We start from the raw sequence: 141,366 nt of genomic DNA, 5'->3' as shown, positions 1-141,366 counted from the left end.
TTCAGCTGGGTGAATTTTTCATTTTACCAGGAAAAATTTAATTTTATGAATGAAGGTCTTTACTCTTCATCTCCTACCCCTTTGGTAAATGTCTAATCTTCCTTCCTGGAAGAATGAGCCTGACCCAGATCCAAGCAGTAATTAACAAAACTATGGGAGTTTGGATGACTTCCTATGGGATGACTACTGGGTAGAGTGTGTGTATGGGTGTGACAGTTAACTACAAAGCAGCTGAACTAAAGCCCTACTGTTTTAAATGCTCTAGTTTCCTTTTGAAAGTCTATTCCAGCCCAAGCTACTCCCAATAGTCTAGAGGAAACTCTGCATGAATGCTTGGTCCCTTCCAGTGGAGAGGCCCAGAGCAGTGCAACGCCCAGACCAGAAATGCACATCAGCCTAATCTTCAAAGAGAGATTCAGGGAGATAGAGAAGATTATTTTCCTCATACAAGAAAACAGTTTGGGATTTGAGCACTGAATTATTTGAAGCCAAACTAATAAGTATTAATTAAGATGGGCAAATTTTCAGTGACCATGTTTTCTAAACACAAAGGAATTAAGCTGCACCCGGCTTGTAAAAGGAATGTTTTCCTTCCATGAACCCTTAAGTCACACTTTGCAAGACTATGTGCTCTACCTAAATGAAAATCTACCCAGATGGTGAAAACCGTAATCATTAATTTATTCATTCAACAAACATTCATTGGTCACCATACTAGGCGTTAGATGGGGAGGAAAAAGATACAGTCCTTACCCTGCAAAGGACCATGTATCTTTGATAAATCAGACATACATAAAACAAATTATCTCACAAATAGAATAAAAGAAAAAAAGAGGTTTTAGAAAGGTGTACAAGATATCACACTTGGTACTTTCTCTGCCATTTGCACAAATGTGGGCATTGCCCAATTGTCATGGGGCGGGGGGAAGAATTTTTATAAACTTTCCAAAGCTAGAGGTCTATACTGATGTTTCTAAAGCTGCTGTACTCTTGACCCTTGGTTAAAAACACAAAGTTTATATAATAAGTTTATATAAGTTTATATAAGTTTATGGGGTGCTGACTGTATCCTCTTGGGGATCATGGCTCATGATAGGTTTGTAGCTATTTGGAAGCCTCTGCATTACACCCTCATCAGGAGATGGCAGCTGTGTGCCCACCTGGCTCTGGGAGCCCTGGTTCTTGGTTTCATTCTAACCTTACAGTTAAGGGCCAATATACTAGAAGGGTCAGAATTTTTTCTGCAATCACAAACCAGTAACGGAACCATCGTGCTCAATACTGCTGCATCGGCGTAAGTTGACCTCTTTTTTTGTCTAGGGAGATAAACCTTCAGAGGACAATGGAGCATCCTTCATATGAGATAATATGATCCTAATTTATAAAATAGGACTTGGACTCAAGATCATTATGACTTCGTATTTGATGGCCAGTATATTATTGCTAGGCAACATGTAGGTTTTGAGGCTTGGTGGTTATTAGTTCTGCTGGTTCTTGCAAAACAAAAGTGAAGTCAAAGTCCTGAGCTCAATTGCCACATGGGGCAAATTTGTGGCTCTTACTCAAAGTGATATCCTTTATAGTTAAACTGAGCCAACTCTCTTGAAAATGTGAGCTGGTGAACACAAGCAACAATAGAGAGCGACCTGCCCAGCATAAACTCTCTTCAAGATTATTAAAGCTATAGGTGCTAACTCGGTTTCATCACCTTCATCCTAAAGCTCAAAGCACTTTCTTTCCTAACAATTTCTCTTTTGTCCTAGAAAACCTGAGGTGCCACTTTTATGGGGGATGAAAACCAAACCATAGACATCCAGTTCCACTTTCATCCATTTTCACCCATCCTGGAGATACAAATACTTATTTTTGTGGCTTTCCTGCTAATGTATATTGGCAGTCTCACTGGTAATGCCACAATCTTTCTCACTGTCTGGGCAGAGCGTTCACTCCACACTCCCATGTATTTCTTTCTGGCCAATCTGGCAGTTCTGGAGATCTTTTACTCTTCCACTGTTGCCCCTCTCGCTTTGGTCAACCTCCTGACCATGGGGAGAATACCCATCTCTTTCGCTGGCTGTGGCACACAGATGTTCTTTTTTGTCTTTCTGGGCAGTGCTGACTGTATCCTCTTGGGGATCATGGCTTACGATCGGTTTGTAGCTATTCGGAAGCCTCTGCGTTACACCCTCATCATGAGATGGCAGCTGTGTGCCCAGCTGGCTCTGGGAGCCCTGGTCCTTGGTTTCATTCTAGCCTTACAACTAACAGCTCTGATTTTCCATCTGCCATTTTGTGGCCACAACAGAATCACTCACTTCTACTGTGATGTACTCCCGATCTTGCAGCTGGCCTGTGGGGATACTCGAATGCAAGAAGCCATGATCTTCATTGTCAGTGTCATCATCCTCACCATTCCCTTTTCTCTGATCTCCATCTCATACGTCTTCATTGTGGGTGCCATTCTGAAGATCCGCTCTGCAGAGGGGCGGCACAAGGCCTTCTCCACCTGTTCTTCTCACCTGACTGTAGTTCTCCTCCAGTATGGCTGCTGTAGCCTTATCTATTTACGCCCCAGCTCTAGCTACAACCCAGAAATGGGCCGTGTGGTGTCTGTTGTCTACACTTTTGTCACCCCTGTCTTGAACCCCTTGATCTACAGTATGAGGAACAAGGAGCTGAAAGATGCATTAAATAAGGTAATGAAAAGACATCTGCTCCACTAGGAAATGTGTGAGTTTCTAGGCTCATGTAAATGGCAGGAAATTATTCTTCAGAAAATGATCAACTCAGGGGAACTGATTTACTACTTCCTCAGGCCCCAGTTCCTACTTCTAGCTCCCAATGGCAGTGCAAACTCCTGAAAGTAAGATATTATTTAAGATGGGCACATATTTTTTGTTCACTAATCCATCCCTAGTGCCTTAAACAGCTCAAGTAGATAGTCAATACATATTTATTGAATTGATGAGTTCCTTCAAGTGATATCAAAGGACATTATTTGTCATATACTGAAATTTGCATATACTAGCATTCCATAAGTACTCAGAGTAATTTTAAGAGGTTCCCTCCAAGAGCACTAATAGTTCTTCAAGCTTCTACTCATTAAGCCTTACTTTTTCTCCTTTCTATTGACGGAGTCTTGGGAAATGTTTATTGTGAAACCCACCAGTGTTGAGAAGTTCTAAAAATAACATCTGGAATATAATATGTATCTGGAATGTATTGTCATTTTAAAAGTATATTTGGTGATGCTTCAAAATTATAAACAATATCTTCACCCCATTTGGAATAGGAAAATTCAAGAAGGGGTCAAGGGACTAAAGATTATCTGGCAGAACTGATAAAAGAACTTCTTTTCTCTGTTCTTGCCAACCTGTCTTGTTATGGTTCTACTTTTAAAATACCACTTTTTTCATTTTTAAATATACATCAATTTTAGAAAAATTGGGAAACCTATAAAAGTAGACAGAAAAAAAAGTTAAAAATCATTTCTAACCCAATTAAAGTAAACAGATAAAGTAACAGTAAGCAGATAATATTCGGGTACTTTATACATTATGCATATTACGAGATGTGGCACCGTTTCATTCTCTAACTCGTAATGTAAACATCTGCCTTGCTGAAGTGGCCTTCTAAAACATGAGCTGTCATATTATTTCCATTTATCCTTATTGGCGCTTAAAGGGCTACCAATTTTTCACTATTGCAAGTTATCACTGTGATAAACATCTTTAAATACAATTTATTGTGTGTTAACTCTAATTCCTTCCCTAGGGTTAAAATAATTTTAAACCCCTATTTACACACACATTGCCAAATTGCATTCCTAGAGACTACAAATTTATACTCCCACAAACTATTTACAAAAGTATTTGCCTTATAATTTCATGCTCAACACTGAGCTGCTTCCTTCCTTTCCTTTCTTCCGTTCTTCCCTCCTTCACTCTCTTTCTTCCTTCTGTTTCTTTTCTTACTGTCATTTTGATGGTTTTTACAATGGCAACTATTAATCTAGTTTACGTTCATTAAATTGAACTTTTTATGTATTTTATAGCAATTTAAAAATTTTTGTGGGTTTATCTAAGATGCTTAAAGAATTTTAAGACCTATTTTTAAGTCTTTATAATTTATGTCAATGCTTGCCCTGTATGTGTGGGAAGCATTTTGAAAGTTTATTTCATACATATATTACATATTATATATACTATTTATACACACTATACATGTATGTTACTGTAGAATTCACAATTCAAATCTTGCTTTGTGGGGATCCCTGGATGGCTCAGCGGTTTAGCGCCTGCCTTTGGCCCAGGGCGCGATCCTGGAATCCCGGGATCGAGTCCCGCATCGGGCTCCCGGCATGGAGCCTGCTTCTCCCTCTACCTCTCCCTCTACCTCTCTCTCTACGTCTATCATGAATAAATAAATAAAATCTTTAAAAAAAACTTTTGCTTTGTGATTTTCCCATTTTTACAACAAATACATTCTGAAATGTTACCTGAAATCAAATATTCATTCATATTTTGTTCTTGGGGTTTTATGTTTAAATTTTTAAATGGAACTTACCATTCTGGAATTTGTTGAGTTGTATGCTGTGCTACAAGGCTTTAACTTTTACCTCAAATAACCAACTGCTTCAGTATAATTTTCTTTTTTTTTTAAAGATTTATTTATTTATGATAGAGAGAGAGAGAGAGAGAGAGAGAGGCAGAGACACAGGAGGAGGGAGAAGCAGGCTCCATGCACCAGAAGCCCGACGTGGGATTCGATCACTAGGTCTCTAGGATCGCGCCCTGGGCCAAAGGCAGGCGCTAAACCGCCGAGCCACCCAGGGATCTCCTGCTTCAGTAGAATTTTCAAACCATGTTTATCCATTTAACCACTGAATTATCATCTTCATCATGTAGTAAATACACATTTCTCTTAAGCTCTATTTCTTCGGTGCTTACTGCATTCCCTGTATCTATCAGTCCATACATTTCTACACCAATACCACCTTATTTGTACCACTGGTATTTTATGATCATTTACATCACAGTATTAGAATGAATTTATCTTTCCAGAAATTTGCCACAGTTAATAGGTTTGGAGTTTGCCTTCAAACAGGTTGTGGTAGTTTTGAAAAAATCCTTCGATGTTCCTCCCTTTCCAAGGTAGAGTGTAACCCCCCTCCCTTTGAGTGTGGGCTATACTTAGTTAACTTATTTCTAGCAAACAGAATGTGGCAGGACTGATACTTGACTTCTCAGGCTGGGCCATAAAATACTGGGGCTGCAGCCTCTCCCTCCTCACATAACTCACTCTGGGAGAAGTTGCCATGTTCTGAGAACTACCAGGAAGCTCCACGGAGAGGTCCACACAGAGAGAAACTGAGGCCTCTTGACAACAGCCATGAGAGTCAACCTATGTTGGGCACAGACCTGTCTTCAGATGACTGGAGCCCTGGCTGACTTTTTGACTGTACCTCCTGAAACACTATGAGCCAGAATCACTCTGCTAAGCTGCTCCTTCTAGATTCCTGACTCTCTGAAGCTTTGTAAGATAATAAGTAACTTTAGTTTTCAGCTGCTATGTTTTGGGATAATTTTTTGTGCAGCAATAGATAACATAACTCCCATTATTAGAATGAACCCAGCAATGATTGACAAGCTGCATTTTAGGAGGCTTTTGCATGCATATGGCCTACATTCCACCATGTCCTTACCAAAGATTGTATAAGCTCCAAACTGCAAGGATTTCCCAAATGTCCTTTAATTCTGTACCACTCTCACACACCATCATATAAACCCAGGTGGTGCTGGCAGTGGTGACTTTTTAAGGGGAGAAAAATACTTACCTTGTTAAGATTTGACTTTTGTTTCAAGAGGTTTCTTGGCCTCTCTTATCCAAAAAGCTTTGTCTCCTACCCCTTGGCCCCAACTTTCCAAAATGACCAGCATGACATATCCCTTCTCACATGCCCTCCTCCCACTGTGACGTTGACACTCTTTCCATCCACAGGTGGGGTCCATCTTTCCTGCCCTTGAATCTAGGTGGCCTTATAACTGCAGGAGAAGTGATGCTATGTCACCTTCAAGACTAGGTGATAATAGGGGATATGATTCCAATTGGCCCTTACAGGACACTTGTTCTTGGAATCTAGCCACCATGCTGTGAAGAAAGAAACCACACAGGAAGTCCACATGTAAGTGCGAAAACCCCACTCAGGTCTCAGCTGACAGCACCAACTCCCAGGTTGAGAGAAACTTCAGATGGTTCTAGCAACCAACCACTGGGTCATTCCCAGCTTCAAGCAGTACCATGTGATGCAACCTGGAGCAGAGATGCGCTATTCCCATTGTGTCCTGGCCAAACTGCAGTATCACTAGCAAAATAAATCATAATTATTATCTTAACCACTACATTCGGACGGTCATGCGTATCAAATAACTACAACATCCCAAGTTAACCGTCAAAGTACAAAATGTCATGTGTTTTACAAGTATCCTATTTCACTAATAAGAGGAAGAAAATTAAAATACCAGAATGCAAGCCATCTCTTCAGTGTCAGCTAATAGGTGAGGGCAGCAAGTGCACCCGAATTCTTAAACATCACTGTACTTTATTTTACATCAGGCTTCTGTGTAATTTACAGAATGTCTCAACACAGTTAATGGTCTTCATGGAATTTTGACTAATTTTCATACTTTGTTGATCAAATCTCTTTCTTTGCTAAGGTTTGCCCAAAGGAAGAGATATAGCCAAGGTCCCTCCCATGTAATGGTCTCAGAGGCCAGCCTGAATCTCTCTTTCCCCAACTGTCCCAGGAAAAGGCCAAAAACAAGAAGCTTACCTACCTTCTCCCACTTAGATATGGGAAAATAGAGAAGGCCAATGCCAGAAACAGACCAGTGAGGCTGAGGCTCAGGGAACAGGAAGGTGTGAGGAGTTAAGTTGAAGCTTTCACAGAATTTCCTCCCTTCCTCCCTACCCTTCTTGAGTCCTCTTCCACCCTGCCCCCATTTCCTCAGCACCAGCTGTCACCAGTAAAATGGGCAAAGATCTATTCTGAATGGGATGCTGCCACTGACCTTGCCCCGGTGATTCTACAGGAACTTAAAGGTACTTGGAGACCTGGGCCTTCAAGGGATAGCGTGTGAAGACCTCTCCTGTGAATCAGGAGATAGAATCTATTTTTACTTTGCCAATTCTTTTTTTTTTTTTTCTTTTTTATTTATTTATGATAGTCACAGAGAGAGAGAGAGAGAGAGAGAGAGAGAGAGAGAGGCAGAGACACAGGCAGAGGGAGAAGCAGGCTCCATGCACCGGGAGCCTGACGTGGGATTCGATCCCGGGTCTCCAGGATCGCGCCCTGGGCCAAAGACAGGCGCTAAACCGCTGCGCCACCCAGGGATCCCGCCAATTCTTTTCTACATATTGGTTTATGATTGAGAGAGAACTCAGAAATGTCCAGACAATTACTATTAAGTACATGATAAGAATAAAATGCCGAATGCAAAGTACATAGTTTCTGCCTTCCATCACTTATTCTGAGAAGGGCTCAGGAAGGAGGGAATCATCATCCCTTTCCTGAGCCATGTAGATAAATGGCCAGGGGAATCAGTTCCCATCCCACCCCTACAATGCTCAGGGAATCCAAAGGAAATAATGGAAGCAACTATAAGCTTCCCCCACCTCTTGCCAGTTCAGTAATGGAAAATCATGCAAGGAAGCTGGCTTTCTGCTTTTATCTTCCAATGCCATGACCTATTCCAGAAAACTACCATGTCTTCCCACCTCTACAGGGCAGCCAATTGCTACGAACACAAGATGGATGTCTCCCAACACGTTGGTGTCAAAGACTGGTCAGCACTAAGCTGGGATCCATGGCAGGAGGGTGGGCCTACATGTTCTCTCACTCATTTGTGATTCTCTTTTTAATGATCCTTCATGATTTCACCTAGTGAACCTTTTTTTTTTTCACCTTTAAGTAGTATACAAAATACTTGAATTTTAAAACATTTTCTCATTATACTACCAAAAATCATCTTATTTTATTGATCATTCATTCATTCATTCATTCATGAGAGACACAGAAGGAGAGAGGCAGAGACACAGGCAGAGGGAGAAGCCCGACGTGGGACTCAATTCTGGGTCTCCAGGATCACACCCTGGGCTGAAGGTGGTGCTAAACTGCTGAGCCACCAGGGCTTCCCTTATTTTATTTTTTTTTAATATTTATTTTATTTGAGAGAGCTCAGGAGCAGGGGGGGTGGGGGGGCAAAGGCAGAGGGGGTGGAAGAGAATCTCAAGCAGACTCCCCACTGAGCACAGAGCCCAAAGCAGCGCTTGATCTCAAGACCCTGAGATCATGACCTGAGTGAAAATCAAGAGTCAGATGCTTAACCAACTGGGTGACCCAGGTATTCCACCAGAAATCATTTTAAATTCCCCTAATGGTTCACACATACCACATGATAGTAGGCTGTAAAATGTCCCCTCCCCCCAAGATGTCCCTATCCTAATCCCCAGAACCCACGAATATGTTACTTTCTATGGTAAAGGGGATTTTGCAGATGTAATTCAGGATCTTGAGATGGGGAGATTATCCTGGATTATCCAGATGTTTATCACAGAGTCTTTATAAGAGAGAAGCAGGAGGATTTGAGAGAAGAATGTGACAACAGAAGGAGAGGGTGAGAGGTAGAGTTCAAAAGACGCTCGCCTGCTGGCTTTGCAAATGGGAAGATGGGGCTCCAAGCCAAGGAATGCAAGCAACCTCTAGAAGGTTTAAAAAAAAAAAATGGTAAGGAAACATTCTCTCCTAGGACCTCTAGAAGGAACACAGTACCACAAGTTTGCTGACTACATGAGCAATGGCCCTCTGGGCAGTTGGTGAGTCTTTCTCCTCGATGACACCCTACAAGCATTCATGTCTAATGACCTAAAGCAATGGTTCACAAGGTAGAACCAGTGGCATCAGTGTCACCTGCAGCTTGTTATAAATGCAGCTTGCTCTCGGGGCCCTACTTCAGACCTACAGAATCAGAAACTCTAGGGATGAGGCCCAGCAGAGATTTAACAGCCTCTCTTGAGGAGGCGGAGAACCACTGGTTAAGAGTTGCACATTACTTAAAGAAAATTGATACCATCTAAAACAGTCTCACAAGAAAGTCAATTTTGTTTTACCTCAATTTTTTTTAAAAAGAATGTATAGAGCCTATTAATACCACAAGGAATTATTTGTAGCTTTTGGAGAAAGACGGTGCTAAAGAAAACGCAGTGGCTTTGTCTAACTGATGTCCTCTGTCGTGTGTCAAACTTCTACCTAAATGGCACGCCAGAGAGACTTTTCTTTCACCCACTCAAGAGACACTCTCCAGAGGTGTCAGATCTTATTTTTAAAGAATCACTTGTGAGGGCAGCCCAGGTGGCTCAGTGGTTTAGCGCTGCCTTCAGCCCAGGGCCTGATCCTGGAGACCCGGGATCAAGTCCTATGTCAGGCTCCCTGCATGAAACCTGCTTCTCCCTCTGCCTGTGTCTCTGCCTTTCTCTCTTTCTCTCTCTCTCATAAATAAATAAATAAAATCTTAAAAAAAAAAAAGAATCACTTGTGAAAAGAATTTGTGCCCTCCCCATCTTAAAGGATCTATTGCACACTAAAAAAATGCATTATTCTTTTAAAAGGACTCCCATTAACCTCACAAACAGGTATTACAGGAGAAAAAATGGGTAATTTTGTTGATCCTCTGACACCTTGTCTTCTGTTTCTTTAATTACTGCTTATTCTTTCTTGAGTTAAACCACATCATTTATATTCAGACTTTTCTATTTTCCTTTATAAACAGCTTTAGCTGTATCTCAAAAGTCTTAATACATTTTATTACCCAGCTCTAAGTATCTTCTGCTTGCCATTATATCTCTTAGGTAGTCCATGAATTAGAGGTGTGTGTTTCTAACATCTGATTTCTAACATAAATGAGAAAACGCAATCTGTATCATTAAGGGTCAGCAAACATTTCCCATAGAGTCTGTTAGTAAATATTTTAGGCTTTGGGGGCCAAGTGGTCTCCGCTGAGAGTACTCATCTCTCTGCCTTCTGCTGCCCTAAAGCAACCAATAAATGAGAGTGACTGTTTCCACAAAACTTTAGCTAAAAGGAAGGCAACTGGCCTGATTCAGCCAACAGTCATAGTTTCCAATCCCTGGTCTAAATAGCACCAATTCTTTGGACACTGTTAAGATCTGATGGTCCCTAGTACTGTTCTGTAACGTTCAGCGCTTGCCCCAAACCCTACCATCATCTTTTCCCTCCACCTGCTACTCTTCTCCCCTAAAGTTCAGGCCTGGCCCACATAAGCACTTGCTTTTGTTAAGTTGTCACAGTGCTTCACATATTGGGTTTCTGGAATCGGAGAGGCCCAAGGTGCCAGCCTCACCACTTGCCAATGGGTGGTTTGGGGCTAATTACTTAACATTTCTAATCCTCAAGTTCCTCACTTACAAAATAGAGAAAATAACAGTACCTACTTCTGGGGGGGTTGGCCTAAGGAAGGATTTACTTAGATAATCCATACACAGCACCTGGCAGAGGGCCAGGCAGGCTTCAACAGCGACTAGTAACATTTGACATCATCACGCCATTGAACCACTGCTCTGGGAGGCAGGGAGATCATTCAACCCCTTTTACAGAGAAATTAAGGCTCTGGGACGATTGGGTAACTTGCCCAAAAGCTGAGAGCCGGTGACAAAGCACCGATTCCCACCCAGGACTCCTATTTCCAGATCCGAAGTGTGCGGACTCAGGCTCTGATTCACACGTGAGGAATTCGCCGCTGCCATCCCTAGGCCAAGCTGCATTTTCAGACACGCGGAGAGAGGAGTTGCGAAACGCACAGGAATGAGTTCTTCGTGGTTGCAGTTTAGTCCTTACGGGGAAAAGTGAGAGTTAGTTCCGTGAGCTCAGCGGGCCCGACGAGGCCTGCGGGACCCCTGGGGGCAGGGCGCGGAGGCTGAGCCCCGGAGCAGCGCCTTCCCGGGCTCCGGCCGCTGGGCGTGGGGGGGCGGGGTCCCCCGGGGCGCAGGCGGGGGGCGACCCTCCAGGCCCCCTGGGAGCAGGGCGTGGAGGCTGAGCCCCAGAGCAGCGCCTTCCCGGGCTCGGGCCGCTGGGCGTGGGGGGGGCGGGGTCCCCCGGGGCGCAGGCGGGGGGCGGCGCTCCGTGGCCCCGCCGACCTCTGCCGGCTCCCCCGCGCCACTTGCCCGGAGCACCTGGCGCCTAAAAATATCGCCCGGGTCGGACCTCCCGGAACCAGCCCCCGCTTTGGAGGAGCGCGGCGCCGTCATCCCCTCGACACACATAAATCACGGCTCCGACCTGCTGTGGACTCAGCGGGTGACGCGCGGCTCGAGCGGCGACGAATCCAGCCCCCGACGAAGGCCCGGCCCGGCCCGCCGAGGCCGCCCGCCGGAGACACGGCCCAGCCACCTCCGCGTCCGCCAGCCCGCTCCGGAGCCAGAGCCTGTGGCAATCACGAGTTTCTCTCCGCCCCGTCGGTGACGGAAAACTCGTGACTCGGCCCTGAGCGCGGGGCGGGCGCTGACAAGCCGGCGGGGGGGCGGGGGGCGGGGCTGCGAGTCGGGCTCGCGAGGAAGCCCCCGACGGGCGGCGCGTGCGCAGTCTCTCTCCACGGGACCTCCTTCCCGCCGCTGAGACTAGGAAGCGGGACGCCAAATCTGTCCCCGCGCAGCCGCCGCGCCGGGCGCCGAGCGCCGAGCGGGGGCCGCCCTCCCCGAGGCGCGCCTGTGCACGTTCCCACGCACGCTCCGGCGTACGGCGGCGGCCCGGGGTCGCGAGCCGGCGGAGGACCCGCGCGCGGAGGAGCCCGGGGCGGCAGCGCTTCTTCCCTCCCTCCCCCACTCCCCTCCCCGCTCCCTCCCCCCCTCCCCAAGAATGTTCCGCTACGAGGTGAGCTCTTGCGACCGGAAGTGACCCCTCCCTCCCTCCCGCGCCCCCTCTGCTCTCTCACCCCCGCGCCCCGGGGGGGAGGGGAGGGGAGGGCGGGGGCGGCTGGCGGCGGGACGCGGGACCGAGTGGAGCGCGTAGGGCCTGGGGTCGCGCGCGGCTGTAGTCCGAGGGCGCGGAGCCGGCTCCAGGGGGCGGGACTGCCCCTATCAGTTGCGGCTGGGGAGAGTTGGCCTCCGTTTTGGGGTGGGGAGGGCCCGTTAAGTGCGGTGACCTGAGCAGCCCCCGCCCCCACCCCCACCCCCACCCCCGGCGGGAGCCGCGGGGGGGCAGAGCGCTGCACCCACCGGCTGGCGCTCCTTCGGGAAGAGTCTCCCGGGAAAGCCTAGATACACGTTTCCCGCCCTGGACCCGGAACCCCCTCCCCTCCGGTTACACACACACCCGGAGGCTCGGGCACGGGCGGGTCGTGGGGCGGGGGGAGGGGGGCCCCGGACTCGCCCTTTCCTGGGGCTCGAGACTGTTTACCAAACCGGGCTCCGAACTGGGAGGGGGCGTGTCCCGCAGAAGTTGTTCTGGGGCGAGTGGAGGGAGACGTGGGCTCGCTGACCATCCCGGGAATGCAGCAGCAACAGTCGGGAGTCCTGTGACCCTGCCGCTAACTCACCCTTTGACCTTGAGCTGCTCCTAGTCTCTGGACAGAAAGTTTCTGGATTTTGTAGACGGAAGGCTGCTCCAGGTGATCGCTGAGAAGCTTCACAATTTAAAAAAGCAGTGATTTGGTTAAGTAGGTCTTTTGTGATTTGGAAGGGAGTGCAGTGCGGCTGGAAGCTGCCTCTGCTGCGGAGGCAGTCGCATGCCTGCTTTGGGGAACTTTGGGAGGGCTTAACCCGGGTTAGGATGGCCTCTTGGCCTAACCTTGCCTTTGGGAACAGCCTGCTTCAGGACGTAGCCGGGCACGGTATATCACAGGCTTGCCTATTGATATGTGGCCTGAGTCTTTGAAAATTGGGGACACGTGTACTTGATACTTGATAGGAATGGTTCAAGACCGAACCGACTTGATGTAAACATGGAGAGAGATGATGAGGTGCAGTAGGCAGAGTTGCCAACACAAAAGAGTACTTGGAGAAATAAGAAATCAGTGGAAAACTAAAGTGGAGAGGGGAAATGCTTAAAGCAGAAGGAACCTAAATTGTTCTGATACTACCATCGTTCAGCAGTCCACAATTTTTGCCAAATCTTTGCCTCATTTAATTCTCACACAACTCTCTAAGGTATTGTCCCTTTGTTACCACTCAGAGCCTAACGCAGAGCTGGAGACACAGTAGGTACTCGAGAGGTGTTTAACGAGTTAACCAGAATACGATTTGGCCCAGTTTGTGCCATTCTCTTGTGAGAATGAAGCCAGAACTTGAATTCACCATATCATGGCTTTCCCAGAGTTCACTTAATTGAGGTTGAAAATTTAGCTTTCTGTTTCATCCTCAGAGTTTGGGCCTACAGAAAACAGAAGGGTGGAAAATGAAGAGAAGGCTGTAAAAGGACATAATAAAGTAACTGATATTTTGACATGAGTATGAGTAACATGATGCTTCTGTTGAAAAACATACATAAAACTCAATGATAAAGTGTTCGTTTTCAGTTGTCATTACTTCTAACCAGTGATGTCAAAAAAGTTAGGAGCCTAATTTCTTGGTTGCTTGAAGAAACACTAGATTCTTGATAGAGAAATGGAGTGTTTGGGAAAAGAGAAACTGAAAGAAGATACTGCCATCTTCCAATGTCAGGGAAATTGGGGCAGAAAAAAAAATGCTGTCTTTACAAGAGGTCATAAGCTATTTTGATGATTGGAGGGACAAAATGAGCATTTTTTTAAATGAAGGTGTGAACTTCATGAATACCTAATAAGCTCTCTTCTTTTTTTTTAGTCCTTAGAGGATTGTCCCCTGGATGAAGATGAAGATGCATTTCAGGGCTTAGGAGAAGAAGATGAAGAGATTGATCAATTCAATGATGATACATTTGGGTCAGGTGCTGTTGGTAAGACATCTTTCTCCTGTAATGTCATCTTGATCTCTTGCTCTTCAAATATTCTCTTGTATAAGTGATTTGTCTTAGAGTAACTGCATTCAAAAACTTGGCAAAATATTCTATTCTTAGAAGTCTCAAATAGTTTAGTCTTCACTGGAAGCATCTACTTCACTCCCCTGGGCCCCTGTTTTGCCTTATTTATGTATAAAACCAGGTGTTCTCTGAGTCCAGTGCCTTCCAGCTGTTTTATCTGTGGTTCTAGGTTGATGCTGTAAGGCATGCAAATAGACAAGTAGACGTTTTATGAAGATTTGAAATAATCCTGGAAGAAGGAAGTTTTTATTAGTGGAATATATAACTTGGAAAACTAGTAGACTAAAAGAAAACTTGGACTTGGGTATATATGTTTTAAAATTCAGTTAATCAGTGATGTATTGTGTGACCCCACTATTGGCTTACATAGTATCTTCAATAAACTAAAAAGCATTTCATTCTAAGAATTGTGGTGATAGGAAGTCTTCATAAGTTAGAAAAGGGCTGGGCACAGATGAAATTTTCCTATTCCTGGATATAGATAAATATTTTAGGAGTTAGAAAAAGGTAAAAAATTAAAGAGCCAGACTAAACATGGCTCAGAGTTATAATTACTAAAATGAGAAACTTAGGGAACAAGCTTACATGATAAAATTTAAGAAATAAAGATCCTGGAGCAAGTATACCCATAAAATGTGCTTTCAAAAAAAAAGTAGGTAAGAGTCAATGCAAATTTTTTGCTTTTGACTGTTGGTATCGAAAAGTAGCAATGACAGTGTTTCTGTTGGGATGTGTAAAGTATGTGTGATTTCTTTGGAATCAGCATTTCTGTCTTTGGAACGAATATTCAAAGCTAAGTTGCAAGAGGAAATTTCACGATAGTGACTAATCTTAAAATGTTGAATATTAAAAAGAAAAAAGAGGTCTTAAAGGTGTGATAATGGTTACTCGTTTTGCAATGACCAGGACAACTTAAATTTGTTAAAACTTACACTGAGTTAACTGGCATAAATAAGAAAGTATAGTACTGTTTGTTAATCAAGGTTTACAAAATACAGTAGAGTTTAAAACTGCCACTACCCGGAGCAGCAAGAGAAGTGTTTAAGGTAGAAGCAAGGCCGATTACAGAAGGAAACCAAAGCCCTTTTGGATCATAGCCATAGTTTAGATGAGAGCCTCCAAGAGGATGACATGATCTAAGATGCTGTTCTCTCTCCATGGAGATCACAGGGAAAGAGTTGCAGAATAGAATTGCAAACGCAAGGAACTCATGAGAATTGCAAATTGTATTTGGAAGTTAGTTTAGTCTAACCTACAGGATACAATAGAAGTTACAGACATTGTGCACTTGGTTCTACAACTCCTTTTCTCTTAAAGTATTGTCCTGAATGTCACCATTAAATAAAGTCGATGGAATTGATTCATAGATATTATATGAAGATGAGATGGCATACTAATATGTCCTCAGTTCTGAACCTGGACAGAAGAGAAATAGTTTCAGCTCTTCTCATTGACTTTCAGCATGCTGTGGACAATTTTTTTCTGCTTCTATGTTCCTCACAGGTGGGGGAGAATATTGCCTTAAAAGGACATTAGAGTGTACAGGACTGTATTTTATATAATGGAAAAAAGAAAAGTACACACACATCAAAAAAGCCTGTAGGGTTATCCAATAAAAGAACAGGTAGTAAAAAGTAAAGGCAATGGAATAGCATATGGTCAGCTCACTTTGTGCCCTAGATCGTAAGTGATTAAGAAAGACTTTTCTTGGTCAACAAAGTTTATGATGGAGAAAAGTTTTCCAAATATGAGTCCTTATCTTTGAGAGTATAATATACATGAATTATAAAGTTAAAATCTTTAGAGAGAGAGCAGGGGGAGGGTGGTGCAGAGAGAGAGAGGGAGAGAAAGAGAATCTCAGGCAGGCTCCATGTCAGCACAGAGAGCCCAATGCAGGGCTCAATCTCAGGACCCTAAGATCATGACCTGAACCAAAATCAAGAGCCACCTAACTGAGCCACTCAGGTGCCCCTAAAGTTAAAAACTTAATTCTTCAGTTGAATGTCTGACTTGGGCACAGGTCGTGATCTCAGGGTCCTGGGATCAAGCCTGGCTCCCAGCTCAGTGGGGAATCTGCTTGCCCCTCTTCCTCTGCTCTCACACACTCGCATGCGCTCTCTCTCTTTCAAATATATAAAATCTTTAAAAAACAAAAACTTAATTCTCCATAATATCTTGATATAAATATTATACAGATTTAAAATTTAAAAATTGCTGTCAACCTGGGATTTCTTTACTGTACAAGATGCTGTTTGAGCTGGGGTAAAGAATTTTAAACCAAGAGGTAAAATATCAGACCTTTGACATGTGTTAGGATTTAATAGCTTTTAACTCAAGAGTGAGTGTCTTGAATGATACTTGTTAGTAGTTATTTTAAGTGACTGCTACTGATGCTCTGATGTCATGTTTCTTTAAGATGCTAGTCCTTCTGCTGGAAAAATGTTTACATCATCTAAGAGCAGTAAATGGCCACAGTAATCTCAACTCATTCTCTAAAAATAAAAGTTAACACTTACAGAGTGCTTCTTATCTATTAGGTACTATTCTAAGTGTTTTATATTTATTATTAATTCTCACAACCCTGTGAGGTAGATACTATTATTACCCTCATTTTAACAAATGAGGAAGGAAAGTATGAGAGAGGTGAAGTAACTATAAATACAATCAGGGTAAACTGCCAGTTATGACTGTCCTTGAGGAATCTTTGGGGATCTCCTGCTTCTGCTTGGAAGGGCTCCCCATTCTTTCCACCTCCCCTTTATTGATAGCTACTATAATCTTTAGGGACTTAGGTTGCCTTAAAATGAAATCACTTGTACTTTCTTTTCATTTTGTGTTGAGAACTATTCCTGGACAGCTGCTGGAGGTGGGGGGGGGGGGGGGGGACTTAGTAACCCACATCAGGATATAGATTATTAGTTGAAGGAAAGCAAATACTTCTTTTTCTTCATTTCACTGGTAATCCTTTGCCTACCCTTTATCATTTCGACCATTGTGGATCAAGCTCAAGCCTTGACACAGCTAAGTAATTTTATTTTTAGATCATTTGAAAGAGATACAAGTGAAGTATCCTCGAATAGTAAGGGCGTGTGATCTCCTGACATATTGCTTCACATGAGTTTTCACAGAGCAAGGAAAACCTAAAATGATGAGAGTATTCTGTGACATAGATCCCTTTGCTTACATGTTTGCAACAGTAACAGTCAATTCACAACAGAGAACCGTTCTTACAGAATATGGCTATTTCACTGGTGTTTTTAAATTAAGGACAAATAAACTATTCATCTTTGGTAGGATCTGGTAAACTTAGTAAACATGAGTATGGGAGGTGATAAATGAAAAATTATACATCTGGAATTCTGTCTGCCCTTGCTTTTTGGATCAGTAGTGTTATATGACTTATTGCTATGAAATAAAAATAACAAATTTTAAATGTTTATAATCTGATCCCAGAAGGGACTTAGCTTACCTAATAAATACTTGTGTAAGATGTTAAGATATTTATAATGCTCATTATGGTATTAATCATTACATTGGAAATAATCCAAATTTCTATATCAATAGAATTAGAATCTTATACAGGGAGACATCTGGGTGGCTCAGCGGTTGAGCATCTGCCTTTGGCTCAGGGCATAATCTTGGGTCTGGGGATGGAGTCCCGCATCAGGCTCCCTGTGAGGAGCCTGCTCTCCCTCTGTCTATGTCTCTGCCTCTCTCTCATGAATGAATAAATAAAATCTTTAAAAAAAAAATCTTATACAGGTATTAAAAAGAATGAGATGATGTTATCAGTAGTTACGTGCATGTGTGCATACATGAAAAGTTGTCCAAGATATATTGCTTAAATAAAAAGAAACCAGTTAAACTTTATAGTTTGCGTTTTGGAGAACTTAAAATACCTGTAGAATTCTGGAGAACTTTCTAAGTTACATCTTTGTGTGAGGTTTAAATTTTTAATAAACCTGTATTTTCTTTGTAAGCAGGAAAAAAAAGATAATTTTAACAAGTTGTACTTGAGTCCCTTAGAAAATAGTAAATCTACATCCTTTTTTTTTTTTTTTTTTTTTTTTTTAAGTGGCTACAATGTATTATACCCTAAGTGTATACTGGGTACCTTTTTCTTTTCTTATTATGGTGCCTCCAGCTCTTCTGTCATCTTTTTTTAATGAGGTATGTAGAAGAATGATGTGAGAAGGATTGCCATTGAGGACACTCGAATTCTGTGTTTCTATGTTATAAGGAAAATTACCTGTTATCCCTTTCTGTTGAAGCTTACAGGGGATAAAGAACAAAACTAAAGTTAAGAATAAAATACATACAAATACATGGGGGTTTTGTGAGTTTGAAAGTCTTGGTGTTCAGATGAGGTGAAGGTAGCATTAAAATGAAAAGATTTTTTAGGGAAAGTTTCCCTGAGGAGGGAAAGACACCTGAATTTAAATGCCAAAAGGAGCGAACTAGTGAGTGGAAGCAGAATGAAGGATGATTGAGGAGCACTGGGATGACCGAGCGATGGAAATAAGGTAGGGAAATAAGGAGCAATGGAAATAAAGAAGCTGATGGGGGTTCTGAAGACTTTTACCTGTGCTGTAGCAGGACTCATAAATAACACTGCATCGGCATATTGTGTGAACACATAACCTTGTGCCAGCACCAGACTGTGTAGTAGTGTGCAGGAATAGCGGGGACGTTGTTAACATGGAAAAGGACCGGACCAGGTCTGGATCGCCATCCCCTTTCCCCTGGCGTGCTGCAGTAGCCATCTGGCAGACCTCCATGCTTCCATGTTTCTGCTCCTTTCCCTGCCCCTCCTCCCCAATTCTTGAATCTGTTCTCAATACAGCAGCCAGAGTGTTTCTTTCAAAAAGTCAAGCCACATCAAACCTCCAGTGGCCCCCATTTCAATCAGAATGACCTGGAAGGAGCTCTCTCCCATCATTTGGCCTCATTTTTTTCTACTCTTCTCCTCGATTATTCCAATCCAAACACAGTGCTTGCTATCTCTCACAATCGTCACTTATCCTTAAGCCTTCTCTATAGATGTCCTCTGTGTGGAACACTCTTCCCCCACATAATCCACACAGCCATCTATTGGACTCTTGATTCTGCTCAGACGTCACCCTCAAAGTGAGACATACCTCTGACCATCCTACTCAGTCTCCAACCTTTGCTTTTCCTCCGTCCTCTTACAGCATTTCATCTCCTGATATGGTACCGAATTTACTTATTACATTTATTGTCTACTTTTTGTCTCTTCTCTACTTGAAGGAATGCTCCAGGAGGCCAGGGACCTTTATGTTTTTATACACAGATCTATCCCGTGTGCCTAAAACAGTACTTAGCACATAATATATACTCAACAAATACTCATTGAATGAAATGAATGAATTTGAGAGCTTGTAAAGAAGACGATTATAATTTAAAAGAACCTGTATACCAATGCAGAGAGTTTTAACTTTACTTTTTTGCCTGATAAATCATAGAATCTGAAAACCTATGGGTTGTTGTATACATACCTATCACCAGTTTAGAAATTGTTTTCAGGATACAGTTTGGATGCCATTCATAATGTATTAAACTATCAGTCTAACTGCTTGAATTTTATTTCTGGCATGATGTTATTTGTCCTTAATCACAAAAATCCCACTTTCAATTTAAGCCTCTTAGCTTAAATCTTATTTCATGTCTCTAAGTGGAAGCTGACTATATTCTAACATGAGTTCATTTGGTTAATTGAAGAATTTCATAAAACTTTTAGTCCCTATATGAAGTATGTTTTTTTTCTTATGATGTCCTTATAGATGATGATTGGCAAGAAGCCCATGAGCGCCTGGCTGAATTGGAAGAGAAACTGCCAGTGGCAGTTAATGAACAAACAGGCAATGGAGAAAGGGATGAAATGGACTTGTTGGGTGACCATGAGGAGAATCTGGCAGAAAGGCTCAGTAAGATGGTGATTGAAAATGAGCTAGAAGATCCAGCAATCATGAGAGCAGTGCAGACCAGGCCAGTTCTGCAAGTGAGTAAGTTACTCTGATTTGAGAACTATAGCAGACTAGTAGTTAAGGTGAAGTATTGAGCTGTGCATTTTGTTTCATCTACTATCCTAAGAAACTTGCATGTTCCATATAAAACTATTAATATAATTCCTGATCATAGCAGTTGAAGGTGGGGAATAATGTACATCCTAGAACACTGTAGTTTCGTCTTCTCAAGCAGTTGAGACTCTTTTGGAGCTTTGTTCACCGAAACCAGTTTAAATCGCCCAGAAAGCTCTCAGTATTCCAGACTTTGCGTATGTGTTTTCCTTTTTTGTTAGCCCCAACCAGGAAGTCTCAATTCCAGCATCTGGGATGGATCTGAAGTTCTGAGGCGAATCCGAGGACCACTGCTTGCTCAGGTATTAAACATTTTCTCTTTATACAAATTCCTAGTACGTGGAAACTCCTGTTGGGATCCTTTCCTTACTGAAACAGTGTATAGGTGTGTCTATCGTTTGCTATTATTGTGTTGATTATTTGATCTAGTGCTCATAACTGTACCTGTTGATGGTACACTTTCGCAGCCTCCACAGCAATGCTCAGTTGACTGTGCTTTATTTTGAAAAGGTAGAAAGGGAGACATTAGAATTCAAATTTGTTAGTTTATAATCCAAATTCCTGAAGTCATTGCTAAGTAGAGCCATGGGAATGAAGAACAGATAGGTGTTTAACAGTGGTTGGAGGTAGTGGAAGGGGTTGACTGCTGAGGGACAGTACAGCAGAGGTTTGGGCAGTGACAAAACTGCTCTGTTTCTTGACCGTGGCAGTAGATCCATGAATCTCTGTATTTATCAAAATTCAGAGGACTGTACAGCAAGGAAAGGGAATGTTACTGGACATGAATAAAGAAAAAGTTTAAAAATTTCTCAAGATGCTTTTGGCATCTGTAAGTATTAAAACATTTTAAGTTGGCTGTGGGCTAATTTTCTATTTGTTTTGTTTTGATTTTTTTTTAACCCATTTCTTCAATTAGGAAATGCCGACAGTGTCTGTATTAGAATATGCCCTGCCTCAAAGGCCCCCACAGGGCCCAGAAGATGATCGAGACCTTTCTGAGCGTGCATTACCACGGCGGTCAACTTCACCTATCATTGGGAGTCCTCCTGTTAGAGCCGTCCCCATAGGCACCCCACCTAAGCAGATGGCCGTACCCAGCTTCAACCAGCAGGTACCTCTCATTAACAGGCACTCAGCCCAGGATATTGGGAATCTGGGCAAAATTATTTGGGAAGTTGGCAATGCTGGGAGGAGGGTGGAAGTTTTGGGTAGGCATTAGATTAGAAAGAGAAGTTAGTACAAATAAGAGACACTTTCCCTAATGCCCTTTGCTGGTGCTGCTCCTGTTGCTGCTGCCTTTTCATTGGGGGAGAAAAAGGGTAGTTAACCACATTTAGTGTATATATCCTTTTCAAAGTGTTTTGCTGGCTGCCCACAACATTGGCAGAGAGGTAACTAAAAGCCGGGGGGAGTGGGAACACACAGCATTGTCCACATCCCTTTTTACCTTTAAGATATCCCTGCTTTCCCTAGAGCCTGTGCAGTCCTGTTCCATAGACTTTCCTCCACCTGAAACCAGCAGCTGAAAAGGAAGGCCAATTTGGAAGGTATGGGGGGAGGGTGGTGTTGGTATGGCCTAGTTAGGCTCAGTATTCTATGAAACGGTGGAGTCACAATGTATCACAAAACAGCTGAGCATGGCGGCCATATCACAGGGGCTTCAGAATAGGACTTAGTTAATCCTCCAGCTTTCTTATCATTCCTTCTCCCTCGCTGCTACCAAAATAATATCCTCTTGCAGAGAATTTGCAAGTCAGAATATCTGCTGGTACCTCCCTCAGATAGCATGGAAGGGTGGGGATAACTGGAGAATTAGCTAAATCTTCCTCAGTTACAAGTGGCACGTTGTTTGGTGTTTACAAGAGGAAGTGACCAAAGGTTCTCATGTGAACCTATAGCCGTAGCAATTTGCTTAGAAGTAGGGCTTTGCGTTGAGTTGTGTGTGTCTACCAGTACTTGAGGGGAGGGAGTGTAGGTGGAGGAAAAACTGACTTCACTGAGTGTAGTTGTGTATATGTTTGTCCTGATAGATCCTGTGTCCCAAGCCTGTCCATGTCCGGCCCCCGATGCCACCGCGTTATCCTGCTCCCTATGGCGAGAGGATGTCTCCAAACCAGCTCTGCAGTGTCCCGGTAGGTCACTTTGAATCCTAATGAAAATGTGCAGCATATGTTTTCTGATCACTACTAGTATATAGACGTCTCCTAAATTAGGTGCGGTTTTTATAATCTCCCATACTTGAATTTCTGGATGTTATGGTCCCCAGGTCAGAGGCCATGATACATCATGTTCAGTTGTTTCATACCTGAGGTGATTTTTTTGTTTGTTTTATCTTTAAAAATCCAAACCTGGCATGGTCATCTGGTTTCCTGCTATTTCAATCCCTCATCCTTCTTCAGGTTACATGATCATAGTGCTTTCTGATTTCTAGCATTGCTCTCTTTTGTATTCCTTCCATAGACAGCTTGACTCTACAGTTTGAGCATTTTACTATCCAAGTTTATTCTGCATTCCTACTGAATTTCTTTATTGTATCAATTTACCTATTTCACAGAATGTATAATTTTTTTCTTTTTTTTTTTTTTTGCTTAGAACTCTTCCCTACTGGGTCACCCTTTCCCTCCTAGTGTTCCTCCCGTTCTCAGCCCCCTCCAGAGAGCACAGCTTCTTGGAGGAGCACAGGTAAGCCTGTGATGAGCCCACCCCATGAACAGCTCTCTTGCTTTCCTGACCTTTATAGGTGCTATTCCTCTTTGCTGTTAATCAGTTTCTGTTGCCTCTTATTATTTGCTTCATTTTTTCAAAGTTCTTCTCTGTGGATAAAAGCAAGAGGACTTGCTGATTAACTAAATCTGAGATCCTCTCCCTCTTTCTAGCTACCGCCTGGACGGATGTCTCCCAGCCAGTTTGCACGGGTCCCTGGATTTGTTGGTAGTCCGCTAGCTGCCATGAACCCCAAGTTGCTGCAAGGGCGAGTGGGGCAGGTGCTTCCCCCAGCACCCGGCTTCCGGGCCTTCTTCAGCGCTGCACCCCCCGCTGCTCCGCCGCCTCCACAGCAGCACTCCCCTGGCCCAGGGCCTCACCTGCAAAACCTAAGGTGTGCAAACTAAGGCCACTGTTTACCTGTCGGTTGCCCAGATCTCTTTCTTAGGGATGCCCCTAGATGTCTGCAAGAGGTGTGTTTTGAGATGTTACTGGATCCTCCACTTGTCAAACAGAGATGTGTGACAGTCTCCAGGCACTCTTAGGAATTAACATTTCCATAAAGTCATGTGCTACATGTATAATTTGCATGTTACTAGTTAATCGCCTCTTTTATTCTTACTGACGTTTCTTAGGTCTCACCTTATATCCCTTTTACAAACACACAGGTCCACAAAGTACTTATCAATTAAGAATTATCACTTAAGAATTACTGTATGCTAAGACCAGAGGTGTCGATGCTGAGTAGTCAGCTCACCTCAGTGTTAGAGCTAAGTTGTCACTTCTGTCCTGGTTTTTCGATGGGTTCAAGTTCCTGCTCCTAGTGAGGTTGTGGTTTCTTGTATATTGTACCAGGATTCCTCAGAGAAACAGAACCAATGAGATACATATATATATATACACATATATATAAGTATACATGTATATGTGCACCCACATCTATCTTGAAATAAAGATTTATTTTAAGAAATGGCTAAGAAGATCAATAGAGCAGGCCAGCTGAATGGAAATTCAGATAAGGGTTGAATTTGCAGTCCTGAGTGAGATGTGTAGGACAGACTGGCAGGTTAGAAGCTCAGGCAGCACTTCTGTGTTCCAGGCTTGAGACAGAACTCCTTATCTGGGAAATAACCAGTTTTTACTCTTAGTGCCTTCAACTGTGGGTAAGGCCCACCCACATTGTCAAAGATCCTCTTTTTTCTTAACTCTTAATTAATCGTATCTACAAAATACCTTTACAACATTTAGACTAGTGTTTGACCAAACAATTGGGCATCATAGCCTATAACCAAGTTGACATAAATGGACCATCACACATACATTTTCAGTGTCATTCCCAAACAGTTGAAACAAAGCACATTAAATGTTTTAAGAGATTTCTGTTTACAGTTAGGAGGAAGACTAAAATAATTGCACTGCTTCACTGCTAATTCACTCCAATTTTATGATCGTTGTCTTAGGAGTTGAGAATTAGTCTTTGTAGAGGACATGAAAAAGTACAGCAGTCTTTTCTTCTGAAAGGTCTAAGAATAGACCTGGACATTCCCTGAGTCCAAGTGTATGAAGTGATCCTGTACCAACAACATTCTCTAAAACTTAACATCACAGAACAAGAGAATTGAAAACCTTTCCCTGTTTTTCTCAGATCTCAGGCCCCCATGTTTAGACCAGACACAACTCACCTCCATCCACAACACCGTCGGCTCTTGCATCAGAGACAGCAACAGAACAGAAAGTAAGTATTCATCCTGCTCCTTGGTGGTTTCTTAATTCAGCTTTTAATTTTGACAGTTTAGCAAGATGCTACTGATTTAGTTTACTTTTTAAGTAAACTTAATTAGTATTGAGTTTATGTTACTGGTAAAGAAGATTGTATATGCTGTCATTTTATGTTTTTGATACACTAGCTTTATTATTTTTTTAGAGAGTGCGTTGTGGGGAGGGACAGAGGGAGAAACAGAGTCTGAAGCAGACTCCATGCCCAGCACAGGGCCTAACATGGGGCTCGATCTCACAACCTGAGATCATGACCTGAGCCAAAATCTAGAGTCAGATGTTTAACCAGCTGAGCCACACAGGCGCCCTTATATACTAGGTATAAATGACAAGATTTTATTAACGAATTTCTAAGATTCGATAAATCTGTTTCTCATACATCAGAAATACAATATAGATCTGATTTTTTAAAAGTCATTTTATATTCCTTACCGAGTTTTTACTATATTGTTAACTGCCTTTGTTTATCATCTCAACTCAGAGATAACCGTGAAATATCATCTCTAGCCTTACATTTCGGTCTTATGTAAAGTCAGCATTCGCTCTATTTTTGCCTATAATTTAATCCTCATTCAACAAATAGAAAAATATGTACTATGTGCAGCCCTCGCTGTGTTTCAAGCACTGTGGTAGGTTTTGAGGACTGAAAGAACAAGATGGGTGAAAGTCCTGCCTTCATGGAGTTGACATTCTACAATCATTCATATACAGAAAATTAGAAAATTAAACATAACTTTGAGGTTTCTTTAACCTTCAGTTTTATAGGGATCCCTGGATGGCTCAGCGGTTTAGTGCCTGCCTTCAGCCCAGGGCATGGTCCTGGAGTCCTGGGATCGAGTCCCACAACAGGCTCCCTGCAGGAAGCCTGCTTCTCCCTCTGCCTGTGTCTCTGCCTCTCTCTCTCTCTGTGTCTCCCATGAATAAATAAATAAAATAAAATATTAAAAAAAAAAGAAACCTTCAGTTTTATAGTTCTACATGTATAATTCCTTCTCTCTTTCAAAGAACCTCTAAAATACTTTTTTGCAGGGGGAAAAAATACAGGCTCTTAAAATAAGACACAGAAAGTATAAACCATAAAGGAAAAGATTAATACATTTGACTGTTAAAATATAAAACTTCTAGTACCTGTAGTTAACAATATGGTTTTATGTGTTTGAGAATTTATAAAGAGGATGAATCTCATTCATGTGAAGTGTTGTTGTTAGCACCAAAAAACAAAACAAAAAAAACAATGGGAGATACAGAAACTCTGGTAGGTGTTGAATATATCCATTACCATATGTGTAGTGATGGTGTAATAAGTGTTTGCATGTCCAGACTTATAAAACTGTACACATTAAATATGCACAGTTCTTTGTCAGTTATACCTCAGTAAAGCTGATAAGATTTTGCTCATATGTGGAATTTAAGAAACAAAAGAACAAAGAGGAAAAGACAAAAACTCATCACTATTATAGAGAACAAACAGATGGTGACCAGAGGGGAGGGTGGATGAAATAGGTGATGGGGATTAAGAGCACCCGTGATGAGCTCTGAGTAACATTTAGAACTGTTGAACCATTGTATTGTACACCTGAAACTCAAAGATTTTAAACTTGCTTATAATCAGGAAAATACAGATTAAAATTAAATAACCATTTTATATCATCAGACAAGCAAAATGTGAAATGTCTCAACACTGTCATTGTTGGCAAGAATATTGGTTAGCCTCAGCCTCTTGTAAAGCATTTGGCAATAAATAATGTTGAAAATGTGGATGAACCACATACTAGCCTTCTCCTTGTTGGTGTATACTTCTGTATGCTCTCAACACAGATAGAGGTGACAAGCATAACATTGAATAAGAAGCAAAGAGCAGATTTACATTTCCAGTACAATTTGTGTAAAAGTTAAAGGCAGATGGAATAATACTGTATAATATTTAAGGACATACATCTGTCATGAGTCTTAAAAACATTGCAGAGAGGGACTCCTGAAGGGCTCATTTGGTTAAGCGTCCAACTCTTGGTTTCGGCTCAGGTCATGGTTTCCCGTTTATGCAGTCAAGCCTGGCATCAGGTGCCGTGCTCAGTGTGGAGTCTGCTTGGGATTCTGGAATTCTCTTCTCCCTCCCTTCACACACACACACCAAGCAGCCTCATGTGTGCTCACACTCTTTCTCTTCCTCAAATAAACAAAAACTTCTTTAAAAAAAAAATTTTCAGGAGGAGTGCGTGCAAAGTCAGGATAGTGGTTCCTCTCGGAAGGAAGGGAGGCAGGAAACCAGGATCCAGACAGGGTGCAAGAGGGCCTTAACTAAGTACAACAGTATATTGCTTTAATATTATTGTTGAAAACCCTGAGACAAATGGGGGCAAATAAATTTTTTTTCATTAAGTCTGGGTGGTGGATAAATGAATGTTTATTACGGGCTTTTCTCTGTATTTGAAGTATTTCATGATTTTCATCAAGTTAAAAAAGTATATAGACTGCAAGTCAAATTGGCCTGTGTTCACACCTCTTGGGCCTTGGTGTGTTGTCTTCAGCAGAGAAAATAAAACTGCCTACCTCTTAGGGTTATTGTCGGGCTTAAACAGACGTCCATCGGTGAGAGTGCACAGCACATGGCGAGGCACTCAGCAGCTCTCAGGTGTATTGCCTTCAGCGTGCATTGCGTAGCTCTTTCTTCTCTGATGCCATTAAGATTCAGTCCCTTTTCACTCCTTTGTTGACAAAAGCAAAGTGCAGTCTTATTTTTAACTGGCCCAGCTTGTTTCTGTATTGTTACAAAGCCTAAAGAGCAAATGTGCCCCTGTGTTTGTTTTCAGCCAGCATCGGAGCCTCAATGGTGCTGGAGATAGAGGAAGTCACCGGAGCAGTCATCAGGACCATCTCCGAAAGGATCCCTACGCCAATCTCATGCTGCAGCGAGAGAAGGATTGGGTCTCTAAAATCCAGATGATGCAGCTGCAGAGCACTGACCCCTACCTGGACGATTTCTATTACCAGGTAGATGACCATTCTGTCCCTTACTCTGGTGAGGCACTTGTGAAAATAGTGGTAGCTTTAAGTCCTGACAGAATTTTCTTTGGACTTAGTTTTCAGTAGGGTAAGAATTGACTAAGCAAATTCTGTCCTCTTAAGCTGGAGAGCCTCTCCCTATTCACCAGAAGGTGTCTGTATATGCCTTTTATTCCTTACACACAGAGCCTTTCGGGCCAGAGTTTGAAATCTCTTCAGCATTAATAATCTGGTTCTCTCAGTGAAGAGTTACTGGTGCTCTAACTTTAAAGATATTTCCGTTGATGATGGGCTCTTCTGAAGGCTGGGATTTTTTGAGAAGTAAATGTCTCTAGCTGTCTAGCAAAAATTAAGGATCGATATATTAATTAGAGTCCAGGTTGTTGCTGCCACCAGTATAATCACATAGTGATAAAGAGCAGCCGTACTCTGGGCTTGTGTTGCAACTGAAATCCTCTTCCTGTGGTAGAATTACTTTGAAAAACTGGAGAAACTGTCAGCTGCTGAAGAAGTACAAGGCGAAGGTCCCAAAAAGGAGCGCACCAAACTCATTACCCCTCAGGTGGCCAAACTGGAGCACGCCTATAAGCCAGGTAAGATCCTTTTGCCTTGGCCCATAATAAAAGAAAATCAACATGCTGTAGATACAAGGTAGAAATAACTGTATAGATGACTGGCTGTAGAGATGTTCAAAGCTCATTTATTGTCCTTAAATGCAGAGGTCAGCCTTCATTGCAGTACAGAATCAGTGGTTTAGCAGATAGACTTGTAGATCCTTTACTGCTTGAGGTTCCTTAACTTTTTAAAACATGTTATAATTTCTAGTATCCCTATAATAAATGGGAAATACTTCAGATTTTTATTGATTATCCTTGTAACCAAAAAATGGGAAAAGATTTAGGGTAAAACATCACATTAGATACATAGATTTTTGTACTGAATTGTTAGGCTCTGAGTAAAGAATAGAGAATATAAAGGTCTTTGAAAGCTGCCTACATTGCTAAGTTATTTGTTGGAAATGTTCTGTCCTTGCAGTGCAGTTCGAGGGCTCTTTGGGAAAGCTTACTGTCTCCAGTGTGAATAACCCCCGAAAAATGATTGATGCCGTTGTAACATCGCGGAGTGAGGATGATGTAAGTGTCAGCAGAACTGTGTTCAAGAAATGCTGGGTCAGGTCATCCCTACTCCCTGGGGGTCATTGTGGGAGGGAATCAGGCACAACAGAGTTGTTTGTTGTCTAACTGGGAGCTTTCCTCCACCGCACCCCAGCACATCCTGGCATTCTGGTTTCCTGCGGGTGGGCTGAAGTCCTAACACCTTCCTTTTTAAGGCAGCTAGGCCAGACTCTGGGTGGCAGGAGTCTTTACACTGGGTCACTGGCTGCAAATAGCATTGGCTGTTTATTCCAGTTTTTAAAATTACCATTTTCTATGTGTTTTAAGATTTTCTTGTGATTATCTTCATCTTCACTGCATTCTACGATTACCTTTTTATCCATCTGTAAACTCAGTTTGGTAGTCTTTGTGGGTGAATTCAGTCAATTCTATGACCTTTGTCCAGTTATCGTTGTTTAGATTAATGTTTATTAATTAATGTGTAAGTTTCTCTTACAGTCTTGTCACAAATGAAACTATGCACACTTAGAAAATTGTTTTTAGGGGATCCCGGGGTGGCTCGGCAGTTTAGCACCTGCCTTTGGCCCAGGGCGTGATCCTGGAGTCCCGGGATCGAGTCCCGTGTTGGGCTCCCAGCATGGAGCCTGCTTCTCCCTCCTCTCCTGTGTCTCTGCCTCTCTCTCTCTCTCTCTCTCTCTCTTTCTCTCTCTGTCTTATCATGAATAAATAAATCTTAAAAAAAAAAAAAAAAAAGTCTTTTTAACAGAGATAAAGAATTCACACTGAATAGTCTTGTCTTTTTTTAGGAGACAAAAGAAAAACAGGTTCGGGACAAGAGACGAAAAACCCTTGTCATAATTGAGAAAGTAAGTTTTAGAATTTGTTGTTGTCGTTAGTTCCAAATAAGGAACTGTCAAATATATGTGTACACAAGAAGTGGAAAAGTAAGCAGTCGGTGTGCTGTGATTTTAATTAATGAGCATATTCTTCTTACATGCCTGTTGTATACCAGAACACACTAGAAAGGACGTGCTGTGCCTCACCTATGGCCTTGTGGAAAGAACACTGCAGTTACAGTGACACGTCCTGGGTCTTTGTCCAAGCTTGTTCAGTTAACTGCTAAGTGTTTGCGGTCAGGTCACCTTTCTAAGAAAGTGAAAAAAATTATATTATTCCACCTGTGAATTGAGTTAATTAAGTCAGTTCACAGGTATTACTGGATATCCCCTGGATGCTGGGCACTGTGCTGGATGCTAAGAAAAATGTGGTCCTCATTTGGCACTTAGTTTGTAAAGTATAAATAACAGTGTTGCAAGGCCATAGGCACAGTGAGGAAGGGCACAGAATGTGCAACCACACTGCAAATCACATCGTCTTCATTTCTGAGTCTGTGACTCGAGGCAAGCTACTTAATCTTTCTGTGCTGTCGTCATTTTCTTTATCTGCAACAGTGGAGACAGTAATAGTCTTTTTTCAGACCGGGTTGTGAAGAGCATCAGGTGAAACGAGTATGTGCACCCAGGAGTGAAATTATTGCTGTGTTTATAGATATAAGGCACACCTGAAGCAGTGATACAAGTCATTTATGTTACAGTGCTATTCTTGCTGCTGGAAAGTTTTCAAAGTACTGTCCATTCCATCCTGGTTAGAAGTCAGGAGGGACAACAAACAGGAATTCTTTAAGTCCTTTCACTCTGTTTTTCTGGATTCAACAGCACCTTTTTCCTCTCAGTCTTACTACAGTTTGTTTCCACTCTTTGTACCTGGTGGTCTTAAACTCTCAAATTGTTTATCAAATACTCCGATCCTGACCCAGCATGCTGTCGCCTGCTTTGTGTCTCACTTAGACCTATAGTTTACTCCTGGATGTGGAGGATTATGAAAGGCGGTATCTCCTAAGTCTAGAAGAAGAGCGACCTGCCCTGGCGGATGAAAGAAAGCACAAAATTTGTAGCATGTATGACAACTTAAGGGGGAAATTGCCTGGACAAGACAGGTAAGAATTGTACACTTGGAGTGACACGTGAGACCAGCCAGACTCCTCACTTGGCTGACCTGAGCTTTCTACATGTCTCTCTCTCAGATACCTTCCTTACCATCCTGGGAAGCTCAGAGTCTATCCTTCTGGCCTAACTCAAGTGCCATGTCATACAAAGCACTTCATAATCCTTCCCAGCCAGGAAAAAAAAAAAATCTCTTTTTTCCAGATTCATTTATTCATCACCAATATATTTCCTACCTGCTAAGGCCTATGCTGGGCACTGCAGATATGGTGGAGAACAAGATATGGTTTCTGTGTTAGAGCCTACAGATTGTGCTTGCTTTATGCTTTACTGTAGCAGGTTCAACCTTGTAATCTTTGTGTTGTCTTTTTCTACTGAGATGAAAAGTTTAGACATTTATATTCTCTTGGGATTTCCATAGAATGCTCATATGCTATGGAAGCCAATCAATCTTCCGGTGGGGACTATGCTCCTTAATATAGCTGTTTATCTGTATCTGTCATCTCTCCCATGCAGGATCTTGCTAACAGTAAATGTTCTATAAACCCAAAGTGTTTTATTTGATGAATGCAAGAGGACTCTGTCCTGATAATTTCCTTTCCTTTGCCCATTTAAGAGAATTGGTGATTCTTCTAAGCCAGAACACGCACAGACCAGAACATAAAAATAAGCACCCTCTTTTCAGCACACCTTTTCTGGAGTCAGGTTGACATACAAGTGGTTGAATAAATGTAGGTTTGTCCATAGTTTGAGATGTTATGCAGCCATCAGATCAACGTAGTTGAAGTATGTTTATGGAGATAGAATATTGTCACAAGAAGTTGTTGAGTGAAGAAAGTCAAGAAACAAAGCTGTGTGAATTCTCTGGATTTTTTATTTTTTTTAAGATTTTAGTTAGTTATTCTTGAGAGACACAGAGAGGCAGAGACACAGGCAGAGGGAGAAGCGGGCTCCATACAGGGAGCCTGATGGTGGGACTTGATCCTGGGACTCCGGGATCACGCCCTGAGCCAAAAGCAGACGCTTAACCACTAAGCCACCCAGGAGCCCCATTTTTTTCTTTTTTAGTGAAAAAATATACAGCACAAATGTTCTTAAATATGATAATAATGTAAAGTTAATTCTGAAATGATTGTTTTTATATCCTTTTTGCTTATGTATGTTTTCAGATTTTGCCGTATCAACCATGTTTTTTGTTTAGTTGTATAACACATAAAGGAAACGAATACATGTAGTTTGAACAAGTCTTTTTAATGTACATCTGTGAAAGGACAATTTTCTACATTTGAGAAACTTGAAAAACGACTTGTTAATGTGTGGTTGAGAGTTGGAGAAGTAATTCTCACTATTTTGCAGCACAGGTCATCTTAGGGTGAAAACGAGCACAGCATATTCGTTCAGTAACATGGAAGAGGAGAAAAAGGATGTCTTCAATTGTTCTTGCTGACCTAAGTGAGCATTTCCTTCCCCCGCAGGCCAAGTGATGACCACTTTGTACAGATCATGTGTATCCGAAAAGGGAAGAGAATGGTTGCCCGTATTCTTCCTTTCCTCTCCACAGAGCAAGCAGCTGACATTCTCATGACAACAGCCAGGAATCTCCCTTTCCTTATCAAGAAGGACGCACAAGACGAGGTGATCCCCCATGTGGGACTTCTTTCCTTTGGGTCTTCATAGTTTATAAGGTTTCTAGAATCCAAATTTCATTTTCTCCCCCTCCTCATTTCTGCTGTCTTATCTAACCTTCAGCAGTAGGATTTGATTATTTAAAGGAAAACTCCAGGACTATATTTTTAATCCCACTTTTGCTCCAGTAGACCAAGTTCCTAAACCAAGGAAAGCAATAATCCCATCTTAATTTGACATAGTTGTGAGGTTATGTTGTATATCAGAATTTTGGGAGAAGCAGATAATTCAGCCCTACTCCCAACATGCTGAATCAGAATTTACAGAGGAAAAATCAGGGCTTCTGTATCTATAACAGAATCCCTAGCTGAATCTGATATGAAAATTTACAAATTTATGATCTTGGTTAGTTTGCTGGATATAAAGTATCCCTCGTTGGGCTGTTGTCAGGAGCTTAACATCCAGCTGTAGACTTAGTTGAATGGTGTCCCACATGAATCAAGCCAGTGCTTGTAAATGACATTTATCATGATCTAAACTAGGCTGGACTTTGAAACATGATTTTCAAGTTTGTAAGTTAACTCTTGGTAAGAACCGTGCTCTACTTATCTTTGTCATAACACTTGAAAGATAAGCGCTATTTAGAATAACCTTAGGAGTTCAGAGCAAGAAATTGATAAGGGTAGCACAACGGGCAATTATTACTGTAAGATTCAGAATGTTAGAACTTAGAGCGAGCCTTATTACAATAGACTGTGCTTGATTTTTTTTTTTTAAGATTTTATTTATTCATGAGAGGCAGAGAGGCAGAGACATGGACAGAGTAAGAAGCAGGCTCCCTATAGGGAACCTGATGTGGGATTCCATCCGAGGTCTCCAGGATCATACCCTGGGTGGAAGGCAGATGCTCAACTGCAGAGCCATCCAGGCGTCCCTAGACTGTGCTTGATTAATAACCATCTGGTGACGATCCACAGAAAACATGGTGCCAAAATACCTTGTAAGTGGGATGGCATGAAAAAGTTGAAAATTATTCCTTCTAAAATCATAACGAGTTGAAAAAGTCCTTCTAGAGATTATAGCACCAGCAGAATAAACTAATGCAAAGTTGAGGCCTCATTGTCAGGAAAGGTAAAGTGGGATGAGACAAATACTATTGGAAAGATTTTAAGAAGGGAAAATGGGTTGGAGGAAAGTTTAAGGATTTGAGGTTTATCCTAGAAAATAGAAGCCAGACTAAAAGCAACAGGTCCCTTATAGCCATAGATGGTTGTAGGCCATGGGGTGCGCACTCCCAGTCCTAGAGTAACTCCTCTATGGAAACAAGTTTGGGAGAGCTTTATTCATTCTGTCGATACTTACTGAACGTGTGTATAGACCAGATACTATTTTAGGTCCTAGAAATATAGCGCCTAGTGCTGGGAGCTAGGAATTCGAAGATGCTTGCCTCCGTGGAGGTACCTGTGAGTGATGAAAACTTGGTTAATTAGAGAGGCCAGAGTTTTTATCTATGCATGCTCAAGAGTAATAGGCCAGATCTCTGAATACCGTTGCTGGAAGTAGTGAGTAGTTGCAAGTCTAAGGCATAAACTATACAAGGTAATTCTGGAATAATGTGCCAGAAAGTAAGGAAGGTGACTGACTCCTAGGGTCCTATGTGAAAGATGTACAGACAGAGTTCAAGGGGCTCCTACTGCCTGAAAATGGGGTAATTTGCATCAGAAAGAAAAATTACGGCAGTGGCTTGACATACATAAAATATTTTTAATTTAATGGTTCATAATGATACCAAAAATACATATATTCACCTTCAAAGATTGCTAGGCCATCAGTTCATTATCCTGAAAATGGATAAAGGAAAAGACTCAAAACATCTATCTTGTCTTTTCATTACAACGAGACATCATGGTGACCACAAAGTTGATCATAGAAAATCCTTCCTAGAAGCATTTCAGCTAATAAATGCAAAAGAAATGATAAAATTAGAAAATTTCCAGTTCACAATCGATAATGGAAAAGCAGTCAGTCAGCCTGGACAGCAATTCCTTACTGGTGCCAAAAGGTTAGGTAACAGGTGGATGGGGAATGGACAGTAGTTGGAGCACCAAACAACTAATGGCTAAATGAGAGTCACTGTGCTTTGTGACACAATGCAGGAGAAACCTCGGCTCTCCATCGGGGAAGTTTTTGCCTTCCCTTCATGAACTTAAATCTTATCAAATATCAAATTGTAATCATCAGTTTTTGTTGGAAAGACAGAGGATGGTAGAACCTGTTAAGTGACGCCACAGATGTGCAATTAGCCAAATCCAGACAGCAGGACGGCGTCAGTAACTCAACAGCATGAGAAAAGGAGACAGAGCATGGGCAAAGGACCTGTTTGCAGATTTTAGAAGCCTTACCAGCCAGATGCGATGTGTGGGTCCTGTTGGAATCATGGTTAGAATCAATCAACTGTTAAAAAAATGTTTTTGAGACAACTGGAGAAATCTGAATTTGGAGGAGATATTAGGTGATACTAAGGAACGGCTGTTAATTTTGTTAGCTGCAATAATACTGAGAGGTTTTATTAGAGATACTGGCTGAAGTATTTATGGGTGAAAGGCTAGGTTATATGGGAGGGACATTGATTTCCTAAGAATGGTAGAATGTTGATGATTTTTTCTTTTTTCTTTTTTTTTTTTTTGTATATTTTTTCATTGAAGTTCAATTTGCCAATATATAACACCCAGTGCTCATCCCATCCAGTGCCCCCCTCAGTGCCCGTCACCCAGTCACCCTAACCTCCCTCACCTACCCCCCTCCTTCCACTACCCCTTGTTCGTTTCCCAGACTTAGGAGTCTCATGTTCGGTCACCCTCACTAATATTTCCCACTCGGTTCCCCTCCTTTCCCCTATATTCCCTTTCATTATTTCTTTTTTTTTTTTTTCTTAAAAGATTTTATTTATTCATGAGAGACACAAAAAGAGGGACAGAGACGTAGGCAGAGGGAGAAGCAGGCTCCATGCAAGGAGCCCGATGTGGGACTCAATCCCGGGACCCCAGGATCACACCCTGGGCCAAAGGCAGACGCTCAAGCGCAAAGCCACCCAGGCGTCCCTTTCACTATTTAATTCCCAGGGAATTTCACCCTTTCACTATTTCTTATATTCCCCATATGAGTGAAACCATATGATGTTTGTCCTTCTCCGATTGACTTACTTCACTCAGCATAATAATCCTTCAGTTCCATCCACGTACATTGAAGCAAATGGTGGGTATTTATTTCTGATGGCTGAGTAATATTCCATAGTACATATATGAATGTTGATGATTTAATTGTTGAAGCTGAGTGATGGGCACACAGATTTCATCGTACTCTTTACACTTTTATGTATGATTAAAACTGCTTTTGTTGTTAAAGCATTGTGTACTCAGAGTAGTAGGTAACAGAAAGTCCACTCTCCATCTTGAATGCCGTCACTTTTTATACATGGGCAGTGAGTGCTAGAAGCACCCTGGTTCCTCTCCTGTGTTAGAACCTGGTTCTGTTGACCCTACCACCTGGGCCTTGTGGCTAAAAGAACTGAATGACTCACAGGCCAGAATTCAACAGCCTTGGATTCTGGGTCTCTTCTAGCTATGGAACTCTCAGCACTGAGCTTCTGCTCGCTTGGCCTGGCTTGTCTAATCTGAAAAATTAGATTATCATTTCTCTATCTTCCTGTTGAGCTTTATAAAGATCAGACAAGATCTAATTAAATCTGAAAACACTTCTGGATAGTTCCACGGCACTCAGAACTTATGTGTCTTAGAGTCCTCCTCATGGTATATTGAATTTGCCGGTTTATTCGTGACTCCCCACACAACCTTAGATGCCTGCAGGTCTGTCCTGTTTACCATTTCACAGGGGGCCCCGGTGCCTGGCACATGGTAGGCATGGAAGTGTTTGTGGAATGGGTTAAAGTACCAATGTGTTACCATGAGTCATGCTGTTTGAGAAGTGATTTACACCCTTGGTGGATACGAATCCTGTTTCCTGTGCAAATTGAGCTTTAAAATTTGTCCATAGACATCTCAGAACCCACTGTTGAGACTCTGGTGGTACCTGCTAGACATGTCAGCCCTTTTGTGGTAAATCTGCCTGAGGCTGTCCAAGTGCTGCTGAGCACTCTCCCGTCCGCGCCTGCTGACACAGGCTCATGAAGCCATAGCTGCCAGGATGTAACACTTTTCTTTATTTTTCATAGGTGCTGCCATGCTTACTGAATCCCTTCTCTCTGCTCCTGTATCACCTTCCGTCAGTGACTGTCACCAGCCTTCTGCAACAGCTCATGAACCTACCTCAGAGCGCAGCTGCACCAGCACCCTCCAACCCTCACCTCGCTGCTGTGCTCCAGAACAAGGTGCTCCTGCCCTTCTAGATTTCAGTTACACATGTTGGTGCTGCTTTCAGGGGTGCCTGAGTGGCTCCATAGGTTATGCAGCCAACTCTGGGTTTCAGCTCAGGTCGTGATCTCAGGGTTGTGAGATCGAGCCCCGTGTCAGGTTCTGCACTCACATGGTCTGCCGCAGTCCCCATCCTCTGCCCCACGCACACTCTCTCGCTCTTTCTCTATCTCTAAAATAAATCAATCTTAGAAGCTTCTTTCAGTCAGGAGTTATGTTAAGCTCCTAGTGTCAACAAAATAGGATTTTCTGTATCTCACATAGAGTAGCTTGGGCACAGTGTCCACCTGGCATCAGGGGTGCAGGCCCCCCAGGTTTCCTGCTCTGCAGCCTAAGCAGTGGCTGCCACGCTCAGGACCACTCCAGCTCCACTGTGTCAGGAAGGTGCGTGCAGAGAGCTGGCTGCCTTGCTGGCACCTTTTCCAGGAGTTCTGACCAGCGACTTCTACTTAATCCTCAGTGGCCAGGGTTTCCTCACTTGCCACATGGAACTGCAGAGAAGGCTGGGAAACCTCTTAGTTCACACTGTTGTGGTCTCAGGTAAAATCCTAATTCGAACACGAGGAAGAAAACACATCAGGCTCCCAGGGGGAGTGTAACACAGAAGAGGAGACATGAACTTTCTGGACAGCTTTCTGTTTCCTACCCACGCTAGGTTTGTGACGCTGAGCACAGTTTCACTTCACGGCTGTACGGGGAGGTGACGATTCAGAGCAGTCCTGTTGCTCTGTTGCTCCGATGAGCTCAGCGCTGTGATGGTTCAGTGTGCTGCCTTTGTCCTGGTGGGCATGTGTGCAAGCACAGTGGAATGGGGAGTGTCGAGGCCCTTTCCCCCCCCGGCATCTGAAACCCTGTCAGGGCAGGACTCCAGGGTGGCAGGTACAGCAGGGGCTGGGAGGTAACAGGCTGTGGGCCTCCCATGGTGCGTGGTCTCTGAGCTTTAGTATCGATAAGGGCAGCAGAAAACCATGTGGTCAGACAGGAGATGGTTCATGTATCCCAGTGTTGTTCTCTGACGGTGACCTGAGGGTTCTCTGGGAGGCGAGCTCGGGAACCGGGGTTCCCTTCAGACCCCTGTCTCTGTGATTCCATATATGTTATTTCCTGCCCCTTGTTCCTGTTCGTATTCCACTCTGTGCCCCTTGACCATGCGTGTCCCACCGATACTGCCTACTGAATCGGGCATATCTTCAGTCTCTGCGGCAGGTTGTTAAATCTTAACTGTCCCAGACACGTGATGTATCTGAGTCCTTCTCTGCCTCTGTTGGCCCAGCAGGTGTGTCCTTTGTTCAGGAAACTTTCTCAGGAGACTCAAGGAAAGCTTTTCATACCCTCATCATTTCAGTGACCTCTCTGTTTACATTTTCCCACTGGTCTTCACATCTTTTGTCTTTATTCAAAATATCTTCATCTATTAAATGTTTTTTTTTCTTTTTCTGTGAACTTTTAGTTTTCTGTATCAGAGTTTGACTTTCTTTTTAAATCCATTTGTTTTAGTAAAAGAAACACTAAGTCCCATGTTATCTGTGGCAGAGAAAAATTACCTTTTCATCTGACTTTGGGGTGGGGAAGCAGGGAGGATGCTTGGCCCTTTCGTTGATGGTGCCGTCACTGCTCTGCTGAAGTGGAGGCAGGAGGAAGACGCAGCGTCCCAGCTCACGGCTGCCCCAGTCTGCCAATCCCACAGCACAGCGGTAGGGCCACCTTGATGCAGTGCTGCTCCGGGTCTGATGCTGGGACCCTGTCCGTGGTGCTGGAGGATTGGGTGCGGTGCTGAGTGGGATTCCCTCTGTCTCCTGTAGTTTGGCCTGTCACTGCTCCTCGTCGTCCTGAGCCGTGGGGAAGACCTGCAGAGTTCAGACCCTGCCACAGAATCAACACAGAACAACCAGTGGTCAGTCCAGGCTGCATTTCTTCCTTCACATTCTTTAAGGTGCTCCCTTTGTTCTTCTTCTCATGTTCTCATCTGCTCTTAATGGTTTTCCTTTCAGGACGGAGGTGATGTTCATGGCAACCCGGGAACTTCTGCGGATTCCCCAAGCAGCCCTGGCCAAGCCCATCTCTATGCCCACAAACCTGGTGTCCCTGTTTTCTCGCTATGTGGACCGACAGAAACTGAACTTGCTGGAGACAAAGCTGCAGTAAGTGAGACAGCGCAAATCTACATCTCACTAACGTGGGCACTGTAGGAGTTAGGGGGAGAAGGTGGGGGGTGGGAGGACACTGCAGGAGTCAGGGAGGAGGTCAGGGGCACCAGGGCAGTGCAGGAGTCAAGGGGAGGAGGTTGGGGGCACCAGGGCACTGCAGGTGTTGGGGAGGAGGAGGTGTGGGGCACAAAACTGAATTTGGTGGAAGTGGTTAAGGACCCATATGCATATGTGAGCATCTCCCAGCGACAGGACGCTGTGTGGGGTACAGAAGCATCCTCACAGTTCACTGAGCAAGGGAGGGAGTGCATCAGTGTTCTGAGAATTCTAACAAGGGTGTGACTAATGCAAACAATCACCTTCTGTTTTGACTCATCTACGCAAGTGTCCTTTCTGTCTCTTTTCACCCGTAGGCTCGTTCAGGGGATCCGATAAGAGGTCTCCACCTGCAGCCTGGACCTCCTTCTGGCTGCCACCTGCACTGCCGCCGTCATGATGGAGTGTTTTTAATGAGGGAGGGAAGGTAGCTTGTTCCCCAAAGCGTCTCGTGGACGGATTCCGGTCACAGGGGTGGTCTCCCCCTGCCAGGTGTTTCCCCACTGCTCTGTGACACTTGGCTGGGCGATTCTCCTGCTGGTTCCTTCCTACCTTCTGTGTTACAATTCTGCATGTCCTGCTTTTCCTCTCAATTCTTCTCAACTTTGCATTTTCTTTGCCCTAGAGACACAAATGTAATCTCTCCCCTTACCCCACCCCACGATGCCAGTTCAGAGTAGACCGTAGCCTGCCACAGGGTTCCTGCCCTCGTCCTATTCAAGTCTTCTTTCATTGCCCCATATCAATACAACTATAGGAGAACCAATTAAGTAGAAACCAATATATATATATATATATATATGCACACTCTCCACATAACGTTCACGTGGTGTCCAGAGGACCCTTAAAGAACGAGTTTTAGATTGAGAAATACGTAGTTGACAGGTCCCTTCTCAAAAAAACAAATCAGCCAATGTATTTTTAATCTGTTTCTAGTCCATCTCGTAATTAATTTGGTGGGTTTTGCTTGTTTTAATCTAAATACAGGGTATGCAGCACGTGAATAAAATCCGAACTCTTACTTGGCTGGCACCCAGCTCTAGGCTGAGAAGTCCTGTGTCTCCTCCCTGCCCTATTCCCTTTGTATCTGTGTGTCCCCTGTCATCGTTGTGTCCCCCCCCCACCCCCACCAATGAAATGGCACTGGGTTAGGCCCTTCTCCTGCAACCACCACTGTATGCTGGAGCATGTCCCTTCAGGAGTGCAGGGTTGCCCCAGATGAACCGGACGTACAGCCTGCTTCCACAGCATAGCGTTGGCGCACTTGCTCTGTCTTCCTGACACAACTTCAATAAAGCCATGCTTTTACTTCCCTCTTCCCCTTTATTATTTGATGTTGTGGGTAGTAGCCTGCACAGGTGACCACAGAAGGTAGTTGGGCTGGTCTGCTCTGCCGGCCCCTCTACAGCACAGCAGAACTGCTGTCCTTCCCCTTCATCTGCAGGTCCCCTCCCGGGCATCAGGGGCCTGGCTCTAGTCCCAGTCCGTTCTGGCCGAGCAGCCGGCCATGGTCCTCCCGACCCCATCCCCCTCCCTCTCCTGTCTCCCCCTCCCTCCCCATACCTCCATCCTCCCCACCCGTACAGCAGCCAAGCAGGAAGAGGCCTTTGCTCTCCAGTCATTACAGCCCTCCAGAACATTAAATCAGCATCCATTTCACATGGCTGTCCTCATATACTGTATGCTACTCTCACCTTCTCAAATGTTAGTGAGGGGACACGTGATGATGCTCAGAGAGAATCAACCGTTTGCACATGCGTGTGTTGTCCTGCAGTACTGTCCTGTTACTCCGCTGTCCTTGCTCCCATCTCTGCCCCCACCCCCACCCTGGGCCCCAGCCCCCAGCAGCTGCTCCTGACCACTTGACCTAGCTCCCCCCAGCCCTCACCTACTGACTGTTTCTACCACGCGCCTTCCCTCCCTTCCCCTCACAACGGATCAAGTGAATACTTGACTTATTTCTTCCTTTCTGTGCTTTATCTTTTTTGTTTGGTTCTAATTAATAAAAATTAAAGTTTCTAAATTTACATTTTTATAGGGTATTGTAAATAAAAACAAATTGTATACTTGAAGAATCATGTGCCTGCATTTCTACTTCTTGTTTCGTCTTGTCCAAACACGATGGCAGACAGGTTTCTAGTCCACATGTTCCGTGGACTGGCGAAGCTCTCAGTGTGGGTGGTCAGTAAGGACCTTAACCTCTGTGCTGCTGTGAGGGATGCAGGTTAAAGACCTGCTGCTGCAGAAACGGATGGCAGGTTGTGGTGGATGCACCGTGCAGTCCCCTTGGCATCCCATCCACCTCTAGGCTTGGTTGCCTTTACAAGCTGTCCTGCAGCCCAGCTTGGCCTACTGCTGCCGGCCTGGTTTGCTCATCTCCCAGGACACGGGCCAGAGTGGATCATTCTTTGCAGTAAATCTGTGTCGTTGGAGATGGGGTGTTATCTTCACTCTGACGCACTCCAGGTCAGAGATGCGGCCCTCTGCCCTCACTCTGCCCTTGTGGTGTGTGCACCTGACTCTTCCTTGCCACATCTCCTGAGACTTGCAGGATCAAGCAATTTCTGGCCAAAAAAATAACAGAATCATCCCATTCCTCAGTGGGTTGGAATGGAAAGTAGTACTAAAAAACTTTCCGAGAGATTCTCTCCGTCTCCCAACTGCTCCTCCCCTACTCTCTCCCAAATAAATCTTAAAAAAACAATCAGTGAATATAATCCTCTAAGAAAGGATATTAAGTAGTAACAGACTTGTGAATAATAATTTTTAAAAAGGGAAATGCAAATGAATTAAACTAAGTTCACCCACACCCATAATAGAGAAGTAACAAGATACTTTTGTACCTATGAAATTAACAAAATCTTTAAAAATAATGCAAGTGAGAAGAGGCTGCCACTTGAACTGGTAGGAGAAACTACCTTTCTGGAAGTGCTTTGGAAATATTCACAGCCTCTAATTGGGCTTTAGAAATCTAAGGAAAGTCTAAAGGAATGATAACTGCCACGTTATTTTAATAGAAAAATTACAAGGAACCTAAATACCCAGTCTTGCAATAATGGTTATGTAGATGATCAGCCATGTGTCACAAGAAAGCAGAATATTTAATCATATTTATTCAGAATATTATTCAGCAGAATATTTATCTTTATCTTAAATAAAGATACCGGATGGGGGAAAAGCGTAAAGTATATATGCTTTTAATCCAATCTTTTTTATAAGATTTTATTCATTCATGAGACACAGAGACACAGGCAGAGGGAGAAGCAGGCTCCCAGCAGGGAGCCCGATGTGGACTCGATCCCAGGACCCCGGGGTCACACCCTGAGCCAAAGGTAGATGCTCAACCACTGAGCCACCCAGGTGCCTGAGCCCAATTATTTTTTAAAGAAAATGCATATACAGTGGAAAAAATACCTCGGGAGGGGAGGGTATGTTCTGAATGGTTACTGATGTCTGTTTCCAGCTGTGGGAACACAGGAAACAAGTTTTGCTTTTCATTATTTTCTGTAGAGAAAACGCTTTGCTTCTATCCTTGCGAGAATTTTTTTTTTTAAGATTTTTTTTTATTTATTTGAGAGAGAGCAGGAGGAAGAGAAGGAGGGGCAGAGGGAAAAGAAGCAGACTCCTTGCTGAGCAGGGAGCCCAATGCAGGGCTCCATCCCAGAACCCTGAGATCATGACTTGACCCGAAAGCAGACATGTAACCCACTGAGCCACCCAGGCGCCCCGGGAGAAATATATTTTTTTTTTCGGGAGAAATATTTTTAAGAAAAAATCGCTTTTGAAGAGTAACTTTGCCACAGGAAAATATTAAGAATACAGTGTTAAGTGTAAAATAGGTTCTGTATGTGTATGTGTGTGATTTAATATGTATGGAGGGGGGAAAAATGCCATCGAAGGTGACAACGTAGCAGTGGTGGCCTTTAAGGAGATGTTTGCAGAGGATCGTGTGCAGGGGTGATTATTCCTTTTTCCATATTTTCCAAATTGTCTTCAGTGACCATGTATTGCTATTCTAGTCAAAAGGGTGCTTCGATTCCTCTCTAAGAACTAAAAATACGAGTAGTCTTCTATTCCTAGTGAGAAAATAAGTTACAGCAGGGCGTCTGATGCGGTCGTGCTGGACTTCAGAGCCAAAGCGTTTGACGTTGCAGCAGTGGATCAATGTGGCCCGGGTCTGAAACCGTCGTGTGAGAGCGAGGCGGTCACCCTGAGAAACGCCGTCATCTCCCTCTAAGAAGGCCTACCATGCCAGAGCGTCCATGTGTCCAAGCTGGATCTTCCAGAAGCTTCCTGGTTAAGTTGCACTGGTTCCCAAACTAGCTTGAATCAGGAAGGATCCCGGCTCCATCTCCAGAAAGATGAAGTGTCAGCCAGCTGGCTTGCCCCGAAGTTGCCCGTCTGTCACGAGGAAGACGTGACTCTCTGAATTTGATACGGAGAACTGGCCGCCTTCTGCCATCTGCTCGTGGAGGGCAGAGGAGTCCACTGCGGGGGGAGGGCAAGCGGGGAGCTGAGAGCAACTTCTCTTCCTCTGGGCCCAGCTACATTTGAAGTATATGAATGTCGTGACCTTGGGGAGACTACCATGAGGGTGTGTAGGAAGCAGGTCTTTAATCTGAGGAACCAGCATCTGAAAATTGCCCAACAGCATGGTTTTGACCCTTCTTCCTGCAGAAGCACAGCTGTGAATCGTTTGTGGGTCTCATAACAGCTTCTGCTTTGCTTTTTGTTTTGCGGAATGCTGCACATGAGGCTGTTGGAGTAGCCTGTCTTTATTATTGTCTGTGACTCTGCAAGCTCCCACCTCAGCCACCTTCGTTCTCCAAGGCAATGTTACCCTCACTCAGACCTGAGGGCCACGAAACTTCCAGAAGGAAGCTAGGTAATCATTGATGTTTGTCCTTGGCCAGTTGTGAATACAACGCTCTTAAATTGCTTAGATGTTGAGCCAATCTAAAGAAACAGAGAAATCCGGGAAAGTATCTCAGATTCCACCCTCCCCCCAGAAAACATACCACTAACAGTTTAGTATATCATCCTCCAAGTGACTTCTCTATGCATATACATGCATAGTCAGAATTACAAATTTTTTTACCTTGTTTTTTCTCCATAATACATCATGGACATCTTTCTATGTCACTATGTAAGAGCTCCCTTGTTTTGTTTTTATAAGATTTTTTTTTTTTTTTAAGTAATCTCTACACCCAATGTGGGGCTTGAACTCACGACTCTGAGAGCAAGCGTCCCATGCTCCACCGACTGAGCCAGGTGGGTGCCCCAGCCACCCTGGCTTTCCAACAGTTGTGTAGTGTTCTGCTTGCCATTGAACCATCGTTTATTTAACTGCTCCCCTATTAACAGGATTCAGTCATCAGATACTCTTCATCGTTGTTCATCCAGCAGCACACAAACGTAAACCCACAATGTCACCTGACAGCTATTTTGTAGTGTACAAACAACACTCACACTCATCTTCTTGTCAGTCCTCCCTACAACATTTTGGAGTGGGATGGGCCATTCTAAGGGTCCCCTGCCAAACCTGTAGCACAGAAGACCATCCAGCAGGTAAGGGTTGACACTGGGATTTAAACTTTATGTTCTAGGCTGCACATCTAGTGTCCTGGCCACTAGAAGGCTCCTGTGCCTAATCCATGCTTTATATAGGAGCAGCTGAAAAGCTACAAGCATTAAGGACACATCTGCAAAGTCTTCTGAGGGGATTTTAACGCCTTCATTCTCAGGAAAACCAAGCAGTTGCCTCTCAGCAACATCAAAAAAATGGGGCAACTGAGGTGGTCATTATGAGGCTAGCTGCATTATATAAGGATGAGAGGTACAGCTGTCAGGCATCTGCATGGTCCTTTACTGGAAACAATCGGTCTGCCTGTGTGATGCCTGCTTCAAACTACATTGTCACTCACTTTATCGCCACAACCCCTAGGTCAGGAACAATCTGCAACAAAGGAAGGCCCTGCTCTGGTGCAGCCTGTGGTCTCAGGAGGGTACTTACAGGTAATGATGGGTTGCCCAGAGAACAAAGGGCAATGGAGTGGAGTAATGGGAGGATTGGTACTTTGTTGGTGGTGGGTTTTTGTTTTTTTTTTAAAGATTTCATTTATTTATTTGAGAGCCCAAGAGAGAGCACAGGCAGGAGGAGCAGCAGAGGGAGAGGGAGAAGCAGGCTCCTAGCCGAGCAGGGAGCCCGATGTGGGGCTCCATCCAGGACCCCGGGATCGTGACCTGAGCAGAAGGCAGATGCTCAGCCGACTGAGCCACCCGGGTGCCCCGATTGGTACTTTAGATAGTGGTCAGGAAAGGCTTTGCTGAGCGGGCACCATGTGAGTAATGACAAGAGGACAGCTGTGTGAAGGGCTCAGAAGGGCATCCCCAGGCAAAAGGAAGATCGCCAAGGCCCTGAGGAGGATGAGAACCTCAAGGACCACAGAAGGCTGAGGTTGCTGGAATGAAGGGGGGACAGAGTGACCACACGGGGCCTTGGAGGGATTCGCTTTCATTGCAAGGGGAAGCCTCTGCGGAGTGTTTAAGCAAAAACACAAAACAAAACAGAATCTGATTTGTTTTTGAAAATCATTGCAGAGTGGAGCTGGCCACAGGCACGAGGAGGGGCCACTTAGGAGAGGGCCTCACGGCACTATTCTGGTCTGCAGAAGACTGAGCCTTAGAAGGCAGTGACCGAGAGATTCTTTTTTTTTTTTTTTTTTTTTAAATTAGATTGAAGACAGCCCTTACCTTTGGGAGTTTAGGGGAATGGGATTCAGATGAAGATGTAGGAAATTGGCTGTTTTGTATTTATGTTGGGTGGTGGATTGGCGGGTATTCATTTCACTCTTGTGTTTCACAGCTTTTGTGTATCATACACATTCTGTGTCTGTTGGGGCTGGATTGTGTCTGTCAAAACTCACATGTTGGAATCCTAACCCCCAGGGCCTCAGAACGTGGCTGTATTTGGAGATGGCGTCTTCAAAGTAAAGAGGTTAAGTGAAAATGAGGCCATTCCAACACGCACATGAGAAAATGCTCTGCATCACTTGCCATCAGGAAAATACAAATCAAAACCACAATGAGATATCACCTCACACCAGTGAGAATGGGGAAAATGAACAAGGCAGGAAACCACAAATGTTGGAGAGGATGTGGAGAAAGGGGAACCCTCTTGCACTGTTGGTGGGAATGGGAACTGGTGCAGCCACTCTGGAAAACTGTGTGGAGGTTCCTCAAAGAGTTAAAAATAGACCTGACCTATGACCCAGCAATTGTACTGCTGGGGATTTACCCCAAAGATACAGATGCAATGAAACGCCGGGACACCTGCACCCCGATGTTTCTAGCAGCAATGTCCACAATAGCCAAACTGTGGAAGGAGCCTCGGTGTCCATCGAAAGATGAATGGATAAAGAAGATGTGGTCCATGTGTACAATGGAATATTTATTACTCAGCCATTAGAAACGACAAATACCCACCATTTGCTTCGACGTGGATGGACCTGGAGGGTATTATGCTGAGTGAAGTAAGTCAATCGGAGAAGGACAAACATTATATGGTCTCATTCATTTGGGGAATATAAAAAATAGTGAAAGGGAATACAGGGGAAAGGAGAAAAAATGAGTGGAAATATCAGAAAGGGAGACAGAACATGAGAGACTCCTAACTCTGGGAAACGAACAAGGGGTAGTGGAAGGGGAAGTGGGCAGGGGGTGGGGGTGACTGGATGATGGGCACTGAGGGGGGCACTTGATGGGATGAGCACTGGGTGTTATGCTATATGTTGGCAAATTGAACACCAATAAAAAATAAATTAAAAAATAAAAAATAAAATGAAATAGGAAAAAAAAAAGAAAATGAGGCCATTAGGCTGGGCTTGAACCCAGTGTGACCTCAGGACACAGGCACAGAGAGAAGGGCCGTGTAAAAGGGAAGGGGAGATCTCAGGAGCCAATCCTGTCCACACCTGCCATTTGATCTCAAACTTCTAGCCTCTAGAATCATAAGAAAATAAATTTCTGGGGTACCTGGGTGGCTCAGTCGGTTAAGAGTCTGCCTTTGGTTCAAGTCGTGATCTCAGGGTCCTGGGATTGAGTCCCACATCAGCCTCCCTGCTCAGCGGGGCATCATCTTCTCTCTCTTCCTCTGCAGCTCCCCCTGCTTGTGCTCTCTCTCTCTCTCTCCTTCTCTCTCTCTCTAAAAAAAAAAAAAAAAAAAATCTAAAAAAACCCAGTCACTTCTTAAGAAATGATATGGTTTGTCAACTTACAATAATCAAACTTTGATAGTGCTGTAAAATTATTTAAAAAAAAAAAAGGAGGGGGAAGAAAAGACATTTCCTTTGTTTAAGCCTCCCCCATCTGTGGTCTTTGTTATAATAGCCCTGAAAAACTAGTAAGTAGAGGTGTCAAATATTTTAATATCTTTACAATTTTTAAATTATTTTTTAAAAAAAAACATAAGATTGTAGAAGAATACATATCAAACTGTTAACAACGGTCATCTCTGAAAGGTGTGATGATGGGGGATTTTCATTTTCTGTATTTACATTTCTGAACCTTTCATATCTTTTATGATGAATATATAATAGGTTTGTTCTTGAAGGAGAAAAAAGAGAGCATGGATATGACTTGGTCAAGGATGCAGTGAGTGGAGGGTCAGAGAAAGAAAACCTGAATTACATATACAACCATCTCCCATTGCTTCTCCATTAACAGAGAAGTAAGCAGGCATGTTGTGTGGGATATCCAAAAATCGCTCCTTGGAAGAGAACCTTTTTCCCCTCCTTCCCTCTTCTCGCTGCCTAGAATGCAGTTGTGATGGCTGGAGCTCCAGGAGCCAGCTTGAGGCAAAAGCTAATGTCAACATCAGAAACAATTCACAGTGGAGGATAAAGAAGTCTGTGTCCATGAAGACTTCAGTGACCTACTCCACCAGCCTGAGCTGCCTACCTCTGGATTTCTTTCATATGTGAGAATAAACTCTTATGTGTTTAAACCCAGACAAATGGAGTCCCTGTTACTTGCAAATAAACCAAATTCTAATTATTACACAGTTTTTCAGCCTTTTGGTATTAGAGTTAAGTGCCCCTGGGCGGGGGGGGGGGTGAGGAGCAGTTTTTAAAAATATATTTTTTATTTATTTGAGAGAGGGAGAGCACAAATGGTAGGAATGGGCAGAGGAAAAGAGAGAAGCTGACTCCCTGCTGAGCAGGGAGCCCAATGTGGTGCTCAGTCCCAGGACCCTGAGATCAGGACCTGAGCCGAAGGCAGATGCTCAACCAACTGAGCCACCCAGGTGCCCTGGGAAAAGCAGTTTTGAATAATCTTTTTTAAAGTTATTATAAATTTGAGGGATGGCAAAAATGGTATCTTTCCTGGGAGGAACAGCAGCAGGGGCAGGCTGGTGATACTTTTTAAAAATAAACGAAACTATGTTTATTTTTTGGTATCAAAAGGAAACCAAATGTCATGTCCTTGTGTTGAGGACACCTGCTGTAACTGTTTGAATCGTTTAAGGTCTTAGAAGAGAAAAAGGTTTTAAAGTCCCTGTTTTGGGGATCCCTGGGTGGCTCAGTGGTTTAGCGCCTGCCTTTGGCCCAGGGCAGGAATCCTGGAGTCCCAGGGTCAAGTCCCACATCGGGCTCCCTGCGTGGAGCCTGCTTCTCCCTCTGCCTGTGTCTCCACCTCTCTGTCTTTGTGTCTCTCATGAATAAATAAATAAAATCTTTAAAAAAAAAAAAAAAAGTCCTTGTTGAATAAAGGACAGCCCCCTTCAGCTGCGAGCCTATTCAAATCTGCGGGCGCCGGCTTTGCCTGAACCAGTTACCTACTTGTTTTAAGTCTATTTCCTCATCTGTAAAAGAGATTAAAACAACTGGGGTTGTGACAAAGAATAAGTGCGATTATATCTGTGTGTGAGTGTGCTTGACAATTAGTAAAAGCTGATTCACTTTAGTAAAGTTTCACCATATGCACACACTTCTGCATTATATAAAGTCCCAGTATTTCTAGGCTTCATGATGGCGTGTGTAATACTCCCAAGGAAGTCTTGGGTCCCACTTGGGTTGGCTCTGCTGGGCCAAGATAGTCTTGCATAATTAATAATCACTCACTGATCATTTACTATGTGACAGGCAGATTTCATCCAGGCCTTTTCATTGTATCCTTCTCCCCAAATCTTGAGAAATAGATGCTATCATAGGGTCATAAGGAAACCGGTGAGAGGTTAAGTAAGTAAATCACCCAAGAGCACATTGGCTCAGCTCAAGCAGACAGCAGACCCCAGCGATCAGGGGCCTGAGCCCAACTCATGGCCGTGCTCTAGAGCCCGGGAGCCAATGATGCCTCCTGCCAGCGCGTGAGGGGGTCTCCCGGGCGGTAGGCAGGGTCAGACCATTATTCCCTGTGCCATCGTCTGCCCAGTACGTGCAGAATGTGGTCCTGCTTTCCAGGCCCCAAAGCAGAGGTCACATGGCCTCCGCTGAGTCTGCTGAAGGCCCTGACACGGTGCCCCCTGCCCCCGCGGTTCCCACCTCACCTCTGCGTCTCCCGGGTTCAGGCCAGTCGGCTGCACACACGTGGTGGAAGTGGAAGAAGAATGGGCCAGGATGAAGTGCTTGCTTCTGGAAAAGTCGGACGGCAGGTGGGGGGCACCGGGGGACCACTCCTCGGGAGCCTGGGAGAGAACCATTCCCCCTTTCCACGCTCAGCGCAGCACCCAAACTACTGGGCCTAAGGAATCGTGGGGGCAAAGCGTGAACAGGTGACGCGATCACAGTGACAGGCGAAGGCCCTGTGCAGGATCTGCAGGTGAGGGGACTGTGTCACCCAGCCCTGACCCTTTGGACACGTGGCCTGGCCTTTCCTGCAGGTGAAGGGACCGCGTCACCCAAGCCCTGACCCCTCCGCCAGGCGACCTGGCCTCCTGTCCTGCAGGTGAGGGGGACCCTGTCACCCAAGCCCTGACCTCCACCTGGCGGCCTGGCCTCATTCCCTGCAGGTGAGGGGACCGCGTCACCCAGCCCTGACCCCTCGACCAGGTGGCCTGGCCTCCTTCTCTGCAGGTGAGGGGACTGTGTCACCCAGCCCTGACCCCTTGGCCAGGCAGCTTGGCCTCCTCTCCTGCAGGTGAGGGGACCGCGTCACCCAGCCCTGACCCCTCGGCCAGGCGGCCTGGCCTCCTTCCCTGCAGGTGAGGGGGACCCCATCACCCAGCCCTGACCCCTCGGCCAGGCGTTCTGGCCTCCTCTCCTGCAGGTGAGGGCACCGCACCACCCAAGCCCTGACTGTGGGGAACGGTTTTGGGCTGTAGCGGGTGCCTGGGACGTGCCCCCTGTAGGCATAGGCCGCAGGCCCGCCTGCTGACCGTCGGAGGCTCGGGGCTCTGGGCTGGGCCTGCCTCCCTCTGGGAGCCGCCCTCACCCCAGGGACACGCAGGGCCCCTTCTTGGGTGCAGCCTGCGGCGGACGGCGGCCCGGGCTGTGCAGCCAGCTCCGGCGCTGGTCACTGGGGGCCCCGTGTCCCCTCGGCCAGGCTTCTGGTGCCCACCCGCCCTGAGCCTCTGCACCGCGTCCACTCGCCGCCACCCTCCTCTCGGGCTCCAGCGTCTCTTCTAAAAACCTGCACGCGCTCCCCCACTGCTGGCTCTTCTCCCCTCTTGTGACTCCACTGAGACTATTTTAAACAAACATGAGGGTCACTTTAATCTCTAATGGCTGCCATGACTTCCCATTGCACCTGGAACAGAACCCAGACCCCTCAGGAAGCCCTGCAGGCCTTGTACGTGTGTGCTGCCCACCCTTCACCCCTCCACCCCAGCTAATGCCCCCCCACTCCGCTCCCCTCCTCTCCTCCTCAGGACTCCACACAAGAGTGACTATCTCCAGGGCTAGGCCGTGGCTCAATCCAAGTAGCATGTGACTCTTCATCTCAGAGTTGTGAGTTCAAGCACCATGTTGGAGGTAGAGATTAGTTAAAAATAAAACATCTTTAAAAAAAGAAAGAGACTATCTCTGGGAAGGTAGAGATGACTTAAAAATGAAAAATTAAAAAAAAAAAAGACTTTCCTCCATTCCCAGATCTCTTAAAGTGAGTTCATCCCTATTTGAATCAGATTACACCTGCTATTCTCTTTCATAGCACCCTGGTTGACCTTCACATTACTGTATGTTTGCCTAGGGTTACATATTTTCTCCATGAAAATACTATATATATATTCATTTCTGTTTCTTATTTAATACCTACCTCTTCCCAAGATCCTCTATGTTCCATGGGAACTAGAACCTATCTGTACATTCACTGCCCTGTCCCCAACACTTGGGTCAAGCTTGCAGATGGTATCGTAGGTGCTCAGTAAATATTTGTTACATGAGTGAATAGGCTAGGCTGTGTGCTAACCATCATGAGGGAGCCGAAGATGACAGATACGCATCCACAGACCACGTGCCAGAGGAACTCGGCCTATAGTAGCTGTGCTATGTCGGGAACACAAATGACTTAAGGCGAGACAACGAATGTCACGGCCAATTCTTCGAGTCCTGAGGAGGGAGCATTACCTCTAGACAGGGAAATTAGAGGAGAGGCTGCGTGGGAAGAATATTGTGCCGGGCATTGAAAGAAGGGAAAGCCTACTCAAAGGCACCAATGTGGGAGAGTGGGGGATGAACGTGCAAAAAGACGTGTAGACCAATTTAATTGGAGCATGGAATACATCAAAACAGAAGACAAGAGACTGGCTGAAAAAGTGACACTGGATTGCCGAGGACCTCGTTTAAGAGGGGGCCGTGTTCTGGAGGCAGTGATGGCAGACAATGACTCAACCCAGCCTTTGAAAACATGGAAAAAAACATTTCTTTTCAGATATGCAATAAAGGAAGAAATAATAGTACAATAAACACCCCTACGCTTCCCACCAACATTCAACAATTAACATTGGGCCTTATTGCTTTATATAGAGATATACAGATACATAAAATAGAGATGTAGATATAACTGTGTGTGTGTGCATTTCAAAATATGAATTACTTTTTCTTGGCTCACTCTTTCTTTTTTAATATTTCTTTCCTTTTCTGAACCACTTCAAAGGAAGTTACAGACATTAGGACTCTTTACTCTCAATCATTTCTCCAAATATTAAAGGTGTTTTTCCTTCCTAGTCATCATATCAGTATCCCATTGAACAAATCTAATAATTGCCTAACATCATCTACTACCAATCCATTTTCAGATTTCCCCAGTTCTCCCCCAAATGTCTAAAAAGCTATTTTTGTTGTTATTTTCCCCAGAACCAGAACCTAATCAAGCATGTGGTTTTGTCCTTTAAGCTTTTCAAAATTTAAGACCATCATCCGCCTGGCCCTTTTTTAATGACATCAATTTCCCTTGATCTTTAAGTCTTGTCTTCTAGAAAACCAGTTGTCTTGTAGAATGCCTCACATTCTTGGTTTATCTGATGGTCTCCTTGGAGGTGTTGTTTGACCAGTTCCTCCAGCTTCTATAAACCAAAGGTTAGATTTGAAGGCTTGATTGTGTTCAGGAGTCAGCATTTACAGCAGGAAAACTTCGTTAGGCAATGCTGTGTGATTCATGCTGCAGCACACCAGGAACCTCATAACAGTATTGATGGTCCCAGGGTGGATGATGCGAAGCTGGATAACTGGGTTAAGGCGGGGACAGCCACATTTCCCTACTGTAAAAGTATCTCATTCTCCATTATGCTTGGCAAATAATCTGAGGGATGTGCTTGGCAATGCAAGTCACATTTTTGTAGCTGTTTAGTTTTAGCAAATATGTTCAAGTGCATTTAATCACAACAGCACCCTGGTACGGTTTTATTACTATTTAAGAGAAGTGAAAGCTGAGGCTTGGACTGATTGAATGACTTTCCCAAAGTGACCGAACCAAAGTAAGCAGCAAAAGCAGGACTCAAGCATAAAAGGGTTCACTTTAAATGTTTTATTTATTTATTTATTTACTCACTTACTTACTTACTTATTTATTGCAAATAGGGCACCTGGGTGGCTCAGTGGGTTAAGCACCTGGCTTTGGCTCAGGTCTTGATCCCAGGGTCCTGGGATGGAGCCCCACGTCAAGGCTCTCTGCTCAGCAGGGAGCCTGCTTCTCCCTCTCCCTGTGCTGTTCCCTCTGCTTGTGCTCTCTCTCTAATAAATAATAAAATCTTTTTAAAAACATCATCACAAATAGCCTACATCTAACTGCAGATTTTCCAAGTATATTCTGTCTCCATAATTCAATATTTCTCTCCTTTATAGCCACATTTTCTGAAAAATAGTATTCTTTACGTTCTTGATACTAGAGAGCACAATGCCAAGGAAAAGCAATTTGTTTTATGAGCTTTAACAGGGCTTTCTGTTGTGGGTTTTAAACTAGCAAAATGTAACAGGTGACTGGATTGCCCAAAGCTTGGTTTGTAACAAGAGTTCACACCATCTACTTGTTCAATAAGCTTTGAATCTGTGACTTTCACAAACGTGTGAACAAAGTCAATAATGCTAAAGCCATGCCAAATACCCTTAGGTCGGGAAGAGACACCCACCTGTAGAAGCACACATACAGGCAGGGCTCTTGAGTCTACGTTCTCCTCACAGCGGGGCCAACAACTCGTGGGACAGAGTGAGGAGTGTTTGCCACATGGACTGGGAAGACCCGGGCCCTGAAGCCTCCACCTGGCCCATCTCAGGGACGTCCCTGGAGGCTCTTGATCTCATCACAAGAAGGAACTCAAGGACAGACCAGACACAGGGGATGAGCAGTGCAAGCAGGGAAGTTTATTCAAAGTGCAAATTACACTCTGGAGATGTGTGAGCAGGTGGGCTCAAGCACTCTGGGGGTTTGTGTGTCCTTTATTGACAGCTGTTAGCTAGGGGGTGGAATGTTACTGGAGGCAGAGATTTCTTAGAAGCAGGAATTCGTACCTTTTATTCCTTGTTTGGTCAGGGGTTTCTGGCCTTCTTTGTCAACCAGCTTGGTTTGATCTGGTTTCTTGTGGGTTTGGGAGTGCTGCCAGGACAGGCCTCTGACTTTAATAATGGAACTGGCCACGACTTCCCCTTTTCTGGTCTCCAGGTAACCTGTTAGAACCTAGCTAGCTGCCTAGACTAACACTTTTCACCTCAAGGACTCTGGGCCCTTAAAATATTTTAAATGAACATGAGTGATGATGCAAAGTGCAACATGCTGGTACGGGACGTTGGGGAGTCTGCTGGAGGGTTCCAGAAGTCCTTGCTGTCTAAATTTTAGGAAACCTGGATGAATGGTGGGTAGTAGAAGGAAGTCACAGGCTTGGTGCAGAAGGTATTGATAGGTTTCATCTTCACAGAGGATGGGTTGGAATCCCTGGGGCACTATCACTTGTAAATGAAGTTATGGGGAGTCTGGGAAAGACAAATTTGACAGGAAAATTGAACAAACAAGATCCAAAAAAGCAAAGTAATAATATAGATGCTAGTGGTCCTAAGAAGGGCAAGAGCCAGGTTACGGAGGGAAAGGTCTCATGTACAGCATTCCAAATATCATGAGCGGTGGCAGCCCCTTTGGCCCTTGGACGTAGCCATTAGGGTCATATAATTTTGTGATGTTTTCTTCCCCCTGTTCAGTGGTATAGATGTAAGTACAACGTGTTCTGTTAACGACAACACATACCCCACCTTGTTCAGCCAATAAATAATCTAAAGCCAGCCTGTCGTCTACTACCCCGTTGGCTAAAGATGGATAGGACTTGGGAGAGATCAGAGAAATGCGATGCAGTGGGGAAAGCTAGCCTACTATCAGATCTTGCAGGGTGGTGTCTGAATATGCAAGTCGCCAAGGAGCTAAGGCTGCTATTCCAGCCAATAGAACTTCTAGTGCCTTCTGCTTCTCGTGTGGGGGTGGGCAGAATTGTATACTTAGGATCCAGGGAGCAAGCGCCCCAATGTTTTAGGTTATCAGCGCATTGAAACTCTCAGGCCAAGGAGGGCAAAGTAAAGATTGGCCTCTATAGATTGTGAGAAGGACGACAGATAAGGAGATAGTTGGGAGGGGCACATAGGCTATGGACTCATTTGCTGTTCCCAGCTCCTGGAGCTGTTGGGCCCATCTGGGAGAGTTATTATGCATGCAGCTGAGGAATTGAGGTCCCCCACCGGCCCCCCCACCTGTATCCTAGGGAACTAGAAAGTGTGGTTGTGAAGGGAGAAATTAAACAGTAATGCTGAGTGGTGACCAGCTAGGCCATGATCCACACCACAGATATATTAGGGTTTTATTTGAAAGGGTGGAATTGGCACACACCCATCCTAAGCAGGCTAAGAGTGCCACATTCCATGCTTGGAACTGAGATGAGACACTGGAAAATTGTCTGATGGTCCAAGGGTCATTGGCAACGTGAGGTCCACAGACTACCGCTAGAGGTGATACTATTGGGCAGCTGGTCATCCTTTAGGTTTGTTTTTATGGGTTGAATCATTGGAGTTATCTGGAAGCGTGTCCTTGGAGCTTAGGACTAATTGGGATCCAATACCTGAAAATATTGGGGTGGTGAGAATAGATAGGCCAACATAGATCCAATTAGGGCTGATGAGACTCCCTTCTAGGGAAGGGGAACTTGGTCCAGTATAGTTTTTTTGATGGAGAGTTATATTCGGAGAATGAGCATGATAAAACAAGGGGTAAGAAGAGTCTTCTTGGGGATGTAAATGACAAATCCAGCAGTTGGAAAAGTGATTTCCCTGGGAGATGATGTTGAACCCCTCCGTGGACCTGCCTAGGTTAGAGCAGTAATGAGAATGAGAAAAAATAAGACTTTAAGGGTCATGTCTGAGTGTTAGACTCAATAGGAAAGATGTTTTTTGGTTGGTTTTGTTTGAAGGAGGGGAGTGGTTCAAGGGTGGTGAGAAAAACAATTCAGAGATCCAAGTAGGCAAAGGTTTGCAAGGAGGAGAAACAGTGTAAAGAAAATCCAGATGATAGCTAACAGTATGAACCAAATATTCATAGTAGGATGTCGGTCACTTATCTCTACAAAGACATAGTATAGATTTCCCACAGGCTTCAAAGGAAGAGGACGGAATGTCCTCAGTCTTCAACTGTGACTACTCTGAAGCCACTAGTTTTATTCTAGACAAATGAACCCAGCTAGTTTTATGCCTTAAAGCTTAGCCTCTGTTGGGGTGCTAAGAAGAACCTGGTAGGGTCTCTGCCATTTGAGGTCTAATTGATCTGAAGGTAAACCCCTCCTTCTGGGTCTTTAATAAAACCATGTCTGGGCAGGGACAGGTTCTTTCTTGGACACGGGTAAATTTGTATTGCCATAGTTTATGATAACTCGATTACCTGTCCTAGACTGATTAAATGCTTTATAAATTCATGGGTTTCGGGAATCCTTGGGTGGCTCAGCGGTTTAGCGCCTGCCTTCCACCCAGGGTGTGATCCTGGAGTCCCGGGATTGAGTCCCACATTGGGCTCCCTGCATGGAGCCTGCTTCTTCTTCTGCCTCTGTGTCTTTCATGAATAAATAAAATCTTTAAAAAAAATTCATGGGTTTCTGAATCAAACAGCAGATCTGCTATTAAGAAAGGCCTCTTATATTTCAAAGGGGCTGAGTTGGAGAGGTTCCTTGTGGGGCCATTCTCATTCTCAAGAGGGCATGAGTTTTGTCCAGGGTTCTGAGGTTTCCTGACAAAGTTTGGCAAGGATTTTTTTTTTAAAGATTTTATTTATTCATGAGAGACATAGAGAGAGAGAGGCAGAGAAACAGGCAGAGGGAGAAGCAGGCTCCCCGTGGGGAGCCCGATGTGGGACTCGATGTGGGACTCGATGTGGGACTCGATCCTGGGTCTCCAGGATCAGGCCCTGGGCTGAAGGCGGCGCTAAACCGCTGAGCCACCCGGGCTGCCCAATTTTTTTTTGAGTGTTTGATAAACCCTCTTGACTTTCCCGGAGGATTGGGGTCTCCAGGCAGCATGAAGGTGATAATGAATTAATTCCCGATGCAGAAGACACGGCTCGAATCACCCTTGCAATAAAGGATGGGCTGTTATCATTATGGAGAGACTTTGGAAGCCCAAAGCATAGGATAATTTCCTTTACTAGAGCTTTAATTACCTCCTGAGCTTTTTCTGTTCAAGCAGGATGAGCCTCTATCCAACCAGTGAAGGTGTCCGCAAAGACCAGGAGGTATTTCTATCCCTGAGATGGGGGCATCTGAGTGACGTCTATCTGCCAATCCTCTCCAGGGTATGTGCCTTGTGTTTGGATGGGCTGGAGAAGTGAAAGTGGTCTAAGCCCTCCCCCAGAGGGGTTCTTATGACATAGGTCACAGGTCCTGGTGACTTTCTTGATCACCCATGACAGGACAATTCCTGACAAGACTCTATTAAACTAGGTTAATGTGTCTCTTCCAAATGAGAGAATCCCTTGATGATTTTCCATTGGGATGCCTGAGGATACACCATCTTCTGATCCTGTGTCCGCCGTCCCTTGGGATATAGTTGGTAGTCTTTCTGCTGACTCCAATTTATTTTCCTTTTTGTATATTGGGGCCTTTGTTGGAAGATTGGCCCATGAAGAAGTAAAGTTGCCTGTATTGGGAGTTTGGAGTCCTAAAGGCATCTTTTGGAGTTTTCTACGAATATCCGGAGCTGTCTGGTTTATGAGGTCTCTGGACCAACCAGCCCTTTGGGGTATCTGGATCTACACTGGTGAACTTTCATAGCCCTTCTACCAGATGGGACTAAAAGAATAGGATTGTCATCAGGTCCTTGGGTGATCTCCCTCACCTTATCATAGTTTACTAGCTTGATGATACATCTCTTCATGATCTCCAGGAGGCATAGTACCATGTGATCCCCGAAGGCTAGTCCCTGCTACCCAGGCTGATAATTACAATTAGGGTCTATCTGAGGTACGGCGGTCATTCCAACTGGATATCTGTTAGGCTGGGTAGCATGAAGGGCATATACAGGGTTCTTCTTCTGCCCAGATGTGGAATTGCTCCTCTTCCTCCATATGGCAGCAATGAGAGAGAATGCCCAGGTCATTCCAGGTTAGATCAAAAGATTGGAGTCGGGCTCCTGTATTCCTTAATAAAATTTGCTAAGATCCTCAGAAAATTGGCCTAAGTACTCATGGCACTGTCTGAGGTCTGACATCAAAAAGTGAACATGGCTCTCTGTGGTCCCCTGAGGTCTACCCACCACCTGCTGGAGGGGACAGAGGAACTTTTTCTTCTTGCCTGAGTCCAGTAAAGGAGGGTAGATCAATTGGAGGGTGGGGGATTGGTTGTTTGGGCTGGAGCCAACGGTGTTGGGGTGTTTCCTGAGGGGAGCTATTGCAAGAATTTCTTTCTGGGGCCAAGGCCTAAATGACCCCTTCCCACTATTCATGTTTTACATTGTCAGGGTCATTCGGAGAGCCATAAAGGCTTGGATGTAAGGGATCTCTACCTACGTTTCTGTCTCTTGTGGAAGAGATAGACTTACAATATGGTTTTATAGTTAAGGCTATCATTTTCTGATCAGACCTCACCTCTAGCTTATATGCTGGCCAAGCAATGTTATGAAAGAAAATAAGCATTTTCGTATTTAGGTTTCTAATGGGAGCTGATCCCAGTGTCTCAAAATACTGGGCTCCTTTGAGGGAAGCCTTTGAGGATGGGAAGCCTTTGAGGGAAGCCTTTGAGGATGGAGGTGGAATTTCCCATTGTCTTCAGGGAGAGTTGACTCCTATAACAAGTAAAGGAGCAACTAAACCAGGGTTCCTATTTTCAGAAGCCTGGAGTCTTATTTCCCTGAGGGAAGTAAGTTTCTAAGGAAACTGATAGCTCAAATGGGTACTCTTCTAGAGAGTTCCAATGGCAAGTGGACTGTGGGCATTCCCAAACTGCTGTCCATTCACCTCTGTAATCATACCTGTGGCCAGCATGCTCTGTGATGACCCAGCAGCCCTGGCTTCCCTGGAGCTCAAACCTTTTTCCCACACCTGCAATCCCAGGAGTGACAGACTTCCTGAAGACTCCAATAGAGACTATGCCTGATAATTAACCCAGATGTCCCACGATGGATCCCTCTGGAACAGGCATCATCGTGATTTCAAGATCTCTGAAAATCCCACTTCTCTTGTTCTGAGAGGCCTCTTAACTGTTGGTGGCAAACGATAGCCACCAGGGATGGGGGTCCCTTTGACTGTCTAAATATTTCCTGTATGACCTGTTGGTTTCTCCCACTTTGTGCTCAGTAATGGTGAGACTAGCCACTACTTTCCAGTTCTCTTTGCATCCCTGAATTACTGGGGTAGGGTCACATTTAATTAAGTGGTAAGTAAGGCATACCCTCAGGGAGAGATCTCGCTGAGTGGGGTCCTCTGCCAGGGAGTAAATGACTTGTGGCTATTTTATGGTGATCACTGTCTGAGTTGGCAGTCATGCGGGACCTCTGTGATAGGGGACAGACTGTCTCATAGGTCTCCGTCCCCCACCAATAGCGGAGAGTGCAGAAGTAGGTCCAAGAGGAAGCAGCTGGAGCTAGGCAAGATGGACCGAGAGGCAGATTCCCGCAGACAGAGTGGGCCTAGGAATACCAGACAGTGGCCTAGGGACCAGTGTAGAAGCTCGCGGTGTGCTGTTTGTGTCACCTGCACGAGTGACCATGGAGCACGCTCTTAAATATCTCCATTTCTTCTGCTGGAAGTCTAAGACGAGAGGGCTGGGAGCATGGAGGCTCCGCCCTGTATGTACATACCCAGATGAGCCAAAGTTTTAATGACCAGTAAGAGGGAAAGACCCTTGGGGCTGCTGCACGTCCTGGGAAATACTCTCTGACACGTCCATGCAACTTTTGGTCACTTAAGAGTGCCTTTCAACTGCAAGGAGCAAGTGTCCCTTTATTCTTCAGCGCTGAAGAGGAGTCTCTCATAAATGCTAGCAGACCATCGGGTTCCCAGGTAGACCAGAGCAGCAGCAGAGCCGAGGAGGAATGGTGATGGACCAAGCAGCTCTCCAGCACAACGGCAGGCGGGCGCTGGGGACTCACCGGTGGGGACTCACTCATCGCTGGGCGCCGTCACCTCCGCCCGCCTGCTCCCCCAGACGGCGCCGCCGGTGCACTGGGGAGCCCGGGGCCCTGAGGCCTCAGCCCGGCCCGCTGCAAGGACGTCCCTGGAGGCTCTTGGTCTCATTGCAAGAAAGAATTCAAGGACAGACCAGACACGGTGGATGGGCCGTGCAAGCAGCAAAGTTTACCCGATTGCAAGCACGCTCCGCGGCTGGGAGAGCAGGCGGGCTGGAGGCAGGACCGACGCCGGGGCTTGGGTTTCTACCGTTTATTGACAGTTAACGAGGCGGGGATTTCTTGAAAGCAGGGTTTCACGCCTTTTCTTCTGTATTTGCTGGGGTCGCGGTGCAGGGCGGGGGGGGGGGCGGGGGTGACAGCGGGGCCGGGGTGGGGGGGTCCAGCCTTCTTTGTCAGCCAGCCGGGGCCAGTCTGGTTTGATCCGGTTTCCTGTGGCTTTGTTTTGGGAGTGCGGCCGGAAGCGGCTCTGCCTTTCCTACAGCTGCGCTGGCCGCGACTTCCCCTTTTCTGGCCTCCGGGTACCTATTAGAACCCAATGGGCTCTAACGAGAGCCTGCGGACAGTCCAGGGCCCCGAGGGAAGGGGTGTGGTGCGCTGATGAGCAAACCCGGGACGGGAGTCCGGTGCATCCTGGGTCCAGGAGGGAACCGGGGAAGCTGACGGTGGACCCCGCAGGAATCCGGGCCTCCAGCTCCCAGCCGGCTGCCCGGAGGCGGCCCTACACAGGCCGCGGCTAACTGCCGAGAGTCCCTCTTCCAAACAGGAAACCACCGGGGAGTCTTAACTCTGGAGCAGCGACCCCTACACCGCCGCCTACGGGAAGGATCGCTCTGCCGCACAGGACTCGCTTTCGACCTACCCAGACAAGCTGGGAGCGAGCGGGCACGCCCCCTGGCGGGCTTCCCGGATTCTATTGGCTGCCTCCAGCCAGCCCCTCTCTGCTATTGGTCAGCGGCGCCAAGCTTCGGCGGTCACAGACAGTATCCGGAACCAATCGTCTCCCAACCCCGTCCGGGCTCTCCGCCAACGTGTGAGTGACGTGCACGCCAACCAATGAGAAAGGCAAGTGAGGCTGTGGCAGCGAGACGCCTTCCCTTTTTCCTCAGCTCGTCCAGCAAATGGCAGCAAAGGCTGAGCCGCTGACACCAACCAACCACCAATCCGTAAGGGCGGAAACAGGGACGCAGCGCAGAGCGACGGGAGGGGGTGACGTGGCAGTGACGGGGTCACAAACTGAAATGAGTGGCGGAAGCCCTGGCCAATGGGTGACCGAATTGGCCGGACACTCTGCGGTCTCGACTGCGGGAAAGCACCAATGGGCTCGCACGCGAGTCTGATTGGCCTTCGCCGAAGCCAATCAGCGGCGCGCCTGGAGGGCGCGTCCCACCCCGGGCTCTGACTGGGCGGCGTGCGCTGACAGGCCGGAGAGAAGTGCCAATGTCCTGGGGGCCCTCCGCAAGTGACGCTCCGCGGCGCCAATCGGCTGCCTCCTTCCCGGCGGCCGAGCCCTCCTCCCGCGGCGGGCCTGGCGGGGCGGGGACGCGGTGCGGCCGCGGCTGATGCGCTAGCCGTGTGGGGCGCTCCGGGCGGCGACGGCGGCTCTCGTAGGCGGTTCCGGTCCTGTGTCTCGGGGCGGCGGCGGCTCATGGCGGCGACGGAGCTGAGAGGGGTGGTGGGGCCGGGCCCGGCGGCCATCGCGGCTCCGGGCGGCGGCGGCACCGGTCCCCCCGTGGTGGGAGGCGGCGGCGGCGGCCGCGGAGACTCGGGGCCGGGCTCCGGGGCCGCGCTGGGCACGGTGACCGCGGCGGCGGCGGCGGCGGCGGCGGCGGCGGGCGGCCCGGGCCCGGGCGCCGGGGGAGTGGCGGCTGCGGGCCCGGCCCCTGCGCCGCCGGCGGGGGGCTCCGGCGGCTCGGGCGCCGGGGGCTCGGGCTCGGCTCGAGAGGGCTGGCTCTTCAAATGGACCAATTACATCAAAGGCTACCAGCGGCGGTGGTTCGTGCTGAGCAACGGGCTCCTGAGCTACTACAGGTAACTGCTTCCGGGGCGCCGACCCCACCGCAGCCCCCGGAGCCGGCCCGCCGCCGAGGTCGCCCCAGGCCCGTGTCCGCCACCTGCGCGCGTTGACAGCGGGCGACGCGAGCCCTCCCTCGCGAAAGCGAACGCCTTGGGCCTTCCCCCTCGGCTGGGCTACCCGCCCTCGGTGCAGTACCTTCCCCTGGATCCCTGGCCTTTCCGATTGTTCGGAGAGCGTCTCCCCTCCCATTGTGTTCCACCGGCACCGCGGTGCAATGATGAGTTCTGCGAGGAAGGCGCTGTTGCGGGTGCGAAGGGGCGCGTGGAGGAGAGCAAAGCCCAGGCGTGGCTCTCAAGGAACTTAACTGTGCAAAGTCCCAAGCCTTAGCTGTCTCTGCCCAGGCTCCAGAATTCAAGGTTATCAGCAGCCCTTGATGTACCCGCCGTTGCTCTCTCCACGTTCAGGCACAAGGACGCCAGGCACAGGGTGGCCTCGGTATCCACCCCTTGTCTCCCTTATCTCTCCCAGACTTGGCATCTGCTTTCACCTTCTGGCCAGCCCGGAGTGGAGATGTGCACTCTAGTGCCGCTTTTATTTACGCTGATCCCACCTCCCCGCCGGTGGGAATGATTTCAATGGTCTATCCAGTTATTTCTGGAGTCGCTTCGGTGGGTTAGGTTTAAGTTTTATTAAAAGAAGAAGCCATGTCTTTGGTGTAGTGACTTCTGTTCTACGGTGTTTGTTTTGGAATGTTTCGTATATATTTATGGTGACTCACAGTCTTGCCCTAACTGGAGCATGCTTTTTGGCTACTCGTGTTCCTAGAGACAGGATACAGGGTTTTGGGACAGGACATAAACATTTCCCATGTGCTGGACAGTGTGGATGGTTGCACTGACTCCAAAGGATAATCCAGGGAGTCAGGAGACATTCCCATCTTACTGATGAGGAAACCGAGACCTAGCTGAGCAACTTCTCCCAAGGTCTTAAGGAGTCAGGATTTGAAACTAGTTCTCGGGATCCCTGGGTGGCGCAGCGGTTTGGCGCCTGCCTTTGGCCCAGGGCGCGATCCTGGAGACCGGGGATCGAATCCCACGTCGGGCTCCCGGTGCACGGAGCCTGCTTCTCCCTCTGCCTGTGTCTCTGAGCCTCTCTCTCTCTCTCTGTGACTATCATGAATAAATAAATAAAATCTTAAAAAAAAAAAAATGAAACTAGTTCTCTTCACACCAACATAACCTAAAACCGAGGTTAATGTTACATGAATCAATCAGATAATAGAGATCATTGCTTGCCTATAGCAAGTAAGTTTCTAGATCACATTTACAATGTGTACTTTATACAAAATGTATAAAAGTCTCCTTTAAGAGAGACTTCTTAATATCATGGCATTCTCATTGAAGTCTTTTTATAAAGACCATTCCGTTTGAGACCCCACGTTGTTAAGAACACCTCGCCCTATTTCTCCTCTTCTGCAGGTAGTTACTCTACCGCCGGGAGAGTTAGGGTGAATGGGTCTCTTCCATCAACTCCATCGTATCAGCTCTTAGTGAATTTTGAGGGGAAATTGAAGGTGGGAGTTGAAGTAAGAACACATTCTTATCTAGTCTGACAGTGGAAAACGCCTTAGCACGTCCTCACAGCTTCAGCCACATTGTGAACAGTTGTATCATTTACATTATTATATTCAGAACTGATTTTAATTTTAACCTTTCTAAGTACTCATCCAGGATGATCAGTTTAAGATTAGATCGCAAATCTAATCTAATCTAATATTTTTAGTGTATTCCAAAGTTTTCCGCTACCTAAGTTCCTGTTTTCCTGTTACACTGGCCATCATTCTAATGTTCAATTGATTCATATCCTAACTTATCTTGTAAGTCACTATTAACATTGATTGCTTATCTTTAGAAGTTGTGTATCAGCTGAGGGCCTTACTTGTGTGGTCATATTTCCTCATTCAAGTTCTTACCAGATCCACTTCAGGCCAGTTGATTCTTTGATCAGTACCAGTCTTAATCAATATTGATCTTGGCTGGACATTAAGAACTTACATGTTGCCATCTCTTGATGTATTTGTAACCACTTTCAACTTCTCTCTTACAAGAGCTAGTGGTACCTGTCTGACTACAGATCAAGCTCCTTCTAAAGCACACCAAACCACATGTTGGGAAATGTGCATAGGCCTGTCTTTGCCAGCTAGGATGGTTCCACCCACAAACCAACCAGGCAACAGGAAACAGTTATCAAATCTGTGTACTACCTTCAAAATCACATCAAAGTGCTTCCTACCAACAATATTGGTAGTTTATTCTTCATAACAGAATTATTCAGGTCCCCATCTCCTTAGGGCTATTTAGCTAAATTGTCATTCCTCCTGCCTTTCATGCCTCCAAAACCTGTCATATCCTCCATTCACCTTTTACAAAATACTATTTTCTTTTTAACTGACATCCTGTACTTCCAAGACCCATTATCCTGTGATGAATTGTCCTGATGGGCTTTGGCGGGCCACTTCCCTCTTTTTACCCATCCTAGTCTTCCTTATGTACACAGTTACATGGATATCCCATTACTTAAAAACCATATGTACAATTCCAGCTTTCCCAGATGCATGGTGACAGAGCCCTAGCATTCGTTTTCCTGACTAGCTTCCGGAGACTGAGTTATTAATTTGGCTGGCCTTTTAAGGGTGCTTTCTAGTCAGAAAGTACCACTTAATTAATACTGTAGTGCCTGAAGAACTTACCTTGCACTCTGAAAATCATACCTTTCCAGCCCGTACACTAATCATTTATAAACATAGGTGTATCTGCCTGAACCCAAGAGCCCCTGAGTCAAGCCTGCCTTACTTCTAGGGTTCCTTGGTATTTCTAAAACTGCTACGGACTTTATGTGATTTGAGAAGCTCCTTGGGTTCACGAAGATGACCCAGGCAGAAGAGATTCCCTAGGAAGTGGCTTGTGAAAAGTACCAACAGATTGTGAGGAATGTGGTACAAAGTCCAAGTAGCACCTTTGGAGGAGAAAGCCTGGGCGAGCTGGCCTGTCAGCTGCGGATCTGAAATTCGGCCTGCATTATTCATAATGTAACTGAAGCTTGGGGGTGGGGGGGAGGGGAGGTAAGAATAGAAAAAAAACGGATTCACATTACAGTGTGGCAGGTGCAGACGGTAGAAAATGGCTCAGGCCATTGAGGACCCCCCACCCCCACCCCCGGCCATCCCATACTGCTCATTTGTGCATTTGGGGAAGAAAAACCAGTTTCATGTGACACACTGAACAATAGGAAATCTGTCTTCCTAAGCACAGTAAACACTTTCTCAGACATACCAAGTCTTAGTTTCTGGAGATGGGGTGTGTGTCATTTCTGGCATGCAGGAATTCTGGATGTGCCAGGTGTGTTGGGCCACTTGGCTCCAGTGAAAGGGAAATGGCTCTGCTCTGCACTTTGGCAGTTGGCAAAGGACTTTGACCTCTTTATGTTCCAAGTTGGTCAGGGAAAACTGTGGTCTCAACATGCAGGTTTCTGGGCATAACCAGCAGGTAGTGGGAAAATCAGCTCAGTTTGCAAGGTATACTCGATTGTGCTAACAGCTTGGTATTTTATGTGAAGTAGCTTGTTGCCACCAAGTAGTGATGCAAAGTTCAAAAGTTAGTCTATTAATAGAACTGTCAGTAGAGATGGGGAAAATTTTTACACCCAATCCTCTGAGAACAGATTTGCTGAATCTTTCTTAGCTATTAATAGGATGGCTTAGGAGTCCCTACCAATAGAGGTCAGTGGATCTTTGGAAAGAATATATTCCCAAAAGATTATACTACCTGGTGACTCTTCTATGATTATTCTTTCTTAACTCCCCCAGAAGGCTAGTTTTTCCTCTTTCTTATCATTTGTGCTGTAGTCAATATTTAGTACCCTGAGCATCTCAGTGCTCTTTATGCTTATGCAATATAATTCTAAGCATAGTGTGACAGTTCTCATTTGGGCTGAGTTGTAGTTAGGGAGGGGGGCGCGGTGGTTCAGTGTGTGTAAAATGGAGCTATTCTTCCTCTGAGGGAGTGAGATTGTTATAAAAAATTATGTTGCATGAGTTTATAAACCTCTATTTTATAATTATAACTTGCTAAATAAGAAGTAATCCCTGACTACAAAAGGGCATGAGGGAACTTTATGGCATGATGGACATGTTCTATATCTTGATTGTGGAGGTGGTGACACAATTGTATACATTTGTCAAAATTCACTGCATTATACACTTAAAATTGCTGAATTAACATTGTATGTCGTTAAACTTCTGTGAAGGCTATTTCTAAAAAGCCGAGGGTGAGAGGAACAGCAGAGCAATATAGTCTGACTCAGAAACCCCACTTAATGTCTGTGAAAGGAAATCCCAACTGGTCGTTTCTGGAACTTTAGGGAGCTGTGTAAGGGAAATCGTAGAGCTTGCTGTTTCCCAAGGCTGCTGTATTTTTGGAAGGCTTAGAGCTACGAGAAGACAAGGAAGGATAAACCACCCATCCACTTTCCACTTGGCTTGCCTTTGTCTCGTTATTGCAGGTCAAAGGCTGAAATGAGACACACCTGCCGGGGTACCATCAACCTCGCCACAGCCAACATCACCGTGGAAGACTCGTGCAACTTCATCATCTCCAACGGGGGCGCTCAGACCTACCATCTGAAGGCCAGCTCGGAAGTGGAGCGGCAGCGCTGGGTCACCGCCCTGGAACTGGCCAAGGCGAAGGCTGTGAAGATGCTGGCAGAATCGGGTAGGGAGCTTCCTATTTGCCCCTCCTAGACACTATCACCATCTCCTAGATGACTCAGGCTTCTCCTCATTATGCAACATTTCTCCTGGGTTGGTGGTGTGCACCTGGGGCCAGTTCTGTCCTGCAGGGGTCATCAGGCAGTGTCTGGAGGTGTTTTTGTGGTTATAGCTGAGGGACGGTGGTACTCTGGGCCTCCAGTGAATGGAAGCCGGAGAGGCTGCTAAGCCTCCTCCAGTGCACAGGACAGCCCTCCCAACAAAGAGTTATCTGGGCCCAAATGTCAGTAGTACCGAGTTTGAGAAACTCTGTCCTAGAGCCATGATGGTTGTCCTTTTGGCTAATGCCATTTGACTATCTTAACATTTCGAGAAAGAAATATTTTATTGCTAGGGCCATCTTATGATTATTACAACTCATGGTTTGGTTCTATCTTTACTTCTTTTTCTCATGGTGTTTTCTTACTTAAGGATCTTTTAATGGAGTTGAAACAGACAGTCTTTGTAGATTGCAAGAAACATTATATGGGATACTTTCCATGAAAACTCTTCATTTTGCTACCTTAATTTCACGAAAAAGAGCTATCTAACCAGGTTTTGATTTTTCTTCAAGGAAAATCGTAGGATTTCCCGTAGGATAGGGAATAGGCAATAAGTAGTGCCCCACTTATTGATAGTTTAATCACATTGAGCTCATCCACTCAGAACTGACCAGGGTGATTACCTGCTGGTTTTTGTTCATCTCTTGTTTTTTTATCCCCTGTCCTCTCCCACACCGTATTTAATATCTATTAAACAGTGAAAGGAAAATTCACTGCTTTGTGAGGTTTTGTAGTAATGGGTTGTATTTTGACTTTAGTCCTGCCTCTTGGACTAGCAGATAGGGAAGGCCTTTTCTTCTTTCTTTTGTTTTGGTTTGAGTGCCGATGTTACCTCCCCCAAAGGAAGTGACATTGCTAAAAGAGCATTTTGCAGTTGCAGAGTGTTGGGTATAAATGTAATAGTGAGAGGTACAACATAGCTCTCTATTTGACATACTACTTGGAGGGTCCTTTCATAGAGAACCTTGCATTGCTTTCAATGCAGGGGTGGCTTTAGTGTCAAATGAATTCATCACAACGTTCCTGAGGTCTCCTTTGGAGAAGGTAAATTTACTGAGTCTTTTGGTGATGTGGACATTATTTACAAAGAGCCAGACTGTGATTCTCAACCCACTTCATACAGGGCTTGCCCATCACCCAATGGATGGTGGTGGATTTGGAAGTAATGATCAGCTTGGACCAGATTGGAATCCTCAGACTTGAGTTACAAGGCTCATCTGTTCATTTCCAATCCCAGGAGCCATTTAGCTTCTCCATTCTGTCTTGCAGGGATCATTGGTTGTCAAACATCAGTGTGCATTGGAATGGCCTGGGCAGCTTATTCAAAATGCAGGTTCCTGGGCCTTGCTTCACATCAGCCAAATCGATTTCTGGGGTGGGGCCAGAGCCTTGGCACCTTGAAGAAGATCCCCAGGGGTGGGGGATGGGGAAATTGAATGTAGGTGGACAGACTTTTAGTTATAAGTAAATATTGGGGATGTAACATGCAACATGATGACTACAGTTAACACTATATGGTATATTTGATAATTGCTAAGAGAGTACATTGTAGAAGTTCTCATCACAAGGAAAAAAACATTTTTTCCTTTTTGTGTGTGTCTATATGACAAGATGGATGCTAGTAAATTTTTTGTGGTCATCATTTGGCAATATATGTTGGTCAAATCATTATGCTTATACAGTGCTGTATGTCAGTTATGACTCAGTAAAACTGCAAGGAAAAAGAAAAGCATGAGTGAAATACATGCTTGCACTTGTGTGCCCTGGAGGACAAAAAGGAAGGACCACCCTGGGTGTTTGTGGTACAGGTGGGCTGTGGACCGCATCCTAGTCATGTTGTCTGGTGATGGCAAGCTCTCAGGTGATCAGAATGCACAGCACGAGGCCTGCTGGTTTAGTTGTGGACAGAGCTGGCGGGGTCTGACTCTTAGCTCTGGAGTCACTTAAGGAGCCTTATCACTCACCTTTTGGCTCCTACAGATGAGTCAGGAGATGAAGAGTCTGTCTCACAAACGGATAAGACGGAGCTCCAGAATACCCTCCGGACGCTGTCCAGCAAAGTGGAGGACTTGACCACATGCAACGACCTGATAGCCAAGCACGGCACGGCGCTGCAGCGCTCCCTCAGCGAGCTGGAGGCCCTGCGGTTGCCTGCTGAGAGCAACGAGAAGATCAAGCAGGTCAACGAACGGGCCACACTCTTTAGGATAACATCCAATGCCATGATCAACGTAAGTGCAGATGGCGCTTGTGTGGCCTTTTCATTCTTTCCCTCTTCCAAGGGTAATTCTCCCCGGATGCCAGGGAAAATTGTCATTGACAAAGCACAGAACAGTAGGTCCTGCTTCACTGCTCAGGGGATTCGAGTCACATTTCTTGTTGCATGAAATAGAACAGGCTGCACCAATGGAATAACTTTCACACTCTGCTCTGACAGTCCACTCCAGCCTGGGAATGAGTGAGGAGTCCAGAGGTCTAGCCTTACTTCTGCAGCCAGCAGGACCTCTGATGGTGATGGGAGTAGAGTCTCCTAACCTCTGTGGGTTGTGGTTTTATTTATTTGTTCTTATCTAACTTGCTTTGTTCTTATCTTATCTAACTTGTTCTTTGGATGTGAGTGATCTCCATGGATCCCTTCCACTGCCGTGTGTGAGCTGCAGGTACTTTGCTAGTGCATTCTGGCCTACAGTGTGGTAAGTGAGGCCAGCCAGGTATTAGGGAGAACTTTATAATACTAGTTAGTCCCATCTGTAGTCCTTGATTTCAGAGGTAGTTCTGGGTCCTGGACAAAGTGCTCAAATTTGGGTACTTTGCTTTCAACAAGAAGGGACCGGTGGTCCTGCCTCCTCATGACTCCAGCTTCGGGTGGCTGTTGGTGGCGTATGGAATGCTTCAGTTGCTTGAGCACTGGGCTCTAGGTAAACTCAGAGCACTGCGGGCATCTGGGATATATTTCAGATACTGGCTGATAGGTATGAAGTGAATACATAGTTTAATAAAACACTACTGTCTCAGGGTACCTGAGTGCCTTAGTCAGTTGAGTGTCTGCCTTTGCCTCAGATCATGATTCCGGGATCCTGGGATGGAGCCCTTGTCAGGCTCCCTGCTCAGTGAGGAGTCTGCTTCTCTCTCTCCCTCCACCCCTCCTCTTCTGCTTGTACTCTGTCTCTCACTTTCTCTCTCTCTCAAATAAATTAAAAATCTTTTTAAAAAATTAAAATAAGATAAACAGCACTGTTTCTTCTCTACTGGTGACTGATTCTCACCTGGCAAGTTGTTTCAGTTAACTTGCACACAAAAACACCAGAGGATGTGTCCTGAGGCAAGTGAGAAGAGTATTCTGAGAAAGGAGTTATGCTGGTTTTTCCCCTGTCCAATTAAATGGGATGATATTACTTCACTGGGGCCAGATTTTCCCTTGTTCAGGAAGTGATACTAAGACGTCTGCTTGGAACTAGTTTAGTCCACGTGGCTTCTAGAGATCAAAGGTCTTGTGACCAGGGGAAAATTCATTTTTTCACACTTAAAACCCCTTTGTTAATAGAAAGTTGTGATGACCTTGACTTTCATATCATTTGCCGAAATGTTGAACGTTTTCTTCAGTGCTCTGATTCACACACCAGGTAGAAGAGACTAATCATTTTTGTCCACTTAAGGAAGCTCAGCTATCTCCCAGGACTGGTCTGCTGATCAGCACAAATGCTGGTGTTTCTAATGCCTAATCATGTGCTCTTTTTCCAAATTGTCCCACTTACTTCTCAGTGACTGTGTGCCTGTTTTTCAGGTCCTCTTATGATCAGGAGAACCTCATAAATCAGACAGGTCAATTGACCAATAGTAAATAAAGGTACTTTTTAAATGGAACAGCTCAGGAGACAACAGTCTCCTGACACTGGATATTGCCTTTATCCCTGCTCCATGGCAGTTCCTCTTCTCCTCTGATGTGGAAAAATTAACTAACTCAAACATCTCTTGATTAAAAAATTTCTCATAAAACTGAAACTCAGTCTGGATTTTTCTTTCAAAGAAAGTTCCATCTTTGTTCCTTGGGGAGTTGTTCTTCCCCATGTTGTAAATGTTTAGAGTTTATGTCAAAGATAATCCTTGGGCAGCCCCGGTGGCGCAGTGGTTTGGCACCGCCTGCGGCCTGGGGTTGTGATCCTGGAGACCTGGAATTGAGTTCCACATTGGGCTCCCAGCGTGGAGCCTGCTTCTCCCTCTGCCTGTGTCTCTACCTCTCTCTCTCTGTCTATGAATAAATAAATAAAATCTTAAAAAAAAAAAAAAAAAGAGGGATCCCTGGGTGGCGCAGCCGTCTGGCGCCTGCCTTTGGCCAGGGCGCGATCCTGGAGACCCGGGATCGGATCCCACATCGGGCTCCCGGTGCATGGAGCCTGCTTCTCCTCTGCCTGTGTCTCTGCCTCATTCTCTCTCTCTCTGTGACTATCACAAATAAATAAAAATTAAAAAAAAAAATTAAAAAAAAAAAAAAGATAACGATCCTTTGGAAATCAGAGGTAAGTTCTGTTTTTTTCATTCTCTTCTCTCCAGTGCACTGCGTTTGCCTCCCTCAGAGCTGGTTGCTGCTTGAAATGTTTTTTTTATCCTTGTGTTGTTTCCTTGATATTTTTTAGGTGATAGTGCCAAGGCCTCAATGTTGACATGCTAACTTCACCTCTCAAAACAGGCAGTTTTATCAAAGGAGGAATACATTTCACTCAATTTCTTGATTGCCCAGGACATAGCTGTTCTTACTACTAAGAAGAATCTAAAAGTCTAACCAGGGAAGTAAATTTGATACTGTTAGTGTACCTATTTGCTTATTCAGCAAACATCTGTTGAGCACCATCTCTGTTCTAGGCACTGTGCAAGGGGATAGAAAGCAAATGTGGTTGTGGCCCTTGCCCTCCAGGAGATTATTCTCTAGCGAAGGGCCAGAGAAATAAACGGACCATTATAGAGTGTGCCAAGTGCCATGATAGAAAGGAGCACAGGCTGCGATGACGTGGTACATTGGAGGTATTGATCTCAGACCAGGCAGATTAGAGAAGGTTACTCCTTCTCTAAGTTCTGAAAGACGAGAGAGTCTTCCTATGAAAAAAGACAATGTAGAGCTTGAGGCCCTGAAGTCCAGCTGCCTTAGCTAACTATCTACATAACCAGCTTTCTCTGTGAACTCAATTCCTTTTCTGTAAATGGTGATGATACCAGTAGTTGCTCAAAGGATTGTTGAAAGGCTTCTATTAGACAATTACTGTAAAGGGTTCAGCAAAGTGCCTAACGTATCATTGTCTTTTGTCTTTCACTAAACTTTAGTTACGGTCAGTATCCGGTCAGCATCCGTAAAAGAAATGAAGGAGAAGAATTGATCTAGGTAGAGGTGTGGCTTATGTGGATCCCTTTCCTCTCTCCCAAAGTCTGGAAGTGACTAATTGAGGGTTAGAACAAGGAAGTAGCTAGAGATAAGGCTGGCAGGGATTAAGTGTGGGGGAGGGGATGGGTTGCAGATCCTACTAAATGGGCTTGGTAGAGTGGATTAGAAGAGGATAAGACCGATTTTGATGCAGGCTTAATTATAATAGCTAACACCTTATTGAACGCTTACTGTGAGCCTCAGATTTCTAAGTGCTTTACACATAAAGCGACAACTCTGAGATAGTTGCCATCATTTTATATTTACAAATGAGGCACAGATGGGTTAAATAAATAACTTGCCCCAAATTCCATAGCTAGATAGTTGGATGGAGCTGTGATGACAGCCTCAACACAAGTAGAACTCCTCTGGGTGTGGAAGATGGAAAGAAGTGTACACAGACCCCAGAAATATTAAAGAAGAATCAATAAGACTTGATAATCGGAAGTGGGGAGGGAAGAAAAATTAAGAATCCAGGGTGCCTCCTAGTTTACTTGCTTGGGCAGGGGAAAGGGCCTGGTACTGTTCCTGGCATGGAGAGTAAACACCCAAGGGAGAAGCAGAGTCCGAAAGGGAACGTGGTGAGTTCACTCTGGGATCCAGTGATTTTGAGATCACCTTGAACCATTGGACAGACAGTTGGATATTCTGTCTCTGTGAATGCAGAGCTGGAATTACTGATTTTGTAATCATTAGCCTATAGGCAAAGGTTGAAACCATGGGAGTAGATAATCTGTTTACCTTTTAGTTTCTCCATAACAGGGCATAGACTTTTAAGCTTACATTGCCTCCTTCATTATTAAGCAGGTTTTGTCAGGCTCCTAGTATGTACAGAGCAACTAAGTTCGGAGTTGGAGAGATGTATATAATTAGGGTATAAATGGTATCTTCAAGTCGCTCATAATCCACCTGGAGAGACAAAATCAGTCACAATACTGCTGTGGATGATTTAAAACAGAAGTGTGCACAAAGTGCTATGGAAATGCACAGGAGAGATTGGCAGCTTACGAAATCATTGAAGAAGTAACATTTGCCATAGATCTTAAAGAATGGAGAGGACTTGGCCAAGTTGAGGAAGTGGGTAGGAAAGGGCATTCCTGGCAACACAACTAGCACATGCGTGCAGTAGCAGGCCCAAAAGAACTGTGTGTCCAGGAGATGGCGAGCCAGTCAGTGTGGCTCCACCATCAGGTGCAGGGGTAGGTCCGGCTGCCTGAGGAGGAGGATCCAAGGCAAGGGTGGCCACCTGAAGGGCCCTGGACATTCAACCCAAGAGTTAGGTTCTCAGTGGGGAGCCAGTGAAGGGGATAATGTGATCAGGTCTGTGTTTTGTCTGTAGATTCCTTCTTTGATGCCTCAGGTAGGCTTCTAGTTTTTAAGGTTACCTGTCTCTCTTCAAAAATAAAAACCAGTTACTTTTCCCCATTTTGATCTAATTCAAGGCAGACTCCCTGTTCTCAGCATCTGAATTCATCAACTTTGTGACCTGAGTGTGGTCAAGAATATACTGAAAGCAGTTACCCTCTGCTTCTCCTCATCTTTTCCTTTAGTTAGTATTGCTTCTTTTGGTTCAGTTCACATAGTTGTCCTTTGCGATGTTGCCACAAATACTTTGTCTGGGTTTGCTGCTCACTTGGCATTTTTTAGTCCCATGACCAGGAATATATAAAAGAACCATGACAACCATGTTCAGTTTTTTTTTTTTTTTTCTGGCGTTGACCTTGATTTCATCACGGAGCTGGCTGTCCCTGATACTGTAGAATAACAAGGAGTCTTTTACTGTAATTTGCTAAAGTTCCTAGAACAAGGTTACTTAATGGGCTGACAGAGACCTGAGGGAAATCTCTGACTAGCTGCATTGAGCTGACACAACCCTTTCTCCACACAGGCCTGTAGAGATTTCCTCATGTTAGCCCAGACCCATAGTAAGAAATGGCAGAAGTCCCTTCAGTACGAAAGAGACCAGCGTATCCGGCTGGAAGAGACTTTGGAGCAACTGGCAAAGCAACACAATCACCTGGAGAGGGCCTTCCGGGGGGCCACTGTGCTGCCAGCAAACACTCCTGGCAGTGCTGGTTCTGGAAAAGGTAGGTCGCTATGAGCCAGGTCGTTTTCTGCTGTTGATAGAAGAACTGCAAACTCTCCAGGATCAGTGACCTGTGCCAGGGAATTAGAGCTGTTTATTTCTGGTTCTACCATGTGTTGCCATGTTGGTAGTCCGCATGGTAAAGATCCTGCTGGGTTTTTGGTAAACAGAGCCAAAGTAAACAAATGGTTTTCCTCTCCTCGCAGATCAGTGCTGTTCTGGCAAAGGAGACATGAGTGATGAAGATGATGAGAATGAGTTTTTTGATGCTCCTGAGATCATCACCATGCCTGAAAACTTGGGCCACAAGTAAGTTGTCCGTGACTCACCCCAGAATGAACACATCTTGACCATCAAGGTTGAGAAATGTTTCAGTGGGATTGTTGAAGTTGTCAATGTTAACCAAGATCTGGACTCTTCCTTAAATGAGTGGAAAACTGCCAACTTGTTTACATGAGCAGGTTCTCCACAGATGTTTAAATTCATGCATATTCTAAGTGTTGTCATTTAATCACCCGTTCTGAAGTTTGCACAACGTGCTTTGCGTTCCGCTTTGTAGAGACCTGGCGAGGACCCAACTATAGTTGTTGATCTTTGTTCTGATTCTCACATGTTTCCCACCTGTGTAGACGTACTGGCAGCAACATCAGTGGGGCCAGCAGTGACATCAGCCTGGATGAACAGGTGACTCTCATTTGGGTGCCATCGGGTGAGGGATGTGGGTGTGATTCCCAAGGATTTGCTTATAAGGCACTGTGAGATACTGATTCTTTTTTTAATACGGGGGGTGGGGGGTGGGAGGGAAGGTTATAAATACTGGGTATTCTGTTCCTTGTGGATGATTGAATGGCTCTGTTTTTGCCCTTAGTACAAGCATCAGCTGGAAGAGACCAAGAAGGAAAAGAGAACTAGAATACCATACAAGCCAAACTATAGCCTCAATTTATGGAGCATCATGAAGAACTGCATTGGAAAAGAACTCTCAAAGATCCCCATGCCGGTGAGGTTCCTGCACATCTGGGCCTGCCCAGAGAGCCTCTCGGGCCTCGTGGGCCTCAGTGGGAAGAGTGCTGCCGTGACGGTCCCACGCACTTGAGAGGCGGTTTGTGCGTGGCATGGCCTTTGTTACCCTTGCAATCATAAACTGTGCCTGAAAATCAGCCGCTTTAATGTAGTCTGTAGATCTGGTGTGTTTCCAGATCACTTAGAATCAGATGCATTTGTTTAATGGCAGTTATATATGAGCAGATTCCTAAGCTGGGGGCATGTACAAATAAATCTAGCACGGTTTATGTTTTTCTAAAAGCATGTAGCTGAAAACAGAAGTGCAAACAGGTACAGAATTTTACTCTTTATGGTAGCGCTAATGGGAAGTGCTGGCCATACACAGCTTGGGAAAGCACAGAAGCATAGAAGCAAAAAACAGTCCGTTCACTATGGGAAGATGAGGACCATCTCCATGATGAAGTTGGTGTTTGGACTGACCTCCTTGCCTCCCATCTTGCCCTCCTCCAGTCTGTCCGCACTGCTGCCAAAATGACCTTTTTAAAATTACAAACTTAGTCATGTTACTCCTTTGCCTAAAATCCTTAACTGGATCCTTTTTGGCTTTGAGAGTAGTCCAGATTCCTTAGTGGGCCTGGTACTTCCTCCCTTGGACCGGGCTCCACCTACACTGGTGATCTAGTCATTCAGAGTCACGTTCAGGTATGCGGAGGCTTCTTGGTTTTTCTCCCCCTTAGGGCATTTGCACAGACTGCTCTTTCTGCCCAAACTTTCATCAGCTCCCCACTCATCCTTGCCGCTTCTCTTTTCCTGTGGCTAATAGCCTTCAGGATTCAGTTCTACCATTATCTCTTTAGCAAGCTTTCACCCATGCATCCGGTCAGGGTGAGTTGGCTCTGTCTTGTGTTCCAACAGGTTGTGTTCCAACATTGCTCACTCATTACCTTAGCATTTACTGAGTGCCTACCGTCTGCCTGGTGTTGTACCAGTGTGTCTGTTACACATAGTATCAATTTAAAGAAGCAAAGCCAAAATCTGTTTGTCTAAACCCAGGGTTTGCAAACTGTGGGCCTCAAGGCCAAATCTGGCTGCTATCTATGCAGCCCGCAAACTAAGAAGGGTTTTTGTATTTTTAAATATTTCAAAAGAATGGAAAAGAGGACATGATGTGAAAATTACATGAAATTTAGATGTTAGTGCCCCTCAAGTTGTGTTGATACACGGTGACTATCATTCATGTACTTTATTGTCTGTGGCTGCTTTCATCCTATAGCAGTGTTGAGAAGCTATGACAGAGACCATATGGTAGTGTCATATGGGATAGTAAATATTTAGGCTTTGAGGCCATACAAATATTTACTATCTAACCTTTTACAGAAAAAGCTGGCCAACCCCTGCTTTAAACAAATACTAGCTTAACTCATTCTCATGTTAAAGTCCAGAAATCGGGGCTCCAGGGCTGGTACCATTCTCTACACTCTCAGTACTGGGTTTCTTTCTATCCTGTTGCTCTGCTATCTGTGGCCTCAGTTTCTAAGTCTGAAGTGGCTGCTCCAGCTGGGACCATCAGCGTCTCATTCCAGTCAGCAAAAAGAAGGGAAGAGAAGGGCATGCTCTGTCTTTTACGAGTGCTTCCTGGAAGTTGCATGAACTAGTTTCACTTCAGTCTCTGGCCAGAACTTAGTTATATGGCCACAGCTATCTGGAAAGGAAGATTCCTACTGTCAGTGGCATGGCCTAGTTAAACATCGGGGGGTTCTGTTTTCTTGCAGAAGGAGGAAAGAATGGGGGGGGGGGCGTAGCATACAGAAAGTATTCTCCTCCCCTCTTGGGTCTCAGGGACCAACGTGGCTTCTGTCTCTCCACAGACTGCGTTCCTCATGAGTAGGGACTGTGTCTTACTGGTCTTCATATCTTTTTTTTAAAAGATTTTATTTATTTATTCATGAGAGACACACACACACACACACACACACACAGGCAGAGACACAGGCAGAGGGAGAAGCAAGCTCCATGCAGGGAGCCCGACGTGCGACTCGATCCCAGGTCTCCAGGATCACACCCTGGGCTGCAGGCGGTGCTAAACTGCTGTGCCACCAGGGCTGCCCTGGTCTTCATATCTTTGATGCTTAGCCAGTGCCTGGCACATATATACTATTTAGCAAATGTTGAAGTAATTAATTAACTAGGTCTTAGAAAACAAATAGATTTATATGGAAGTGTGTAGGACTTTTGTTAGAAAACTGTTAACAAGAAAAGGCCATGAGTTAGCACCCTATAGACACATAAAAGCATTGGTTTACTGGGGGCCTAAAAAGAAGCCCCACTTTCCTGATGTCTTACAAAAAGTAGTGGGGAGGTGAGCAGGAAAGGCAGTTCCTGCTCAGAAATAGCTTCTGAATATGGGTGACCTTGCTGTCTCCTTTACCACTAGTTCCTTGTTGACATTGCCATGGCAGGTGTGCGGTTCTCTGTCTGTTTGCCCAAAGCTCTAGTCCTCGCCCTCTGCCTGCACTGCGATGCATCACGGGAGAGCTGGTTCCTCTAGGCTATTTCTCAGGCTTCCGTGCTTTGGCACCTGGCTGGGCTCCATCAGGGTGAGGCACCAGTAGGAGTTTGCGGGGGACCCTGGCCATGCCTTCTCTCCTGGGCAGTGCTTTGGCAATGGCTGTGTGGCTTTGGTTTCCATTGGACAGGCCCCCTGAGGCTTCAGCTACTGCCGAGTGCCTCTGGCCTCTGGCCTCTGCGCCATGGTTCTACCACTGCCTCTCTTTGTTCCTCCAGCCCCATGCTCATGGCCTCCTGCTGTTGTGATCTCCAAATTGTCTTCCTCGGCCGGCTAAGTCTCCATCAGCCGTGTAATGAATTCCTTCCTTCCTTCTGCTTTAATTCGCGGATTCATTTGTTTCCCTATTGGGCCTCTGGGTGATAAAATAACCAATATGAAAAGCTTGGTGCCTTTAGAGAAACTTGGGTTCCTGAAACAGTTGTTGGTGGCCAGGGCAGTGTGTGAGTGTGTGTGTGAGAGTGCGTATGTGTGTGTGTGAGTGTTGTGTGAGTGTGAAGAAGAGCTAGGGCTTAAGGATGCACTGATTCTAGGCCCAGGCTGTGCCCATATGTCTTGTAGCCACCCATGGAGCACATACCCATCCCATTTTCCTCAACATGCATGCAAGCATTACTTCACGTGGCCTGAAACTCTGCCAATGAGAGGTTTTGTTGGCGTAGTTTCTAAGTACCTTCCGTAAAAAGACTCTTGAGGATTTGAGCCGTATTAGTCCATTACCCTTTGTGTGCATTTTTTCTTCCACTGTTGTTCTCTAAGTATCTCTCAGTATTGAGAGGGATTTTGTAGTGTGACCCCGTTTTAGTTGAAGCAGGGTAGGTCCTAATGTTGTGTTCTAATGTTGGTGCAGTGGCTCTGCATTCACTGGGAAATTTCTCATGGAGAAATGCTGGGTGTGTTTCTCAGAAAAAAAGCAGACTCTAGCCTATTTTTTTTTTTTAAATGTATAAATGCATAGAAACAAACATGAAAATATAATGGTTATCTTTGGGTAATGGCATCTCAGATAAATTTTTTCCTTTATACTTTGTAAAGTTTGTTATAGTGGAAATTACAAGATACTTCACAATTGAGAGGGCAGTGAACGGGGTAGTATGTGGTTCAGGGATTGGTGGGTAGGAGGTTGGACAAAAATGCAGAAAAAGAGGTGGGATCGTAGGAAAGAGAAGTGTTTTTGTTTGTTTGTTTTTGCTGAAATATTGCTCTAGGCCAGCTCTATTCAATAGAAAGGGAATTGTTTTCCTCCTTCCTCTGTTCTCTGGATTCAGGACTCAGGCTAATGATATGCAGGCTTGTTCAGCGAGATTGTTGTATTGTAAAGCTAAAGTAAGCTTTGTGGGCTAGCCTGGGAACCTAACCTGTTTTTACAGTAATTTTTTAAGTAGTAAAGTCATCTTAAATTTCAAATAGGCAATTTAGAAGCTAACTCTTTTTGGGGGGAGTTGGAGAGACAGTGTCTCTTATGTTCATATCTCTTTATACCCAGTGGGTAGTATAGGGTCCGGTACACATGAGGACTCAATTAAGGGTATAAATGAACGTCTTCTCCCCAACAGAAGCACACACACATACATACTTGCTTTATCCTGCAGTTGAAAGCCCTAAGTTGGCTTTGAAATGTGAAAGGCAGAAACACTCAAGTCAACCCCCGTCATGAGCACTCCAGTCCAGAACACAACTGTCCAGCCTGAGAGAAGAAACCAGAATCCTGCCCTGATAGAGATCTGAAACAATCATTAGCAATTGTCTTGTCCAGGAATAGAAGCTAACTTTTGTAATGTTTTCTTTTCACCAGTCAGGATAAGCCTCTACTTATAACTTATTATCCTTTATTTTCTTCCTCAAGAATTTTAAATGCCTCACTCCCTCTCTGGCTATACTTGTGCTAAAATACATTTCTTCTTTTATTTCATTCTTTCTATACCTATTCGATACCAGTTTCCTACGGGTAAAGCATCGATGGCTCTCAAACATGCAGTGACGAACAAAGAGGCACGGTTCCGATCTCAAAGAGCTTACACTTAGTGAAATAAATGAAAACTGATTTATACCGCTCATTGACATGGACAGTTGGCCAGGGAGAGTGTGTTACTTATAGGTTAGATCTTAGAGGTGGTCTCCTGAGCAAAGCAAAGGCCTCTTTTCTTCCCAGTGATTTGCTTTATCATCTCAACATCTCGATATATCTCTCCACCTGCAGATATTCAGCTGTCTCTTATAGATGTGTGGGCAAAGTTTTAAAATCTGTTCTTTTCCTGACAGGTGAACTTTAATGAGCCCTTATCCATGCTTCAGCGCCTTACTGAAGATCTGGAATACCACGAGCTGTTAGACCGAGCTGCAAAATGTGAGAACTCTCTAGAACAGCTCTGTTATGTTGCAGCTTTTACCGTGTCCTCCTACTCCACTACTGTCTTCCGTACCAGCAAGCCATTCAACCCACTCCTTGGGGAGACCTTTGAGCTAGACCGCTTAGAGGAAAATGGGTACCGTTCCCTCTGTGAGCAGGTAAAGGAGCCTCGGGACTGTGACACGTTTACTTTTTAAAGAAAGAGATGTCTTTTTGGTTGTTACCCCCGGGGTTACTGTTTGTAGAAATTCCATGCCTGTCACCCCAGACTGCCTTCTTTTCCTTTAGGGCTTCAACACTGGAGGCCCTGGTACTCACCTACTGTTGTGAATATAAAATTGTCAAGTGTGCACTTTGGGTGTTTATCATACCAATTCAGAGGCAGTATCTTTTCCTTCTCCTTCTGTCTGAATCTGAACCACTGATTTCTTCAAGGTGAGTCATCATCCCCCTGCTGCTGCACACCATGCCGAGTCCAAAAATGGCTGGACATTGCGACAGGAAATCAAAATCACCAGCAAGTTCCGAGGCAAATACCTCTCCATCATGCCCCTCGGTAAGGCCGCCGTCTTTTATGAATGAAAGATCTTGATCTTCTGGCATGAAAAAAGTGGTCACTGGGTTAGCAATCAAGAGACTGGAAGTCTGATTGGGGCACTGAACTGTACTTGCTAGCTTTGGGCAGGTCATTTCACTTCTCAGCTCTCAAATGAGTGAGGAGGCCTGAGAGTCTTTAAGGAGCCTTTCAGTCATAAATGCTTCTTGTTAGCTATCTCTAATAAATCTCTAAGTGTGATTTTAGAATATAAAATCTAGCATGCTTAAAACTCTTACTGCTAGCTGGTGGTGTTGTCCCCATTACTCGAGCTATCAGTTTCACTCCATGAATCACAGCTCTTGTGACTGCAAGGTTAGGTCTCTTGGACAGTCCCTCCCCTTTTTCTCTCCTTTCTCGCCTCTCTCTTCTACCACTGGGAAGGGTGAGGTATCATTTATATAATGGCTGAACTCCAGGTAAGTTGAAACTTCATTTTAAAAGATTTTTTTGCATGACAAGTTAATTGTGCACCAAGATCAAAAAGATCAGGCCTGGGAATAGGAATTCTAATATGCAGTGTTGGGGAGTCTGTACTTTAAGGGAAATGAGATTATTCGCCAAGTGTAGTAGAGATCTCAAGGCTCTCTTGAACCAGAGCAGCCACATTTGGCCATGTGTGTCTAGAAGAGTAATTGCTGAAAAACACAAAGCAGACAGAGAGAAACTCAGTAGCTCCCTAGAGACAGAACTGACAGTAACTGCCTAAGCCCCTGGTGGTGGTCCATTTCCCGTTTTAGTCTATCATGAGGCAGCCATAGTGCTGGGCTGGAGTCCTTGTCTTTAGTAAACTCTCCTTTCTCTCAGAAATACAAAATGTAGCAGGTATAGAAATGGGAAATTGTCTAGAAAACAGAAATTAGCCAGAAAACAAATGCAGGAATGTTTGTAATATATGAAAGGAAGAAAAGAAATGAGAGAGTGTTAGCTCTACTGCCTCGTGGCTAATATGCAAAAGGCTCTTAGATGAAAAGGTGACTGAGTGATTTTGGTCTTGATGTTTACTGAGGACCTTAGAAAAGACTCAAATTGCTTAACTGTCTTTGATGATAACGATTTCAGAAGTATTAGGTTAAGAGTAGTAAATCCTGGGATGTTCTTACCTAATTTTCAGAACTAGGATGTTAGTGGTCATATTACAATATGACTTTCATCCATGGAAACATTTTGGAGGCTCCCTGAGGCTCTCCAAAGGGATGGGTTATTTTTAATTCTAAAGAGGGTTGTGGGATGCCTGGGTGGCTCAGCAGTTGAGCATCTGCCTTCAGCTCGGGTTGTGATCCCACGGTTCCGGGATCAAATCCCACATCAGGCTCCCTGCATGGATCCTGCTCTTCTCCCTCTGCCTCTGTCTCCCCCCCCCGCCCCCCCCCCACCGGCTCTCTCTCTCTCTCTTTGTGTTTCTCATGAATAAATAAAATCTCTTAAAAAAAAAAAAGAGGGTTGTATACATTTTAAAAGTAGCGATAAATCTAATAAATAGCAAGAAATCTGTCAGTGATATGCTATACATTTTCTTTTTTTTTTTAATTTTTTTTTTATTTATGATAGTCACAGAGAGAGAGGCAGAGACACAGGCAGAGGGAGAAGCAGGCTCCATGCACCGGAAGCCCAATGTGGGACTCGATCCCGGGTCTCCAGGATCGCGCCCTGGGCCAAAGGCAGGCGCCAAACCGCTGCGCCACCCAGGGATCCCACTATACATTTTCTCTGTGATTTGATGAATCTAGAGTTCCTTAAGGGGCAAGTAACTATATGAACATGATATATGTGGTAGATCTAACTTTTTAGAGTTAAAAAATTATCTTTGATAGGATTCTATTCCTATGGTTATTTAAGGATTCAGGTCACCAGGATGTGTTGCCTTAAGTCCCTCAATCCATTAAATACCGAGTACCTGCCATGTACCAGGCAGGAAGTATAAGTTAACAAAACAAAGATCCCAGCTTTCATAGGGAGATTGAACAAAGAATTAACATAGTGACAGGAAACTGATGTACAGAGAATGGGATTTCTGGGCACTGGTCCTGCAGATGGCTGTATTTAATAGTTTGGATCAGTGACATGGAAGGAGAATCCTGCAGTGAAATTTTCACATTTGCAAGGGCACTCTACTCTCCTAGGGTAAATTGGTAAAACAATAGATGTCACTGAAGAATGATTTATGGACAGGATTACAGGATTGTAAGCAGATAGTTTTTGGAGGTGGTATAACAAGGAGTCTGAGTCTCCTTGTAAAATAGACTAGAAAAGTTAGAATCCTTGCAATGTAGAAAGAAGAGTGCTTCTAGAAAACATAATGGAGGGATCCCTGGGTGGCGCAGCGGTTTAGCGCCTGCCTTTGGCCCAGGGCGCGATCCTGGAGACCCGGGATCAAATCCCACATCGGGCTCCCAGTGCATGGAGCCTGCTTCTCCCTCTGCCTATGTCTCTGCCTCTCTCTCTCTCTCTCTCTCTCTGTGACTATCATAAATAAATAAATAAATAAAAATAATAATTAAAAAAAAACAATGCTAAAAAAAAAAAAGAAAACATAATGGAAGTGTGCAAAATGAAAACAGTGGCAGAGAATACATGTGAATTTGCTCATCAAGTTCCAAGGCACTAGAACCAGGTGGTAGTGCAAAAGGTGAAAGAGACAATTTAAGGCAACTGGGTGGCTCAGTAGGTTAAGCATCTGACTCTTGATTTTGGTTCAAATCATGATCTCAGGGTCATGAAATTGAGTCCTGCATCAGGCTCTTTGCTAAGCATGGAACCTACTTAGGATTCTCAGATTTTCTTTCTCCCTCTCCCTCAGCCCTCTCCTCGCCCTCCTCCACCACTTTACCCTTGTACCTGCTCTCTCTCTCTCTTTCTAAAAAAAGGAAAAGAGACACATTCATATATACAGGTATTTATTTATTTGTTTTAAGGTTTTTAAGTAATAATCTAAATTTCTCTACACCGATTGTGGGGCTCCAACTCATAGCCAAGAGCCGTATGCTCTACCAGCTGAGCCAGTCAGGTTCCCTAAAGAGACACATTTAAAGGGATATTGTTTTATAGTTTTGGAGCTCTGTAACCCAAGAATCGCAAATTGGGAATATGAATGAAACAACCAGTCAGCCTGATGATCTCTGTCAGTGACACTACTTATTGGGTTCCAGGGACCTTGAATTTGCTCCAGAGTGGCATTTTAGTAAAAAAATTCCCCTTACATATTTTATTCGTTCTTCCAGTTTCTACTTCTTCGTTAGTGATTACTTATAACTAATATAATTACTGATTAGTTACAATTTACATTTGCTATTTTTGCTTTTTGGGTTTTTTTCTGTATATCTTTTTGTTGTTGTTGTTGTTCCTCTATTAGTTCCTTCTTTTGTATCAAATAGATATTTTTCTAGTTTACCATTTTAATACCCTTGTTATCTCTTTTTACTATATTTTTGAAGGATTGCTTCTCAGCCTTTTGGCTAGATCAAGTGTATTTTCGAAGGTATTATTTTAGTGGTTATCCCAGGTCATACAATTAATATCTAAGCTTCTTGTTCAGATTAATACCAATTTAGGGGCAGTCTGGGTGGCTCAGCGGTTTAGTGCCGCCTTTAGCCCAGGGCCTGATCCTGGAGACCCAGGACCGAGTCCCACATTGGGCTCCTTGCATGGAGCCTGCTTCTCCCTCTGCCTGTGTCTCTGCCTCTCTCTCTCTCTCATGAATAAATAAAATATTTAAAAAAAAAGATTAATACCAATTTAATTTCAATAGTATGTAAAAACTTTGCAGATATATGGATCCTGTACCTCTTTCCTCCTTTGTGCTTTTTATCTTTGTGTAAATTATATTTTTATATATTATAATCCCATCAACATAGTTTTATAACTGTTGCTTTATACAAGTGTCTTTTAAATCATGTAGCAGAAAAAAAAGCTGCAAGTAGAAAATACATTAATACTGTTGTTTTATAGTTTAATTATAGTTATCTTTACTGGTCTCTTCTAATGTAGATTTAAGTTGCTGTCCACTGTCCTTTCATTTCAGCCCAAAAGACTTCCTTTGGTATAGTTCTTGAAGGAAAGATCTAATAGCTATGAATTCTTTCAGTTTTTGTTTGCCTGGAAATGTCTTACGTTTTTTATGAAGGATAGTTTTGTTGGATATAGAATTCTTGGTTTGATCATTGTTTTCTTTCAGCATTATTGGATATGTCATCCCACTGCCTTCTGGCCTCTGAAGTTTCTGATAATCTTATTGAGGATCATTTATCTTGATGCATCACTTTTCTCTTTACTGCTTCAAGGTTCTCTTTTTCGGTATTTTGACTATGATGGGTTCCAGTGTGGTGCTCTTTGAGTTTATCCTATTGGAGTTACACCTCTTAGATATGTAGGTTAATGTTTTTCATCAAATTTGGAATTTGAAGCCATAATTTATTTAACTGCTCCAATTGGAGCAGTTGTTTTTGTTTTTTTGTTTTGTTTTGTTTTAGTGCGAGAAAGAGAGCAAGCAAGGGAGGGGGAGAGAGAGGGAAAGAGAGGATTCCAAATAGGCTGCACACTCTGTGTAGAGCCCAACACAGGGCTAATCTCACGACCCTGAGATCGTGACCAGAGCCATAACAAGAAGTCGGACACTCAACCAACTGAGTCACCCCGGGGCCCCCTTAACTGCTCCAATTATGAACACCACCTCAGGCAGCTGCTATGTTAAACAATTACCATTGGTGTTTTGCTTGTCACCCCTGGGAAAAGGCTGTTTGAGATGAGCAGGTACTGAGTCAAGTCAAATAAAGGCAAGCCTTGTGATTGGGAACCACCAAATCGGTCAGATAATGACAGTTCCTTGGAGATTGGGCTCTTGGGGAGCTTCATATCGTCTGCTTCCACCAGTGTTTGCTAAGCTGCTTGCTGCTTTTCACATCTACGGTGATTGTGAGATTGCTGGTTCTCAAGGCTACTGCCAAGCTGGGGAAAGGAAGATGGAAGTAGGGCAAGTTAAAATGCCACAAAACTCATTTTTCTTATGCTCAGGATGAAGCAAGAGTTTTGAGTGACACTAGGAGACCACAGAATGGACAATGCAGGTGGCCTCTGGTAGCTGGAAAAGGCAAGAAAGTGGGCCTCCTGTAGACCCTTCAGAGGGAACATAGGCCTTTTGACACCTTGATTTTAGATTTCTGACTTCCAGAAATGTAGCAGTTGAGTAGCAACCTGTGTTTTAAGCCACAGAGTTTGTGGAAGTTGGTTCCAGCAGCAATAGAAACAAATACAGGGGTAATAGTGCCCGCAGCTGAGGTATCACTAGGTATTTGAGTGCCTACTATATGCTGGAAACTCTTTTTGGTGCTGTGGGTATGTAATGGTGGACAAAAACCACTTTGCCCTCACTTAGCTTGCATTCTTTTCTTTTAGAGAGTGTCTGTGTGAGCAGGGGAAGAGGGGTGCAGGGAGAGAGAGAGAATCTTAAGCAGGCTTCATGCCTAGCATGGAGCCCAGTACAGAGCTCTGACAACCCTGAGATCATGACCTGAGCTGAAATCAAGAGTCGGTGCTTAACTAACTGAGCCACCTGACGCCCTAGCTTGCATTCTTTTCTTAAGCAGACAAAAAAGTAAACAAACACTTAAATATTATTTTTTGTCTATATTTATTTAATTTTAGACAGTGGTAGTTCTATGAAGAACTAGAGCAAGCAGAGATGGGGTGAATGGTGGAGAAGCGAGTGTGTTAGTGGTTCCTTGGACACGGAAATTCTCTCTGGCGAGGTTACATTTGAGCAGACACCTAACTAATAAAAAGAACCAATCAGAAGATCTGGAGAAGAATGTCCCAGCAGAGACGCCCTTATAGATAAAGGCCCCGAGAGGGGAATAAGCACAGCATGTTTGCTCAAGGAGCACAAAGGCCACAGCAGCTTTCGAGCATAATCTGAGGAGTTGGCCAGGACCAGATATTTTCCTTTTTTTTTTTTTTTTAAGATTTTATTTATTTATTCATGAGAGACACACAGAGAGAGGCAGAGATATAGGCAAAGAAAGAAGCAGAGAGAGAAGCAGGCTCCATGCAGGGAGCCCGATTTGGGACTCAATCCTGGGACTCCAGGATCATGCCCTTGGCCGAAGGCAGATGCTTAACTGCCGAGCCACCCAGATATCCCAAGGGCCGGATCTTGTAGGGTTTTGTACATGAGGGAAAGGAGTTGGGTTTGGTTTTCATTGCAGTGGGAAGAAACTAGAGATTTTACACAGTGTGGTAAGTTGACGTGACATGTCTTAAACATCACTTTGACTAGAGACTTGAAGGTGACTATGGTGGAAGTGGGACCGAAACAATGTTATTAGCTTCAGGCAAGAGAGGACTCTAGGCAGCAGTGGTGGTAGAAGAAGTATTGAGCAGGAGACTTAGCATGTGTGTAGATGACACAGGTATTTGAAAGGGTGTTGTGAAGATTAAATGAGCTAATAGATGAGGAGAGTGTAGCACGGTGCCTAGGACACAACTGGTGCTGTCAGCAGAGCTGCTCCTTTTGTCCTGGGTGTCATTGTCATCACTGCTGCTGCAGCCAACAGGGCTAGTTTAGTCTCATGTACAAGAAAGACACATAATTAGTCTTCTGTTCATTAGTGGTTGCAGAGAGAGCTTAGACTTCTACCAGTACTGTAACTGTATTAGTCAACATGTATATAAGGATATACATAGAGGGTGTATATATGGGTGGCTCTGTCGGTTAAGTGTCTGACTCTTGATTCTGGCTCAGGTCATGATCTCGGTCATGAATTTGAGCCTTGCGTCAGGCTCCACGTGGAGCATGGAGTTTGCTTGGGGTTCTCTCTCCCTCTCCCTCTGCTCCTCTAGCTCGCACCTGCGTGCTCGCTCTCTTTCTCTGTCTCTCAAAAAAATAAAATCTTTTTTCTAAAAAGATATATATATGTATGTTTATCTTTAAATTTTTTTATTATTTTGAATCCCTAAGCACTTCTCTTCACCTCACTTTAGGTTTGATATGCAAGATGAACTCACAGGGACAAGAGAAGACTGTATCTCTTGAGCACCCATTATGTTTCAGGCATTGTACTGGCAGATAAACAGTACTGCGTGACAAGGTGTGCTTATCCCAAGTCTACAGATGATAAAGCTGAGACCTAGGGAGATCACAGCATATGCAGGATCTGGTACTCTAGTGCAGTTCTGTTGCTAACCAGCCAGATTCATGTAGACCGCATAAGTTAAGGACACCAGCTCCAATAAGACTGCTCTCACCTCAGTTGCCAGCTACCAATTTGGGGGGCCCCAGATCCTATGTACTTCTGACGCACTGGCTTTAGTGTAGATAATTTGCTAGGATGACTCATAGAACCCAGGAAAGAACTATCCTCACTATCATAGTTTTATTATAAAAGGTACAAATCAGTACCAGCCAAATGAAGAGATGCATAGAGCAAGGTCTGCGAGTGTCCTGGACATAGAACTTCTATGACTTCTCCCATGGAATCAGGACACATCAACCAGGAAGCTTCACTAAGCTCCGTCGTCCACAGATTTTATTAGGATTTGATTAGGTGGGCATGATGGAAACATTGACCACTGGACAGAATTCAGTTTTCAGGCCTCCTTCTTCCCTGGAGGTCCCCTCTGGGACCTCTCACTTGGGAGATTCCAGGGGTTTAGAGGTCCCCTCCTAGGAACCATGGAGAAATACCAGACCAGTTCCTTATTACACAATCCAGGGTCACACTTCTAACAAGTGTTGGAGCCAGGATTCAGTCTAGTTCTGCCCTATCCACTACTATGTTATTGTTAAGGCCCTTAGAAAAGCAGGTTACTTAAGGTCATGTGGCTACTTACTAACAAGAGGGCCTCACCACTGCCATCCTGACTGCCAGCATGTGCTCTTTTCCACAATTCAATTTTATTTTTTTATGTGGGGCAGATTTGACCTGTTCCTGTAAATTTTGCAACTCGTGTGGCAGGCACACTTGGTGAAAAGATTGGAGCTTTTGCTTTCTTTTTTCTCTAATTGCAGAATATCGTTTCCTAGCTAAGCTTAATCAGTTGTGAGTGTTGGTCATCATTTAGTTACAGTTTATTCATAAATTTAAAAATAAGTGAAGAAAAAAATTCAATCAGTGCTTCCAGCATTTAAGAAGATTATAAATCCTTTTTGGTTTATTGTTTTCCTTTTAAAAGTAAGAAATATTGATAGAATAAAATCAATCCATTGTTATTTGTAGCTAATGTGATGCTGTTGTTCTAATATTTGGCTTGTTTGTGTACCTGTCTCCGTTTCCAGGTAGCATTCACTGTATTTTCCATGCAACTGGGCACCACTACACTTGGAAGAAGGTTACCACCACAGTGCACAACATTATTGTGGGCAAGCTGTGGATAGATCAGGTAAGCAGAGGTGCCCAAAGTGTTCTGAAGTGCAGAAGAAGTACGTTCGTAGGTCCGTCTCTGCAGTATCAAGGGCATGAGAACTGGCCCCAGACAGTTGTTACTGATTTTTCTCATGAATTGCTCTCAGGCAGTAGCGCCCCCATAATCCCCGAGTTTCTATGTATCTATCTATGTATCTATCTATCTATCTATCTATCTATTTATTTATTTTTAAAAGATTTTATTTATTTATTCATAGAGACGCAGAGAGAGAGAGAGGCAGAGACACAGGCAGAGGGAGAAGCAGGCACCATGCAGGGAGCCCAATGTGGGACTCAATCCCAGGACTCCAGGATCATGACCTGGGCCGAAGGCAGGTGCTCAACCGCTGAGCCACCCAGGTGTCCCCTGAGTTTCTATACCACGAATTATTATTTGTAAATGACCAATTTGTAACATTCATTCAGTGACTACTCTCCTAGGACCGTGTTGGCTATTATGAAAGTACAACAAAATAATAAACATGGCTCCTAATCTTCCACCTTTCATTATTCATCAGACTTGACTGCTAGGCAGAACACGAAGTCTTGGGGATAAAAAGCTAGATAAGGGATCTCTGGGTGGCGCAGTGGTTTGGTGCCTGCCTTTGGCCCAGGGCGCGATCCTGGAGACCCGGGATCGAATCCCACGTCGGGCTCCCGGTGCATGGAGCCTGCTTCTCCCTCTGCCTGTGTCTCTGCCTCTCTCTCTCTCTCTCTGTGACTATCATAAATAAATAAAAATTAAAAAAAAAAGCTAGATAAGACATTGTCCTGCAAAGAGTTATTGTATCACTGGAGATAACATGACAAATATGTATAGATTCAAAAGTATTTAACAAAATACACTAGCATAAAAGCTGTACTAAGATAACATCTAATTAATTGTCAGTTGGCTCTTAAGACAATGGTTATAATAAATTCAGAAAAGAAAGGGAGAGTGCCTGGGTGGTTCAGTCGATTAAGTGTCTGCCTTGGTCTCAGGTACTGATCCTGGAGTCTCAAGGTCGAGTCCTGAGTCATGTTCTTGGCTCAGCAGGGAATGTGTTGCTCACTCTCCTCTTCCCCTGACTTGTGCTCTCTCTCTCACTCACTCAAATAAATAACTAATCTTTAAAAAAGGGGGGAATACTGTCTGACAAGTCAGGAAAACCTTCACAGTAGATGTGTGAATTAAGCTGAATCTTTTTTTTTCTTAAGATTTTATTTATTTATTTATTAGAGAGAGAGAGAGAGAGAATGAGCAAGGGGAGGGGTGGAGAGGAAGAGAGAGAATCTCAAGCAGACTCCACAATGAGCACAGAGCCCCATGAGGGGCTTGATTTCATGACCTAAGCCAAAAACCAAAAGTTGGAGATCATGACCGGAGCCAAAATCAAAAATTGGATGGTTAACCAACTGAGCCACCCATGTGCTCTAAGCTGAGTCTTCAAGTGTTTTGGGATTTAGAAGATAGAAAGAAAATGAAATAAAGTATAGAAAGTTCCACCATGTATAACCTTGTAATTGTGAGTAGAGTACTTTGATTTAAGCACAGAGTTCATGAAGGGTATGAGTGGGGTGAAAAGGTAAATTATTATGTGAATATCAACATATGTGCTGAAAGGCAAATCATACCGCCTACCAAGGTTTCAAAGAAATTTCATGGCTTCTCAGGGTTGGCTGAGACCAGAACCCTTACCCAAGGGAGTCTGAGAGTGTACGATGGAAAAGTATAGGGCATGGGGTCTGGCACATATTCAAGTCCTCCAGTCTTAATAAAATGATGCTTTTTATTTTGTAGTCTGGTGAAATCGATATTGTGAACCACAAGACAGGAGACAAGTGCAATCTTAAATTTGTCCCTTACAGCTACTTCTCTCGTGATGTAGCAAGAAAGGTAAGAGAAGTTGGAGTTTTAAATGTTTTTCCTTAGTGTGTATCCCTTAGAAAGCCTACTCTTAAAAAAAAAAAGAAAAGAAAAAAAGAAAAAAATAAAGCCTACTCTTTGGGGGCTGGTGTGAATGATAGATGAATAGATAGTCTAAACGTATATATCTCCTAAATATGTGGTGATTTGGCGGGGTGGGGGGAGGAGAGGTAAAGGAAAAAGTCAGCAGGAAAGGGGACTTAGATTTTGCATTACTAAACCAAATCATTGTCTTTTCTGATCAAAACAATAAGAAAGTGAAAGTCAAGAGCAAAGAGAGATTGCAAATGGGAAACACAGAGGAAGGACCAATAAAAGGATTTCAGGAAGAAGGATGGGTAGTTTGACTGCCGTGAAGTCTAAGTGTGAGTCCTGTGTCAATTGCACCATGAGTTTGATGTCAAGTGAAGAAGAGTTGGAGATTTAAATCTGTTTGTGGCTGTCTCTAACTTCCAGAGAGAAGAAAATGCCATAATTCTGAGTACCAGTCGGATCTTTACCCCTCATGTATCATTGCAACAAAAAACCCTATACAACAAAATGATGAAACTCCAACTTGTGGCTCATTTATTTTAAGCAGCTCAAAAAAATATACCAGAATAATATGGGTGGTTCTATGGTGTTTATTGTAGCAGGATTTAACCAGTATTTACTGTAGGACTTTGGTTTCCAGAGTAGTCAGGTAAGCTAACCCAAAACCCTGCTCTCCATCCTTGTAGGTGACAGGGGAAGTGACAGATCCATCAGGAAAAGTTCACTTTGCTCTTCTGGGGACATGGGATGAGAAAATGGATTGTTTCAAAGTACAGCCAGTCGTTGGGGAAAATGGGGGTGATGCTCGGCAGAGAGGCCATGAGGCAGAGGAAAGCAGGGTCATGCTGTGGAAAAGGAACCCTTTACCGTGAGTATCAGTATGTATGCTGTCTGGGTAACACTTTGACCCCAACCTTGGAGCAGTACTGATGGCATTGCTGCCTTCCTTCCCACTTAAGCACGTGAGGAATCAAGCCAAGGAAATCAGAACCTTTGGAGAGATTACCAGAAGGCTGTCACCGTATGATTTGAGTTATAATGTGCTTTTGCCAAGAAAAATGAAACTAATCAAGTCACGTCTGCCAAAAATATTCATTATTTATTTTTAAAGATTTTATTTATGTTTTCATGAGAGACACAGAGAAGCGAAGACACAAGTAGAGGGAGAAGCAGGCTTCCCTGCGGGGAGCCTGATGCAGGACTCAATCCCAAGACCCCGTGATCACGACCTGAGCCAAAGGCAGATGCTCGGTCGCTCAGCCACCCAGGTGCTCCAAAATATTCATAATTTAAAGCAAAATGATTCAGGGGTTGATTCCCACATCAGGCTCCCTGTGTGGAGCCTGCTTCTCCCTCTGCCTATGTCTCTGCCTCTCTCTATATGTCTCTCATGAATAAGCAACTAAAATCTTTAAAAATAAAAAAAATAATAATAAAGCAAAACCATTCAGAAGCAGCTGGACAAGAAACATGCTGACCACCTGTTTACAACTTAGCCTGAGACCCAGCGGCAATATAAAGGTCTCTGAGGTCAAGTAAAGGAATTCCGAAATGAGATGGAGGCTATTTTTCTCCTGTCATCTCATATGTTTAGTCTATAGTAACAGCCAAGATTATCCCAGAAAGAGGATAAAGAGAAAGCAAAGGAAATAGGAATAAGGAATTTTCATTTAGTAGAATGTTTCACTCTTCATAATGAATTCCTTCCTAATCTCCGCAGAGTACAGTACATACCCAGCAAACTCCCGGAGTGAGTGATGCCGGGGGAGGGGCTGGAGAATGGTCTGGTCTGGGTGTCTTCATGAGGGGACCGTGACCTGGTCCTCGGGTCTGTCCATCTGTAGAACAGCTTTGCAGAGGCCATGTTTTGGCAGTGTGCTTGGTGGTTGTTCGTAACAAGGGACTGGGCGCTGATATCACCCTTCATCTTTCTCATCCTTGACTTGTAGGAAGAATGCTGAGAACATGTACTACTTCTCTGAGCTTGCCCTGACGCTCAACGCCTGGGAAAGTGGCACCGCGCCCACAGACAGCCGATTGCGGCCCGACCAGAGACTGATGGAGAATGGGCGCTGGGATGAAGCCAATGCTGAGAAGCAGCGCCTGGAGGAAAAGCAGAGACTTTCCAGAAAGAAGAGAGAAGCAGAAGCAATGAAAGCCACAGAGGATGGTAATGAACCTACCTTCCACTCTCTTGATGCGTGGAGAATCATTTCGTGTGTTTCTGGCACTCATTCTGTGTTTCTTAACCCACCTTCCCCTTTAGGCACACCCTATGATCCCTATAAGGCGCTGTGGTTTGAGCGGAAGAAGGACCCTGTTACCAAGGAGCTAACCCATATTTATAGGGGAGGATACTGGGAGTGTAAAGAAAAACAGGACTGGACCTCATGCCCGGACATTTTCTGAAATGGCAGCAACAAAAAGGAGGAGGATCCAAAGGAGAAGAGGACAGAGGATGTGCGGGAAAGCTAGCGTTTGGGATTCTGACCCAGCGCTTTCCTCCAGTTTGTCTGTCTTAACCAATCATTTTGTCCAAATCAATCACCAGAAGCAGACACCAGTGGTGGTGATTGGCTGGTTGCCTTAGCTGATTGAAACTGAAATCGACTTACTAGGTCCCTGTGTTTGTGGCCAGAAGGTAGCACTGCTCCACCTCTGCACAGCCACGTGTCCTCGGCTCTCTTCGCCCTCCCGCCCCCACTTTCAGATGATGTCATTCACCCTCCCCTGTAGCATCCTGCTCGGCCAAGGTCTGTGAGGTCATGATTCCGGGCCATTTTGGTGCTGATCAGGGCGAGAGCTGAATTTAGAAGCTCCTGGAAAGAGCACGGAAGACTTGACCAATGGAGGCATCGTGAATGACTGCGGTGGAGCTTAGGCATGTCTCCCGAAATGGGGTCACACATGGGATCGGTCTCATGGGGCATCGGCCCGGAGATAACTATAGTATCGGAAAAACTGCGAGGGGCCTGTTCTGTAAGATTGGAATACTCAGACTTATGTTTCTTAGAAGTTTGTATGTGCACTTGCCTATAGACCCCTTGTGCTGTCCTCCTTTGACAGCAACCCAAGCCACTCTGGTGGTCGGTAGGAGGCTTCGTTATCCTTGCAGGGGAGTTTTACGGACTTCCTCCGCCGGGGAACTTCTGAGAACAAAAGGCAGGATGGAAAAGACTGCTAGCCACTTTGCTTTCCCAGTTCTTCCTCACCCCATTCTTCATTGCCTTTCTTGCTCTTCCCCCTCTTCCCTCCCCCCTTCTCTCTCTCTCCCTCTCCATCTCTCTCTCTCTCTCTTTCAGCGCAATACCTGTTTGGGTCTGTGCCCCAGTGTGGAGCAAAGCATTACCTGTCCCATTCTGATAGACTTCAGAATTTGAGAGAAGGAGTTAATTTGAAACTAAAGTTTCCACCATCTCTCAAGCCCCATGGACTGGAGCCACCTCTCGAATAATGTGTTAAATATCTGTATATTATATATATGTAGAGAAAAATCTAATTTTTTTTTGTTTGATTTTCCTTCTTCCCATTCAGAATCTTGTTTTTTTGATATCTTTTGTCTCCCTGGGACTGTCTCTCAGACACACTGATGTGGACTGGAGCCTCCTCTGTCTTCCACCTTTGAGGGGCAGACAGATTCAAAACCTGAGCAGGATCACGTCCAGCAGCTCCTGAACAGGGCCTTGATCCTGGGTCTGTATCATGGAGTGCCCACTGCTGTCGAAATTCTGCTTTCCTAATTACCTGAGTCTCGAGAATGAAATCCTCTTTTTCCATCTTTTGTTAGGCAGAGTATGGGTAGAGTGTCAGGACGGTAGTTTCCAGTTTAATTCTGCGTCTGCCCAAATGACAGCACATACAGCTAATTCCCAAAAGAAACTTCTTCCTAGGATGTGGGGCTGAAAGTGCCGTCATGTGGGGTGGGTAAGAGAACTGCTCCTGTTGGGCCCTGGCTTCCTTCATTGTGTGTTCCGTATGTGTTTCAGTTGTCTTGTTTAGAAATCTGCCCCTGCGCAGCCCGCCCTTGGTTGAGGATCACAAATTGAGGTGCCTTCCTTGTATGCTTTTTGTTACTGTTTTTCATTTCTCTTCCTTAACTGCTGAGCCTCAGCCAGTGTGGGTCCTGGGGGAAATATCATTCCAGAGGAAGCCATCCCTGCATGGAAATTGGATTTATACTGGGTAAATTAGTAGTATTCCTTCCTCACCACCCCCCTTCCTAGCTGTGGTGCATTTGAGAGATGGGCATCCACTGGGGAGTTTCCTCTAAGACCCCAATTGCCACCTTAAGTGTGGGATTGTGCTGGGGCTTCTTTCAAGGAGGCCTGGAAAGGCTGTGACCTAATCAGGGGGCTTTAACCAGAGCAGGAATTCCTCAACCAAACAGAACGTCTCTGCTTTATCCCCCACCTTCCTTCCTCCACCATCTGCACTACATTTCCAGCCTGATCCCCAGTCTGATTCCTGCTAATGGAGAAGCTTTGAGTCCTTCAGGTGAAATGAAGTCACATCAAAACAAAACTATATATATTTTCGTTTTTTTTGCCTTATTGTTTTTTTTTTTCCAAGAAAACTACTAAATTAAATAATTTTTAAAAAGTCATATCATTTGTCTGATTCACTTGTACTCCTACTAGGTAAGAAGTGGTGGTGGGAGGGGCTGGAGAACTGACTGGTTTGTTCTAGGGAATCAGGCAGCTGCTCTTGGTGAGAAATTGAAAGAAAAACTGGGCATGGGTTTCCAGATGTTTCCACCATTTGACAGCATTCTAAAGGGCCTGTGGACAGAAGAGTAGTTTTAACGCCCCTTCTGCTTTAATGGAACATAATTGTCAGTGTCCCACCTTGGCATAGGGGAGTCATTTGTAGTGTTTTTGATGTTGGGCCTGTTTCACTTCAAAAAATAAAAGTTTTCTTGAATTCAGTTTCTCTTGCCCATTTAGATTCTCAGATTCTTAGCTGTCTCATGTAGGGATTCAAATTCTGTAGTTTGAAACATAAGTTTTTTGTTTGTTTTTAAGATTTTTAAAAATGTATTCATGGGAGACACAGAGAAGCAAAGACATAGAGTTCCAGGCTCCTCATAGGGAGCCTGATGCCAGACTCCGTCCTGGACCCTGGGATCACACTCTGAGCTGAAAGCAGATGCTCAACCACTGAACCACCCAGGCATTCCAACAATTAAGTATTGATTTGGAGGGCTTAGAATTAAGGACTGTGAAGATGCTTGTTGAGGTTTCTACTATAGAGTTCAGGGAGGGGAGGAGATGGGCAAAGGAGTCCAAGGAACCCTGGGAGGGGGAGAGGCTGCACATCAGAGCAAGCACAGGCCCTGCCCTGCGGCTGACCATCTGCTTCTGCGTCCAACATGCTAAGTGTGGAATTCTGAGCGCCGTCTGGCTTATACTTGGACAGTTTTTAAGAGGTAAATGTTAAAGTCATGTGGAATACAAAGGCATTGGAAAAAAACCCTAATTTAAATAAATTCACTGAGGTCACAGCCAATTGGTTAGTCATGGTGCTGGAATTCAAAGCTGGGTTTGTTTGACCCCCGGAGTCTGTGACCTCTACAACCTTGTGTTCTGGGAGAAACTGGGTTGGAAGGCAGCTGACAATGAAGTCATTTCCTGCTGGGTGAGGTCACATCGTGCAGTAACGCACATTTCTGTTTCCAGGGGCTTAGTGATGTGGATAGCGCCCCTTTGGAAGTCCACCCGAAGAAAGAGCATCCATGAAGGCCAGCCTCCAGGCTCCTTGATTTCTCAGGGCTCTCGTGTCCACAGAATTAGCCATGTTGCCGGATTGTTTTCTTCTAGCTTGGTTCTTGGGAAGGCCTTATTTTTTCTAGCCTGGTTCTTGGGAAAGCCAGTCATCTGTTCAAGTCATTTGCCTGATTTGTATTGCTGGGTTCATTGGTAAGTTTCAGCCCCTGAAGGGTTTTTTGGTTTTTTGGTTTTTTGCTTTTTGGCAAGCTAAAAATCATCGCAGTGGACACTTGCCATTTGCAGAGAGCTGCATCTGGCATCTTGACCTGCCCTGTGCCATATAATTTCCTCCAATAGAAGACAGTCAAATGTACCTGAAACATTTTAACAATCCCTCCTTTAGCCCTTTCATGGGCCCCTATGACCCAGTGGGTCATGATGTGGATCCCCAAGGGCCTGCCACACTCACTCATGATTCAAAATGATGACCCAGCAAAATTATAATTTAGAACACTTGTCAGGAACCCCCTGAAGTCCCACCAAAATGGTAAACCTTTAAATCTCAGGGCCTACTCTACTTTCAACAAGATAAGTGAAAAACAACCCTAAAAAGGAGGTGTAGAAAAATCTTTAGAAGTTATTCACCATAAAGTGTATACTTTGTGAAACTCTTAGGATTGTCATCAAAATGTAGAGCTTGCTTCTCAAAGACAGGTCAGAGAGGCCTTCTAGAACTAGGAGAATGTATCTGAGTTGAGAGTTGTATGTTTACTAGGGGCTATGGGGAAGCGCAGTGTATAGGAAGCAGCACGGACAAAGACGCAGAGCCAAGTCTAGGAAAGCCTCCCGGGTTTGGGTGGCTGCGTGAATGGCTGGAGTTCAGAGTCCAGGAGAGACCACTGCACCCGTGCTGCTGAGAGGAAGGGCCCAGGTTATGAGAGTCTATAGCCCATACACAGATACAGTCTTGGTGTCTGCTCTGTTAGGGAGCCCGTGAAGGATTTTTAAGCAAGATGATGGATGCCAGTGTGGATTCCCAGGTAGGAAGACCAAAGAAGAAGTTGGAGAAGATTTAAGAGTGAAGAGGAGTAGAAGGATTCCAGAAATACTGAACTGGAACGAACAGCACTTGAGTCTGATGATAGGTGGAGGGAAAGGAGGGAGGGAGGAAATTGTGTTTTTCTGCCTTGGGAAACTTAGATGGAAAGTCGTAGCAAATTTAGAGGGAAAGATGGGTTCATTTTTGGACATTCTGAGCTGGACATGCCGGTGAAGAGATTGAGTAAGCAATTTAAAACATAGGGCTCTTGGTTATAGCTACATTTTGGGGAGACTCAGGAATGGGATGCTAAGAGTGGCTACATGTTAAATTCCCCTGGTCAATTCACAAAACATGCAATCGGGAGCCCCACCTGCAGAGATCTTGATTCAGTTAGGGCTAGGGCTGGTTCAATCGCATATATATGAATGGAAGAGATGCAGAATTATGAAATAGGAGAAGGTGGGATAAAAGCAACCTGTTAAAGGGGATATCACTAAACCACAGTGTGCTCCTCAGAGCTTGGGAGAGGTCTCAGCCAACCCCACTTTTTGACAGTGGTCTGTATATTTGAAAGTTTAAAAATGCCAAGGTGGGGGTTACAAAAGTCGAAGTATAGTTTAAAGACTTTGGTTTAGCAAAAACAGTGCTTTTAACCTACAAGAGGCAGTGACTCCATCACACCTCCCCTGGAGGTCACATTGAAAAGCCACATCTGAAGCCTTTTGCAAATGGCCTTCCCGTTGGATTCCATACGTTTCTCGAGTCCAGACAACGGAGAAAAGTAAAAATCATTTGTCATTTCTAGCTTATAAACAGAGGCTTGGCTTAGGCATCTTTATGATGTTTGCTGAACGTTTACCTCCAGGTGCACTCGCCCTGACCTCTTGCTACAACCCACCTGGTACTATTTCATTATGGAAATGCGGAAAGTGGCGCCCGCGAGCAGCCGAAATAGCTCAGTTGGGAGAGCGTTAGACTGAAGATCTAAAGGTCCCTGGTTCGATCCCGGGTTTCGGCAGTGGTTTTAGATGTCACCACCCGTGCGGTACGACGTCGGCCTCATCAAGACAAGAGGGCCCAGCCCCGCTGGCCGCCCTCGGGTCACGCTCGGGGTAGACGCGGACGCACTGCTCCCTTTTTCTTTTCCCCCTCACTTCTGGGGAAAAAAGGATTTATGTCGTCGCTTTTCCAGTGCTCAGGAGGAAGTCGGGCTCCCTGCCCCTGCGTCCGGCCGAGACCACTCGCGCCCCACCGCGCGCCGCTCGCTTGCTTCGGGATCGCTCCTCCCGGTTCCCTGTCTCCCACCACCGTCCAGGAGCCGGGGCGCCGGCACCTGCCCCCCCCCCCCCCCCCCCCGCGTGAGGATGCCACGCAGCCTTCACCTGCGGAGGGCGGGCGCGGGGCGCAGCTCGGGGCCCCTCTCGGCCGGAGAACCCCTCGACTTCGGTTTGCTCCAGCTGGTTTACCGGTAACAGAGATCTGTCTATAGGACAGCTGGTGGGTATGGAAAGCCCTGTCTGGTTCACGTCTACACCCGGGTCACCGAATCAAACACCGGACGCTCAGTTAAATTAGAATTTCCAAGAAACAACTACTTTCTTTCTTTCTTTTCTTTCTTTCTTTCTTTCTTTCTTTCTTTCTTTCTTTCTTTCTTTCTTTCTTTCTTCTTTCTTTCTTTCTTTCTTTCTTTCTTTCTTTCTTTCTTTCTTTTTCTTTCTCTCTCTCTCTTTCTTTCTTCTTTCTTTTCTTTTCTTTCTTTTCTTTCTTCTTTTTTTTTGGGGGGGTATAAGTACGTCTCAAATTATTGCGTGCAACATACAAAGTACACACTCGTTGTTTTTCAGAGATTTTTTTTGTTTTTTTTTTGTTTTTCAGAGATTTTTACTGAATTTTTATTTGCCAAATCGCAAGCCACTGTTGTGTATGCATGTATACGTCCCTGCGCTCCGAGCGCGATGCCCCCGGCCACACTGCGCCCCAGCAAACACACTGGGAAACTACCGTCAGGACGATCCGGATTCCAGAACAGACTGATCGTTTCTTGTTCCCGACACCTCGCCAAGTACAAAACGCGTCTGCGTCCATCAGCACCGGAGCAGACCATGGCACAGACCCCCAGGGAACCCGCATCCCACCTGGTCCCGGCTTCCAGAGCTGTTTATACTGGTCTGGGATGGGGGGGCTGGGGGTGGACGACAGGGGAATCTGGAGGCTCTGGGGTGGATCCTAACAGTAATAATAACAAGTATTATTATTACTACTTTATTGTTATAACAGTAATAGGTATAATAATACTTATATATTAAACAACATATATTTATATTATATAGATAATATATAAAATATAATTTATAACATTACATATTAATATTACACTTATGTATTTATATTCTATTTGTTATATAAGTAACATAGTCTATAACATATATAATATTGCATAATATATTTGTTATTATATAAATAATACATTATCAGAACATATACTCTATAATATATTATACATAATATAAAGGATATAATAATACTTATTATTATTATACTTATTACTTGTTAAGATGAATCGCGCTCTATCAAGGTAGTGCAAAGGAACAACACACACTTGGGGATGCCCTTTTATTGGCTTGACACCAGGCTGGGACATGGGAAGAGAGAAAAGAAATTCTCAGTCCTCACATTCTAAAAATCTTAGGTATGGTGAAAGACAAAATGGAGAAATACTGCTTTGGGACCTATTTATATGCCGTCCCCTTTCTGTTCCTCTGTGCCAATACACTAGCTAAAGAAGTGACTCCCCAAATCTTTGGGTTCTTGGGTAGAGGGATGCATTTCGATGAAATGTGAAGATGGTCAAAAGGAAGGAAAATAATGTACTACTAAATTGGGCAGTTCAAAGTCTGCATGATGTACGCCAGCATGTGTGACAGGGAATTTTATAGGTCACCTTGGCTAGGCCGTGGTGCGGTGCCCAGTTGTTTAATCAAACACCAGTCTAGATGCTGCTGTGAAGGTGTTTAGTAGATGTGATGAAGGTGTAAATCATAGACTTTGAGTGAAGCATATTATCCTCTGTAATGTGGCTGGGCCTTATCCAAGCATCTGAAGGTTTGAGAGCAAAGACTGGGGTTTCCTGATGAAGAAGGAATTCTCTTCAAAGATGGTAAATAGAAGATCTGCCTAGGTCTCCAGCTTGCTGCCTCACTGAAGTTGAACTCTTACCTGAATGTTGTCTGTCAGCCTGCCCGACAGACTTTAAATTTGCCAGCTCCCACAAGTGTGAGCCAATTCCTTAAAATCTCACTCTCAGACTCCTAACTCTGGGAAACGAACTAGGGGGTGGTGGAAGGGGAGGTGGGCGGGGGGTGGGGGTGACTGGGTGACGGGCACTTGATGGGATGAGCACTGGGTGTTATTCTATATGTTGGCAAATTGAACACCAATAAAAAATAAATTTATATATTAAAAAAATCTCACTCTCAGTGTTGGGCTTTCTCAGTTTGCAGCCTGAAAAAAAAAGGGGAGAATTCCCAAGGGAAGCACTTGGGGTACAAGCAAGAAGCTTGGAGAAGATGGGGTGTCTCTGCCTCAATCACCATTCTTGCCCCCGTGACACACACACCTACTCAGTTTTCAGCCTTTTTTTTCTCTGCCAGGTTCTACTCGGCCCGCCTTCTAGTATTTATATTGTCCTCTCTTAGAGCCCCGAGTGCGAGGCTCTCGGAGGTTGGCCGCCCGCATGCTTGCCTTCGGGACCTGTAGCAGATCCTCAGTGCAGGGGAGCTAAGGACCAGGGACCCTGTGGTCACCAGGAGGTACCTCCCAGGCTGGATGGCGGGTGAACTGAGTTCCCAAAGGTGCTGGGGACGGGCGATGGGGGAGGAGGGAAGGGGAGGTGGAGGTGGGACGCCTGTGAGAGGGAACAGCCTGTGTAAAGGCCCGGAGGACCGAAAGGCAGGGGGGGATCTGCAACGTGCAGACGGGGTGTCCCTGAGGGAGGCGGGGGGAGGCGGGGTCGCCCGCGCAGGAGGGAGGGATTGCGCGTGCGCGGAGGCCCGGCCAGCGGGGGCGTGGCCAGGGGCGTGGCGAGGGGCGAGGGGGCGGGGCGGGTGGGAGGGGCCGTGCTCTCCCCGCGCAGCCCCGGGGCCGAGGCGGCTTCCAGCGCAGCAGGCCGCAGCCCGCGTCGTCTCGTTTAGCTAATCCGCATCGCACTTCTTTTGCGGTGGACACCTGAGATGGCACCAGAAGTGGTGCTTCTCGGCAGAAGGGGCACCTGATCCTTAAACCCTGACCTGCGGTCTCCGCCTCTGTGCTCTTTGCTTTTAGGGCAAAGATAGGCGTGGCGGGCCGGGGGCGGGGTTGGGGAGGGGGAGACCGTGAGTAAACGCCTTCTCCTCCTGCGGGCTTTTGCAGAGCTCAATATTCACGCTTGCCAAGGAGTTTAGTTATTAGTTATTTAGAAAAATAACTTTCTGAATAAAAGGGGGCGCGTTTTATTTTGTTGTCTTATTTCAGGAATCTGCATGGGGCTGCCGAAGAACGACCTGACACCTTCCCCGCAGGGTCCGTGGGTCGGAACGGGTCGAAGCGCACTCGGAGGAGGAGTCGGGAGCCCGCCCGGCGCGGAGCTGTTAGCTCACAGCGCGCACAGGACGAGGCCTTCAGCCACCGGAGGGGAGCGCCGCCTGCGAGCCCGGATAGCTCAGTCGGTAGAGCATCAGACTTTTAATCTGAGGGTCCAGGGTTCAAGTCCCTGTTCGGGCGGCGCTTCCCTTTTTCCTAAATAATTTAAAAATGAGAACAGCTTTCATAATCGGGTGCCTGTAGAGAAGGCAGTAAAGTCGTGGAGCGTGTAGGCTGCGAGTCCAGCCGCTGTCTCTGAAAAGCCTGGTCCCCGCGACGACGGACACTGCGAACCTTTGTGCAAAGCCCCGGGAAAACTTGAGGTGCGTTGCTCGCGGGAGTTAAAGGGGCTGCTTTATTCTGCAACCTCGGGCCGGGCCGCGGGGTCCGAACTGCTGACGGCTGCATTCACAGCAAGGGGAACGGTTGCTTCGAGGCACCGCCCCCATCACTGTTCCAGGCTGACCCTCCCTCTGGGGTTCCCTTCCCGCCAAGTGTCTGCGGATATGCCGTGGGTCCTGCACCTACACGCCACCTTCCTTTACCTCCAAAGGATATTTTTGCATTCTGAAACAGAAGACGGGACCGTCTAGAAACCCATGCACCAGACAGAGTGCATGGAGTGATAAGGTTCCCTCTACGGGGAAGTCTTCTCTCTACCCTCCCTCCCCCCAAAGTGTGACCCTGAACACAGGGAGGCGTTGAGGCTGAGATGGCAGCTTCTGCTATGGGTGGAAGAGGGTCGTATTGGACAGAGTGCCTTCAAGGGGCTGGAATGGGACAAGTCCTGGTGTTGGAAAAACAGTAGTCCCCTGGCACCGACTACTGACAAGGGAAGGATTCAGCTCCTGAAAGATATTGCCGAAGCCGGGTTGTGGAGCCAAGAGCAGCTTAGGCTGCAGTTCACTAAGACTAAAACTAATTTCCTTGGGAGGTAGAGGGAAGGTGCATCCTGGCTTCACTAGAGATTGAGCCTTCCTTGCTTCCGTCAGGCAACAAAGGAGGGGGGATCTTGATCTCCTTAGCAGGATGGAGGTGGAGGTTGATTGAGGCAGACGCCCTCTTAGCTGATGGACTGTGGTACCCAGGGAGTCCGGATTAGTGGGGCCCGGCAGGGCCAGGCTGGAGGGAGCACTCAAGCCGGAGCCTAGGCCTTCATCCTCCACGCTGGAGTGCCTTACCCTGGGCCTACACAGACCCACAATCACCTCCAACTCTCCAAAGCGCAGCTTCCTCAGCAGGAGAAAGGGAATGCGGGAAATAGCATCCATCTTATGAACTTGTGATTTAATGAGGTCGTAAGGCATGCACAGTGCTTAGTGGGGTTTTGCCCCAAGGTAAACATTCAATACATTGTAGCAATGACCATTATTACTATTATTCAATATTCAGCAGAATTGTGATTATTTTCAATCTGGGAAGGAAACAAAAGATACCTTTCGAAACAGGTAAGGAACCATTCTGGAGAAACATACTCCCAACATGCCCAAGATCAGAAGCCTATCCACATTGATGTGACTGTGTCAGTTGGTATACTGCTGAAGGGTCAGCCCTGGTCACGGATCCACGTGAGGGCGCAGGGCACTGGGGGGGGGGGGCAGTCAGGCTTCTTTGAAGACAGCGAATTGAGGGGCTCAGATGGCACCCCAGGGAGAGAAACAAGGTGGCTATTTTTCTTCGCTCTGGGGGAGTCCTTTGGGAAGTGATCAAGTGCACCTTTGGCAACCTTGAAAAGTGAAGTGTCTTTGAAGGAGCAGAGTGAGCTGGGACGTGGAGAGGAGGACAGGGGTGGAGATCATGGAGGCCTCCTACTTCCTCCCTCCTCACCCCGAGGTCACTCCCTCTGTCTTTCATCAAAGGGGGAAAAAAGGAAAAAAAAAAAAAAAAAAAACCCAAAAAACCCTATGCCTGTCTTGACCAACATTTCTGGACTTTGGGGCCGGAGGGCTCTGGTTCAATTCTGGATGATTTGAGATGCATCAGGTATTTCATTTAGAAATTATCATATGAACATCCTCACGGCAGGGGTGAGGCGGGTGGGGATCGAGTGAGACCAAGTGGGTCATGCGCCGGGCGCACAGTAGGCCCTCGGTAAGAGGCTGTCTTTATCAGGGAGGTGCCTGGGGAGAGGTGGAGAAAGCATGAGGATAAACATGCTCAATTTTCCTCACATGGTTTTCTGGGGCTTTTTTTTTCTTGCTTTCTTTTAAAAAATTTCCTTAACTGGATAGCACTACCTCTCGTCTTCGCCGAAATAGCTCAGTTGGGAGAGCGTTAGACTGAAGATCTAAAGGTCCCTGGTTCGATCCCGGGTTTCGGCAGGGTTTTTGCCGACACGCACCCCAGAACCAAGAGGGCCTTCCCGCCCAGTGCGCCTGCGCAGCGGCCGCGCGGGTCTCTTGGTGCGCGTGCGCAGCGGCCTGGGTGGAGGGGCGGTAGGTGCAAGGCTCCTAGCGCGTGGACCCTCTCCCGCGCGTGCGCAGCGGCAGCGCAGGGGGTTCTCGGCGCCCGTACCCTCCTGTGCGCGTGCGCGACCGGGAAGAGGGTCCCTGGAGGGCTCCTTCCCCGCCGGGAGCCCCGGCGCCCAGTCCCACGGCGGCGCGCTAGGCTCCCTGAGCGGTCAGCTCGCCGGGCTCGCATGTTTTTCCCGTAGGCGACAGACGTGCAGACCCACAGCCTTAAATAATGTCTCTACAGCCAGAACCGAAAGCCCGGGCCCCGTCGGCGGGTCAGAAACCGGGTAAAGGATGCTTCCCAGCCGGAGATGTGACTCATAAGCGCCCGGCTCGATCCGAGAGTCCTTGGGAGCTGTTTTCTCACCGCGCCTTTTTTTTTTTTTTTTTCCCAGTTTTTCTATTTTTGGCTTTTGGGGCTCACCGCGCCTCTAATAAATGGGGCGCACTAACCGCCAGGAGCATCACTATCGCGACTGACGGGGGCGGGGAGCGGCTTTCTTGGTTATGGGTCTTTTGATGTTCCGGATGTAAAAGGAAGTTTCAAGTTAAAAAAAAAACATCTCCGGGCAAAGTGACATTCCAAAGTTGGAAGAGAAAGTGCTGGGCTTGGAAGGCTCGTTGGTAGGCGCTGTGCGCATGCGCAGAGACCCCGTGGGGCTGGGGTCCGGGTGGGAATCCGCGCCTACCCAGCGCTGGACCCGGTGTGCTGCGCGGGTCGCCTCCCCCCCATCCCCCATCTCTTCCTCCTGCTGCTCGTCAAGAGAGGTGTGAACAAAGTCTCAGATTTATCCTTGGAGCTTAAAATAAGCTCCGCCCGAACAGGGACTTGAACCCTGGACCCTCAGATTAAAAGTCTGATGCTCTACCGACTGAGCTATCCGGGCTCGCAAGAGGGGCTTCTTCCCGGCCCTATCCGCGGTGAAATAGGCCACGTGGCCGCTGTCTTTTTAACATTCTGAGTCTTTTTACTGATTCCCCGGGAGGTGAAACTGCAAAATGAAGATCTAGTGGGTGTTTGGCAGAATGCAACCCGTCCTCTCCCATCAGAGACTGTAAAGAAAATACCTGCCTGCCTTAGCTGCCTCGCAGCTGGACAGCAACCCCCCTCCCCCCGAAGTGCTATCACCCTAAGGGGAGCATCCCCAGGGGAATCCTCAGGTTTAGGACCTCTGGGCGTGCTTCTGGGTGAGCAGCGGGTTTTTAATGCCAGCGTTGGACGTTGAAGACCCCCGGAGCGTGTCGTGGGTGGGAATTATGAATAATTGATTAGGTTTCCAATCATCTATTCAACAGACATTCACCCAGTGGATGCCGCTCTTCAGCATTTAAGCAAACTTAGGCTGCGAAGACCCAGTCCTGGTCCTCGGGGCCGCGACAAGACACGCTTCCAGAAGCACCCAGTGTGGCGCTTTGGCGGTGGGAAGCTGGCTTTTGCAGCGTCACCTGGCTGACCCCAGAAGGAAGGGGCAGACAAGGCTTCCAGGAGCTGGTGAAGCCTGAACTGAGCTGTGAATGGTGACTGCAGAGGCCCCCGTAGACTTGGAAAGCAGAGGGACGAGCAAACAGAACGCACGTTCTCCAGGGAATCTCAACATTTTGCTGGAGCTCCCATTGAAAGATTTTGATCAGGTGGGATTTTATATCTTTTGGCAGCCCTGTTTACCCTGACACCTGTGTCCCGGACACAGTTAATCTTTTCCTAAATTCTGCTCCTTGGTTGCCATGTCATTCCTTGAGGCATTGGGTAGGATCCCTTGAAAGGAAGGGAATCCTATGAGGTGGAACCTCACAACAGTTTTAGCCCTCCTTGGAGTTCAGAGACATTCCACCAAGGGGCCCCGGGAGGAATTGAGGCCTGCATTCTTTTATGAAATGTATATGATCGAGAATGTATCAGGAATGAAATGTATCGGGGAAGTAGGAGCAAAGTTTAAACAGGTAACACCTGTTATGGAAAGATATTCATGTTATGGAAGCAAAAACACAAGGCGCTAAACAATACTTATGGGGATAATATTTGTGGAAAACTGCAAGGGTCTCTATATGAATATATATTCTTTAATTATACATTTTGTATATTTGGGGTTTGCATAGTCATAAGAGATGCTTAAGGATAGAAAACAATTCAATAAAACGGCTACTTTTTGGGGAATGGCAAGGAGTTGTATAAGAGGAGGCTCTTACCACTTCCTTTAGGTACGTCTGTTACTGGATTTAAAAAATGTGTTTTCATAATAAAGGAAGAAAAAAAATGTAATGTGTTACATGAGTCCACCCTTTTGGGATCACACAGGCAGCCCTTCAGATCAAAGCATCCCTGATCCTGTGTTTTCTACAGATCCCAGCAGAGAGCAGTTTAAAGCACAAATTTTCTTTCCAGTGTGTGTGTGTGTGGGGTGTTCCCTCTACGTTTCATGGTTTGGGAGGAGAATTGCTTATTAGTATTGAAAAATCACAAATGAATAAGGTACAGTTTTCACAAAAGAAGATGTGGATTCCCTATGGATCAGATGGCATGTCTAGGTTCCACCAAGAAAACTAAAACCAGGCCCCCCCCCCCCCCAGAGGAGCTGCCTGGGCCACGAGTCAGTCTTGGGGGAGTTAGTGAGCCCAGGGCCTCACCTCTGCTTCTTACAACAGAGCCAGGGGCATGGCTCCTGCTGAGTGCGTGCGGGACAACACAAGGATTTGTTTCCTGTTCTCTTAGGACAAGACTAAATTGACAGGTACCAAAGACTGAGAACCAAAGTCTCAAACTGTATACAATCAAGTGTTTTTTTTTTTTTTTTTTTTCCAATCAAGTGTTAACTGACTTAATCAGCATAGAGAGAGTTCACTGCAGCTGTTTATATTTAGTGCTTTTTCCCACTGGTTCTCCCCTCCCTCTATGACCCCCCCTCCCATTCCCTCCTCTTGAAATGCCATCCTCTTCCCACTTTCCAAGTTTGTCTGGTTTGGGAAGTGCCCTGTGATCTTTAAAGACAGGGATGAGGACCTGCCCCAGAGATCCCTGCTTGATCCTCTCGGGATGGGGTTAGGTACTGGGCCTCTGATCCTGTCATTATTGCTCTGCCTGCCACAACATCCCTCTGGCTCCTGCATAATGGGTGTGTCTTTCCTCCTAGAATGTGTCTGCAGCGAGGCCGACAGACCCTCTATGTCCCCAATGCCTGGTCAGTGGCTGGCACAGATCAAGCTCTCAAAAACTGCTGTGAAATGAATGAGGGCCATGGGTCAGGGAAAGCTTTTAGTGAAGGCTCAGACAGCAGAATTGATTCTTTGGACAAAGTTTTGTTTGGCAGAGAGAGGAGGAGAACACTCCTGTCACGATGAATGATTTCCACAAATGGGATCAATTTGCCCTGAAAACGTTCTACGCCACTCTGTTGTGCCACCCTGTATAATTTACTTTATAGCCCTTAATTGCCACCAGAAATTCAGTTTATTTGCTTGTTAATAAACCATCTCTCCTGTCACTGTGATCTAAGTGCTGCTGGTGAGGACCTTGTCTTTTTTCTCGTCCTTATTTGTTTACTTTTTCTTAAAAAAAAAAAAAAAAGTTTGCATTCCCATAACCGCAGCATTTAGAACAGTCCACCGCACATAGCCGGATTTTAATGAACTGTTGCAAAGGGTGAAGGTTTCTACTGCAGAAATGTGCCTCCCTCCCCCCCCCCGCCCGCCCCAGGTAGTATAGTTTTACACAGACCTTTTCTTTCAGTTTTCTAAACCATCAGCTCTGAATTTGTGGCTACACGTTCTGTGGCGAAAATACTAACATTCAGATTAAAATGCCATTGCCAAGTAACCCTTCAGGCGGTCTCGGTTCTCGGTTGCTCTCATCCATCATCCTGTCTGCAGCCTAAAATCGCAAAAACACCCAGCCTAAAATTGCAAAATTACCGTTCACCATCGCTAAGCCCTGAGAAAACTCAAGAGAAGGGTTTCTTTTTATTATTTTTTTGGAAGGGCAGAAAAGTCTTTACCAGAAGTGGGGTTCGAACCCACGAGGATATGAATCCATTGGATCTTAAGTCCAACGCCTTAACCACTCGGCCATTCTGGTATCCCGCGAGCTTCCGCTCACTTTTAGACAACGTGAACAACACAGAGCTGCTGAAGTCTAGGTTTTTTTTTTTTTTTTTTTTTACTGCTAACGTCAAAGCGATATGGGGGAGGAGGGGAAACCCCAGTGACTTCTCGTACCTCCCGCGTCTCATCACAGACCCTGGGGCCCCGAAGGCGACGGAGAACAGGCTCAGGTGGCGGGACTCCCAGCAGCGCCGAGCGAGAGGGCACGGCCGGGAGTTCCCCCCCGTGGGGCGGGGCGGGGGGGGGAGTGGGATGCGGACTTTGAAACGGGTGAAGGTGTTTGCTTCCCGTTGCCTGCTGTCCCTTACCAAAACAAAAGCGACTCTGGTGGGACTCGAACCCACAACCTTTGAATGCCTCCATCTGTCTAGAAGTCCAATGCGCTATCCATTGCGCCACAGAGCCAGGCACTGGCGCCCCCTCCGCGCTGCTTACATCAAGGCAGGCGCCGCGCCGACCGGGACGCTCGCCGGGGCCCAGGCCGCGGCCGCCTGTGGGGAGCGCTGGGCCCGGCCGCCGAGCGGGGCGTGCGCGGGGGCGTGCACGGGGGCGCGCCGGGCAGCCGGGGGCCTGGGCGAGGCCTCCCCTGGGCCCCCGCGGAGAGCAGCCCGCCCAGGGCGCGGCGGGCGGGGGCTGCGTGTGCACTTCCTCCGCCCCGGAGGCCCGCCGCTGCGCGCGGTTCCATAGTGTAGCGGTTAGCACGTCTGCTTTACGCGCAGAAGGTCCTGGGTTCGAGCCCCAGTGGAACCAGGGGGCCGCGGCTCTGCCTTTTTGCTTCGGGTTTCCCCTTTGCCAGCCAGACGCGGAGTTCCGCTGGGGCGGGCGAGGGGCGCCGCGGGCCGGCTCGGGCCTCCGCACGGGGCTCCGCGCTCCGCACCCCGCCCCGCCGGCCGCGTGGGCCCCCAGTCCCGCCGGCGCCTGCGCACCTCGGCCGGCGACGCTGCCCCCGTGCGGCGGCTCTGCGGAGGTGCAGGCGGCCCGCCCGGCTCGGGTGGCGGCGGCGTCTCTCCGCTGCGAGGAGGTTCTTCTGTGACCCTCGGGCGGGGGCGGCTTTGCACCCTCCAGTACAGATGCTCATTCCCTTTATTAGCCACTTAGGATTTTTGTGCAAAAGATAGCGTACGGTAGGTACGCCCCCTCGCGCCAACGATATTCTGGAGATCTTTGTCTCCCGGCAAGTGCGCGCATCCTTTCGCTCCCCTTGCCGGGATGTATCGCGGCGGTTGATGGGCGCTGCCTGGTGACCTTGTGTCCCGTCAGTGACCTTGTGTCCCACCTTACAGACCATGCCGTGGTGGATTCCTTCGGACTTGGCTGTGGGGTGGATCCGCATAAGGAGCAAGCACAGCAGCCCCCCAGTAGGTGTTGCCTAGGTGCCGGGGCGGGGTCGTGCTGGCGCGGGGAGCGCGCAAGGTCGGTGATGCTCTGGACCACCTGGACCGGGAAGACGCGCAGGCAGGCCAGGTGGCCGCCAGGGCCACGCCCGCAGGGCACAGCAGTCTCAACCTCCGCAGGCTTTTTTGCCTTAGAGAAGGGATTGCTGGATTATATATATATATATATATTTTTTTTTTTTTTCATTCTTCTAGGAATATTGCGACTTTCACCTCCAAGGAGCTCGGTCGCCAGCAGCACGCTGCTTGCTTCCCTTCAGTCTCTCAGATAAAATGCATTAACAGGCTTTGGGGCCTCTTTGCCTTTTGAAAGGGGAAAAATGTTTTAATTTATATGTCTTTTATCAGAGTAAGGTTGAATATTTTTTTCATATACTTACAAAACATTCTCTTTCCTCCCTATCGTCCTTTCTTCCCTCCCACCCTAGTATCTTTTCAATCTTTTTGTCCGAATTTCTATTCTATTGGTAATGTTTCCTTATTGATTATTAGGTGCTTTTCATAAATACCGATTTAGAGATGTTTTGCGAATGTATTTCCCAGACTTACCGTTTGCCCCTTTTCTTTTGAGATTTTTGTGCTATGCAGAAATGTAAGACTTTTTTTTTTTTAAATGTAAGACTTTTAATGTCAAATTGATTATCCGTTTATTTATTTTTGAGGAGGGGCTTTAAAATTTCTTGCTTAGAAAATGTTTCCCTATTCTGAGATTATATTCCAAAAATGATGCTATATTTTCTCCAGATTATTATTTACTTAAAATTTATCTGTTACATTTTTGGTCTTTTTGAAATCTCTCTAACTGGGTGCTATGGTCTGAATGTTTTTGTTTTGTTTTTTTTAAAGATTTTATTTATTTATTTATTTATTTATTTATTTATTTATTTATTTATTTATGAGACACACACACACACACATACACATACAGAGGCAGAGACATAGACAGGAGGAGAGGAAGGCTCCCTGTGAGGAGCCTGATGCAGACTTAATCCCAGAATCTAGGGATTGGGACCTGAGTTGAAGGCAGATGCTTAACCACTGAACTACCCTGGTGCCCCTGAAGTTAAGGTATTTCTAAGGAAAGGGCCTTTAGAATAGTGGCATTTTAAATTTTTGCTTTTCTTGTGAGTTAAATTTAATTCGGTTTCCTTTGTAACTTTTCCATCAAAGAGGAAGCTCAGCCTTGAAGTTTGTCTCTCAAGGTTTTTAAATTGAGCACCCACCTTGCAGGGGAATGTCTTGTCATAAATCACCATATTTCAAGCTTCAAAAAGATAGGTTTTTTTTTTTTTTTTTATAGGCCTGAAACTGTCAAGTATTTTTTTTCTGGAAAATATAAGAGAAAATCTTTGTGACTACTGTTTAGGCAAAAAAATTCTTAAATAGGCCATGAAAAGTGTCCCTAAGATTAATAATAAATTTAACCCCAAAACTTCTACTTGTCTAAAAATACTCTTAAAGAAAAAGACATGGGGATCCCTGGGTGGCGCAGTGGTTTAGCGCCTGCCTTTGGCCCAGGGCGCGATCCTGGAGACCTGGGATCGAATCCCATGTCGGGCTCCCAGTGCATGGAGCCTGCTTCTCCCTCTGCCTATGTCTCTGCCTCTCTCTCTCTCTCTGTGTGACTATCATAAATAAATAAAAAAATTAAAAAAAAAAAAGACATGTCATAGATTGGGAGAAAAATATTTGCCAAAATCTTATCTGATAATTCTTGTATTCGGAATTTGTTAAAAACAAAAACAAAAACAAAAAACCTCTTATGGTGCAATAATAAGAAAACAAACAACCTAATACAAAACTGGTTACAGATCTGAACAGACATTTTCCCAAAGAAGAAATACAAATGGCAGGCAAGTACATAGAAAGATACTCAACATTATTAGCCATTCGGAAAATGCATTGTAAAATTATACTACACACCTGTTAGAATGCTTAAAAAACAAAATCTTAATGCTAACAATACGAAGTGCTGACAAGGATGAGACGTAACTAAGAACTCCCGTATGTTGCTGGTGGGAATGCAAATGGTATCGCCTCTTAGGAAAAGAGTTTAGAAATTTCTGTAAAAGTAAACACACTTATTTTACCAGCAACCCGATTTTTAGGTATTTGTCCAAGAGGTGCGAAAACACACGTTTACACAGAGATCTACGTGTAAATGTTCATAGCAACATTAGTCATCATCTCCAAAAACTGGAAGCAAACGAAATGTCCTTGACTGGTGAGTAGGGGAAGCAGCCAAGCCATGGAAAACCATCAACATGAGGAAGGAATGAGCTCCTGATGCCCCTGGGAACAGGGTACATTTCAGAAGTGTCATGCAGAGTGGCATAAGCCATATGGGGAGATAGCCTTATGGCTTTCTGGAAAAGGGAAAACTGTAAGCACAGAAGACAGACCAGAGACAGCATTCTGGGAGCCTGAGAGGACTTCACATGATGCCCCAAGATCTCACGTCACTGAGGACGTTTTGCCTGTGGAGGTAGAGAGCAGTGTGGGTGCAAAGTGGCACAAGGGAACTTTCCGAGGTGATGGAAACACTCAAAATCTTGATTATAATGGTGGTTACATGACTTTATGCCTTAGTCAAGTCTCATAGAACTATATACCTTACAATGGTGAATATCACTGTATATAAATTATACCTCCATAGACAAAAATGTCAGGTTTCTAGCACAGTGCAGGCTTTCAGTAATGGAAACGGAATCAACAATCAAACATAAAAAAGTACTTATTGGAGGAATGATAGAATGGAGTGGAGACTGGAATTCAGATTGAGATCGTTAACAGTTTTATGTGAACTCTGGATAATTTTTTTTGCAGTCTTTTTCCATTTCTTGGGGGATAGTGGGCTAATAGAAGCTGAGTGATAGAGCAGGCTAAGTCGCAGGTGTGTCAAACCTCCAGATCCAGAAAGAGGTCTCTATGTGATTGTGTCTAAAGACACAGAGGAAATTTTTTTCTTTGTAATTTTAAAGAAAAAAAATTAACTTCGCAAGGGATAAGGAGAAGGAATGAGTTCAAGGCATCAGAAGCTCCACATCATTTTCAAACTATTAATGGGAAGTGAGAAGTGAAAGACAGGTTAATGAAGTGAGAATTGTAGGGCCACTGAGGGGCTGCCCTAAGTGCCCTAACTTGAGAGCAAGCAGAGTTTGGAGACCACACTAGTCCCCTCCTCATCCTGAGTCAGGGGTGAGCAGGGAGGCGCACGCAGAGGAGAAATTTTAGAAGAAATCAGACACGAAAAAAAGAATGAGGGGGAGGGAAGAGAGAGAGAAACAGTGGGAGCCTAGAGAAGGAAAAGAAGATGGAGGAAGAGGAGGAAGGCAGGAAGGGAAGAAAGAAGGCAAAAAAAAGGAAACGAAGAAGGGAGATGTCACCGTAAAGGGAGGTGTTGAGTGTCCTCTGCAGTTACTTCTGGTGTCACCCATTGTACCAGTTTTTAACAAATGCCTCTGAGGTCTTGGTCTTCAGGGTTGATGTTTCTTTTGACAAGTTCTATGTTAAAAAGGATGTAAACAATAACTGCTTTAACATGGTCTGGTGCACATTTTCATTTCTTTAGCAAAGGTGCGTGTTGCCTTGGATGTCAGTTCTTTCTCAAAGGCGTGGGATTTTTGCAAAGTGATTTTTCAGTGTTGTGAGGTTGGTCCAGCATGTGGGGCTGAGGAGGATGGGAGACCCTCCACCCTTTGGGACCCCTACCGTCGCCTACTTCTGTGGACTTTCAGCCTTCTAGAATTTCCTGGTTTATTCAGACAGGCCCACTGACCTTCAGGATTCAGAACATGTCTCCTCCTATCACCTGTTCCCTGCGTGCTGACATTGGGCAGCGGTGGGAAAGGGACTGGAGCCGAGCTCAAGGCATGCTGTTCCATATTGATGGGTCTGAGGGTTTGGTAACTGGAACTGATGGTTTGGGGGCTTCACAAAGTCCAAGCAGACAGTACGCCCTGCCCAGTGGTTTTCAAGCTTTTTTCACTGAAGCACCTGCAAATAACTATGTTTTATTTACATCAAGACCACTATACTCTAGGACATATCTGAAATAAAGTTTTGAGTAAACAATGCTATTTTACTATTTGAAGAATTCTGTGCTCTTTTATTCTCCCCTTGACTATTCAATTTCATTAAAAAAAATGCATGTGCAGACCTACTAATGACATCACACCCCTTAGAGTTGGGGCAGTCCGTGTAGTGAGACAGAGGCCCTTCACACCAGGGCCGCCCAGAAGTGGGTGCGGATTCCTGGTATCCATGACAACTCTTGGATCTCCTGGAGATGGTGCCTGGGATGTTTGCATTTTAACTTAAACAGCTCAGTGATTCGATGCCCACTGAGGTTGCAGAACCACTGCAACGACACAGGCTGCTCCTCGCAGAGATTTCCAACTCTTATCTGTGGAGCCTTGAAGATGACCGCGGATGAACTCAGGGGGGACATCTACAGAGCTGCTCCTCTTGATCTGTGCAGGAGTTCACGTGCAATGTCGTTTCTGTTTCTCAGATCAACTCAGATCTCAGAAAGATCTGAGATTTGGGGGAAAGAAAATACATGTGATAAAGGTTTTGAGACTTCATCTCGGGAAATAAGAATCTCAGTTAAGTTCTGATTACCAAAGAGAGAGTCACAGAAATGGAAGGACTCCCTTTAGGGGTAAGGAAACATAGAACATTTTGCTTCATTAAAAATCAAGAGGAGCTTCTTTAGAAATACAGCTTCCCAATGTGGGAGATACTGAACAATTTAGCAAAAACTTAAATGTTTTACATTAGAATCCACATGTTAAAAAATTGTTGTCAAGCAAGACATGCTCATCACCTTGAAGGAGAAGAAACATATTTTCTTGGGAAAGGGATTTTAATATATTCCACTTGACTCTAAAGTACTATAGTCCCTTTTTTTTTTTTTTTAAGATTTTATTTATTTAGGGCAGCCCTGGTGGCTCAGTGGTTTAGCGCCGCCTTCAGCTCAGGGCATGATCCTAGAGACCCTGGATCAAGTCCCATGTCGGGCTCCCTGCATGGAGCCTGCTTCTCCCTCTGCCTGTGTCTCTGCCTCTCTCTCTCTCTCTGTCTGTCTCTCATGAATAAAAAAAAAAAAAAAAAAACTTGAGTTAAAAAAAATCCTTAAAAAAAGATTTTATTTATTTATTTGTTTGTTTAGAGAGTATGCAGGAGTGGGGCAGAGGGAGAGGGAGAGAGAGAATATCAAGCAGAAACTGTGCTCAGTATGGAGCCGGATGTGGGGCTTGATCTCAAAACCCTGAGGTCATGACCTGAGCCTAAATCAAGAGTTGGACACTTAACCAGCTGAGCCCCCTGGGTGTCCCTAAAGTATCATAGTCTTTGGATGCTGACTGGCTCAGTCAGAAGAGCATATGGCTCTTGATTTCCAGGTTGTGAGTATGAGCCTTACGTTGGGGGTAGCGATTATTTAAATAAATAAATGAATCTTTAAAAAAAAAAAAGTACCATAGTCTTGAGAACACTACAATCAATTAATAGTCTCTTAAAAGTGTGTGTGTGTTTTAACATTAACAACATGCTATATGTTGTTTTCTTGCACTAAACAGTCTATATGTAAACACACATATGTGTACATACAGGACATACACACATATACGTATTGTTTTTGTTTTTTTTTTTTTTTTGTCTTGTGAATCCTCAATTCATTATTTGCCTCTGGAAGGTAAAGACTAAATGCTAAAAAAAATATACAAGGAAGGGAAAGTTTAATTTTTAAGAAAATTATTTCTTTTTTGTAATAAAAATGATTTGTAAGGGCGGGGAGGAGGATGAGCAAGCTTCCAGTTATAGAGTGAATACGTCACCGAGATGAAAAGTATAGAGTAAGGCATAGAGGCACTAATACTGTAGTAACTTTGTATGGTGACAGATGGTGAGGACGCTTCTTGTGGTGAGCATTGCTTGATGTACAGAATTGTAGAATCACTAGTTGGTGCCCCTGAAACTATTATACCATTGTATATCCACCATACTTAAATAAAAGTTTTGAAAAATGCTTTGTAAGGAAGTCATATGTTCTTATCCAGAGTAGATAAGAACATATGACTTCGGGCACAATGTGATTCTGTATTCTGGTTCAAAGGGAAGTTTGAACTGTTCTTGCCGTTTCTGTTGTGTCAGTGATTAGATACCAAAGTCAAAGCTGAAGTCAAAAGTGAGGTGAATGATTTTACTTCTAGGCAGGAAGTCACAACCACCCCAAAGAAGCAAATGCAAATTTTCAAAAGATTTTCCAAGTCTTCACACTTTAATAAAGCACCATGCATCGAGGATCTGGTATAAATGAATGTGAATTTTGTTCATCGTGTCCGCCTTGCTGTGTTGTGCTGAAATGTTCCATCCTTCCACCTTGGGCTTGGACTCACCTCCTCACATGCACCGAACGCAGCTTTCCTGTTCTACATCTCCTTTATTCTAGGAGGACACCTGGTGCCTTTGACTAGTCCATAGAGATACCACTGAGAATAGGCTCAGAGCTGCTCCCTCTCCACCATCACCACCAGCAGATTGCCACAGCCCTCCAGATATATATCTAACTTCTGAAGTTGTGGTGTTCTATCTAGCTTGTCTCTCATGAACTGTGTCTCACTTATGAAATAAGTGAGATTTTGGGCAGGGATTTTGGGCCAGCATCAAGGGAGGACTATGAAGTGGTGATAGAGATATTTGGGATGGGCTATATTTTGGAGCAGGTTTCCCTTGCTTGTGTTTTTCTTAGAATCAGGCTATGTAAGTGACTCTTTGCTTCTCTTATTTCATGCATCCGTCAGAGATTGCATGGGAGAAAAGATTGGGATCCAAATGCAATCCAAATTTTAGTTGACTACCAATTTCATCTATTTGCTTGACAAATTAATAGGTTGCCAGGAGACCAACTCAAATATAATATTGCATTCTATTCTCTTAAAGAGGAGGTCTAGATGATGAAAAGTCCATTTATTCTTCAGCCTTTGCTCCCTGTGGACTTGAGTCAGGCACATTCTAGCAATGCATACAGGATAGGGTTCCTTCCTCTGGAAGAGTGGCTGGGAATGAATGGCTGAAAAATGATGTTGAAATTCTTAGAGGGGCCTGAAGCTTTAAGGTATCTACTCATTGGTCAGATAAAGACAAGCAAGCACCTTTCGTAATACTACAATAGAGGAGAAATTTTTGTGGATGAGCTTGTTTCAAACCCTATCAAATCCAGAATGAGGCAGCAGGAGTAGTAAAACATGCACTTAACTGAGGCTCAGATATCTCAGAGCCTGAGATAAAACATGGAACTTACCTCAGCTCCTGCAAAGGAAACTCAGAGGCTTCCCTAGAAAGATGCAACCTGGATCCTCCACGGTTCACAATGGAAAATGATTTCCTCAAAGGGAGGGGTGGCTGGGCTTTCCAGCCTGGACTCCTGCTCCCTGTATATCATTTTACTAATTACTGATTAGGCAACAACAACCACAACTCAAGAACTGAGAGGTAACTTTCTCTCAGGCCTTATTTCCTCACCTGTAAACCTCACCTGAGGTGTTTGGGCCATGTAAGCTTTGGAGTCTCATTAAGAGCTAACAATTTATGGATCCAAGACCCTTAGTGGTCAACAATCTCTCCAGAGAAAACCTTTCAGAGAAGATTGTTTTGGACTGCCACCCTTTTCGGGGACACTGCTGTAGGACAAAGGGAGAACTTTGGCTAAGATGGCCTATGGATCGGGGTCTTCTACTCTGTGTTGAGAAAATACTTTTCAGTTCTGACTTTCAGTCTGGACTTCATAGTATCTATTCTTTTTTAGAAGGTCTAAGTCTTCTCTTAAGTCTCCTCATGGCTGACTTCATCTCCTGGTTCCTCAGGGTGTAGATCATGGGGTTCAGAACAGGGATGATGACTGTGAAGGTGATGGAGACAGCTCTGTCCATGGGGAGGGCAGTGAAGGGCCGGGCATAGACATAGATACAGGGCACAAAGTGAAGGGTCACCACAGTGATGTGGGAAGTGCAGGTGGAGATGGCTTTCCTCCTGCCCTCCCCAGCATGAGACCTCAGCATCGTCAGAATGACTGTGTAGGACACAAGGAGGAAGACAAACCATAGTGTAGAGATTAAGCCATTATTGGAAATCATTAAGACCTCAAGAACCAAGGTGTCAGTGCAGGCAAGTTTGAGGACCTGGGGGACATCGCAGTAGAAGCCATCAACAACATTAGGCCCACAGAAGGGGAGGGGCAGCAACAGGGAAATCTGCACGATGGAGTGAACAAAGCCCCCCACCCAGGAGGCCACAATGAGGGCAGTGCATCGCCCCCTACTCATGATGGTCACGTAGTGCAAGGGCTTGGAGATGGCCATGTAGCGGTCAAAGGCCATCACAGAGAGAGAAAAAATGTCTGCCCCACCGAGAAGGTGGAAGAAGAACATCTGAGTGATGCAACCATTGAAGGAGATGGTCTTTGTCCTTGACAGAAGGTCCACAAGGACCTTGGGAGCAGTGATGGAGGAGAAGCAGATGTCCAAGACTGAGAGGTTGCGGAGCAGGAAGTACATGGGGGTATGAAGGCGGGACTCACAGGTCACAGTGACCATGATGAGGAGGTTTCCCATCACAGTTGATGTGTACACCAAAAATAAAAAAAGAAATAAGACCAAGCTCAGCTCTCGAGACTGGGTAAGTCCTTGAAAAATAAATTCTTTCACTCTGGTATAATTTCCCTGCTCCATTGTGTCATGTGTTTTCTCCTTCAACTACCTGGGGAGAAAATCGAAGATAGAAAGTATATCATTAAAAACAAAAGGAACCTGAGTTATAGGACTGGAGTGTCTCGGCGGTTATTTTTACAATTATTTTCCTTTTGGGGAGAGATGCCTGCAATTCAGTGAGTTATCTCCAGTAGTGGTGTTTTTTGAGTTCTTCTAGAGCAAACCAAAGAATGGGTTTCCAATGGATGCTTAATCGAAGCACCTAAATCAGTATGCTATTAAATTCTTAGAGGATCATAAGGGAAGGGAAGTAAAACGGAATGGAAAGTCATCAGAGAGGGAGAAAAACTATGAGAGACTCTTAACTCTAGGAAACAAATTGAGGGTTGAAGGAGAGGAAGTGGGGGTGGGTGGGGTAACTGGGTGATGGGCATTAAGGGGGGCACGTGATGTGATGAGCACTGGGAGTCCTATGCAACTGATAAATCATTGAACACTACATCTGAAACTAAGTGTGTACTTAATGTTGGCTAATTAAATTTAAATAAAAATATTTTTTTACACTTGCATAATTTTACATATTCTATATCCCCTCTTGAAAAGTCACTAGATGGTCTGAAAAGTGAGGAGAATAGTTTTGTTTTGCAACAAATACTCCTGTATCTAATCATCAGGAAGTGGGAAACACACAGGGGAGAGGTATAAAACACAGCCTGTGGCTCTCATGGAAGCTTAGAGAGGCTTCTCTCATCATCTTCCACAGCAGACAATCTGTTGGGCATAGTCTGTGCAAAATTTCATGGTACTCGATGATGAGCACTGAGGTAAGGTCAGAAAAAGCAGTTTCCTGTGTGCCCCCCACCCCCAAGGACAAACTGCAAATTGTGTTGCAGTAGCTAACACAATTTGAGCATATGCTGCTTTTGTTCTCAGTTTTTCTTCTCTTTGGTGTCTTATTCTCTTTTGTCCATGGGACTTGGCAAGTGGTAGCTATCGTCCCTGCTCTGGGTGATGCTCTTGGCAAACACTTCATCGTCCAGCACACCAGACAAATGGCTGTCTTTTCTTGGGCTCCCTCCCTTCGCATCACCTATATTTGGATGACACTTCCCCTCATCTCACTATTTGTAGAGGTTTCAGTTTTGTGCAAAAAGCACAGGTTTTGGAACCAGTAGATCTGAATTTGAATATAAATTCAGTATTAATTGAGCAAGTGGCTCAATTAGTAGATGACTCTGAGCTTGTGTCTCATCAGTAGAAGTGGGTACAATCATGTTTGTGTCATAAGGTTGTGAAGTTTGAATGGACTGGTTTCATTCTTAAATCTGAGTCCCCACAGACTACATGTTCCCTCATATAGAAGCTCCTGGCATTTTGCAGGGCCAGTCTTTTCTATAACATTATCTGGGAGATGCTGTTACACTTTTCCTATAAGAGTTTTTTGAAATAATTGCAACAATGATCAAATGTAGCATATAAAAAGCAGATACATTCCATACAATGGAATATTATTCAGTTATAAAAAGAAATGAGCTATCGAGGCCCTGATGAGAATACAAAGAGGGTCCTTAAATGCATATTGGTAAGTGAAAGAAGGTCATCTGAAAAGGTACACACTGTATGACTCCAACTCTATGTCATTCTGGAAAAGGCCAAATTGTAGTAGAAAGATTAGTGGTTGCCAGGGGCTGGGGTGTGCAGGTAGGGAGGGGTGAGAAGGGGAGGCATAGGGGATATTTGGGGATTTTAAAAATCATGGATACGTGGCATTATGCATTTGTCCAATCTACAGAATGCACAACACTCAGACTGAACACTGATGCATACTAAGGACTTTAGTTAATAAACGTATCCAGCTTGGTCCCTCCGTTGTTGATGAATGTGGCACACACGCATGCAAAGTGTTAATAATGGAGAAACTGGTGGGAATAGGGAATGTGCGGAGCTCTCTGTACTTTCCTGTTTAATGTTTCTGTAAACCTAAACTGCTCTAAGAACTAAAATCCATTAGTTTCTTAAAAAGCAGATCAAACTTGAGAACATTTACATTTTGTAAAGAAACACATTTTTGGAAAATCTTTTATTACCAAGCTTCACTTTCTGTAAATCCGAATTCAATGCTTTCCTCTTGCTTCCCAGCCTGTTGTAAAGAGAACATCTACAATAAGTACTGCTTTGGGTGGTTGGTGACAGGCATCTGGCTTTTGCGATTTTATCAACCGTTTACAATAAAATCTCCCTTTGCAACTCTTTCTCTTAAAAACAAAAAAAAAGCTCTTTCTCTTAAAAGGAAAAAGAAAATCAGGTTTGTTACAGTGTAACTTGCATGTGATAAGGTGCATACATTTAAGGGCACAAGGTGATGCCTTTTGACGTATACACAGACCTAGAAGCCACCCCTACAATCAGGATAAGGAACATTTCATCTGCCCCCCAAAAGCCTCCCGTGCCCTAGAGAGCCGTGGAACTCTTGGTGCAGAACGACTCTGCCCAGAGCTCTGCACTGAGACAGGACCCATGTCTATCAGGGCCCCGGGAGCAGAGGAACGTGTCCCTAGGATGGCCCCAGCCCCCCCTTAAGATGCCAGCCTGGGAGCCCAGAGCTGCCAGGAGCATTTGCTGTGCTGCAGGGCACACATGCCCTAGGCCCCTGAGCGCCCTTTCTCGGTGCACTTACTAAAAAGGGCTTGCACATGGATTTCTTGCAATGCAGTTTTTCTGAATGTAGTTTTTCCTGAGAACTGTTCCCCTGAACGTAATCACCGGGCAGGACGGCCTCTGTCTCTCTGTCTGTGTGCGAGGTCCCCCGAAGCCTGACTTCCCTGATGGCCGGCCAGCAGCGACCAGAGCAGGCCTGGTCTCTGTGACGCTGACCAGCCCTCTTGCCATCTCCTGGGATACTCTCCTCTGCTCAGGGCCCGGTCCTCTCTGTTAAAATCAGGATGCAACTCCCCTTCCCCGCTGCCAGTACTTACTGGACAGTCCTTGTTCCCAGTGGAAGGAATGTCGGGACAGATACCGTTTCGTGTCACTGGCACTCCCTCCTTCCGTGTTGGGTCCTCACTGGAAGCCAGCGCGGGCCTGCCAGGCTCTGCAGGGCCCTCTGACCGCTCTGTACTTGCTCCCCCATTTTCTCATTGCAACAGAACGTCCTCCTCACCAGCTTCGCCTTCTCTTTCCTTTGAAGCCCAAGCCACAGAAGTTAATGGTCTAGGCTTCCTGCCACTGATCTGTGGCCCCATCCATCACTCTCAGACAGTTTCATTGCCTTCAAACCTTTTTCATTTTTAAAGGGGTCAGACATTTCCTTCTGAGTAAAGATCAAAAAAAATTTTTTTAAGATAAAATGATCAGAACGAATGCAGTGTGTTAGATAATGCACGGAGGATTTTGTTTTGTTTGTATTTTGAATGGTGGCAGGAAGCACTATGATGCAGAGGAAAGATGCCAGCTTGGGGGGGGCAGGAGCTCTGGTGCCTTCACAGAGAGATGGTGGAATCTTTGAAGACAGCAAACCCCCGGAAGGTCAGTCTTTTCATCAGTGAAATGGGAGCATTTGTTGCCTTCAGTCCTTTTGAAAGTAGGCGAGGTCTGCATGGCACAGAGCAATATTAAGGGGACCCATTGATGTGGGCGATTTCTAATATTTCTAAATAATATTGCCTCAATTGCCTTATGACTAGTCAAGCCTGGGTACTGCTCATTGCCTACCAGCAGTCAAATCTCAATAAACCTCAGGTTGTTTCTTGATATTTAACTATAAGGTGATGGGTGATGGTAAGAAAAATGGTTGGCATCAAGAATGCCCAGGGGCCATTTGTCATAGGGGTCGAGAGAATGGGCTTTGAAACTCACGTGGATGGGATTCTATGCAGAAATTAGTCACAAATATGACCAAGTCACCCAGACCACCAAGAAAGACCCAAAATGGTGCTCTTCTGGGCACAAAAGGGATGTGCAACTAGGAAAGTAAAACACGGAGGTTAAAAGAGAGTCCTTGTGTATCAACATGTCTGTTTGGAACAAAAAAGAAGAAAGAAAACAGACAAGTATCGTTTATGAGTTGGCTTTTGGTTTTGTTTCTGGCCAGAACAAACTCAAACTCCTGAGCACTTCTTCAGAAACATGTCTGGGTAGACAGGCTTGTTGAGCTTCACAGAATCCTCAGCTGAGGGAAACCCCAGCCTAACCACCCAGCATGCGGGTGTCACCCCATCTCTTTGCAAGCTGATTTCCCGGTATACTCTTCAAGTCACCTTCCTAATGTTGAAGAATGAGTTCTCCTTCTTAGCATGACTTGTAGCTTTCATATACATAATTATCAGTATTCAGAACACTTCTGTAATTCATGGTGATGTTTCAAAATTGGCTGTGCACGGGCACACATGCACAGACTCACAGTCAGATATATGAGCACACACCAAAGAGCCCTCATAACAGAATTACCTCATTAAAGGTCCCAAACTCAAGTACCTACCTGAGAAGTAGAGCTGGCCATTTGGTTGCATATACTGACCTTAGGAGACACTGGTTATCAAGGAATATTCTCCTTTAAGGCAGACGTGCATGGGATGGGTTGGGTCAGTTTCTTTCCTACTGTCAGAGGCAAAAGGCAGTTCCAAGAATTGCCTCCGCATCTTCCCACCACAGTCCTATCACGCTGCTCTGTGGTGTCCCTGACATGAATACCAGTCTCCTCCCAGCCTCAGACCCATAGAAGCTCACCGAAGGGAATTATTTTTGGCTGTGACTGCTCACTCGAGTAGCCAGACTTTCCTTTTGGGATGAAGCTCCCTTGAGTGTTATTAAGAAGTCATGCAGTGGAGGATGTGTGCAAACACACACACTTTGGCTTTGTAGTTTTCCTAATGTAGGAGAGGAGGTGAATCCTCCTAGACCTTGGGCTTAGAGCCCAAATATCTTTGCCTGAAGGGCTCATAGGGGACAAACAGGAGTCTTCCTCTTTAAGATGTAGGAACTCAGGGAAAATGAACAGAACTCCCGGTAGAGTGTTTTCAGACCATTCCAATTTTTTCTTTCTAGGCAGATGGTTTGCTTGTTGCCCTATTGATATGCATCATCAGAATCATCATAAAGTTTGGGAAATGCATTTTCTCCTTGTTTCCCACCAAACTTCTCATACCAAGAGGGAATATAAGCAGATAGAAGATATGTTGGTACTATCATTCATTAAATATCCAATTGCAAAGTATTTTTTGAGCGTCTACCATGTTCCAGGCCCTATGATTCCTATGATTCCAGGTCCTGAAAGCGGAGAGTTGCAGGTTGCTCCTCATCTCGTTCCCTGTATCATTTTTGAAACCTTGTCTGTCACCACAGATCTAAGGATGGTCTCACTTGACTATTGCATACCTCCAACTTAAAATGTCTATAGTAGCAGGTCCTGGCTGGTTCAGTTGGTAAAGCATGTGACTCTTGATCTTGGGGTTGTGAGTTAAAGCCTCATGTTGGGTGTAGGGATTACTTAAAAATAAAATCTTTTAAAAAAGTTGATCCGAGGTGTGCCTGGTTGGCTCAGTCAGAGGAGCATGCAATTCTTGATCTTGGGGTCATGAGTTTGAGCCTTGCATTGGTATAAAGATTACTTAAATACTTAAAATTTTAAAGCAAATAAAAAAGTTGATCTAGTCTGATATTTTGATCTGATCATTACTATTATTATTATTATTTTTGATCATTATTATTAATAAATAATTCTCTTGCTGTCTCTGGCACTATTATTCTGCTTGTCATAAGGGCCCAATACATCTGAATTGCCTTGGACATTTCTTACTACCCTTTTTTTTTTGTCCTTTGTAGCTTTCTCTGAACAAATTAATTTTAGGTTTCTTTCATAATTTGCAATAATTGTTCATAATTTACTTCTAGAACTTGCCAGTCCTGGACCTGATATTCATGCTCCTGTGCAATCCCCTCCTTTTGTGTGTGGACTGAATTTAGTGACTTGCTTCTAATGAATAGAGTACAGCAAATGTGATAGGATGTCACTTCCAAGATTAGGCTATAAAAGACTGACTTCTATTTTGCTGCACATTCTTTTGCCTTGATTTCTCACTCTGATGAAGGAAGCTGCCATGCTGGAGAGGTTCACATGGCAAGGACCTGAGGGTGGCCTCCAGCAGCAGCCAGTAGGAAACTGAAGCCCTCAGTCCAATAGCTCATGGTTCTGGCCAGCAATCATGTGAATGAAGTTGGAAGCAGATCCTTCCCTAGTTGAGCCTTGAGATGAGACAACAGCTCTCAGCTGACACATTGATTGTCATCTTGTGAGAGACCCTGAAGCAGAAGACTTAGTTAAGCCATGCCTGGTTCCCAACATACACAAATATGTTGTTTTAAGCCACTAAATTTTGGAGTAATAGATTACTAACACAGTACTGAACTAATAGTCTTCTTTATTGAATAAGAGCTATGTTGACAACTCTTCCAAACTTGAAAGAGTTTGAGTTTCTCAAAGAAGTCCACAATGGCAGGATCACTCCTAAACCAGCTGGTTTGTATATATAGATATGTTTATTTGTTTAAAAAATACTGTGGAAATTTAAAATCAACCTTCCTTATATAGAAAAAAGTCACAGGTGGTAGGACCAAATATACATGACCTGCGTAAGATAAGATAGAATCAGTTTATATGTAATAGTTACCTAAGGACATGTCTCTACCTGGAGAAAAATATAGATTAATCCTAGTAATTATGTAATGTCATATTGCAAGGAAATAAATTTAATGCTGTTTTCTTGAATTCAAATACTTTTCCTCACTGTGTGTGATCGGGTTGTTTTGCATGTGTAAGCAGTCCGAGGCAGCTTCATGGGCACCTTTTGCTGGGTTGTTGTCATCTGGGAACACAAACTCTGATTGTAAACATATTTGGTTACCTGAAATTCCACCCAGTCAAAGGTTTTGCTCAAGGTAGAATCAATATAGAGGTAGGAAAAAAAAGGTGTCATTGTGAAAAGTACCTAAAATCTGGAGAACAATGATACCAAAGCAAAGATGGAGCCAGGTAGTAAATGGTCACTTGGTCTGCAGATGGATCTAGCCAAAGACAAATTTATGCCTTTATTTTAATGCTTGGGGAAATATGTCTAATATTGGAAAATGATTCAGAACATATTTTGAGTGGTGGGAATAGAACAGAATATAGGAAAGGACAATCAACAAAGAAAAAAGATACTCATCTCTGTAGGAGCTTCTGGATTAATAAAAGTTGTTTACAATTATCCGATGGCAACTACAGGGGTAAGTGAGGGTTGTCTTCTATAAAGGGTGTCTACCAGGCCAATCTTTTTTGGGCACTTTACTCCAGCGTTTTATCTTTTGGGATCTGACCTTCCAGTTTACTGTCACTCTAACTCCCACGATTACCTTGATCACCTTCCCCTTCCTTTAAATTTCCTTTCCACAAATTTCTTCCATTTCAGTTTAGTTTTCTGTGCATTCCAAGGGTCCAGCAGTATTTCCAGCACATCTATACATTAAGAGAATCCTTTAGAGACAAAGTCTTAGTCTTTGTAATCTCATCCAGTTGTGATTTCTTAGCAACGAACCATAGATGTAGAAGAGATCATTAGAGTTCACAATTTTTCATGTTCTCCTTTTCTTTCTGGGAATAGAAGTAGATTACATTTTCCAGATTCCCTTGCAATAAATTGGGATTATATGAACAAGGGCTGGCCAATGGAATGTGATCAGAAGTGGAACATACCACTTCCAGGATTGGCCAATAATGGCCCTTCCCCTCTCCCCATCATTCTCTAAATTTTTAAAAAAAAATATTTATTTATTTATTTGAGAGAGAGAGAGAGATCACACACGTGCATGAGTAGGGGGAAGGGCAGAGGGAGAGAGAGGGAGGGGAAGCAGAATCCCTGCTGAGCATGAAGCCCTGAGTGGGGCTCAATCTCATGACTCTGAGATCACAACCCCAGCTGAAACCAAGAGTCAGACACTCAACCAACTGAGCCACCCAGATGCAGCCCCATCTCCATGATTCTTAATCCTCTCTTCCTTTCTCCATTTGCTGGATGAATGGAGAGATTCTAAGGACCTTGAAAAAGGTGGACCTAAAGGTGGAAGAAACCTGCATGGAATAGCCCTTTCTAAAGACCAGCATTGGCCCATGCTACAAGCAGGAAATAAATTTTTAATCTGCTCATTAAGTTCTTTGGTTTTAGATGTTTTTGTCACAGTGTTTGATCTACTTTGATTAACAGATGAGTGCCAGCTTCTGTGGCTTGAGCTTTATCATGAAGAGAAACACAGTCTAATAAAATCAATAGATACCAGCAAAACATCAGTTGGATTGCTAGGTAAACCTCCTAGTATCATTCTCATCCCTTTCACTGCAAAGACTAGCAAATTCCCAAATCCAATGATTAAACCTTCATGCTTTTTATGACCCTTCCTTTACCTTTTAATGGACAGAGTGGAAAGTGTTAAAGAGTTGTGGGGTCCATATATGCAGATACAATGAAGAATTTGGGGCTGACTCATCTGTGATTGGGATAATCCTACTATGCAATGAGGAGTCAGTTTTTCTCCCAGGGGAGTGCTTAGCATCTCTATTTGCTTAAGCCTTGCACAGATCCAGGTGAGCTGTCTACAGCCTTTACCCATCTGTTATTTCTTGATGAACGCTCCCACTCACCACATTACCTCCTTCTGTCTAGGGGGAAACAATGGCCTCAAAGTGATTTGAAGATTTTCTCTTCCCAATAGAAATCATGGATTTGAATTTCTTAAGAGGCCACAAATGGAGTTCTGCTTTCCTGACTTTCCTTATAAATGTTAACTGGTGGTATTCAGTCCATGAGTGTGCTACTTCATGGCTACATTGAGCTCACCATTGCACTTGTGCAACGTGGCATGTTCTTACACCATTCTCTCCATTTGTAATACTGGTTTCTTTCATTGTTCTTTTTTTTTTTTTCTGTCTTTTCCCCTTGAAAAGATCTACTCACTGTAAAGTGCCTTTTGAAGCTCTTAGGTAAAGTGCCTACCATATTTCCACAGCACTTTGCTCATATCGTTATTAGAACATTTTGGGGTATGGCTCTAGGGAAGTGACTGTATTTAATCTTTTTGCAGCAATCTGAATCCTAGCACTGTCAGGCATATAATGCATGCTCTATAAAATATTTGCAGAATGAATAATTGAAAGTAAGTAATGGAAGTGATTAATGAGCTTCACCTTAGAGCAGTGTCACCTATAGGTCCTTAGCACATACTATATTACAGAACCAACTTCTTCAAGGACTCTGTGACATCCGTAGATGCCTCTTTGTTTTTGGCATTAAAGTGATCTCTTCCCATTTTGAGAAAGTGAAATTTAATGGCTATATTTACCTCTTTGGGGCTATTTCATTCTCAAAGAATTTAAATCCTTTCTGAATGCCCTAGTCGTTTCTTTAATCTCCTCATGGCTGACTTCATTTCCTGGTTCCTCAGGGTGTAGATCATAGGATTGAGCAAAGGGGAGATGACCGTGAAGGTGACAGAGATGGCTTTATCTGTGGGGAGGGCAGTAAAGGGCCGGGCATAGACATAGATACAGGGCACAAAGTGTAAGGTTACCACAGTGATGTGGGAGGTGCAGGTGGAGATGGCTTTCCTCCTTCCCTCCCCAGCATGAGACCTCAGCATCATCAGAATGACTGTGTAAGATATGAGGAGAAAGAAGAAAATAAGCCAACTGACTAATCCATTATTAGAAATCATCAGGATCTCCAGAGAGATGGTGTCTGTACAGGCGAGCTTGAGGACCTGGGGGACATCGCAGTAGAAAGTGTCAAGAACATTGGGTCCACAGAAGGGGAGTGGAAGCAACAGGGAAATCTGCACGATGGAGTGGACAAAGCCCCCCACCCAGGAGGCCAGCACCAGGCTAGTACATCGTTCCTTACTCATGATTGTCATATAGTGAAGGGGTCTTGAGATGGCCACGTAGCGATCAAAGGCCATCACAGAGAGAGAAAAAACATCTGCTCCTCCCAGAAGGTGGAAGAAAAACATTTGAGTGACACAGCCATTGAAGGAGATGGTTTTTCTTTTTGATAGAAGATCAACTAGGACCTTGGGAGCAGTGATGGAGGAGAAGCAGATGTCCAAGACAGAGAGGTTGCGGAGCAGGAAGTACATGGGGGTATGAAGGTGAGACTCAAAGGTCACAGTGACCATGATGAGGAGGTTTCCCAGCAGAGTTGTCATATACACCGTAAACAAGAAGACAAACAAGACCAAGCTCAGCTCTCGAGACTGAGTAATACCCAGGAAAAGAAATTCTTTCACTTTCGTATAATTTCCCTGATCCATTGGGTCACAGATTCTTTTTCAAGTATATCTTTGGAAGAAATAACAAAGCAGTTAAAGAATGTGTTATAAAATCTACTGTTGTCTTTTCCGTGCCTTGAGTTATGGTGTTTGCCTTGGGAGGAAGCTCTTTTTCTATGTGTGCGCTGTGCCTGCAATTCAGCATGCCACAGGTAGGTGAAAAATTATCTGGGTTTTTGACTCAGTTATCCAAGTAGATAGGTTCTATCACTGTGGACACTGAAATACAGGTGACAGTTCTGTGAACTTATTCAATTGTACTTTCACTATACAACCTGACACTTAAAATAATAAATAATAAACATTAATTCAACTACATGAATAATTTTGTTCACAAAATATATCATCACAAGAATTAAAAGATAACTCACAAATGGGATGAGGTATTTACAATATATATATCTGAAAAAATATTCATGTCCAGAATAAATAAAAAACTACAAATCAGTAAAAGAAAGAGATGACAACTGAATCAGAAAGTGGCGAAGACATGAACCAAAACTGCACAAAAGAGAATATCCAAATACCAATTCAATGTCATTAGTTATCAGGGAAATGCAAATTAAAATTACAGGAAGAAACTACTACATACACATGAATGTGGCTAAGTTGATGAGAAATACCAAGAGATGGTGAAGATGTGGGACAACTGGAACCCTCACACACTGTGGGAGGGTGTGTGAAATTGGCCCAGCCACTTTGCTATTGGGTTATATCTGCTAATGCTGTATACGTATCACACAGGAATGAGATATATATGTAAGAACATCTATTCCACTCCTAGGAAATCTGTACACGTGTCCCATCTACCACAAGACATATCCTAAATGTTCATAGCAGCTCCGTTTGTAATTGCTTCAAACTGGAGAATGACACAAATGCCCATTAACAGTAGGAAAGATAAATCATGTTAAATCCACACAGTACCTCAGTAGGAATGATCTACAGAATGTGGAATAGTATAAATGAACCTCGTTATGTTTATAACATTGAGCCAAATAATCCAGGCACAAATGAGTGCACACTCTCTTATTTTGTTCATACAAAGGACAAAAAGATACAAAACTAAAGGAAACGAGGGAGGTTTTTGAGATGTTGATGATGCTCTCTCTGTTTCTTGATCAAGGTGATTGTTAAAAGCATATTCATCGTGTGTGAAAATTCATTGAGCCGTACCCTCATGGGCATTTTTTGTATGTATGCACATTGGTACTTCCATAAAATGTAAAAAAATAATAAATATGTGGTGATTATAACATTTTAATCTTGTGCCTAAAGAATGAATTTCATTGAAAGTGACATTAAATGGACTACTCATTTTCATAATGGTTACTTTTAGAGTTTTGTAGTTGTAAGCCTTTACTAGCTACAACCTGAGAGTTGCCTTTTACTTTTTTCTCCCTTAGGGACTTTAGGTCCTCTCAAATCCTTGTGTTATGCAGGCTGCCCTATAGTTCTTTCTCTGATTCTGGTTTTAATTTCTGCATTTCTTTTTTATTTTGCTCTTCTAATCTTAGGAAAAAAATCCTTAACTGGCCACAGCTCTCCCTGTAGTAGTACTCTCCTTTTTGCTTCCATTGAAACATAAGAGCTCTCTCCCCATTCTATTATCATTTGTTCTGATTCATCTCAGTCTCCCTGTCTTGGGGGTTTAGTATGACATGAAATGACAAGAATAAATGTTCAGAATAATTATTGCAGGAGACTTCAGGTTTCCAGGATCCCAGAACTAAGAATTCCCCCTCACTGTACTCACCATGGCTAGAAGGTGGGGAAATCATTTCAGAGTGGAGTGTCATCCACCTGGAATGCAGAAACATATTTTAATGGATGACAGCAAGCCACTCTAGAATCTTTCTTTTGGATACTGGAATGCTAAGTTAATAGATTTCAGATCTGCTCAAAAAATCACTGCAACAAGCCTAAGAACTTTCTGTGCTCTTGTCTTCTCCCTCCCTCCCATTCTTCTTTCTCTCTCCTGTCCTGTTTTTCTTTACCATATCCATTTTCTTCCTTATCTACCATTTCCATGACTGTATTAGGATTCCCCTAATCCATACAAATATATATATATTAATATGTACATGTAAATATATATATAATATGTACATGTAAAGCATTTGTATGGATTCTCCTAATCCATACAAATATATATATTAATATGTACATGTAAATATATATATATAATATGTACATGTAAAGCACATATTGTACCTAGATATATAGAAATAAAAGGACAATTACTATGAAGAATTGGCTGACACTATTATGGAGGCTGAGAAGTCCCATGATCTGTGGTCTGTAAGCTGCAGACCCAGGAAAAGTGTTGGCATGATTCAGTCCTAGTCTGATGGCCTGAAAACCAGGGAACCAATGGTATAAATGATGAGATGAGATGTTCTGACTCAAGCAGGGAGGCAGGAGAAAAGGAACAAATTTCTCCTTCCTCCACCTTTTGTCAAACTGTTCAGGCTCCCAAAAGATTGAAAGACATCCACCTTAACTGGGAAGGGCAATTCATCTGCTCTACTGAGTCCATTGATTCAAAAACTAATATCATCTGGAAACACTCTCAGAGATACACTCAGAAATAATGTTTAATTTGGGCACCCTGTGGCCAGTCAAGTAGACACATAAAATTAACCATTATGATTACATTTAGATGATTTCTTTTTAGAGAAGGAGCGCATATACATGAGGTAGGAGGGACGGGCAGAGGGAGAGGGAGAAGGAGAGTCTTAAGCAGGCTCCATGACCAGTGTGGACCCTGACTGGGGCTCAATCTTATGACCCTGAGATCATGACCTGAGCTGAAATAAAAATTCCTAGATGCTTTAAAAAAAAGATTTTAATTAATTTATTTATGAGAGACACAGGGAAAGAGGCAGAGACACAGGCAGAGGGAGAAGCAGGCTCCATGCAGGGAGCCTGATGTGGGACTCGATCCCGAGACCCCAGAATCATGACCTGAGCCAAAGGCAGATAGATGCTTAACCACTGAGCTACCAGGTGTCCCAAGAGTCAGATGCTTAATCAAGTGAGCCACCCAGGCACCCTTGAGATGATCTTTTTGAGGGAAAAGTAACTCAAGTATCGGTCCTTTCTTTAAGAAGTTTACAGTTAACACAGTAAGACTGTTGTAGCTTGTGGAATCAGTGGAAAGAAAAGTGAAGGGGTATGAAATCATGGGGGGCAAAAAAAATCATGGGGGGGTGTACACAAAAACCTGTCCCATTTGGGCATGTAATGTTTGTAAACCCTGTCTAGAGTTCAGCTGAACAGTATTGCCCCACACTTGCATTTGGGATACTCATGGGTGAATCATCTGGAACACTTATGCAGTTTGGGTTTTACCACTTCCTAGCTGGTGTGGCCTTTGGCAAGTTACTTATTAATAGTACCAGACTTATGACAAATATATGTGAGATTCACAGGGTATTAGAGTTAGTTCTTAGCCTGCACCATTACAATGCAACATGATGATAATAAGACCTACCTCATATGCAGGCTCCTTCTAAGGAGGCGGTGAGATTATATGTCTGTTTTGGAAACTGAAAGCAGCTGAGGAAGCTGATTCTGCCAATGGCTACTCAGTGTCTCCAGCCTCAGGTGAGTGCTTCTTCCTTACACACGCCAGGTCCATCTGTGGGGGCTTGTCTGAGAGTGGCTCATGTTGCTATTGGTTCAAAGTCCTCTTCCCAGCATTTTGGCGTAAATGTAAAATGCAATCTCTCCTGTAGTGATATTATTCTTTTTTTCTTAGAGATTTGAGCTAAGGTGTATATACAAAAAATTCAGAATATTGGGTCAGCAGCCCGGGTGGCTCAGCAGTTTAGTGCTGCCTTCAGCCCAGGGCCTGAACCTGGAGATCTGGGATCGAGTCCCACATCAGGTTCCCTGAATGGAGCCTCCTTCTCCCTCTGCCTCTTTCTGTGTCTCTCAAGAATAAATAAATAAAATATTTTAAAATAATTCAGAGTATTGTATCACATATCTGCCTATAAACACCAATATATTTATATTTGTATGCAGTTGTAAATATAGACATTCATATAAAAAAAAACTCCTAGGTACAAAATGAACTATAATCCTCAATTGGAAAGGCAGTCATTTGGGTATCAGGCTCTGTGGGCAGGGGATGGGGTGGTGGTAGGGGTCCATGCAACTTTCAAGGTATTCACATTATGAAAATGTGAGCAGAGTAACGGAACTCTACTCTGCTTGTTTTTTGCTTGCTTTTAGCAAATATTTATGGAGTGATTCTTATGTGCTATACCAACTGCTTCATTTAATCTCTTCCAAACCTTATAGTATCCACATGAAGTAGATATTATCTTGATCTCACAGATGAGGAAACTGAGGCACAGAAAGACTAAGTAACTTGCTTAAGGTCTCACAGCTGGTAGAGCCACATCTCAAACTAAGATTTGTCTTATTGCAAAGACTGACGCTGTTAACTACTACAACTATTTTTCTTCCCAGTGTTGATCAGCCCTACCCAGAAAATGCTGCAAAGAAAAAATAATCTTTCCAAATCAAGCAAAAGTAGTATGTGGGTGTTAGGAGATTGCACATCCTCTCCTGTGAGAGGATGTCAGGGTGACTGAGGTAAAAAAAAGCAGAGTTTGAAAGAGCAGACTTTGCAGGCTTCAGAGGCACCCTCTCCAAGAACCTGCATCAACTGCATCCACTGCTCTGGTCCAAAATGCTCCAGTGGAAGGTGCAGAAATGAGGTCTGAGTAGCATTACCTTAAATATAAACTCCTCTTGGAAATAATGGATCTAGTGGGTTACAATGGATGCTGTCTTTTTACAAAGAGTTGGGAAGGATAAGATCACCTGGGTGGTTCAGGAGTTGAGTGTCTGCCTTTGGCTCAGGTCGTGATCCTGGGGTCCTGAGATCGAATCTTGCATTGGGCTCCCTGCAGGGAGTCTGCTTCTCCCTCTCCCTATGTCTCTGCTTCTCTCTCTCCGTGTCTCTCATGAATAAATAAATAAAAATCTTTTAAAAAGTGAGAAGGAGGGATCCCTGGGTGGCGCAGCGGTTTGGCGCCTGCCTTTGGCCCAGGGCGCAATCTTGGAGACCCGGGATCGAATCCCACATCGGGCTCCCGGTGCATGGAGCCTGCTTCTCCCTCTGCCTGTGTCTCTGCCTCTCTCTCTCTTTCTCTGTGACTATCATAAATGAATAAAAATTTTAAAAAAGTGAGAAGGATACTTTGAAAATATAGAATTAAAAAAAAAAGAAAATATAGAATTATGCATATTGCGTTGAAATACATACATAATACAGAGTGTAGGTGGGGAATGGACAAAGAAATGCAATCTTATGTGTCTTTGCAAGGTCAAGATAGAGAGCACAAGAATTTCTTAGAAATCATCCCTAAGGAGACCGTCCTTAGGAAACAAAGTCATCAAACACGTTGGACAGAGCCTAAAGCCAGAAGTTTACCCTTGTACTCCGGCTTCCCACTGAGCAAATGCTGCCCCATTCTCTACATGGAGTTAAATATCTCATATCATAGTTTTCTCTTTCCCAAATATTGAAAAGCCTCTACTCTTAATTGAATCCCTAAATGTTTTAGAAGCATGATTCATATTTGTTAGCACCTGAGGGAGTAGATAAGCTAGCCATTAAAACACCTTACTCAAAGCCTCCAAACTTTCATTCCCAGCTAGGAAACGTACACTGGATTCAGAAATTGTTGTCTTGATGATGTTTTTCGAGGTAGTCACCCTCCTGAGATATGTGGATATCCTGGAATAGTCACAGCTTCTTGACTACCTTCAACACTTGAATCTCAATATCCCACTCAGTACAACACATCCCTGAAGCCAACTCACCTTCTTGTATTCTGTAAACTCTATTTCCCCTTTTCCTAAGAGTGAAAAAAACCACCACTTTTATTTGCTTCACTAGAGTTTTGCTTTCAATAGGAACATTCTATATACTTGTAGAATTTCTGAAAAATCAAAACTGACAGCTTTTCGTTTTCAGAAGTTCACACATACCAACACTAACTGACTTCAGTCTCCAAGTGGGAAATTGATCTTATGAGGCTCCAACTGCATCTTAGAAGAAGTAAGTTCTGGGGAAATTCTCTGTTTAATGGAAAGCCTACCCCAGGATTAGCAATTTTGTTATTTTCTTCCTTCAAATGGGAAAACGCAGCCTCAGGGAATCACATCCTACTGACTCTTCAAATTTGCCTTACAGTTTCTCGGCCCCGTCGATTAGTCCCTCAGCCACAAACCCAATATAGGAATGAGCAAAGGGAATATTGTTGGTTATGAACATGGAACCTAAGTGGCCAATTCAGTGGAGTTCCTGTGGGAGTCATTAAAATGTCACCAAGCCCTTCTCCTTTCTCTCTCCCTCATCTCCTCTCTGCCCCCATTTCACACATAATGCAGAGGTCCCAGCGCACATTTAGGACCTCTGGAGGAAGCCTGTGAGATAGTGCATTATCCTTTTTGACTCAACAAGAAAGCATTGTGTTCAACCACACCAAGGACTGTGCAGTCTTCCTCCTGACCAAAATCAATCTACTTGCAATCAGCTGGGAAATGAAACTTAAGTAAAAGAGTACCAATGGAAAAATCAAAGCCCTGTGGCTACTGATAGGGCAGCTCTAGGAGACTGAACAGTGTAGATTTATCTGTGCAGTTTCTGTTTAATGCAATATGTATGTTGCCCCTATACAATTACTTATTTTTTATTTTATTTTTTATTTTATTTTATTTTTTTTTAAATTAGTCTTTTTTTTTAAATTTTTTTATTTATTTATGATAGTCACAGAGAGAGAGAGAGGCAGAGACACAGGCAGAGGGAGAAGCAGGCCCCATGCACCGGGAGCCCGACATGGGATTCGATCACGCCCTGGGCCAAAGGCAGGCGCCAAACCGCTGCGCCACCCAGGGATCCCTATTTTATTTTTTAAAAACTGTTTTATCTTTAAGTAATCTCTATACCCAACGTGGGGCTCAAACTCGTGAGCCCAAGATTAAGAGTCACATGCTCCTCCAAGTGAGCCAGCCAGGCACCCCCTGCTCCCCACCATGCAATTACCTTAATCTACTCTATCTCTGAGATCCATAGTTCACTTAAAACCTAGGGAGGTAGCACATTGACAGTTCTTGATTCTCATCAATTTAATTACTTCAGCATTATTTTATATTATTTGGTTGATGGGTACCTAGAGATGATAAATCACTAAAGTGTTTGATTCAGGGAGCAATGCAAGAAAGGGTAATTTGAAAGCTATATATATATGCCCAGAGTCAGTTTTCTATGGTTCTTAGCAGCAAAACTTAAAAAATAATAAACACTGATTTAAATGGGGGAAAATGCAGTCCAAGTTGTGATTTGATGTCATCTAGATAAATGATGTATGTTCGTGGAATCAGGTACTATTGCTTTCCCCTTCCCTTAAATTATCAATCAGGTTATATTGTGCATTTAGAATTGGTTTGAGCTGGTGTCAGGAGCAGAGGTTTCTGGGTTCTTGCCCTTTGGGAATATACTTCTGCAATACAATGATTCAGATCCCATGTATCTTTGGTGCCATCCAATTCTGACATAGAGATAACAATCTGATTTCAGTGAGTCATCAGAGATATGAAGAAAAGGAAAGTACACATTTGCATGAAATGGACTATAAAGTGGCTTATGGCGTGTATCTTTTATAGCAAATTTCATAAAGAAAAGCCTAAGGACTGTTGAGACCAAAGCTACCTGAGTAATGTAGCAGGACTCTATGAATGGTGATTTGACAAGTATGAATTATTCTCAGAATTTTCATGCTAGAGGAGATAGGTTAGTACTATAAAAAGTTAGAACGATTGATCAAGTGACAGGCAATGGCAAATAATTGAGCCAGTTAGTTCATGAATGCTTATGGGGCCAGTCTAGATCTGATGATAGATATAACTAAAGTTTGTCCTCATATGCTTTCACTGATACATGGAATATAAGAAATAGTGAAAGGGATCATAAGGGAAAGGAGGGGAACTGAGTGGGAAAAATTAGAGAGGGAGACAAATCATGAGAGACTCCTAACTCTGGGAACAAAGGGTTGTGGAAGGGGAGGTGGGTAGGGGAATGGGGTAACTGGGTGATGGGGACTGAGGAGGGCACTTGATGGGATGAGCACTGGGTGTTATACTATATGTTGGCAAGTTGAATTTAAATAAAAAAAATTAATTAAAAAGCCCAATAAAGTTTGTCCTCAACATTCAACATCCTTTGGCTAACTCTCCTTGGGCTCTCTTCTATCTTACTGAGTCTGACTTTTTGGTCTGCTCCTTTATCTCATTCCCAAAGCTAGAGTCTTTGACTCATTATCTCACTGTCGAAGCTAGAGTCTTTGACTCATTATCTTCTTTTGATAGGAAACCCTCCTGTGCTATAGCTTATCAGCTGCACGGTATCTCTTTAAGCTGTATAAATAGCAAGCAAACCTATTGTCATGTTTTAATGACAGAAAGCTAGAAATTTTAATACGATAGATGCTTTGAATTCAATGTACATTCATTTGCTTTTTATCCCATTAGGTTTTTTCCCCCCTAATAAGGAGGAATATGGGCCATGTAAGAGAAGAATGTAACAGGCCAATGGGGGATTGAATGTGTGTTAGGCAGAGCAGTAAGGGTGACATTGAGAATAACATATTCCACTGAATGTTTACTATCTGCTGGGCATTGTATGTTTCACACATACCTTTTAACCTCATTAATGACTCCATGAGATGCATGGTGTAAGTATTTTGTATGGTGAACTATAGCCTGTAGAGAGATAAAATAATTTGCTCAAGATCACACAGCTAATGGATAGCAGAGATTAGGATTTGGATTCAGGTCACAGTGCTTTACTTTATACTTAACTTTTTTTTTCCAGGTTTTCCCAGATAAAACCCTAATCTGTACCACCTCTTCCCAAATATCAACAGATTGAAAAACAGACTGATTAGAATTTTCCCTTCTTTAACACTTCCTCTCTTCCTTTCTGGTGGGAAGAATTTAAATCCTAAATGGTGAAGCTAATCTGAGACTGGAAAATCAGTTCTTCAGTAGTGAAAATGGATTACTCTTCATGTAGCATGATCCCTGAGGTTCTGCCTTTGTCTAAATTTATCTTGAAGATGTGAATCTGGCATGTCTGGTTCTGCATGAGATAAACCCTTTTAGGCCATATGGGGAAATTTTCCTAAGATTCTTCATTACTGATAGGAATCCAGGAGGACAACCATTATGTACTATTGAGGTTCTCAAAATTGGTCATGAGCTTGTATGGAATTTAACGAGGCTGGGAAAATCTCTTAATCTGTGATAGGCCATATGTATCCATATATGTGTGCTACAGAAGCACTGATCATAAGATCTTTTCTAGAGCAAGATTACAGTTTGGTATGGACAGTTCTGGTAATATAACACATTACATACATATGGAGGAAGAGTAATAAATTAGGTGTCTGAAGACTTATTTCTGCAATTCACTTGATATAAGATATTGAGCAAATTACTCATATCTAGGTTTTATTAACTTCCTCTTGAGAAACAATTCATCTCTTTACCTGCCATATAGTTGTCCTTGAATAGGACTACATCAATTAGTTCAATCCTATAATACTAGTTACTTCATGCTCACCAGAAGCTTGAGTTATTAGTAATCTATTAACTTAAATAGGAAAATAAATTGTTATCTATTAAGTATGTTTGGTTTATTGACAATATATTCAAGAATATAAATAGGACGCTATGGAAAAAATAATGGAAGGAGTCCTTGGTGATGAAGTGGTTGGAGATTCTTACACTATTCCATCACAAAGGGTGTGAGTCTTCTGCTTAATCTCCTCATGGCTGACTTCATCTCCTGGTTCCTCAGGGTGTAGATCATGGGGTTCAGCAGTGGGGAGATGACTGTGAAGGTGACAGAGATGGCTTTATCTGTGGGGAGGGCAGTGAAGGGCCGGGCATAGACATAGATACAGGGCACAAAATGCAGGGTCACCACAGTGATGTGGGAGGTGCAGGTGGAGATGGCTTTCCTCCTGCCCTCCCCTGCCTGAGACCTCAGGATTGTCAAGATGACTGTGTAGGACACCAGGAGGAAAATAAACCACAAAGTAGTGACTAAGCCATTGTTGGAAATCATCAGGAGCTCAAGTGCAAAGGTGTCAGTGCAGGCAAGTTTGAGGACCTGGGGGACATCGCAGTAGAAAGTGTCAAGAACATTGGGGCCACAGAAGGGGAGGGGCAGCAACAGGGAAATCTGCACAATGGAGTGGACAAAGCCCCCCACCCAGGAGGCCACAATGAGGGCAGTGCATCGCCCTCTACTCATGATGGTCACATAGTGCAAGGGCTTGGAGATGGCCATGTAGCGGTCAAAGGCCATCACAGAGAGAGAAAAAATGTCTGCCCCACCGAGAAGGTGGAAGAAGAACATCTGTGTCATGCAGCTTGTATAGGAGATGGTCTTTATCTTTGACAGAAGGTCTATGAGAACCTTGGGAGCAGTGATGGAGGAGAAGCAGATGTCAAGGACGGCTAGGTTGCGGAGCAGGAAGTACATGGGGGTGTGAAGGCGGGACTCACAGGTCACAGTGACCATGATGAGGAGGTTTCCCAGAAGAGTTATCACGTACACCAAACACAAAGAAAGAAATAAGATCAAGCTCAGGTCATGGGACTGAGTAAGCCCCAGAAATATAAATTCTTTTATCCTTGTGCTATTTCCCAACTCCATTGAATCATGTTTCCTCTTCTTTGCGTAGCTTGGGAAAAATGAAAAATATTATTTCAGAAATGTTCTTTGTCCCTTAATGTATCAGACAGAGTCAGGTATCAGGTCTAAAAACTAGTGAGCTGCTATTACTACATGAAAAACTGTTCTGAGGTTATTGCTAACGTGTAGAAAACGGCATCTGATTAACACAAGCATGCTTCTAGTTATTCTTCTGTAAATTAGATATATTTTAAATGTGGCATAAAAATGTTCTAAGTATAGAAATTGTAAGCATCAAGATAAACAGCTGGATGTTAAATATTCAGAAAGAGTCTGTTGGGGCATGAGGGATGTAAAAATGAGGTCAGTTTGGTGTGTGTGTAAGGCAATGTGTCTGTTTTTTTTTTTTTTCCACATTGCATGCTCCATTTAAATGATTTAAGAACCCCTATCTGCAAAATGGTCCTCTTTGGACTGAATTCCATAGAAACATTCTCCCTTTTTTAAATTGCAAATTTAATTCTATGAAAAATGAGAAAAATTTAAAGCCATGAAGTTCTTCTCTATTTGGTCTACTCTCACTTAACAAGACTTCTTTATTTCTACCTTTATTTTTATAGGTACAAAAGCCCTCTGTGTTGAAAATCTTCTCTTCTGCCCATTGTTCTAGTTTGTTTCTTAAAAATTATTAGCATTTTTAATAAGAGCTATCATTGACATACAATAGACTCACGTAGTTGAAGTGTATACTTCGGTGTTTGGACATGACCATATACCCATGACATTACTATATTTAAGATAGTTACCCTATCTATCACCCCAGAAGTGTTTGTTACCCCTTTGTTATATGTTCCTTTTGCCCCTCTTTCTTCAGGCAACCACTGATTTGCTTTCTGTCACT

General features: G+C 44.6%; 6 protein-coding genes, 2 long non-coding RNA genes and 7 other non-coding genes across 17 annotated transcripts; 8 read left to right on the top strand and 7 right to left on the bottom strand.

Moving 5' to 3' along the window:
* The first annotated feature begins 1,784 nt into the window (after positions 1–1,784).
* On the top strand, positions 1,785–2,939 carry LOC144292698 (olfactory receptor 10V1-like). Its single transcript, XM_077863408.1, has one exon. The coding sequence runs from the start codon at positions 1,785–1,787 to the stop codon at positions 2,721–2,723; it is 939 nt and encodes a 312-aa protein (XP_077719534.1). The 3' UTR covers positions 2,724–2,939.
* A 7,581-nt stretch (positions 2,940–10,520) lies between these two features.
* LOC144292697 (uncharacterized) lies at positions 10,521–11,872 on the bottom strand. The gene is made up of 2 exons (XR_013360043.1): positions 11,354–11,872; positions 10,521–10,907 (listed from the first exon to the last, which is right to left on the bottom strand). It is a non-coding gene; the product is annotated as an uncharacterized LOC144292697 (long non-coding RNA).
* Positions 11,794–41,140, top strand: PATL1 (PAT1 homolog 1, processing body mRNA decay factor). Of its 2 annotated transcripts, none has more exons than XM_077863407.1 (19): positions 11,794–11,944; positions 13,873–13,984; positions 19,870–20,087; positions 20,388–20,468; positions 21,083–21,277; positions 22,197–22,298; positions 22,759–22,848; positions 23,043–23,263; positions 24,515–24,604; positions 27,456–27,636; positions 28,118–28,241; positions 28,684–28,781; positions 29,570–29,629; positions 30,611–30,759; positions 32,242–32,401; positions 36,624–36,779; positions 38,625–38,716; positions 38,814–38,963; positions 39,383–41,140. In XM_077863407.1, the coding sequence occupies exons 1-19, from the start codon at positions 11,930–11,932 to the stop codon at positions 39,402–39,404; spliced, it is 2,316 nt and encodes a 771-aa protein (XP_077719533.1). In that variant the 5' UTR covers positions 11,794–11,929; the 3' UTR covers positions 39,405–41,140. The 2 variants fall into 2 exon arrangements, with proteins under 2 accessions (XP_077719533.1, XP_077719532.1); XM_077863406.1 differs by lacking the exon at positions 11,794–11,944 and adding an exon at positions 12,375–12,680.
* Positions 41,141–61,686: 20,546 nt separating this feature from the next.
* Positions 61,687–95,972, top strand: OSBP (oxysterol binding protein). The gene is made up of 14 exons (XM_077863412.1): positions 61,687–62,167; positions 66,714–66,922; positions 69,000–69,250; positions 74,321–74,519; positions 74,725–74,827; positions 75,148–75,202; positions 75,387–75,518; positions 80,352–80,597; positions 80,875–80,995; positions 89,304–89,407; positions 91,211–91,306; positions 92,056–92,237; positions 93,319–93,539; positions 93,636–95,972. The coding sequence occupies exons 1-14, from the start codon at positions 61,785–61,787 to the stop codon at positions 93,776–93,778; spliced, it is 2,445 nt and encodes an 814-aa protein (XP_077719538.1). The 5' UTR covers positions 61,687–61,784; the 3' UTR covers positions 93,779–95,972.
* A 3,089-nt stretch (positions 95,973–99,061) lies between these two features.
* On the top strand, positions 99,062–99,134 carry TRNAF-GAA (transfer RNA phenylalanine (anticodon GAA)). The gene has a single exon. It is a non-coding gene; the product is annotated as a tRNA-Phe (tRNA).
* Positions 99,135–101,630: 2,496 nt separating this feature from the next.
* On the top strand, positions 101,631–107,505 carry LOC144292695 (uncharacterized). The gene is made up of 3 exons (XR_013360042.1): positions 101,631–101,967; positions 102,626–103,056; positions 106,483–107,505. It is a non-coding gene; the product is annotated as an uncharacterized LOC144292695 (long non-coding RNA).
* TRNAK-UUU (transfer RNA lysine (anticodon UUU)) lies at positions 102,802–102,874 on the top strand. Its single transcript has one exon. It is a non-coding gene; the product is annotated as a tRNA-Lys (tRNA).
* Positions 104,982–105,054, top strand: TRNAF-GAA (transfer RNA phenylalanine (anticodon GAA)). Its single transcript has one exon. It is a non-coding gene; the product is annotated as a tRNA-Phe (tRNA).
* TRNAK-UUU (transfer RNA lysine (anticodon UUU)) lies at positions 106,001–106,073 on the bottom strand. The gene has a single exon. It is a non-coding gene; the product is annotated as a tRNA-Lys (tRNA).
* Positions 107,506–109,172: 1,667 nt separating the features above from the next.
* TRNAL-UAA (transfer RNA leucine (anticodon UAA)) lies at positions 109,173–109,255 on the bottom strand. The gene has a single exon. It is a non-coding gene; the product is annotated as a tRNA-Leu (tRNA).
* Positions 109,256–109,600: 345 nt separating this feature from the next.
* On the bottom strand, positions 109,601–109,686 carry TRNAR-UCU (transfer RNA arginine (anticodon UCU)). The gene is given in 2 exon segments: positions 109,601–109,636; positions 109,650–109,686. It is a non-coding gene; the product is annotated as a tRNA-Arg (tRNA).
* Positions 109,687–109,958: 272 nt separating this feature from the next.
* TRNAV-UAC (transfer RNA valine (anticodon UAC)) lies at positions 109,959–110,031 on the top strand. Its single transcript has one exon. It is a non-coding gene; the product is annotated as a tRNA-Val (tRNA).
* Positions 110,032–117,062: 7,031 nt separating this feature from the next.
* On the bottom strand, positions 117,063–122,612 carry LOC144292694 (olfactory receptor 4D9-like). 2 transcript variants are annotated; one of them, XM_077863404.1, is made up of 3 exons: positions 122,362–122,612; positions 121,474–121,526; positions 117,063–119,435 (listed from the first exon to the last, which is right to left on the bottom strand). In XM_077863404.1, exon 3 carries the CDS (start codon positions 119,405–119,407, stop codon positions 118,472–118,474), a length of 936 nt encoding a protein of 311 aa, XP_077719530.1. In that variant the 5' UTR covers positions 119,408–119,435; positions 121,474–121,526; positions 122,362–122,612; the 3' UTR covers positions 117,063–118,471. The 2 variants fall into 2 exon arrangements, with proteins under 2 accessions (XP_077719530.1, XP_077719531.1); XM_077863405.1 differs by lacking the exon at positions 121,474–121,526.
* Positions 122,613–128,785: 6,173 nt separating this feature from the next.
* On the bottom strand, positions 128,786–129,721 carry LOC144293419 (olfactory receptor 4D9). The gene has a single exon (XM_077864504.1). It carries the CDS (start codon positions 129,719–129,721, stop codon positions 128,786–128,788), a length of 936 nt encoding a protein of 311 aa, XP_077720630.1.
* A 9,829-nt stretch (positions 129,722–139,550) lies between these two features.
* Positions 139,551–140,486, bottom strand: LOC144293418 (olfactory receptor 4D11). The gene has a single exon (XM_077864503.1). It carries the CDS (start codon positions 140,484–140,486, stop codon positions 139,551–139,553), a length of 936 nt encoding a protein of 311 aa, XP_077720629.1.
* Between the last annotated feature and the right edge of the window lie 880 nt (positions 140,487–141,366).

This window comes from Canis aureus, chromosome 21 (genome assembly GCF_053574225.1).
Source record: "Canis aureus isolate CA01 chromosome 21, VMU_Caureus_v.1.0, whole genome shotgun sequence".
NCBI classification, from domain to species: domain Eukaryota; kingdom Metazoa; phylum Chordata; class Mammalia; order Carnivora; family Canidae; genus Canis; species Canis aureus.
Note: the sequence above shows the minus strand (reverse complement) of the source record. Positions and strands in the feature narration are given on the sequence as shown.

What these genes read in the sequence shown, in the direction of transcription:
- LOC144292698 (XM_077863408.1), top strand. Translation starts at nt 1,785, where the DNA reads ATGGGGGATGAAAACCAAACCATAGACATCCAGTTCCACTTTCATCCA.
- PATL1 (XM_077863407.1), top strand. An exon ending in AGAAGGACGCACAAGACGAG is followed by an intron (nt 32,402 to 36,623) that starts GTGATCCCCCAT and finishes TATTTTTCATAG; the next exon opens with GTGCTGCCATGCTTACTGAA. An exon ending in TTGCTGGAGACAAAGCTGCA is followed by an intron (nt 38,964 to 39,382) that starts GTAAGTGAGACA and finishes TTTCACCCGTAG; the next exon opens with GCTCGTTCAGGGGATCCGAT.
- OSBP (XM_077863412.1), top strand. Translation starts at nt 61,785, where the DNA reads ATGGCGGCGACGGAGCTGAGAGGGGTGGTGGGGCCGGGCCCGGCGGCC. An exon ending in CCTGAAAACTTGGGCCACAA is followed by an intron (nt 74,828 to 75,147) that starts GTAAGTTGTCCG and finishes CCACCTGTGTAG; the next exon opens with ACGTACTGGCAGCAACATCA. An exon ending in TCTCAAAGATCCCCATGCCG is followed by an intron (nt 75,519 to 80,351) that starts GTGAGGTTCCTG and finishes TTTTCCTGACAG; the next exon opens with GTGAACTTTAATGAGCCCTT.
- LOC144292694 (XM_077863404.1), bottom strand. Translation starts at nt 119,407, where the DNA reads ATGGAGCAGGGAAATTATACCAGAGTGAAAGAATTTATTTTTCAAGGA.
- LOC144293419 (XM_077864504.1), bottom strand. Translation starts at nt 129,721, where the DNA reads ATGGATCAGGGAAATTATACGAAAGTGAAAGAATTTCTTTTCCTGGGT.
- LOC144293418 (XM_077864503.1), bottom strand. Translation starts at nt 140,486, where the DNA reads ATGGAGTTGGGAAATAGCACAAGGATAAAAGAATTTATATTTCTGGGG.